This window comes from Mytilus trossulus, unplaced genomic scaffold, assembly GCF_036588685.1.
Source record: "Mytilus trossulus isolate FHL-02 unplaced genomic scaffold, PNRI_Mtr1.1.1.hap1 h1tg000244l__unscaffolded, whole genome shotgun sequence".
Taxonomy (NCBI): domain Eukaryota; kingdom Metazoa; phylum Mollusca; class Bivalvia; order Mytilida; family Mytilidae; genus Mytilus; species Mytilus trossulus.
Genome location: NW_026963317.1, coordinates 1,049,157 through 1,193,335, shown reverse-complemented (window position 1 = coordinate 1,193,335; position 144,179 = coordinate 1,049,157). Strand labels below are relative to the sequence as shown.

General features: G+C 31.7%; 7 protein-coding genes across 12 annotated transcripts in view; 2 read left to right on the top strand and 5 right to left on the bottom strand.

The window, feature by feature from the left end:
* Window positions 1-6,761, bottom strand: part of LOC134701436 (uncharacterized) — an 8,316-nt gene extending 1,555 nt beyond the window's left edge. The window contains exons 1-2 of one of the 5 annotated variants that reach the window (XM_063562588.1): window positions 6,670-6,761; window positions 777-1,027 (exon numbers count right to left, since the gene is read on the bottom strand). In XM_063562588.1, the coding sequence (XP_063418658.1) occupies window positions 777-1,010 (234 nt within the window). In that variant the 5' untranslated portion in view covers window positions 1,011-1,027; window positions 6,670-6,761. Of the gene's footprint in view, window positions 1-776; window positions 1,028-1,162; window positions 1,286-3,813; window positions 3,945-4,477; window positions 4,551-6,663 lie in introns of those variants that run through there. The other 4 variants (XM_063562590.1, XM_063562591.1, XM_063562587.1 and 1 more) reach the window with 4 other exon arrangements.
* A 4,318-nt stretch (window positions 6,762-11,079) lies between these two features.
* LOC134701423 (cyclic AMP-dependent transcription factor ATF-3-like) lies at window positions 11,080-15,163 on the bottom strand. 2 transcript variants are annotated; one of them, XM_063562573.1, is made up of 4 exons: window positions 15,082-15,163; window positions 12,963-13,190; window positions 12,072-12,179; window positions 11,080-11,493 (listed from the first exon to the last, which is right to left on the bottom strand). In XM_063562573.1, exons 1-4 carry the CDS (start codon window positions 15,097-15,099, stop codon window positions 11,347-11,349), a joined length of 501 nt encoding a protein of 166 aa, XP_063418643.1. In that variant the 5' UTR covers window positions 15,100-15,163; the 3' UTR covers window positions 11,080-11,346. The 2 variants fall into 2 exon arrangements, with proteins under 2 accessions (XP_063418643.1, XP_063418644.1); XM_063562574.1 differs by lacking the exon at window positions 15,082-15,163 and adding an exon at window positions 13,323-13,378.
* Window positions 15,164-29,400: 14,237 nt separating this feature from the next.
* On the bottom strand, window positions 29,401-31,631 carry LOC134701422 (uncharacterized). The gene is made up of 3 exons (XM_063562572.1): window positions 31,171-31,631; window positions 30,808-30,915; window positions 29,401-30,412 (listed from the first exon to the last, which is right to left on the bottom strand). Exons 1-3 carry the CDS (start codon window positions 31,462-31,464, stop codon window positions 30,275-30,277), a joined length of 540 nt encoding a protein of 179 aa, XP_063418642.1. The 5' UTR covers window positions 31,465-31,631; the 3' UTR covers window positions 29,401-30,274.
* Window positions 31,632-35,550: 3,919 nt separating this feature from the next.
* On the bottom strand, window positions 35,551-48,923 carry LOC134701543 (phosphatidylinositol-glycan biosynthesis class F protein-like). Its single transcript, XM_063562693.1, has 5 exons — window positions 48,659-48,923; window positions 46,899-46,990; window positions 37,162-37,278; window positions 36,482-36,590; window positions 35,551-35,872 (listed from the first exon to the last, which is right to left on the bottom strand). Exons 1-5 carry the CDS (start codon window positions 48,917-48,919, stop codon window positions 35,756-35,758), a joined length of 696 nt encoding a protein of 231 aa, XP_063418763.1. The 5' UTR covers window positions 48,920-48,923; the 3' UTR covers window positions 35,551-35,755.
* Window positions 48,924-48,944: 21 nt separating this feature from the next.
* On the top strand, window positions 48,945-51,713 carry LOC134701542 (F-box only protein 48-like). Its single transcript, XM_063562692.1, has 3 exons — window positions 48,945-49,063; window positions 49,815-50,044; window positions 50,545-51,713. Exons 2-3 carry the CDS (start codon window positions 49,823-49,825, stop codon window positions 50,707-50,709), a joined length of 387 nt encoding a protein of 128 aa, XP_063418762.1. The 5' UTR covers window positions 48,945-49,063; window positions 49,815-49,822; the 3' UTR covers window positions 50,710-51,713.
* A 4,632-nt stretch (window positions 51,714-56,345) lies between these two features.
* Window positions 56,346-77,454, bottom strand: LOC134701449 (uncharacterized). Its single transcript, XM_063562606.1, has 13 exons — window positions 77,302-77,454; window positions 74,166-74,391; window positions 73,121-73,228; window positions 72,663-72,767; window positions 71,450-71,577; window positions 64,053-64,191; window positions 63,263-63,439; window positions 62,123-62,319; window positions 61,083-61,209; window positions 60,361-60,654; window positions 59,359-59,475; window positions 57,681-57,838; window positions 56,346-56,818 (listed from the first exon to the last, which is right to left on the bottom strand). The coding sequence occupies exons 1-13, from the start codon at window positions 77,409-77,411 to the stop codon at window positions 56,680-56,682; spliced, it is 2,025 nt and encodes a 674-aa protein (XP_063418676.1). The 5' UTR covers window positions 77,412-77,454; the 3' UTR covers window positions 56,346-56,679.
* Window positions 77,455-77,496: 42 nt separating this feature from the next.
* LOC134701428 (uncharacterized) lies at window positions 77,497-134,923 on the top strand. The gene is made up of 13 exons (XM_063562578.1): window positions 77,497-77,611; window positions 79,235-79,272; window positions 79,962-80,002; window positions 86,199-86,294; window positions 87,067-87,191; window positions 91,713-91,802; window positions 93,302-93,416; window positions 93,779-93,832; window positions 95,384-95,445; window positions 117,074-117,232; window positions 117,862-117,996; window positions 118,779-118,824; window positions 134,683-134,923. The coding sequence occupies exons 1-13, from the start codon at window positions 77,549-77,551 to the stop codon at window positions 134,730-134,732; spliced, it is 1,074 nt and encodes a 357-aa protein (XP_063418648.1). The 5' UTR covers window positions 77,497-77,548; the 3' UTR covers window positions 134,733-134,923.
* The last annotated feature ends 9,256 nt before the right edge of the window (window positions 134,924-144,179 follow it).

Below are 144,179 nucleotides of genomic sequence, written 5' to 3'. Positions count from 1 at the left end.
TAAATCAATTAAGAGAAAACAAATCGTGTGGATTCACAATGAATTACGCCTTCACAGCAGCAACAGACACTTACCTTGTGAACGAACCATGTCTCACTCCTTTTGGAGTTCCTGCGTTTCTGCCAGTTTGTGTTTGACACCTTGATTTGTCTACTTACTGGCGATTATGATATCGATAAACGAATGTGTCTTCATTTCCCTTTATAGCTTACCATACAAAGCTCTTATTCCGTGTCAAGTTAAGTTCAGTTTCGTTTTGATCAGCTTTTTACGATTTTTTTTATAGGGTTTTCATTTCACATGACATATAGTTTGTCCTTAGATTCACTAAACAGACGTTAATTTTTAAAAATCAACAATTAGGTGCAATAAAATTCGTATTGTTTGCGTTATCTTCACTAGAATAATATCAGATCATATAATGGGTTTCACTGGTACTTCTGGGAACATTTATTACCAATATTTAAGTTGGTTTCTTGTAATGAAGTCATGAGCTTTCTGTGTTATGATTTTTGTAAAAGTGTTTTGCCTTTTTGTTATTATTATTTTTGGTGATATCCTCGTTTCATTTTTTTCAATTCACTTCGATTTGTGATTGGCCGTTGTCAGTTTGCTTATAAACAAAAAAAAAGTTGATATGATTTCCATTGAGAATATTCATAACTAATGGACAAGATTATAAAAAAAAATCATACCGAACAAACTGGATCTTTACCAACATTTGCAACAACACATGGTAGTCGGTTTTAATTCAAATGTTAAGACTTTCATTTTACCTCATATATTTTCTCTTTGGGAATCTCAACTTTTAGTTCCTCTTGTCCTTGCTTGTGTCGTCTAGAATGTATTGTGTACTTCAAGTCTTCTTTAATCAGAGGAGCTAGGTTACCAGTTTTTAATGCCAATAATGTAGCATCAAGCAACGTGTTGTTGTTGTTTTCCAATTTTAAAATGTCTTCCCATGATTCATCTTCTACAGTCTGTAAGCTTGTATTATCGATGGCGAGCATTTTGTAAAATATTGAAACTAAAATAAAATGATATTTTATTAACAGAAGTTCATGTTCTACAAGAGTTAGAAAAAAAACCCGAATTTAATGTAAAAAATATGTGAAATGACATTCTTTCTATTATATTCGTATGTTGTAATATGAAATTATACCAGATAAAACATATATTCAGATAAGTCTGTAAATCTTTCGACAGTTTCTTGTCTCTTGCTTACTCAGCATTTGTTTTACGCTTGCGCATACGTAGTTTAGGTTAACGTCATTTCTATAGTTAGATTCTTGTGCAATATTTTTACATATGGAAAGAGCAACAACTCTTGCTGTTTTAAATGATAATAAAATAGACGTGCACATTCTATAATAATAATTGCATGATTACCTTTACGAAAAATATGATAGCTTTAATGTGTTTATCTGTTACAAGTAATCAAACCTACATCTGATTTCAATTTGCATATATTTTCGATTTGTAATTATAGAAAAGAAAATAATAATTTTCATGAAGTTTTTGTGTGCAATTTTGATACTCAAAAATTTGAAATGAAACAACGGGATCATAGAGGATGTAGAATATAGACATATATAACTAGTATCCTCGATGAAAGGAGGGAGATGGACGTGAAAATGATATGCGTCGTCTCAAGCGCTTGTCTTTATTAAACTCGACCAAGAATGCTCAAAAACAAAAAATGTATGTCAAGGGTATATAGATGAGATCCTTATTTGTGAGCAGCTTTATTACAAAAAAACGGACTTAAAATAATAACATTTTTTCACTCATTAAAAGATTTAAAGCAAAAAAATCAAGTTATCAACATGACAACATAGTTAGTTTTGGATACCATTGGTGACTAATGCTTAGTTCACACGTAATTCGAATTCGATTCGCATTAACTAATTCGAATTAGTTTAATTCGCATTCGAAACGTTTAACGTCTTAACGTTAATTCTAATTCTAATTTCAATGCGCGTCAAATTCGCTTTACTGTCCTAACGACGTTATACCTTTTAATTCGTATTGACAAAAAAGTATTGCTAATGCAAATCAGTTAATTCAAATAAGCCAATTCGAATCAATTCGAATTAAAAAAAAAAAGAAGATTGTGTGAACGCGATGAACGAATTCGATTCGCATTTGATTCGAATTCAATTCGAATTATTTGTACGCGTGAACGAGGCATAATAGTCCACCATCAGCTATATCGTCCCTGCGCTAGGAAATGAAATAAAATATTTTAATTTGCATCTGTTTGTTTACATTGATCACGAATATGAAGAATGTTTGATGCCAAAAAATATTGAAAATCAAGGATGTTTAACACCCGAAACTTATAAAGAGCTATATGACCGAAGAGGAACTACAAAAATAGCTAAATGAATCTTAGAACAACTTTGCGTGTAATACATGAACTATAACGTTTAAAACTTAAACTTGCATCTGTTAGTTTACATTGATCACGAATATGAAGAATGTTTAAAGCCAACAAAACTTGAAAACCAAAGATGCATCACACCCGAAACTATATAACCGAAGAGGAACTACAAAAATAGCTAAATTCATCTGCGAACAACTTTTCTTATAATACAGGAACTATAACATTTAAAACTTTAGATGAAACTAAAGCTTGTATACACTCATGCCGTTACCATATATAACTTGCATTAGTTTTTGGTATGTTCAGTTTTTAATGCTCTTCAAGGCAAAATATATCAAGGTAATTTCAAACTTATAAGTCGAATAAATGTTGAAAAAAACTGACAACACCGTTGCAAATAAAAAGATAATAATCAAAAGGCAAACAACAATATCCAAAACACCACATAGAAAAATAAAGATTTAGCAACACGAACCACACCAAAATCGGGTTGTTCTCGGGTGCTCCGGACCACTTTGGACAAAACGCGCATCAGATGTACCAAATTACAAGCAGGATATCTTTAATTAGATTCAATAACAAAATATACCCTAATTTGTATAATTCTTTGGTAATAACTTCTTATAGCAGCAAATTTCACCTCTATTTTTGTTTTGTTTCTACTATACAATCCTTTTTTCATTATGGGCTTTTTGATGTTTTTTATGGTGAAGATGAGCATTTTTGTGTGTGATTTGTCTTACTCTTACTGAAAAGTTGATTCCCTATTTTAGTTTCGTCTGACATTTGCAGAAAAAAACCTTCGTATATAAATAACTGTCAAACATTAAAGTCATGATTTTTATCCACCTTTGTTGTTATTTTCTTTCCTCATTATGTAATTAGGTGATCTACATACATGTCAAAAGCGTTTATAAAAAGGGATGTCTGACATTTAGAATTTCTAACGTGTCTGAACATGCTAAATTTTAGTATATTCAAGGGTGATTCCCCTTTTGCCGCTAGAAAACTCGATATCATTAATCAATAACAGCCTTATAATTTCACATTATGAAAACAAACTATACATGTAAATATATGAGTAAAGGTTTATACTGAAACTTACGAGAAAATATTTTCTGATGAAATAATTATCTAGGTCAGTTTTGTTTGCGTAGACAGCGAAATGTTATCATTTTGTATCTTTAATTTGTAATATAATTATTTCAGAATAATATTTAATTGTATTATTGAAAGCCTTGAATGTCATATTGATATTTTACAAATAGTACATGTATTATAAAATTCATATCCAGACCTACTATATTTACATACACATAATCATATAAATACACTTTAATATAATGACGACAGCTCAATTTAAATTGTAGTTTAGTTTAATATATGTATTCTTATATAAATCATGCTATTTGGATATGTACACTTACATAAAATTGCCTCAGATATTGTGCATTTATACGTTTGCTTCTTTCAAAATTGCCTCGTCATGTGTAAAACGTATAAGAAACGTTCTATGTTTATATTTACATTGTGAGGATTCCAACGGAAAACACCTTTTTCTATAAATATAACAACACCGATCATTCATTAACTATATATTTGCTGGAGGCTAATAGTTCAATCGGAATGAAGTGTATTAGAAAAATGAATCAGTTTTCTATGATTGTTTAACGTATCAAATTACAAAGAAGTTTTGTATATCTATTAAAATCTTATTTTATAATGACTATATAATGTCTTTACCCTGCGGCTAAAATAAACAGCTCTAACATGTTTTAACAGGAATATCTATAAATAAATAATTGCATCTAACACCCTGATAATACCAATATAATAGATTTTAATTTTTCATTCTTTGAAATAATACTAAAAAAATGTCTTACTTGGATTTATAAGTATCGGCGTTGTTATGTAAATTCACTCAATTCATTTATTAGTAAGAAAACATTTTTTTTATATTATACAAAAAAAACCTGTCGCTCTATACACATTATTCATTCATCGTAAATAATATAATAATTTAAGATATGTTTATTTTATATTTGTAATTTTAAAGATATACCCAATTGTTTATCATTTGACAATACATACGTATACTTGGATAGTTTCCTACACTTTCATACCACTGACACAATCAAAATGAGAATCATGTTTGTACCTTCGACGATTGGTGTTGATGTGATCGTTTAACTTGACAAACCTCGCGTTATGTGTGTGTGTATGTTGCAATGTAGGAACCTAATGTCTTTTACTTTGTCATTTTTATTCTTTGAAAGAACTCCAAGGGAAATTAAAAACGGAAATTTCTTTTTTGAATCGATCAAACACATTAAACTAAATAGTTTGTCACCCGAATTGATAAAGGTTTTTTTTCCAGAGCTGAACCCACCATTTTCTTCAATCATTTCCTGTATGAAGTCAGGAATATAGAAGTTGTGTTCAAATAGTCCTATTCTATGTTTGTTGGCGTTTGTTTTTGGTGAAGTTTAGTGTTTCTGTGGTTCTATTGTATTCATCTTATAGTTGATGTTTTTCCATCTGTTTTATATATATATAGTATGTAACTTGGTTATTTTTCTCGCTTAATCGATTTATAACTATTGAACAGATGTAAATGTAAATAATTTGCCTTTATTTAACTCATCTATGTATTATTTATTCAGACAAAGAAAGTGCATATTTTACAAAACTTTCCCACATTAAATATTTGATAATTCATTGTGGCTAAAAAGTAAAACTAAAAGAGTAAGAAATAAAGTTAAAACGAAATTAATTTTATCATTGACGATTTCTTTAGGTTGTATATTATAAATATATACCCAAGTAGTTAATAAATAAGTCATACTTTAGCAAAGGAGAACTAAAATTAAACAAAAAAGGGGGTATCTCATAAGCCAAGTTTGTTTCACTCCAATACAAGTACGAATTTAGCGTTCGCGACGATTTAGACTTAAAACCAATGCTCTAGGGCTGTGTTGGATATACGCAGTCATGTACTATCGGAATGGGGACGTTAAATCTGATTCTCGAAAAGGCAGAGTGTCACACTCTATAAACGTTGACGAATCATTGGAACAACCCTTTGATGGATTCTTGGAGGCCTGTTGCAAGGCAAAATTGTAACATGCATCTAATTCACTATTCCTTTCCGATAGGCCCATATGTAGAATCAAAGTTCTACCGTTGGGTGTTGCACATAGAACCAATCAATTAGCAAGGCAATTGTAAATAATTCTTAAACAGAAGTAAATTAAGATCTGCGATCATTATACTTTTTTGGAAATTACAACTTTGTCTCTGTATATATAGCTCCTATCAAACATTTTGCTTCCAATGTTCAATCGAGTTTGATTAATTCTGTTTTTGAAAGTAATTCACAATAATGCATAGACCTCGAAATAAAAGATGTCGATTACCAACGTTCAAAATTTATAAATAAAATCATCATAGATACCAGGATTGAAATTGTAACTCGTTCCTTGTGCCGTTGGATTGAGAGAGAGAAGAACAGTCCAGCCAACAAATGGTGTTATGATGAAATGTCTTTTCAATGTTTATGATAATTAAATATAGAGTAATTCATGTAATTGACAGCAGAACTTTTCTTGAAGTGGATAATATTTTGTATAAATTTTCTCAATCGATGTTATGCCTATAGGCTTTTATTTTGATGTATTCCTTCCAATTTTTCAATAACGGTTGTATAAGTTACACTCATTCTATGTTGCGGTGTGAATCTTTTTTTCCGCATTTAAAAAAATATTGTGTGTAATCTGAGGTGGAAAAATTTCGAGGTTGTTCCCCTTTAACCACCGGGAGAGATTGTTTTGAATTGAAATAACAACACGTTTTACCTAGTACAATTGTATTGTTTCAAGATTTAATTTAAATTCACATTGTGAGATAAAGTATGAGAGTCATTTGAATGGTTAACTCATTTTACGACAAATATTTTCTGATGAAATAAAATAAATCAAGGTCAACGTCAAAAAAGTGTTTTTATAATATGTATCGCGATTTGGAAATAATCAAGCTAGTATCTATTCAGAAAAAAATCAATACCATAAAAAAAGATTTAAAAAAAAGAGATTGAACGTCTCTGAATATGATATTGAGTGAGATCACTTAAATAAGTCATTCTTATCTACATACTTGTCAAATCTTTAATCATGTATACAGAAGAACTATGACAACTGATTATTATTGTAGATAAGTTGTACATGCATCGAGACATGCATATACATTATTCTAGAACATGCTATAATTTGGAAACATACACTTACATTGTCTCTGATTAAGTACACAAATTCGTTTGCTTCTTTCAAATTTGCCTCGTCATTTGCAATACGTATACGAAACGTTTTGTGTTTATATTTATCTTGGGAGGATTCCAAAGGAAAACACCTGTTTCTATAAATATAATATATATGATTGAAGAGCCTTGTGGTTATAAGTCACGGCATGACTGTGGAACTGCTGCAGGCTATTAACAAGTTTTATAAAGATGAATAGTTTATTCGTAGAATTGAAGTAGTTTTCTACGAAATGAACTTTATTTGGCCTTTTTAACCCCTTTTTTTATTCGATCGTCACTGATGGGTCTCGTTTTAGACGAAACGCGCGTCTGACGTAAATGAAAAATTACAATCCTGGTATCTATGATGACTTTATTGTTTCTACGAAATGAGCTGATTTTCTGTGTAAATAACCGTACATTTGACTGCTTTATTTTCATTAAACTTCTTTACTGTAACGACTAAAACAATCAGACATAAAAGTTAATGTTTATTCAAATAAATAATTAAACTAAATATTTTTAAATCTTTGATTTGATCTTTTTCCAATCTTTGAGAGATTCGTGGGATTACCGAAATCATATAGTACGCAAGCCTGTCAATTAAAAACCTGCATATATGTATTTTGAAAGATTAAAAAAAAAAATCACTCTATATTTTTCGTCTAATTGGGTTTGATTAAAAATTAAAAATTATTAGGAAGTGTATAAAAAATGTAAAATATAAATTCGATATTACGAATTTTGGGTTTTTATAGTAAATTATTTTTTGTTGTTCCACTTCTCATAACCTTTATAATTCACCAGTGGAATATTGGCCCGGCTTAGTTGAATTTGGCTATCATTTAAGGTCCTTTGGGCATATAGTCGTATGTCAAATGTTTCGAGTCTTATACATCTTTTGATTTCAAATTTTTACTCTAAGCGTTCCTTGTGAAGGTAATTCCACGAAAGTGTTTCGTTCGTACCTAATTTCTTAAATGTTATTTTCATTTTCGAACACCAGCTCAATTCTCTGCTATTGGTACATCAGTAGATAGAGTATCGGTACTAACTTGCCTAATTTATAACAAACATTTCTCTGTTGATAACGTGGTTTTTTTTTGGCAAAAGGTGTTCCTAATGAAGAGGAATCTCGAATAACGCGTCGGACGCAATCAGTTTATAATTTTATGGACGCCATTACGAGTTGGTTGACCGTTATGGAATGACCGTTTCACTGATGATATCGGATACGTTCCTAACGTCGTAACTACAATCCCCTCCCTTTTCATGAATATTACCTACCGAATTAGACTATTTGTAATAATATGAGCAACACGACAGGTGCCATGGCCACATGTGGAGCAGGATCTGCTTACCCTTCCGGAACACCTGAGATCACCCCTAGTTATTGGTGGGGTTCGTGTTGCTTATTCTTTAGTTTTCTATGTTATATCATGTGAACTATTGTTTGTCTGTTTGTCTTTTTCATTTTTAGCTATGGCGTTGTCAGTTTATTTTCGATTTACGAGTTTGACTGTCCCTCTGGTATCTTTCGTCCCTCTTTTATAAAGTCTAATAAGTATAATCACAAAAAGACTGAACTTCGAGGATAATTCAAAACGGAAATTTCCCAATCAAATGGCAACATCAAACGAATGGATAACAACAACAGGCACTCGTCTCAGAAAAAAAAATATCCTATATATCTTTATATAACACCTTATAGTACTAGGATTTTGTCTAATGCTTAGTCCGTTTCTGTGTGTGTTACATTTTAATTTTGTGTCGTTGTTCTCCTCATATATTTAATGCGCTTCCCTCAGTTTTAGTTTATTACCCCGATTTTGTTTTTTGTCCATGGATTTATGAGTTTTGAACAGCGGTATACTACTGTTGCCTTTATTTATAGGGGGAAATTCTGAGACGTGTGCCTGTGATAACAACAGTCATATTCCTGACTTGGTACAGGCATTTTCTTCAGTAGAAATTGAAATGGTGGATTAGTTTTCATCATATTAATATAGCAGGGGGATATTCATGGTTGCAAAGTTTACATTTACGTGTGTCTCGCCTTTACTTACTTAAATCCCTATCAAACTTTATATTTTTATATTTTTAGAAATCGACTTGATCGTTTTATATTCTTTTGGTTAACCTATGATAATTTTCTCAGAGGGGGTCAAGTCTAAATATATTATTGAAACGTTTCATCTACACATTGTTATAATGACGACATATGTTTATGATATCATTCAAAATATGAGATTAAGAATTTCTAAATACATATAATGTTTAAATTTGGAAGTGTACACGTCATAGTTAAATGTATATAACAATACATAAACATTTGTATGGAACGTTAAATTTAAATAGACCAGGTATAGGGTTCCCCCAAAATATATGTTTTATTATACATATCTAACTCATACGTGTGATGTACAATATTTCACAAAATTGTGTAAATAGTTTCAGTCATTTGGCGAAATTGTATAATCGATTTAAGAATGTGTTATGAAATGCATTTTATTGTCATCTAGTGAGAAGTTGATTTATTTTTATTTGACATATTGTTCCTGCTTGTCAACCGTGGCGACAGGTATAAGTAACATAGCGTTTGAGCTTACTTTTGAGTGTTGACGTCTTTTAAGTTGCTCAGTCTTAAGTTTTCTGTAGAAAGTTTAACGGTCATTTTTTTCCTGTTTCCTTTTTTTTTTGGGGGGGGGAGGGGGCTCAAGTGTTTTTTTTTTCTTTTTTATTCATAATTGAATGGCCAGTCGGTACCAACTTTCTACTATTTTTTTTAAATTACTGTTCATGCTTCCAGTTTTTCTTCTTAGTAACCATTGCTTTCATTTGAATAAATTCATTTTGTTTTTCCCTGTCGTTCATAAAAAAATGCGATGTTTGACTGGAAATGTCAATAAAATGCATGATTCCGAGTTAAGTACACACGATACTTGGTTGAAAGCCAATGTTCCAGTTTTCTATGTCTATATGGCACTTTGATTCCGTATATGCAGGTCTAAATTTACAGTATACCTAATGTAACCTGTTTTCTACATTTGTTTTAGTTCGATTCATATATTCTCAATGAATTGACGATATTTGAACATCGGTAAGCGGTTGCCTCTAATTAAATGACAGTTCACATTGTTCGAGCTATTCAGTTTTATCCGCTATATTTGTTCATGTCGGACCGCATGTCTTGCTGTTACCTATATACTAGATTATGTTTTTTTTCTATTTTCGATGTTTTGTTGTCCCTTGAGATGAAGTCTTTTTTTGAAAAAATTGATGATTTGCAAAATAAAAAATCAGATAAGAAAAGAGTAGGTTTTTTCAATCTTTGCTGCGAGTCGTGAAAACTTGCAGAATAGGGGGGAAAGATACGACAGAGACATTCACTCACAAATCAAAAATAAACTGACAACACCATTGCGAATGAATCAGACAATAACAAAATACAACAACCGGTATATAAACACACAAGTGTAGACTAGGGACTGCACATCAACACAAACTCTTCCAAAGTCCAAGTTAGATCTCAGGTGAATCTGATCTCATATCAGTTTCCTATCATTCTTAAATTTCTTTTTTTTTCTATTGGCCATACTATTGTGTCGACTAATGGTATTTAACTGCCCTTTGTGAATAGTACCTGGCATCGAAACAACATTTGTAGAATAGAACAATCAATTTGATTAATTGCGTACATATATAATCATACAACAACAAAACATGTAATTTGCTAACCTTCGAAATCATGTTTAACCCCGCCGCATCGTTGCGCCTGTCCCAAGTCATGAACCTCTAGCATTAGTTAGTCTTGTATTTTTTTAAATTTTAGTTCATGTATATGTTTTTTGAGTTCAGTATGACGTCTTTTTTCACAGAACTAGCACACAATTGTTTATGGTCCCATCGGAGGACAAACTCCGGATACTACGTGAGTTTCTCGCTGCGTTTAAGACCATTTGGTGGCCTTCGGCTGTTATCTTCTCATTGGACGGGGTTTTGTCTCTTGCACATATTCCCTATTTCCATTCTCAATTATTATCCTATTGAATTAAGATTGTCTAGCTTAAATTTACTGTTGCAAGCTACAAAATCATCTAAAGATTCAGTTATCAAACAATAATAATAAAAACATTTTGATGGCAATGAAATTTTATTTCAATAAGTGGACATGTATCAAACGATAACTCTTGCATTTCAACAACCAAGCATTCACATAATACAAATCAGTATTATAACTGATCGAACTATATAACAGTTCATAAAACATTTTATATAGATGTGTCCCTTTCATAAATATAATAAGTTTACAAAGAGCATAGATCAATGAATAGGTGTAGATCAATGAATAGGTGTTAATATAAATTTTAATGGAATCTTATCAACAGTTCAACCAGCATGTACTTTGATACTCATTATTACAGCTAAGTGTATGGACAGTTCAAACTAATGATCATGAATGATACAACATTCTACTATATCATAGGTTTTCGACGTTCTTTGTCCTTGTCAGAATTCTACGAACAATTTAGATGAGATGTATATGTAGAATAAGAGCAACCAGAAAATATTCCAATTATTCTTTGTATGTCAGTTAACTATTGTCTCCTGGTGTTCATATTAGGGTATATGGAATCCCATTATAGGTCACTGTTAGTACCAAATTTCATGGTTCAAATTTGATACTTTGTTTCGCACTAGGACAAACTAAGAGATGTTCGTATAGCATTGTTTGTAACTTTGCCTTTTCTGCACGGAGATTCCTAATTTCATATGATTTCTGTGTGTTGTCTGCTTCCAGTTCTTGTATTTTCTACAATGATAAATTGAGATAAAAGCTTCAAATCTGATATGATCTTTTTCATCTTATAATATTTTATAAATGTCTTATAGTGTGTCAAAAATAGCAGAGAGTTCAGAATTTTCAATATAATCATTACTTATTGATAAAAACACTATGTTAACCCTTTTTATAAATATTCACAATTCTGTTATTTACAATACCTAAAAATAATTTTAAATTTATCTTATAACAATTTTATAAATACGAGTATAAGTTTTAATAAAGGCAAATTTTATGTTTTTCAAATACTAGTACAATTTAAAAGAATCTACTAACATAATCATTAAAAATGAAATATTGATATTTTGTATCTAAGTTAGCTAGCTATATGAAGCATCCTTCCTCTGAGCTTCGTGAGGTAGTTTTAAAAATTAATTATGTGCTGTCATTATGTTTGTTTATGTGTTGTTTTTTTTGTTTTCAGTTTGATTGTAATACATAGTACCTTGTTTTATGGAGTGCGCTGACATATGCTCTGCGTGTTGTCCAATGCAATTCAATTTGTTTGAATAAAACATTTTTAAAGTAAACAAATCCTTAACACGTACCTTGCAAAGTGATGTAGAATTAGTTTTCTTTCTATCTCGGAATCTTTGTGCTGCCAGTCTATTTTGCTCTCGACGTTTATCAATCTTATCTCGCTCTTCCTCTGTGAGCTGAAACAAAGTATTTGAAATTCAATGACAATTTTTTAATACTTCAAAACTTTTCCTTAATACAGTTGCTTTGGTGCCTTTGGAACTGTAGATTAAAAATTTCCATATCCCGCATATGGTATACCTTTCTTTGTCGCTTATTCTTTATTAGGTTTGATTTTAAAATCTGAATGCGTAAATGTTAGATATTTTAATTTAAAATATTTTTATCTTGTAGTACTGAAGGAATTTAGTGATGATTCCAACTGTCTTGAAAATTCCATATTTTTTATCGTCAATCTTCCAATGAATTAATGCAACAGAAGGTTACCAATGTTCTTAGACCATAATTAGACAAAAAGACAAATTGAGTAACAAAATAAAAGCTTTACCCGCCTTCCTTAAAAAAAACAAAAGAAAACTAATTATCAATTTTCATTTTACATCTTTTTGCAAGTCCTGTAAACGGCTTTAAAATCCTTTTGATTTTGCAGTGATAAATTGTATATTATGTGTGTTTTGAAATCTTAACTATCAATCTCATTAGAATACCGATCATGTGTCAAAGCTGTGTACAAGGATCTGCCAACACTTCGTTTTACTCTCTGTTTTTGGTAATTAATTCATCAACCTATGAAATTTCAGCCTTTTAATTTTTGATGGTGGGTATAATCCGACAAGTCTAGAGGATCTCGAAATATTTTCAAAGCAGATAGAAGAATGGCGACCGGTTATCGGATTTTCGTAAGAAAAGCTTGGACACATGATATATATAATAATCAGATTTTTTAACTATTAACCTACCTCATGTTTTGTTTCTTCTGGAAATTCTACTTCCATTTCGTGTTGTCCCTTGGCTAATCGTCTTGATTGAATAGTACATTTTAACTCTTCTTTTATCAGTGGCGACATATTCCCGGTTTCCAATGCTAGAAGTGTTGCATCTACCAAATTGCTGCTGCCGTTTGCCATTTTTGCAAGTATATTATTTTCCAAATCACACATATAAGAATTATCCAACATCTTATAAAACTGTAAAGAAAAAAAGCATAAAGTTCTAGTAGTAATCATGTATTCTTTCTGATTTTTTTTTGGTTAAAAACGCATCTTCATTATTTGAACATACACACATAGTTTTTCAAAATTGACAAAACTGTACATTACTTTTTGGAATTTATACTTCGTATGTTTATTTCAAAGTAATCAACCCTTCTCATGACAATAACTCCTAAAATACCTTTTATATACGTTTCTCATAACGTCATGTCTAATTATAATTTTTCGCTTACTCAGGAAAATTAAAAGCATGCGCAAATCTGACTTCTCAATTGATATTGCGCAAATCGGTGTATGTAACCTACTTTATTTAATCTATATATAGACTACACGATAGTTTATTTATAGATCTAAAAGGAAAGGTAACTTCTAAAATTGTTCGAGGTTAAGTGGTCTTTCCCAAAGTAAAAAAAAATCAACCGATAATAATAATACAATTTCTTTTTACTTTTCAAATAACCGTTTTGATACAAGTCGAAAGTATGCAAATTACGTCATACCTATAAATATAAATTTTATTTCCACTTACGCAGCATTTTTTTCAGTCGCATTCGAAGACAAAATTGGTGTGTCATATATACACGTGATTTCGACCAGTCACGTGTTCGAGAAAAAAGAGAGACAAAAGGACACAAAAAATACTTTTGCATGAATCAGAATATATTATGCTAAGTCATTGAATGACTATAAGCATAAAATATTGTGATTCAAAATGTCAAAACTAAAGGGACGTTATATATCAGCATCGAAGTCAGTGCTTTGGTATTGGCATGATTTATAACATAACTTTCTTATTCTAAATTGCTCGTTTAAATACATTGAGCAAACTTTTTAAAAAAAAGGGGGGGCTGCACTCCCTCTGGCTTAATTTTACCTTTGATGGAATTTATTTTTTCTCTTTTGGTCATTTAGTCCATTACCAAGAACTTTATACGTCCTTGACTTTTAAAGGTTGGGGTTGGAGCAAGTTCATGACAAACCCAGAAAGCGATGTGGCCGCATACAATTTAAGAAAATAAATAAAATCATTTTCTTGCGCATCCTTAGCTTTCAATTTTTGTGGTAAGAGCGTTCAAAATAAAGATAAATCCAGAAAAGCGCCGAAAGTGTTTTCCCTTAATTTTTTTAGCACTTGTTCGAAAGCAAATGCTGATGGGTTGTTAGCGCCCGAGATTAATAACTGTTCCGGAGTCAGCGCTTTGATACTGACATGGTTTAAATAATACCTTTCTTAATTCTTACTTGAAATTTGAAGCAAGGAAAAGTGGCTTATTCTTATCCCTAAGGCCTTCTCTTCAATACATTTGAATTGCCACATTTAATTTGATCGGGCTTTGTAACCAAGAAGTACGTCGTAAACGAACTGTTCGAATTACCATTTTTAGATACGAAAACGCACTTTCATTCATGAAGGTTAGTCAACTTAAAATATACAGTACAGTTTCTGTTATGCCGCTTAACATCGCATATATTAGTATTCAATATACAGTAACAAATATTTGAAACATTATTTTTTTTAGATGACGAGTTGATAAGGTTAACTTACAGTCTGCCGTCGTTTCTGATGAAATAACGTCTAATGTTTAATACGAATATTTATATCGAGTTTGTGTATTGTGTGTGCATGAAGTTGAGAATCATTATGTGTATTATGTACACGTCCTTCTGGTGGTCATACCTTTATATATATTTGAAAAGTTTCATAGATACAAGTATATAGATGACGACAGAAAAATACATGGCCCCCATCGGTAATGTATATATACAAGTAATTAATTATTTTAGCAATACAATTCAGAATAAGAAAATACTTAATAACATTTTTATGGGTAAATTTAGAAAATGGTATTTAGAAATGTACACTTACATATTTTCTTTTGAGCATAAGCTTTTAAAGGTCTGGATCGTTTGAAATTGCCCCGACTTGTGTAATACGTAATTAAACGTTGAGCTTTTATACACCACGATTGAGGATTCCCATGGAAAACACCTTACTAAAAATAACTTATCGATTGGGTCATTTATTTAGGACTTATTTTAGAATGTTTGCATGCTGACCAAAACACAGACTAAGACTCTAAAAACAAAATTGAAAATACATTTGTAAATCAAATCCTCTCAGACAGAAAAATCCGAATTTCATTTGGCTGATATCTGCTGAAGATTCATTGATCTATATATATATAAACTCCATGACCTACAGAATAAATTTAAACCTCGAAAATCATGATACGACACTTGGTTACAAATGTATTATATGTTTTTATAATCGACCCTGTTTAAAACAGGGACATTCTGTTCATACATATTTGAGCTGACCATTTTGAAATGATTTAAATGCAGAACTCAATTCGTGTTCTATTTTAACGCTATGTTTAAATTTTGCCGGAATATACAGTGGCGGATCCAGAAATTTTCATAAGTGGGGGCCCGCTCCGGTCACGCTTCAGTGATTCCCTATATAAGCAACCAATTTTTTTCCCAAAAGGGGGGGGGGCGGGCCCCCTGCCCCCCCCCCCCTAAATCCGCCTCTGATATATTACAAGTGTTTAAATTCTTATGTTCTGCACAACACCAGCTGTTTCTAACATGTCTAAAGGGGGCGACAATTTGATTTGCTAAGAACCCAAAAAGTAAGATTTTTTTTTAAACTAAAGGGAAAATAAATAGCTATGCCTCCCTAAGAATATTATCAAATGGTCGTCCCATCCAATTTCAATAAATAATCTTTTATTTTTAGAAAACGAACAAACTGTCTGTTGTTTGTGATTTTTTAATAGTATAATTGATGCAAGTTCTCTCTTTGTAAAAGTATTTCATACATGATCATGAAGGCTATGGGCAATAGGATTAGTTGGTACTTCAGCATAGCTATTTATGTTTTGCATTGTTTTTGAGGACTGTTGACTCGTCTTTTCGTTGTTTCGTTTTTTCGCTATGATTTTGTCTCTTTCTCTTTTCATCGTTTTTTTTCCATGCATATTATAAAAATTATACTAGATAGCATATATATAAACTGATCAATTATCTATTTACGCAGAATTTTCGAAGTCAAATGTAAATAAATTGATGAAAGCCATCCAACTCAGCAAAACACAGTCAAATTATATGCTCAGTCAATCAGACTTTTTTTTAAATAAATGTTGTACAGTGTATTGAATGATCGTGTGTCTCATTATGCAAAATATTTGACTTAACACACCAAAAAAATATGGGATATGATTTCCAATCAGAAAACTATCCACCAGAGTTCACTGGACAAGGATGTGAAATCCTATAGGTCACCGTATGGATATCAACACAAACAATCCCTATAATGCTCAGCTATTAAAAGTCCCAAACATGGAAATTTTTAATTATTCCAAAGGACGTGAACGAGGGGTTTTCTAATGACCTCGACTACACATGAAGATCTTGCACGGTCAGTCAAATAAGGAGAAACCCAAAAGCGTGATAAAGTATAAAAGTTTACCTATTTAAGAAATAATCTACATAAACTTTGAACATGTTTAATTAAGATTGATAATTTTTGCCTTAAAAGCGTTTAACGAATGAAAGTAACGAGGCCTAGAAGGTGTAGTCAAAGGTAGAACGCTCAATGCAGCTTTCAGTTTAAAAGAAAAAAATGGTAATGTTAAGAACAAAATAAAATCGTAATTTAATAGTCGGGGTCAAAAATATTGAATGACCTAATTTATGCTGGAATTTAAGAAATTCTTACTTTCGATTTTTCCGAAAGATTTTCGAAAAATCTTACAACTCAATACGTCATCATAAAAATAGAACTAAAATATTCGACCTGATTACAACTTTAAATTGTACTTTTGGTCAAACGGAGTTTTCTCAGAACTACAAAACAACCACAAAGAATACCACTGGGACTCGAGTATAAAAAAACAGTCAGCTCTAAAATTTTCTATTTCGACAGCAAAACCCATGCTATGAGTGGCGTATACGTGTATGATCGTGTATTACGGTGTCAGTGATGTACAAATACACAGCCACGTCTGAAAAATGAGAACATTCAATCCGATGTCCCAAAGGTAGCTTGTGATCTCTGACCGTTATGGTCCCTATGAACAACTATTTGAAGGTTATTTAGCGATTCCTATAGCTTGAAAGGTAGTCTAAATTCCCACTGCTAATTGTGTACTTCTCTGCAGGCCCATTCACCTGGTGGATTTAATGAGTTTAATCTCTCCTGAATATGCGTGAAATAGTTGCGGCTGGAATTAAGAAAAACAACAATCGATAAATTTATAATTATACTAAGCTAAAAATTGTAAAATTAGTCAGTAAAGGTACGGGGGGATATAAGAGTTTAATTTGACTTTTTTTTCCCCTCTGTAATATTAACCGAATAAAAAGAGCAAATTTATCAATTTTGTCTTCTTTTTTTTGGAAAAAAACCAACTACACCTAATCGCTATTTATTCTATTTCGGATAAGTTCTAAAATTACACAACTTTTTCATCCAGTTCAAGCTATCTGGGACCCTGTTTAAACAATTCACCATGCATGATACTTTTTTATTGAGACCTGTTTAAACTACCGTAAATACTTCAAACAAACATTTTTTTTACTTTAATTTTAATTTCAAAAAAAGTGGGTCATATTATATCAAAGTTTCTTGATGATCACTTTCTTAAGTTTTTTCTCCCTCAGCTCACTACTGATGACCTCCATTTTTCGGCCGATGACCTAAACAGGAAGTTGTATAAATGACTGTTTTTCCCGGAATGGACTAAATAGCGATAAAGTGTATTATGTAATGGTTCTTGCCAGTTAATGAAACTTTCCACTTGATAAAAGTACACCAAGGATAGGTTATTTTCTAAGACAGTTCTACGCATCAGAGAAGATAAAATAGCAACTTTTAGGCATCTTATAATATTTGTAGAAAAACAAAATTATGCTAGTATCCAACCATAAAACTTTATAATATTTCAAATTTCATGCTGTTAAAATGTTTCATACTTATCCATTAAGTTTTGCCAAAAAACAAATCACCTTTTGTAGAACCTCCATATAATAAAATACAGGTACCTAAATATTACAATCATTTTAAAGTAACAAAATAGTACTGAATTTTTAAAGTAAATTTCCAGTACTACAGATTTTTAGTACAGAAATAGTACCTATGCAAAAGTAGCTGTGTACAACTAGCAAGATCGGACTTTTAATGTTGTTGTTTTTTTATTGTTATAAAAGTCATACTAGATATTATATTTATATAAACTGATCTGTTTACCGGCAGAATTTCCGGCAGCAGTCCCTTTGCGCCAATTACTGTTTTTTAGGGGTATCATTTGCGCCAAATTTTGTTTTCCAAATGTATCAATTGCGCCAATATTCGGAGTTCATTTGCGCCAATTTACCTGTACACATCATGCACATCTCTATCATAAATATATATTTATTCTTATTTTTGGCTTAAAAAGTATCGTATGTTCGGAGATATTTCACCATGTAGATGAGCATCTGGAGAGAAATTATTTAAAATGCATTAGACGGACCGTCTTAATAAAAATATAAATCTTTGTAAGATCTAGTTCAAATATTTATATTTTTTCGCTTGCTTTCCATCACGATATAATTTTCGAGACGTTTTTTCAAACACAACCAAATCCCCCACCATGACAGCATTTTGTCAAATCACAGAAAGGATTTTCGAGCATGCGTATTCTGTTGCCATAGTTAAGCGGCCTAAAGTTCAAAGGGCACAAACCGAAACTATACCGCTACGTCGGAAAAAAAATGTACAGAGGGAGAAGAAAACTTATTGCTTTGCTGAATATCTAATACAAGATATGCCAAAAAAGTAGAACATAGAAGCATTTGCTGATTATGTTTTAGTCACATATGTTGATGACACCATGCGTATGGGCTGAAACTACATGTATCTACCGCAAGACGTATCAGTAATGGAGCAGAAGCATTCCACAAGAATTACATTGAACTGTTTAATGCATCGCATCCTTCTATTTTTGTGGGTTTTTTTTATCAATAAAGTGAAGTTACTAACTACATACAATAATTTGGGAAGTATACCAAAGCAGCAGCAGTAAGAAGAAGATATGTTTCAGAAAAGGAATTATTTGCCGTGTAAACTGCCGGTTTTAAGTCAGAATAAAGGTGGAGGGAAGTCATTTTTCTTCTAATTGGCGCAATCGTATGTTTTATTTTTGGCGCAAATGAAACCATGTAATTTTAAAACGAGTGGCGCAAACGTAGCATTGGAGAAATAAAGTTGTGGCGCAAAAGGACGCATTTTTGGCGCAAACGGATTTCTCCCGAATTTCAGAAGTCTAATTAAAATAATTTATTGATAAAAGCCATCAACAAACAGTCGAATAATACACTCAGTCAATAATCCTTTTTTTATAAATGTTATACAGATATGATTTCCCATGAGAAAACTATCCGCCAGAATTCACTGGACAAGGATGTGAAATACTATAGGTCACCGTATGGATATCAACACAAACAATCCCGATAATGCATAGTCAGCTATTAAAATCCCAAACATGGAAATTTTTAATTATCCAAAGGACGACGTCGAGGGATTTTCTAACGACCTTGACTACACATGAAATTCTTGCACGGTCGGGCAAATAAGGAGAAACCCAACGGCGTGATTTAGACTAAAATTTTACTTACTTTAACAATAATCTACATAAACTTTGACCATGTTTAATTAAGATTGTTATTTTTTTTCTTTTCAACGAAAATAATGAGGCTAGTCAAAGATGTAGTCTCCATGAGGTAGAATGCCAAATGCGGCTTTTAATTCAAAAGAAAAAAAGAAGCAATGTTAAAAGACAACAAGAACGATCTTTAAAAAAGATATCCGACGTATTTAAATTTGAGTATATGTTAAAACTATCATTTCGATAACCTCCAGAAGCACAATGACGTGCAGGACCTCTTTAATAAAATATCCATCTGAATGTAACTACAAGAAATTCTGTACTAAGTCTGGTTATATTAAGGCAATAATATATAAGAATATTGTGATGACACCTAAAAAATTTATTTGTCAAAAAATCCAATGCAAATAACAAGAAACAAATATACATTTACTACTGTTTACATTAAACTTATTTCACGGTTAACAAAGCTCGAAACTATTCGTAGTATACGTAGTATTTTTCTGTTTACATTCACCAAAACTCCGCGGAAATCTCACATGCGGAGGTGCGTTCTTAAAGTCATGTACGTTCGTACAACAAAGTTTACATTAAAAATTATATAATTGTCCCGAATAAACAACTGTCGTGGATGCAAAGAGCTATTGGAGACACAATTATTTTAATAAAAATATAAATCTTTGTAAGATCTAGTTCAAATATTTATAGCCAGTTTTTCGCTTGCTTTCCATCACGATATAATTTTCGAGACGTTTTTTCAAACACAACCAAATCCCCCACCATGACAGCATTTTGTCCAATCACAGAAAGGATTTTCGAGCATGCGTATTCTGTTGCCATAGTTAAGCGGCCTAAAGTTCAAAGGGCACAAACCGAAACTATACCGCTACGTCGGAAAAAAAATTGTTATTTAATAGTCGGGGTCAAACATATACAATGATCTAATTTATGCTGGAATTTGCAAAATTCTTTACTTTCGATTTTTCCATATGATTTTCGAAAAATCTTACAACTCAATACGGCATCATAAAAATAGAAATAAAATATTTGACCGTCATTTGCACTTTGGGGCAAACGGAGTCTAAATTCCCACTGTTTGATGAGTTTAATCTCTCCTGAATATGTATGCAACAGTTGCGCCTGGAGTTTGCCGGAAAACAACAATATATCAAATTTATAAATATATCAATCTAAAACTTACATTGGTAAAATAAGTAAAACACCGGGTGCGATAAGAGCTTAATTTGACTGATTTTTTAATCTAATATTAAACGAAATGTGTTTTAACTTTTTAAATACTGTCATTTTTTGTAAGAAAAACATCGAAAAATGTTTTCAATCACGAGAAAGACACTGACCTCCTGATGATAGTTCTCCAAGGACAGGTCCTTATCTGAGACAGATCTTCGCACCAAAGAAATTAACTAGCAACTTTTCTTCTTCTACGTGCAGCATTACAGGAGTCTGGATCCACATTAAAGAGACAATAAACAGCTGCTAAAAATCTGAAGCAGTTTCGGGCTAGATTGCCCATTCTGTCCTGGACATAGAAAATATTTCTATGCGTGTTTTCTTTTAACGATGAAGTAAAGCATAACCTGAAATATATATTGGTTTAAATAATGTCCCAAGTCAGGAACCGGATTTTCAGTAGTTCATAGGTGTTTCTCGTTTTGTGTTATGTTACTTATGTTGGCACTTGCACGTGCTCAATATTTGCGACTCACAAATATGTGTTAAAATATGCATATATGTTCAACATTTGAAAGTTTAATATTCATTTTTCGAATTTGCATATAAATATCATTTCTGTAGCTCAGAAATCGTCTAATTTTGTAGATCTTTAAGTATTAGTCCAAATATATGCCTCCTCCTTTTAAACAAATGACATCCTGTTTTTACGTCTCAAAAACGTATTGTCGTGTGCTGTATTGGTCTTCTTCCAATCATCGCGATTTGTTCTTCTTTCAATCAATCTTTACTCTTTCGCAAGATGTACGTAGTTGATGTTTTCGTTCTTTCCCTCAATTCAATAATTTAATTGCTTTCTTGGTAGCTTCTTATGTTTGAGAAACAGAAAACATAATTATTCATACAAATATTGTTTGGAATAGATTATATAGACCGTATAAATGGTTGAATTTCGTTACTTTGACGTACTGATATTGGGATCTCTGCCTATAAAAGGTTCTGATTATTTATAAAGAAATTGACTAATGCAGGTGTATTTAACCGATATTATATATATATAATAATAACAGTTGTGGTTCATTAATTTAAAAATCTCAAAAGGCAATAAAACAAGGACCATAACCTTTATTTTCTGTAGTATAATACAACATACTTTTCAGGTATCGATCCAGGTGTCTCATCTATTAAACTATACAATACGGTCAATATTCAGGTTTTTCTCATAAAAATGGAATTGTGTCATATCCATATTAGGTGCCCAGGACTTAATATCAATATCCAGTGGTATCTGTTAAATGTCCATATATAGCTCTCAAGTCTACTGTTCAAATCTACCGCGAACTATATCTATTATCTCGTATACTAATACATGTACCCTTTAATGTCCAAATATGGAGTTTTGGGACTAATCAGCACATAATGTAGTTCCTAAAGAAAAACAACAACCCATAGCAAATACATGTTTATATCAACAAATAAATGAGTCAAGATAAAACGTATTTGCTGATATAATTTTCATGCTGTACAAAAAATTGTTTTATATATAAGAGCGTCCGTTTGCATAAAGCAAAAAAAATTAAAATGCATGAGCTATCAAGATAGACAAACTTGCAAATATTACTGATTAAGAAGAGTATTTTATTATAGCAAAGAAAAACAGGAAATGCGCCATATTACAAGTTTACGAATTGTTCATAAAGTAAACGATACCGAATGCATGTAGCACATGTATTGAATAGTCTAGGGGCGGATAAAGTTTTCTTTAAAAAAAAAGTAGGCCGTAATTGTATAAAACTGAATATATTCGTGGCTAATTAATCATTTTTTAAAGATTTAAGCACACACAAAAAACACGCAACATTTCAGTACGACCCTCTATGTCTCTTCTTCACGGGTCCATCGTTATCGTCTGCTCCACCAAAAATATATATTCTACATGGTATTTAAAGAAAGGTCAATTGCATCTTAAAATTCTTTGTATTTATGCACGTTCTGTTGCTTCATGAAATTTGCGACTCGCTAAAGTGCATATATCGTTTTGGGTTGTGAAATTTTGCTAATGTTTTTCATATGGAATTTTAATGGTCAACTCAATTTTTCGTTTATAAGGACAAAGTTTGACGATTTCATTCATCCTAACGCTAAAGTCACCGTGCTGCCATGCCAAGGTTTGACCCTGCATGCTTGTCGAGATATCGTCATCGGCCGTCTCCTGGTTTGAGTGTCCCAAAGTGAAGTAATAAAAACTGAAAATAATTACCAGAGGACAATTTTGCGTCTCTGGAATAAATACAAACAGAGCTGGCTGAACTTAGGACCGCCAGAGGAGCTGAAGACCTCGCATAAAGACTCCTGAACAAGATAGTTACAATCGCGTACTTCATCTACCATACCATTGCAGCATCAGTCACTGCTGGAAAGAATCAGCTCAAAAACACTAATAATGATTCAAAAAATATAAAAAAGAAGATGTGGTATGATTGCCAATGAGACAACTCTCAACAAGAGACAAAATGACACAGAAGTTTACAAATAATGTTGTAATAGTACAACATTAGAACGAACTATAAAAAATAGTTTAAAAAGATTAAGTCTTAGATGCATGATTTTTTATGAGTTGTTAGTGACTTAATTTGAAGTAGCTGTCAGTAACTGCCGCGTGAACGTACTATCAGATCAGTACTAAGTGTTTTTTTTTTGTTGTTGGGATGTACAAGTACCCGGCCACGTCCACATGTTTTTGTTGTATTTGTATTTTTATACGACAGCAAAAAATGAATTATATTGGTATCACGTTGTCGTCGTCGTCGTCGTCGTCGTCGTCGTTCGAAGACATTTGGTTTTCGCACTAAAAGTAAATAGAAATCTATGAAATTTAAACACAAGGTTTATGACCATAAAAGGAAGGTTGGGATTGATTTTGGGTGTTCTGTCCCAACAGTTTAGAAATTAGGGGCCAAAAACAGGTCCAAAATAAGCATTCTTCTTGGAAGAAATTTTCAATTGCACAGTATTGCGCAATCGCAAGAAATCTTTAATTGCACAGTATTGTGCAATAGCAAACATTTTTTGATTGCACAGTATTGCGCAATAGCAAGAAATCTTCAATTGCACAGTATTGTGCAATAGCAAGAAATCTTCAATTGCACAGTTTTTGTGAAATTTTCTTATAAAATTGTTATCTTTCTTTACAATATACAATGTATATATATATATATATATACAATTTTACTACCAACTAATATATTAAAACAATCTTTACAATTCAGTGATTACAACCACTTTTTTTACATTTTGATATTTTATGATGCATTTAAATGAGTGTTTATTGTTGCAAACTCTATCAGATATTTTAATTGAGATCAGTTTTGGAATAAGGAAAAGGGGGATGTGAAAAAAATGGAGGGGGGTTCAATTTTTCTCATTTCAGATTTCATAAATAAAAAGAAAATGTCTTCAAACATTTTTTTTGAGAGGATTAATATTCAATAGCATAGTGAATTGCTCAAAGGCAAAACATTTTTTTTAAGTTCATTAGACCACATTCATTCTGTGTCAAAAACCTGTGCTGTGTCAACTATTTAATCACAATCCAAATTAGAGCTGAATCCAGATTGAATGGTACATGTCCATACTTGCCCCAACCGTTCAGGGTTCAACCTCTGTTGTCTTGTAAAGCTGGTTATCCATTTGATGAGTTAAGTCAACTGATTTTTATAGTTCCTTCTTATGTTGTACTGTTTACACTCATGTCCCAGGTTAGGGGCGGGTTGGGAGTTGGGATCCCGCTTACATGTTTAACCCGTCACATTCTCTATGTATGTGCCTTTCCAAAGCCAGTAGCCTGTAATTCAGTGGTTGTCGTTTTTTTAATTTGTAACATATCTGTTTTCGTTCAATTAAGCCGTTATTTTTCTCGTTTTGAATTGTTTTTCATCTTAATTTTAGGGCCTTTTATAGCTGACTATGCGGTATGGTTTTTGCTCATTGTTGAAGGCCGTATGATGACCTATAGTTGTTAATGTTTGTGCCATTTAGGTGTCTTGTGGAGAGTTGTATCATTGGCAATAATACGACATCTTCTTTTTTATATTAACTCATCAGATGGATACAAATAGAAATACATATAACATCAAAACAAAATGGGCTTATTCTCAAGCATACGATTTTTTCTTCCACTTTGGGGAATGACCTTTTTTTAACGATTTCAACACAACACAAAGATTTGTCTGGTATATTCTAAATCTAACTACAAGTCAGCAAGTGAAATCTGTGTGCTCCTTTATTAAACAGTCTATGGATCTGAGGAACACCGGGGCTCGTTTAGCAGATTAAAATTTAGTTCATCATTGTTTTTCAAATCTTTTTTTCCAATTTCCTGTCTATTTTGTATTACATTTATTGTATTTGTTATACATATTAGTCATGGCATATACATTCAATGTATATGCCTTTAATCTATATAGGGGTATAAATGTGCATTTCATTAATAAATAAATTAATGTTTTTAACGTTGGCATCAATATTTCTTTGTTTTCTAGAAATGTGCAGTTTACTATCCATATCCATTTACGGAAAAATCTTAATATACATGCATAATAAAGTTAATTTAAATAATCATGAGCACCAGATATTACGAAATGTTAGATCAAAATATGTTTTAACATGAATTTGTTAAAAAATTTAAGTTGATTTTGAAATGATTCACAGATTAATAGCTTATTGTCCAAAATGGTCAAATCATATTCAATATGTAAAATTACCGCATGTTGTGTAATCCGCGGATCAACAACGAAAACACCTACAGTTATAAATAGCCAGTTTATTTATAAGTAAAATTCTGTATATAAATAGAACAAATCCCATTGGTCAAATAAACAGGTATAGTATAAAAGATTATAAACATATTATGATTGATATTTTCTGATTCAACTATAGCACAATAGTAGTCTAAGATTCAGATAATTTACAGGAAAATTTACCCTTTTCATAAAACTAACCATTTCACATATTAATGTGTATTCTACTTGTTCAATTCAGCCTGTGTTAGGTATTCAAATGTGTGTGTGTGTGTGTGGGTGGGGGGGCAATACTTCAGAAACTGAACTAGTTTCACCCTACTCATGTGAATGTCCTACTAATGAAAATAGTCATTGAATACAGACGGCCAGATTGAAGAAAAGAACGTCTGTCGCAGTACTTTTGTGCTATAGGCATGACATGCATGACAAGATAAAAAAAATTAGTTATGACATAGTAAAAGATAGACCACCTCTACGAGTATTTGTTGTTATTAAACCATGTTAATATATGTTTGTTGGCAATGCATCCTTATCAGCGTGAAACAAACATGAATCAATAGATATCTAATTATTGGTTTGTTAATCAAATACTATTTCAGAGCATAGTTTAACGCTCAGATTTTTGAGTTGGGAGAATATAACACTTAACTCGATTTTATTAAATGAAACAATCATTTTTAGCAAGACATTTTAGTTATTTTACATTACCACAATGAGTATTTTAATCTTTGTATCATTCTTGTCTGTACATTAATGCAATCAATTGAACAATATTGGTAATTTGTTGCAACAATGTGTTGTTATTACATAAAATCTCCTTCCAGATTTCATATCGTAGTATCCCGAGGTATTCCGATTAAATGTGTTGGGAGAAGATGAACGCATCAATAAATTATACAGAGTCACTACGCTATATAGTATTGAAGATACAACCTTCTTATATTTTTTCTTTATTCAATTATCTTTATTTGTAACGTATTATGAATATGTTATAATGTGATACAAGTTCAGCATCATGCTTTACGTCACAATACCAAATTCAAACAAATTGGTAATTTCTGTGATTATTTCATCATCCGATATATGATAAAACGGTAACCAAGCAACGAAACTTGACCACTTAATTAAAAAATAACCAACATACGATCTTTAATGACTATATTTCACGTGGTTATCTTGGTTTGTCTAAAGTGAGTCAATAATATCGAAATGATTATATCCTGATCTGAATAAATCATCTTTTTTCGTGTAAAGGTTTATTTTTTATGGCTTAAATGTTGGTATAGATAACATGTGCTCTAAGCTTCGGGCTCAGTGTAAGGTTGACAATGATATTGTATCTAATTCTTCGCTTTGTAGCTGTTTTCGTACATAATGTAGATATTTTTCTAGATTAAGCGATATGAACATGTTTTCTCTATTTTTTCTTCACTAAACGATGTATGGTTCTTTTACTAAAGTGACCGGTCTGGTACGAATGTGTGCACAAGACAATCTAATTGAAATGTTGATCTCTGATTACGTTATACTGCATATGAGCTTTGAAATGTTGATCTCTGATTACGTTATACTGCATGCAGTATAACGTAATCAGAGATCAACATTTCATGCAGTATAACGTAATCAGAGATCAACATTTCAATTAGATTGTGCACAAGACTGCACAAGATACTTGACATGTATGCTTCTGTTTTCTGTATAACGTACATGTGTATACACGCTGAGGTTTAGACTGGTCTACGATGTCCAATCTTATCAGGTTATATTTTATTTTCATTACGCACACATATAAAAATTAAACAAATTCAAGTGATGCTGTAATTGATGTACAGTATTCACGTCCGGTGCGATTGACTTTTGTATGAATCAGATGAGAATGCCTGATATACTTTCAACGGAACCCTAGTTTTCAACTTTTTTCAAATTTGGGTGCATGTATAAGTGGAATAAATAATTAGTCAAGTTTGGTCTGTTTAAAGACCTCATTTTAGGTATTAAAAAATCTCAACAATTTTAATAAACTGAGCAACAATAAACTAAGCAGCTGATAGAACGTAATTCACATATAGCATGTCATAGAGATTGGAAAGTATAAACTTCGGTATTTCGCTAATATACTTAAAACATATCTTGATCAAACACTTCGTAAGACCTGTTGGTTGTTTTTTCTATGCATGGTCGGGTTGCTGTCTCTTTGACACATTCCCCATTTCAATTCTCAATTTTATTAACTTGCCTTGTAAATATCGGATTGATATTGAATATATATTGAAGATTATATAATATTGTATACCCTTTTTGTGGAAATGGCACGAAAAAAAAACAACATTTTGTACGTCCGTTTTTCATATCGTGTTTCCTTGAAAGAGGAAATTTGCTAAAAGGAGCTCCCAATCAAATAACTAGTTGTTTGTCGTTATAGAATAACGGTATCCGTTTCACAGATGATAGCGGATATGTTCTTACGGATATTTTCCTCATTTCGTAACTGCAATCGTGTCCCTTTTCCCGAATGGGACGGACCTACCGTATAAGACTTATTGCTGTGTTTGTACTTACATGCGACGGGTGCCACATACGGAGCATTTTAGGTCTTCCCCAGGGTAGGGTTCGTGTTACTCAGTCTTTAGTTTTCTATGTTATGTTGTGTATACTATTTCTGTTGGTCTTTCTCCTTTTTAGCCTTGGCGTTGTCAGTTATTTCGGACGTATGAGTTTGAATGTCCCTCTTATATCTTTCGCCCCTCCTTCTAGACTTTTCTTTCCTATCAGTCAAACTTGTCGAAGATTTTGTATAATCTATCAAAATGAAGAACCGCAGTTTATGTGTCAAAATGAAGAACTTCAGTATACGTTTAAAATGTAGAACCAAGATATATTTTTTTAAATGAAGAACCACAATATACGAGTTTCCGTGTGGCTGCAGAATAGAATTCCTCAGGATAAATTCAAGTACCAAATTTCATAAAAGCGTTCGCTTAAGATAAATCAAAGTTTTGCATTTGACAGAAATTTAATGTAGAACTATGGATTTTTTTTCTGATAGATATCCATGCATTTCAGATCTTGTATATATTCTTAGATATCCATGCATTTCAGATCTTGTATATATTCTTAATTCCTTTATGTGTGTTCTTTGCGTGAATAAATGAAAAACTTCACTAGATTAAACAATTTTGCCTTTGTCTATATATTGCTTTTCTGAGTCCCTCTTGTGCAAAATTATTCTATTGGTTAAAACATATTTTATTGTTCAAAACAAATGGATTAGATACAAGTTTTTCAACTTAGTTCCGTCTTCTCCATTATTCTATTGACTATCTAAACCTTCAACTTTTCTTTTTGTTAAAAATTCAGTATTTCCGTTTTGGCCCCATTTAAAATCTGAATAGCGTTAGTTTGCCTCAAACTTTTCATGCAGGCTGTTGTCCTGCTATCCCCCCTTTTCCTATTAATGATAATTCACTGGGTAATTTTTGTTTGTACCACAGTGACTTCTATGTTTATTTTACTAATACGTGAAATAAATACATTGACAACAAGTAAACTTTGAAATATTTAATGTAAATAACAGTCTATAATCTGAATATACACGTACATTTCGTGTCAATATATCACACCATTTAATGGTAACATTAGAGTAAGAGATTCTACAAAATCTACCAAGAAACATTTCTTTTTTACTCAGTTAACAAATATTGCACATAATACATTTTTTTCTTTAAAAAATGAAAAATCGTCAAAAAATGAAATTATCTAAACGCTCTAAGTATAGTAATCAAACTTAAACTCTTAATCACAGTGTTGTCATAAGTTTGCCCTACACTCATTTATGGACTAGTTACAACTACAACTATTTGGACTAGTTACTTTTCATAATTGAAAATCTTTCTAACTGTTTAAAGATTCAGATCTTTAAATTTACAACATAAAATACCTTAATATTTGCAAGCACCAGTTGTATGGCAAAATACAGTAACACTGTCTTGTTATGACAACATATCATTTCATAGACAAACAAGACAAAATGTAATTGCCAAAAAGTATTTTTTTAGTTCTTATACTGCTTCTATTATTTTTTTTCTTAATATACTGTTTCTATATATTTTAGTAACTAACTATATGAAAACAGCAATTTTTCAACTCTCAACTGCATATACATTAAAAAAACACATTTTGATAACTAGTGTAATACATAAACACTAAGACATTATTGTCATGCATGTAGCTTATATGTGTACACTAATATGTGTCCATGTTTCTTCAGAATCGTTGTAGATGTAATATACAACTAAATTGTAAATATATACACAGCAGAGCTCCGCGCTTTTTACACATGTTTATATTGTATTCTCTGTACTTATAAACAGTGAATCCTTGTTATTTTTCACACACGATCGAACTCCTTGTCCAATGTTCATCCAGTTTGAATGGTAACCGTGGGACAGACCAATAGATGATTATGTAACATCGCCTGTAGTTCGTCCCGCTCTTTTCGCAGACGTCTGATCTCAGCCAGTTTTCTTGTGTTGTCCGTCTCTAATTCATTCACTTCCTGAAAATAATAATTAGAAAATTAGAAAAAATATTAACATATCAAAAATTATATGTCAGAGAAAATATTGATACCTGTTTATTTGTTATTCTGTTTATAATTGATCATAATTGTGTTTGTTTGTAATGTGTTGTTTTTCATTGTGTTCGTGTTTTTAGTTTTGGGTCGTACACATATACACTTCCACCAAGAAGGTCTTAGGATGATGATAAAACTAACTTAGTTCTGGCACACATTTTTGGCATAATTTGCCAAGTTTTCGTTTAACCGAAAAGTTATTCATATCACTCAATAAGCATGATAAGATGATTAGAGAAATACCATTTTATCTATAAAAAGCACACATACTTCTAGGAGAAGAAAAAAACATTATTTGTGTTAAATATTATGCTTACCTTTGCATAAACGGGTCCTTTCGCTCGACGACGTTGACGAAATCGTCTGGCTGCTAGTTTATTCTGTTCTCGCCTTTTTACTATTTTCTCCTTTTCCTCTTCCGTCAGCTAAAATATATCACAATATGAATATATATAAAATTAAGGCATATACTAACGAATACATTTAAAAAGATCTTTAAAGAATTAAAGGTCGAAATTTAATTGACACAAGATTGATAATAGGACAACTAACTTCGTTCAATTAAATATTTTTCACCTTCATTTTTATTTTTTTATTTCACATTATCTTAACAACCCGAATGATATTTACAAATATTAAATATACTATATAAAAATACAATAGATAAAACACAAACTTACCTGTCCTTGTTCTGGTTTAGTGAATTCCACCCCTAGTTCGTCTTGACCATTTGCCAACCTTCTAGATTGTATGGTATACTTTAATTCCTCTTTTACTAATGGGGTAAGTTCTCCCGTTTCCAAAGCAGTTAAAGTAGCTTCTGCAAAACCGTCGGTCTGCTCAGAAGGTTTTAACTCAGCATCATAAAAGAACGTAGCCTCCATGAATTTATCGGCTTCTTCTGTCTCAAGTACTGACATTGGATAGCTGTCCAGTGGGGTCGTCCACATACTTGGGCATTCGAAGTCAAGCATTGTTATTGTTCATATATTGTCTTTATTGACATTACTTGCAAAAGCCAATTCAAACTCTTGTGCTAACTTTAAATTGTTCTCTTGTATTCATTATTTATCGAGCCATGCTGAATTTTAAACACGTCTTTATCGTTCTGTGGTCGTTGTTCTTATGACTCTGGGTAACCCATTCAATCCTATTTATACCAACCGCATGATTGACTATGATGATTATAGTTACTACGTGTTGTGAAATGACATGTACCTTAATGGGAAACACCTTGAACGTATTAATAGAAATACTGACGTGTACTACATGTTGGGAGAATTTATGTAAAAGCATGTTTCAATCAAAAACACGTATATTTATCAAATATTTGTGTATGTTGATACTTTTGATATATAACTGTGCACGACTTTTTCGAATGATATAAATTCTCTGCCTATAATTACTATATCGACGATCGACAGAACGACTACTACATTTACGACAAATCTGTTCCGAACGATACTAAGTTGGGAGAATTTGCACTAATCTTTTAAATAGGACCATGTATATATAAATTTAAAAAAACACTATTAATAGACCATTTGTATATTTCTAACGAGCAGATGTAAACGTAACATAAATTTTGAATACATAATTAAAGAAAATATTTTACTAATAAATTTTATGATCCATTGATCTTTAAAACTTTAAATAGAATCACTTTGAAGATACCAAATGAAGGTACAAATACATGTACAAGTACTTTAATTAGATATTGATATGAAATTTATAGATACGTAAACTTCTCTGTGTTTTTTTCATATCAATTAAGTTTTGGCAATACAGACTTTTTTTTAAAGCTGAGACAAACCGTCAAAAATATTAAGCTTTTAATTTCGTTTAAGTATTCTCATAAATTCGTTGAATAAAAATTTAAATACTTTTTAATTACAAAGAGTAGACTCTTACAAAGTTTAGGACAGTTGGGACTATCTTTGTGTTGTTTTCCCCACTTGGTAGTGTTTCCTGACTATAGTCCCTTCTAACTTATGCTATGTGCTTTTTCGGTTCAATGGTAAGAAATGTGTGTGTTTTGCTGCAACGTCTCATATATTTATCTCTAGGGGATATTCTATTTATTTCAAATTTTTCCAAAAAATATCCGCCCAAACTAGTATGGAATTAGTTAATGTTTTATTTTGTCTTTTGTTTTACTATATTGACCTTTCAACGCCCTTTTTTATGCTGTATTTATTGCTTATACTTGCTATATTTTGGCCGAGATGATTAGTTTTCATGATTTTTTTTTTATCTTCATGCATTTGTATATTTTTTATCTGTAACATATTCACGACAATCTCAGTCAAATTTATTAACATATTTCTTTACTCGTGTGATTTCGGGTTTGATAACGAACGTAAGAGTGGACGTTATCATGAAAAATAGAGGATAGGAGAAAATGAAGGGAAAAAAGAATTCAAACTTGGAGCTTTATGTAGTCTTAAATAACCCTTTGTTTAGTTTAAGATCGTTGCAAGTTGCCTTATATGTGTCTTTTTGGTGGCTTGTGTCGATGAGTTAAAACATTTTCGACATTTGATTTTATTCATATTCAATCAACAGCAGTTTAAGTTGACTGCTCACAACTGAACGACACACGAGTTGTCTCCCATATACAAATATTTTTTTCACTTTAAGAGAATTAGTTACTTCGAATCACTGAAGAAGAAATTAGTTACTTCGAATTCCCTTCCACAAATTTCGTTAACTGATAACAATATGTAATTGACTGATTGATTGTTGGTTGCTTAACGTCCAGTGTCTAATATTTCATGCATATTCAGGACGATCAATATTTAATCGTATTGCTTGTAAACATGTAGGACGATGTTTGGGGATTGGTTGAATGCTGACGTCCAGTCAGAGTGGCAAATATTTCATGCATGTTTAAAACTGAAAGTCAAAGAAGTTAAATAACATTATGGCCAAACGAAAAAAAGAAGAAAAAAATGACAACTATAAACCAATGCATGTACAACAAAATCTAAAAAAAAAAACCCACCAAAGATTGTATAAAACAAATGCATACACATATATATGAAATAGTTATCTAGTAATGTATGGTCAAATTAGTTGCAAACAATCCTTCAAGAAATGTTGATTTACAAACTTTGTGAAATCTTCTCTGATTTATTGTATAAATCACCGAGTGATGATATCACTTCAAAGATGAACACAAATTTGACAACGCAAGATATTTATGAATTTGACGAAAATCAGTACTGTGCAACTGTTCGTCCGTCGGTCCACAGTCCGACTGTTTGTTCAGCTTCTGTTTATTATTTTTTTTGGTAAAGATAGTGTGTGTCAATCAACTTGAAACTAATATACCTGTTCAATATTCATGAAAAGATCTTTTTTGCGTTTAACGCGAAATTAGAGTTTCGACACAATTTCTAGATCCACTGAACATAGAAAATGATAGTGGGAAAGGGGCATCCATAGACAATGGACACATTTTTGTCAAAAAATAATTTTTATTCTAAAAGAAATAATGACAACTTTTCTGTAAATGTACATGAAGTTGTCGAAACTCTTTTTAAAATAACTATGTACAATGTATTGTCGATTGTACACTCGTGATCACTCGTCTATCACCCTTATAGTGAATGGAGTTTAAGATAGAATACTATGTACATTATATAGAAACTAGAAATTAAATCTTAGGTTCAAGCTCATTTCACTTCTATCAACAAATACTTGAATCCTCAACAAAATCCAAACTTTGACAATTTTATTCTAAGTGCATTATCTTTTTATTAGTTGTTGTTGGCTTTCAACCAGCTTAATTTCCACTTGGTCTTAGTCCGAGCTACAAAAAACTTCAAAAGGGAGGGGGTCTGGCTGTGCAGGATGTACAAATAGGCAGTCATATCTAAAAAGAATGGGGATGATTAATCCACTGCATAGTGAAGAGGGAACTCCATGCTCTCTGCACATTACAAACACTTGCAATAACTCTTTGATTGGTCCAAAGGTGGTCTGCTGACAGCCAAAATTTATGTTCCTATCCCATATACCGTACTTTTCCAATGGCATTTCCAAACCTTGTGGAAGACTACTATTGTAGAAACTACCTTTTGTATCTGTTGTTAATGTACGGTTTTTTCCTAACAAGTATGGACTATTTTCCACTGGACGATTAGTAATCAATCAATCAATCAATTAGCTTTCAGTAATTTTTAGTTCTCTCAGATCTACATGTAATGACCAAATTGACCATAACTACTCAAATTGTTTGTGTGGCTTGGGGAGGGTGATGGTTTCAGAACAAAAAAATGACTGGTTGATGACTAGCCCAAAGGATAGTATTTTTAATATAGTATATTCAGTGTTTAAGCCAATTAAAATTAATTGATAGATTTTCATCCCCGTCTGCCCCTCTGAAATCGTCCCACCCTGATTTTTTTATTTTAGAAAATTTACGATTTCCAGTTTTTGTTCATGTCTGTTACCGGTAACCATTTATAATTTCGTAATTACATGTATAAAAGTGGTTGCCAATCAGAGATATTTATTCAAGAGTTTGAAAAATTATGTACATGATATAAGCTTATTTTACACTTGCCTTTAGCTCTGCCGTATGAAGAACTGGACACATGAGGGTTTTGTATGAAATAAAATTTTAAAAATATATCCTCCCACCCGCCCCAGTTTAAAAAAAAATCTAGATGAAAATCTACTAATTAATTTTAGTTGACTTTACATGCCTATTTTATTAATGATGGATCGTCAATATGTAATAATACTTGACTTGTATATGGATTATACTCAATCAACAATAGATATAGAAATTCTAAACAGGATGTACTGCCCACAGTTTATTAGATATCTGGCAATGATCCTGGCATAAGCATTATAAGCTAAGACATTACTTGGTCTTTTAACAAGCATCTTTTTCCTATGCATGTTTTTGTTTGAAATTAAACTCCATGTTGCTTAAAAAAGGAAACAGTATTTCATTACCACATGATTACTAGTGACAAGGGAAATATTCAATACATACTTCCTTCAAAAAATAGAGAGTTGATATCAAGATATTTCTTTATAAATTTAAACCATTTATGATTTTTTTATTTACAAAATACATGTCACGTATAAATTATATTAGTACACAAATTATTGTTGTTGTTTTTAGACTGAAGTCTGCAATGTATGCATGTCTGCTGCTCTGTCTCCATGAACCTGAACAATGCATTTCCTTTCATTGGAACCTTGGTCCAACAACTTTCATAGACTGATAGATTCAGAGTGTCACATGTTTTACGTAATTTTGATCCTTTTGATTCTGTTATAGTTTATATAAAGGTGAACAGCACCAATAATTACACCTGTACAATATCCAAACAGTGTCCCCACTACACAGGTAATTGGCCATTCCTGAAAAAAAGATATATATAAATAAAACAAAAATATATTGAATTTCTTCAATAAGCAGTATATGTGAAAGAAAACACAGAAAATTATGAAATTATCAAGAAATTGCAATCAACAACAAAATTTGATGTATTAATGAACAATTAACAAATTCTTCCATTGTTTCAAAGGGAAATATGTGTTAAGAAGACATGACTTGAGAAACTTATGCAAGATGATTATTTGTAAAAGACGGGATACTTTAACAACAATACAATTGCTTTCATAAATCAACAAATTTTGTCATAATTCCATTGCATGTATTAGGAGCTGTTGTTTTGAGCATTGCATTGTTTCTTCTTCATAGAGGTTGACATAGGAAATGGTTCTATGTTTCATGTACTGAACTTATGCAAATATTCTTACATCTACATGTAATTTACTTTCAATAACTGCCATCTACGTTTGACAATGCATTATAATTTATACAGTATTGACCATGTGTTTTCAATCTGATTTAAATACACTTCTTGTGTCCAAGCTCCACTTTCAAGAAAGTAACAATTCTTAATTCTAGTTTCTATTGTAAGAATCAACAGATTGCAAAATTGTCTTCACTTAAGATCCATTTACCTGCCATGGTCTATCCCAGTCCAGTGGTATGGGGAAAGCTCCTAACCAGGCTCCTACTATACTACATATGGTGGAGAAATACACAATAGACTCTGCTCCCAGTTCTGGACTACAATTGAAATATTAATCATTAAAAGAAAGATCATCATGTGTTTAGAACAATCAATTATTTATTCATAATATAAAATATATAATTTTATGAAATTGTGCAGATACATCCAATTAATGTATAATATTTTAAGAAGTGACCTTTTGATTTCCATAGATACGAGAATGCACTGTACATCAAATAATTTCTAAAGCCAAGTCTCTTCCTTTCTTGTATCGGAAAAGTAAAAGGAGATTTACACAATACAATATATATATACTAAGTTTACACCATATGCCTTTATCTGTAGAAAACATTAACTGTACAAATATTCAAGTTTAACAAAAAATATAGATGTTGACTTTCAAGTCAAAACTGACGATTATCAGAAATTCATTGTTAAAACATACATTTTTGTATTTCTATAAATATAGAAAATTTTGTCAAAACCTTAGGTCTTATTTTCTTCTACATGTACCTGAATAACCAAAATACATCTTTTTTTAAAAAGTCAACAGTACTTGTATCTTTGAATTTCAACAAATAGCATTTTTTATTCAACTTAAACAATAGTAAAACAAAAGAAAATTACCTGTTTTGTGCAAATATTCTGATCCATTGCACTGTATTGGTACCCATTACACACAGAGCTGGTAATACAACTGTAGCTGACATGGTCATACCAAAGTGAAATGTCTCTGCTGAGGACCTAATAATGTAAGGTAATAATGTTAATACAACTGTAGCTGACATGGTCATACCAAAGTGAAATGTCTCTGCTGATGACCTAATAATGTAAGGTAATAATGTTAATACAACTGTAGCTGACATGGTCATACCAAAGTGAAATGTCTCTGCTGAGGACCTAATAATGTAAGGTAATAATGTTAATACAACTGTAGCTGACATGGTCATACCAAAGTGAAATGTCTCTGCTGAGGACCTAATAATGTAAGGTAATAATGTTAATACAACTGTAGCTGACATGGTCATACCAAAGTGAAATGTCTCTGCTGAGGACCTAATAATGTAAGGTAATAATGTTAATACAACTGTAGCTGACATGGTCATACCAAAGTGAAATGTCTCTGCTGATGACCTAATAATGTAAGGTAATAATGTTAATACAACTGTAGCTGACATGGTCATACCAAAGTGAAATGTCTCTGCTGATGACCTAATAATGTAAGGTAATAATGTTAATACAACTGTAGCTGACATGGTCATACCAAAGTGAAATGTCTCTGCTGATGACCTAATAATGTAAGGTAATAATGTTAATACAACTGTAGCTGACATGGTCATACCAAAGTGAAATGTCTCTGCTGATGACCTAATAATGTAAGGTAATAATGTTAATACAACTGTAGCTGACATGGTCATACCAAAGTGAAATGTCTCTGCTGATGACCTAATAATGTAAGGTAATAATGTTAATACAACTGTAGCTGACATGGTCATACCAAAGTGAAATGTCTCTGCTGATGACCTAATAATGTAAGGTAATAATGTTAATACAACTGTAGCTGACATGGTCATACCAAAGTGAAATGTCTCTGCTGAGGACCTAATAATGTAAGGTAATAATGTTAATACAACTGTAGCTGACATGGTCATACCAAAGTGAAATGTCTCTGCTGATGACCTAATAATGTAAGGTAATAATGTTAATACAACTGTAGCTGACATGGTCATACCAAAGTGAAATGTCTCTGCTGATGACCTAATAATGTAAGGTAATAATGTTAATACAACTGTAGCTGACATGGTCATACCAAAGTGAAATGTCTCTGCTGAGGACCTAATAATGTAAGGTAATAATGTTAATACAACTGTAGCTGACATGGTCATACCAAAGTGAAATGTCTCTGCTGATGACCTAATAATGTAAGGTAATAATGTTAATACAACTGTAGCTGACATGGTCATACCAAAGTGAAATGTCTCTGCTGAGGACCTAATAATGTAAGGTAATAATGTTAATACAACTGTAGCTGACATGGTCATACCAAAGTGAAATGTCTCTGCTGATGACCTAATAATGTAAGGTAATAATGTTAATACAACTGTAGCTGACATGGTCATACCAAAGTGAAATGTCTCTGCTGATGACCTAATAATGTAAGGTAATAATGTTAATACAACTGTAGCTGACATGGTCATACCAAAGTGAAATGTCTCTGCTGATGACCTAATAATGTAAGGTAATAATGTTAATACAACTGTAGCTGACATGGTCATACCAAAGTGAAATGTCTCTGCTGATGACCTAATAATGTAAGGTAATAATGTTAATACAACTGTAGCTGACATGGTCATACCAAAGTGAAATGTCTCTGCTGAGGACCTAATAATGTAAGGTAATAATGTTAATACAACTGTAGCTGACATGGTCATACCAAAGTGAAATGTCTCTGCTGATGACCTAATAATGTAAGGTAATAATGTTAATACAACTGTAGCTGACATGGTCATACCAAAGTGAAATGTCTCTGCTGATGACCTAATAATGTAAGGTAATAATGTTAATACAACTGTAGCTGACATGGTCATACCAAAGTGAAATGTCTCTGCTGAGGACCTAATAATGTAAGGTAATAATGTTAATACAACTGTAGCTGACATGGTCATACCAAAGTGAAATGTCTCTGCTGAGGACCTAATAATGTAAGGTAATAATGTTAATACAACTGTAGCTGACATGGTCATACCAAAGTGAAATGTCTCTGCTAAGGACCTAATAATGTAAGGTAATAATGTTAATACAACTGTAGCTGACATGGTCATACCAAAGTGAAATGTCTCTGCTGAGGACCTAATAATGTAAGGTAATAATGTTAATACAACTGTAGCTGACATGGTCATACCAAAGTGAAATGTCTCTGCTGATGACCTAATAATGTAAGGTAATAATGTTAATACAACTGTAGCTGACATGGTCATACCAAAGTGAAATGTCTCTGCTGAGGACATAATAATGTAAGGTAATAATGTTAATACAACTGTAGCTGACATGGTCATACCAAAGTGAAATGTCTCTGCTGAGGACCTAATAATGTAAGGTAATAATGTTAATACAACTGTAGCTGACATGGTCATACCAAAGTGAAATGTCTCTGCTGATGACCTAATAATGTAAGGTAATAATGTTAATACAACTGTAGCTGACATGGTCATACCAAAGTGAAATGTCTCTGCTGATGACCTAATAATGTAAGGTAATAATGTTAATACAACTGTAGCTGACATGGTCATACCAAAGTGAAATGTCTCTGCTGAGGACCTAATAATGTAAGGTAATAATGTTAATACAACTGTAGCTGACATGGTCATACCAAAGTGAAATGTCTCTGCTGATGACCTAATAATGTAAGGTAATAATGTTAATACAACTGTAGCTGACATGGTCATACCAAAGTGAAATGTCTCTGCTGAGGACCTAATAATGTAAGGTAATAATGTTAATACAACTGTAGCTGACATGGTCATACCAAAGTGAAATGTCTCTGCTGATGACCTAATAATGTAAGGTAATAATGTTAATACAACTGTAGCTGACATGGTCATACCAAAGTGAAATGTCTCTGCTGATGACCTAATAATGTAAGGTAATAATGTTAATACAACTGTAGCTGACATGGTCATACCAAAGTGAAATGTCTCTGCTGATGACCTAATAATGTAAGGTAATAATGTTAATACAACTGTAGCTGACATGGTCATACCAAAGTGAAATGTCTCTGCTGATGACCTAATAATGTAAGGTAATAATGTTAATACAACTGTAGCTGACATGGTCATACCAAAGTGAAATGTCTCTGCTGATGACCTAATAATGTAAGGTAATAATGTTAATACAACTGTAGCTGACATGGTCATACCAAAGTGAAATGTCTCTGCTGAGGACCTAATAATGTAAGGTAATAATGTTAATACAACTGTAGCTGACATGGTCATACCAAAGTGAAATGTCTCTGCTGATGACCTAATAATGTAAGGTAATAATGTTAATACAACTGTAGCTGACATGGTCATACCAAAGTGAAATGTCTCTGCTGATGACCTAATAATGTAAGGTAATAATGTTAATACAACTGTAGCTGACATGGTCATACCAAAGTGAAATGTCTCTGCTGAGGACCTAATAATGTAAGGTAATAATGTTAATACAACTGTAGCTGACATGGTCATACCAAAGTGAAATGTCTCTGCTGATGACCTAATAATGTAAGGTAATAATGTTAATACAACTGTAGCTGACATGGTCATACCAAAGTGAAATGTCTCTGCTGAGGACCTAATAATGTAAGGTAATAATGTTAATACAACTGTAGCTGACATGGTCATACCAAAGTGAAATGTCTCTGCTAAGGACCTAATAATGTAAGGTAATAATGTTAATACAACTGTAGCTGACATGGTCATACCAAAGTGAAATGTCTCTGCTGAGGACCTAATAATGTAAGGTAATAATGTTAATACAACTGTAGCTGACATGGTCATACCAAAGTGAAATGTCTCTGCTGATGACCTAATAATGTAAGGTAATAATGTTAATACAACTGTAGCTGACATGGTCATACCAAAGTGAAATGTCTCTGCTGATGACCTAATAATGTAAGGTAATAATGTTAATACAACTGTAGCTGACATGGTCATACCAAAGTGAAATGTCTCTGCTGAGGACCTAATAATGTAAGGTAATAATGTTAATACAACTGTAGCTGACATGGTCATACCAAAGTGAAATGTCTCTGCTGAGGACCTAATAATGTAAGGTAATAATGTTAATACAACTGTAGCTGACATGGTCATACCAAAGTGAAATGTCTCTGCTGATGACCTAATAATGTAAGGTAATAATGTTAATACAACTGTAGCTGACATGGTCATACCAAAGTGAAATGTCTCTGCTGATGACCTAATAATGTAAGGTAATAATGTTAATACAACTGTAGCTGACATGGTCATACCAAAGTGAAATGTCTCTGCTGATGACCTAATAATGTAAGGTAATAATGTTAATACAACTGTAGCTGACATGGTCATACCAAAGTGAAATGTCTCTGCTGAGGACCTAATAATGTAAGGTAATAATGTTAATACAACTGTAGCTGACATGGTCATACCAAAGTGAAATGTCTCTGCTGAGGACCTAATAATGTAAGGTAATAATGTTAATACAACTGTAGCTGACATGGTCATACCAAAGTGAAATGTCTCTGCTGATGACCTAATAATGTAAGGTAATAATGTTAATACAACTGTAGCTGACATGGTCATACCAAAGTGAAATGTCTCTGCTGATGACCTAATAATGTAAGGTAATAATGTTAATACAACTGTAGCTGACATGGTCATACCAAAGTGAAATGTCTCTGCTGATGACCTAATAATGTAAGGTAATAATGTTAATACAACTGTAGCTGACATGGTCATACCAAAGTGAAATGTCTCTGCTGATGACCTAATAATGTAAGGTAATAATGTTAATACAACTGTAGCTGACATGGTCATACCAAAGTGAAATGTCTCTGCTGAGGACCTAATAATGTAAGGTAATAATGTTAATACAACTGTAGCTGACATGGTCATACCAAAGTGAAATGTCTCTGCTGAGGACCTAATAATGTAAGGTAATAATGTTAATACAACTGTAGCTGACATGGTCATACCAAAGTGAAATGTCTCTGCTGATGACCTAATAATGTAAGGTAATAATGTTAATACAACTGTAGCTGACATGGTCATACCAAAGTGAAATGTCTCTGCTGATGACCTAATAATGTAAGGTAATAATGTTAATACAACTGTAGCTGACATGGTCATACCAAAGTGAAATGTCTCTGCTGATGACCTAATAATGTAAGGTAATAATGTTAATACAACTGTAGCTGACATGGTCATACCAAAGTGAAATGTCTCTGCTGATGACCTAATAATGTAAGGTAATAATGTTAATACAACTGTAGCTGACATGGTCATACCAAAGTGAAATGTCTCTGCTGATGACCTAATAATGTAAGGTAATAATGTTAATACAACTGTAGCTGACATGGTCATACCAAAGTGAAATGTCTCTGCTGATGACCTAATAATGTAAGGTAATAATGTTAATACAACTGTAGCTGACATGGTCATACCAAAGTGAAATGTCTCTGCTGAGGACCTAATAATGTAAGGTAATAATGTTAATACAACTGTAGCTGACATGGTCATACCAAAGTGAAATGTCTCTGCTGAGGACCTAATAATGTAAGGTAATAATGTTAATACAACTGTAGCTGACATGGTCATACCAAAGTGAAATGTCTCTGCTGATGACCTAATAATGTAAGGTAATAATGTTAATACAACTGTAGCTGACATGGTCATACCAAAGTGAAATGTCTCTGCTGAGGACCTAATAATGTAAGGTAATAATGTTAATACAACTGTAGCTGACATGGTCATACCAAAGTGAAATGTCTCTGCTGAGGACCTAATAATGTAAGGTAATAATGTTAATACAACTGTAGCTGACATGGTCATACCAAAGTGAAATGTCTCTGCTGAGGACCTAATAATGTAAGGTAATAATGTTAATACAACTGTAGCTGACATGGTCATACCAAAGTGAAATGTCTCTGCTGAGGACCTAATAATGTAAGGTAATAATGTTAATACAACTGTAGCTGACATGGTCATACCAAAGTGAAATGTCTCTGCTGAGGACCTAATAATGTAAGGTAATAATGTTAATACAACTGTAGCTGACATGGTCATACCAAAGTGAAATGTCTCTGCTGATGACCTAATAATGTAAGGTAATAATGTTAATACAACTGTAGCTGACATGGTCATACCAAAGTGAAATGTCTCTGCTGATGACCTAATAATGTAAGGTAATAATGTTAATACAACTGTAGCTGACATGGTCATACCAAAGTGAAATGTCTCTGCTGAGGACCTAATAATGTAAGGTAATAATGTTAATACAACTGTAGCTGACATGGTCATACCAAAGTGAAATGTCTCTGCTGAGGACCTAATAATGTAAGGTAATAATGTTAATACAACTGTAGCTGACATGGTCATACCAAAGTGAAATGTCTCTGCTGAGGACCTAATAATGTAAGGTAATAATGTTAATACAACTGTAGCTGACATGGTCATACCAAAGTGAAATGTCTCTGCTGATGACCTAATAATGTAAGGTAATAATGTTAATACAACTGTAGCTGACATGGTCATACCAAAGTGAAATGTCTCTGCTGATGACCTAATAATGTAAGGTAATAATGTTAATACAACTGTAGCTGACATGGTCATACCAAAGTGAAATGTCTCTGCTGATGACCTAATAATGTAAGGTAATAATGTTAATACAACTGTAGCTGACATGGTCATACCAAAGTGAAATGTCTCTGCTGATGACCTAATAATGTAAGGTAATAATGTTAATACAACTGTAGCTGACATGGTCATACCAAAGTGAAATGTCTCTGCTGAGGACCTAATAATGTAAGGTAATAATGTTAATACAACTGTAGCTGACATGGTCATACCAAAGTGAAATGTCTCTGCTGAGGACCTAATAATGTAAGGTAATAATGTTAATACAACTGTAGCTGACATGGTCATACCAAAGTGAAATGTCTCTGCTGAGGACCTAATAATGTAAGGTAATAATGTTAATACAACTGTAGCTGACATGGTCATACCAAAGTGAAATGTCTCTGCTGATGACCTAATAATGTAAGGTAATAATGTTAATACAACTGTAGCTGACATGGTCATACCAAAGTGAAATGTCTCTGCTGATGACCTAATAATGTAAGGTAATAATGTTAATACAACTGTAGCTGACATGGTCATACCAAAGTGAAATGTCTCTGCTGAGGACCTAATAATGTAAGGTAATAATGTTAATACAACTGTAGCTGACATGGTCATACCAAAGTGAAATGTCTCTGCTGAGGACCTAATAATGTAAGGTAATAATGTTAATACAACTGTAGCTGACATGGTCATACCAAAGTGAAATGTCTCTGCTGAGGACCTAATAATGTAAGGTAATAATGTTAATACAACTGTAGCTGACATGGTCATACCAAAGTGAAATGTCTCTGCTGATGACCTAATAATGTAAGGTAATAATGTTAATACAACTGTAGCTGACATGGTCATACCAAAGTGAAATGTCTCTGCTGAGGACCTAATAATGTAAGGTAATAATGTTAATACAACTGTAGCTGACATGGTCATACCAAAGTGAAATGTCTCTGCTGATGACCTAATAATGTAAGGTAATAATGTTAATACAACTGTAGCTGACATGGTCATACCAAAGTGAAATGTCTCTGCTGAGGACCTAATAATGTAAGGTAATAATGTTAATACAACTGTAGCTGACATGGTCATACCAAAGTGAAATGTCTCTGCTGAGGACCTAATAATGTAAGGTAATAATGTTAATACAACTGTAGCTGACATGGTCATACCAAAGTGAAATGTCTCTGCTGATGACCTAATAATGTAAGGTAATAATGTTAATACAACTGTAGCTGACATGGTCATACCAAAGTGAAATGTCTCTGCTGATGACCTAATAATGTAAGGTAATAATGTTAATACAACTGTAGCTGACATGGTCATACCAAAGTGAAATGTCTCTGCTGAGGACCTAATAATGTAAGGTAATAATGTTAATACAACTGTAGCTGACATGGTCATACCAAAGTGAAATGTCTCTGCTGATGACCTAATAATGTAAGGTAATAATGTTAATACAACTGTAGCTGACATGGTCATACCAAAGTGAAATGTCTCTGCTGATGACCTAATAATGTAAGGTAATAATGTTAATACAACTGTAGCTGACATGGTCATACCAAAGTGAAATGTCTCTGCTGATGACCTAATAATGTAAGGTAATAATGTTAATACAACTGTAGCTGACATGGTCATACCAAAGTGAAATGTCTCTGCTGAGGACCTAATAATGTAAGGTAATAATGTTAATACAACTGTAGCTGACATGGTCATACCAAAGTGAAATGTCTCTGCTGATGACCTAATAATGTAAGGTAATAATGTTAATACAACTGTAGCTGACATGGTCATACCAAAGTGAAATGTCTCTGCTGATGACCTAATAATGTAAGGTAATAATGTTAATACAACTGTAGCTGACATGGTCATACCAAAGTGAAATGTCTCTGCTGATGACCTAATAATGTAAGGTAATAATGTTAATACAACTGTAGCTGACATGGTCATACCAAAGTGAAATGTCTCTGCTGAGGACCTAATAATGTAAGGTAATAATGTTAATACAACTGTAGCTGACATGGTCATACCAAAGTGAAATGTCTCTGCTGAGGACCTAATAATGTAAGGTAATAATGTTAATACAACTGTAGCTGACATGGTCATACCAAAGTGAAATGTCTCTGCTGAGGACCTAATAATGTAAGGTAATAATGTTAATACAACTGTAGCTGACATGGTCATACCAAAGTGAAATGTCTCTGCTGATGACCTAATAATGTAAGGTAATAATCATTAAAAATGTTAAAACCGTACGTATACTTTAATCATTTAATGACAAATGTCAACTTGGTTTTTCTATCAATAAAGATTTGTCTTTTCTCATTTGATTTTGATGTTGAGAGATAAGTGAATATGGTGTTTATGCCAACTTGATGGTTGTTTTTTTTGAGACTTAGCATAAAACTACCTGTCCTTCCGTTTATATGTTTTGGAGTCACAAACTCATTTACATATTAACCCAAAAATCTATTTTTATTTATATATTTTGAAAGTTTACCCGAATTTTACCAAAATTTCCAAATAATAATGTTGATGTATTTTTCATCTTAATTTTGAAATAAAATAAAAATATTTCACAGAATTTAGAAGCAGCTACATGTAGGTAAATGCTACTAAGAAAATGGTCATCGATATTAAATTGTAAAATTTTAAATTCATCATTTTTATATTATCTATATTATAAAAAGAAAGTTTCATTTAGCAGGAATATGATATCTATATAATTATGGGACAAAAAATGACTGGAAATAGAAAATAATGTAGATATTCCTATGATAAAAAAAACATTGAAATATTAGCAGCACAAAGACTTTATAAATCTGATTATAAATAAATTTGGTGAAATTTTATTCTGATTGTATAAATGTGAATTGTTATTTATCAGATGGTTTGAGCCTTTTTGTCCGAATAGTGAATATTGAATATACATGTACCTGTATTATCAAATGTTGATGAACATATTTGTTTATAAGTAATTTTTGCTGCTTAGGGTAGTCTTATATACACTGTACTCACTCTAAGAATGGTGCACCAAATAAAACTGCTATTACATGAAAAAATATTGATGAACAAAATAACAGTGATCCATTCTTCAAAATGATTCTTATCTGAAATATATGTTATATGTTTAAATACAAGTTCCATTAAACATTTAAGGTGAAAATTGATAATTTGAATTATTAAACTTCACGTTAAAATGACATATTTTGAATGGCTAAATCAAGGGTGCTAATTAACTCTATCACATAGCTGAGAGGGTGACAATTTTTTTGAATGTCCCTCTTGTCCAAACAAATCAAAAATTAATACTTTAAAGGACAATGAATTGAATTTACTTCAAGTAAAGTTATTAACGACAATGTTGAAGTTCTACATTTAAGCTCAGATTCAATTGTTTGACTGTTGAAATAATTTTTTTTTTTATCTTGCTTCACTTCTGTTGATTGTTTTAAAACCCGTAACATTGTTGTGTATGTGACTTCCCTAGAAAATACTTTAAAATAAAATTCATCTGTAAAACCGCAGGTCTCTTCCATGGGAAGGTATGTGGCCCCTATATTGTGGGCTACTGCTGGAAGGTACATGGCCAGCCTATTGAGAGATACTGCGTGTCTCTTCCACGGCTTTTATTTATATGGAGGGTACAAGTCAAATCGGCACCTGGTCAAATCGGCACCCATAGTAAAAGTCAAATCGACACCTGGTAAATCGGCACCTATTTAAAGTCAATTCGGCATCCATAAATATTTGATATTATATATATTTAGATAACTCTTAAAATGTATAAATTCATGATAAATTTTGACTATAGTGTAATAGTCCCAGATTTTGGGGGTAAGCATCAAGCAGTTATAATACATAAATATTAATTATTTCCAACCTGTTTTGATGTGTTTTCTTTTCAATTAATTAATTAATAACTTTTATAAAGTACATGTACATAGTTAATAGGTTTGTTGTTTTAACCCAACAGACTCAGTATACATTGGTGAGGCCCCTCATGGGGGGGGGGGGGGGGGTCCCTAGTAATCACATAATCACCATTTTTTTGCCAATATAATCACATAATCATCAAATATTTGCTTATCTTTAGTAATCAAATAATCATAAACTAAAAATACAGTCCTAGGTAATCAAATAATCATGAAATATTTGGCTTAATAATCAAATAATCATTAAAAAAACGGCCAAGTAATCACATAATCAAAAACCCCATGAGGGCCCTCATTGGTATACAGGTTGTTAATGATGTTTTATTCTTCAAAAACTTTATAAGAAACAACGAATAGGCTTCATACCCTAGCTGTCGTTTCACAATGAGACACTTTAAAAGAAGCAATAAAACGGAAAACTTTGAGTCCCTTTCAATCATTCCAACTGTCATGCAAAATGATCAGCAATTAAGGTGCTTTTTTTTATGAAAGTTTAAACAGCATTAAACCAACAATCCTGCAAAATGCTCAACTACATTTTTTGCACAACCCCTGCCTTATTTTTACTCTTTTTGCTTAAAATACTGTTAAAATTGTATTTTTTACATGGGTGCCGAATTGACTATACCAAGTGACGGTTTAACCAGGTGCCAATTTGACTTGGTGCCAATTTGACTATACTGGGTGCCGATTTGACCAAGTGCCGATTTAACCAGGTGCCGATTTGACTAGAATTCTATATGGATAGTAACAAGTGCCTGTGGGGCAAAGTTATAAACGTACTAATTCAATCAGTAATTTCATGTGTTTGCTTCTGACATTGATTATTTCATACATTCTTACTTTTGATAGTATCCCTGCATTCCTTTGAGATGTACCTCCATGGATATTCATAAAATTGTAAAAAATTATATTGAATATGCTAATGAACAATATAAATAGTTTTGTGACAATAAAGCGATATTTAACTATACTAAACAGACTTTCATTGTTTATGCTAAAGAACAATAACATCAATGTACTAATTGAGAATATAAGATGTCCTTTTAGCAAGGAATTTAGAGTTTCTTTCGCTGGCAAACGATTTGCCATGGGGGCTGACATCTTTGTTTACATCGATTGCTTCCCTTGAAAAACTTCCGGTTTCTGTCAAAACAAATACACGCGAGCGTCAGTTGTTCATGTCAATACACATCTTAACATTTTAGAGGAAAGAGACTGAAAACGGGAATATTTTTGTCATTTTAGGTATTTATATTTTTGATTTACCAAACACAATAGTTATTAAAAGCTAAAATATTCGGATAGAGGTGCCACGCCCCCTCCACACCAAATTTTGGACATCTGTTTTCGTTCTCATAAATGTAACCAAAGAAAAGGGCGTCAGATATGTTTTCTGATTGTTTCTGGAATAAGCAACTTAGCAGAAAAATAGCTTTGACTTCTGAATACCTTAAATTAAAACATTTAAACAGGGCAATAATGAGGGTTGCTTATGGGAAAGAGAGGGGGGTCTTCATGAAGAGTAATGGTAAGAAATCTTGCTAAACGGCATTAATGGTAATTTTTGGTGCATGAGGTTAAAATGTACACCTTCTTTTAGACAATAAAAAAAAAAGAATCATTTTTAAAGATGAATCACGTTAGTTTTTTTCCAAAAATAGTGTATTGATAATTATTTGAGGCTTCTGACAAATCTCAGTACAGATTTAACAAATTGATGCTAACAGTAGCTTACATATTTCTGTTTCAATGTTCTATGAAATGTTTTCCCCAAAATTATCCAAGATCAACTGCAGCAGTTCCCTTATAATTGCAAGTTAAAATGTTGTGTACCTGTGACTCAACTTTAGTCATTGATTTCAGGCGATACTGGGTTATAATACATCACAATGAGACACCAATCCAACAAAATATGATATTTGTAGTAGTAAAAAAAGGGAGGTTATCATACAAATGTACATTATATCATGGTAATTTTTGTTATTTTTTTTTAAAGGTACACAAATGTGTGACAGTTTGACTACAATTGATGAGCTACCAAATGAAATTCTACTTGTGATATTTAGCTACTGTAATGTTGATTCATTGAACAATTCTTCATTGGTTTGTAAGAGATGGAATGTTGTGATTGGTCAATCAGACATTTTATGGAAAGAACTATGTTCTTCCTTGCATGAAACCAGGAGGCTGATACAAACAGACAGGGAGCTTGGTAGATCTTGGCAGGTAATAATTTGGAAAGAAAGGGTTTTATAAGATACAAATTATTTGTATATACTCAAAAAGAACAGTTCATGATATAATAAAGCAGAGACTAAAAATCACTTAAAGCACTGACAAGAACAGATTACAGGTTAGAACTTGTGCAGTGTTAAAGTTGCAATGTAAAATGCAAAATAAAGTCTCCAAGTCCTATGTATTTATGTTTCCTGAAATCAAGTTATTATTTTTTAAATGCACATCCAGTCTAACTACTGGAAAAAAGCTTTTAACAAATACTACAAACCAAACAAAAATACAATACATCATTCTTTTATTACTTTTTTTTAAACATGATCAGGCGGACAAGGGACATTTCATCCTTAAACTGTACCACTCTGCCCTTAAATCCTTTTTAGAACACTGATGTGTTCATTTAACTTTTCATATGCATGTGCATATATATATCTTAAAATATGAATTTTCATACTTTTGCATATATTGACAGTTCCAAATGTATTTTTCAGGAATCATTCAAGATGAATTACAACACTAACGAGACAAAGAAGAAATGGAAGAAAGGAGAGTTTAGTAATCCAAAAAATTACCAAGCACTGCCAACTAAACTGGTTTGTAAAATGGACGATGAGAGCTGGGGTGAAATATTCCAGATGGAACTGGATCGTTGTTGATTCATATTTCCATTTTACTTAAGATACTAGTAGAAATGAAGAATAAATATGAACAGCCTACTAAAAGGATTTAAAAAAAAGACTAAAATTGATGATTACCAATGACAAATTCATTGCATACTTAATGTTTCAAGTACCATGAGGCCAGAAAGTTTTGATGCTCAGTTTAATTTTGAGAAAAACCTGAAAAAAAGCATCTTATTTGGTTTTTAATTTTTAAAAAAATGTTTTAAAGTAAATATATAAACAGAGATCTACCGCAATAGCTTAAATATTATTCTTTATAAGCATAAGGACTAAATGACATGTACAAAAAACTTTTTGTCTCACTGTTGAAGACTTAATCTATTATAACAATCTATTATAGGGCAGCTTGAAAATACATGTATTTTCATTATATTATTAATGGTTTCAGGTTATTTTTGTATTTATCAAATTTTTTAATTTTTTTTATGTTTATGTTTTTGTTTATTTAATTCATGATAAGTTTTATGATTTAGTTTTATTTGCAAGTTGTTTTCTCTGTAGCTATATATAGATGTACAGAATATATGTTTGTTGTTTTCATATGGAAGTAAATGAGATATATATCAAAACCTTTAAAGCAGTCAATATTGTTCATATTGATGAAGAATATTATTAAAACTGCTTAGACTGAACATAAATTACCTAAATTCCATATTGATGTACCTAACTATTTTAAACAGAGTTTAAACAATACAAGTTTTTCATGTTATATTTGTTTTCAAGAGTTATGTCTCTTTATAACATATATTAAGACACAATTTAGATTTATATTCTAAAAAGCTTCTTTGCCAATTCTCAAAGATACAGACAAAAATATTTGATTTCATCATTTATCAAGACATTGTAATTTGCAAAGGGAGATAATTTCGACCAAATTGTGTTTAATTCAGGGGGAGACAATTTAAGTAAACATTTACATTGTATTCAGAAAACATGAAAGATTTAAACATATATTTTATTTCTTATCATTCAGAAAACTATTTTATGGAATAAATAACCATATGGTGATTTCTATTGGTGAATTTTTGCTTGATTTTTACATCCTCCTTAATCAGTATGAGATAAATACAACTTGGAACATTCAATAGTTTATTAAACTATTGAACATTTCGTTCAGTCATTTTGTACATTTGATTGACCAAATACATATCAAATTTAGAGACTTTTTGGAGATACTGGCTATCATTGTATATATACAGGTATATGTAGACGTATATTTTAGACATTTTGTCCTACACATTTTTTTTACCATCTTGCAGGATGTTTTTTTTTATTTAGAAAAAAATCATCCTCATAACACACAGAGTTTGGCCCAAAAAAATCTGTTTTTGTGTTGATTTAATCATTATGCAGTAGATTTTAATTTTAATTTTTTTATCAGGTCTGGAACTTGATTTTATGGGAGTGATTGTTTATTTATGAGTGATTGTTTTATTGCTTTGTTTGTTTATGAAAGTATATTGTTTGGTGTGTTTATTTAATTTATTTTTAGTGTTTTAACATATGACATTAATTGTTGTAGAGTATATTCTCAACTGTGCTCATCACAGGCTGTTCTTGTAAATAAATAAAATTATTTTATAATTCTTTTTATTATTTCTCATCCATGTAACCAACAGTTTTACATTCTAACAACTGTTGTATACACCACATTGTAATAATTAGCACACTTCATGATCAAAATGTGTGTGTAATAATACATGTAAACCTTAGTACACACATCAAAATGCAAATACACTGCCACAGTTGATAAGTCTAACTCAAATGACATCATAAGAAAACTACCTATTGCGATGCTGAAGATTGACATAAATGGTTGTGAAACAAGCATATAATGAATATTGACAAACCCTAAAATTAACAACAGGAATGTGTCACAAAATATCAAAATCCCACCAACATATATATCTATATATTTATTAAAAAAAAAGCAGAGAAAAATGAGACAATTATGCAACATAAATGGTAGGAATGAAAGTATCATATTTGGTTCATAATAAAAAGTGTGAAGATGACTAAAGTTGATATGGGTAAAATGACAATGAAACAATCCCCCAACAACACATAGTAACAAAAAGTTAATATTCAGCAGGCTCTCAAAACATATAGTAAGTTTTCAACTGCATAGAGATTCAACAAGTTGTTAATTCAACTAAGGCCACGGTTTTTTAATTTGTTGGTTTACGGATTTTCTCCATGAAAAAGTCGGGTCGGTCGGTCGGAAAAAAAAGAAAAAAAAAGATCTTTCAAGACAGAAAACTGAATATGCCAAATAATAATATATTTCACCTTTCTAAAAATATGTTTGTCATACTATTTTTTCATCGTTTTTAAATTTTAGTTTGATGAGATATTATTGCTCAGCTGTAAACATCGCATGACATTGTCTAATAATTTCCCGTAAAAAAAGGGGGGGTACATTGACAAAGACAAAATTAAATCGTCATTTCACAAACAGATTCACGTCAGTTATTTGACTTAGCTTTTAATCAAAACTTGGTGAAAAATAATAAGCACGAAAACTGATAAAGAAAAACAAAGTAGAAACGTCGTACGAAAATAAGTTTCAACACACGTGTCAAAAACGTAATAGACTCGTCCACTTGAAAAACGAGAATATCAGGTTAAATAATCTGTTGTCATGCATTCCCGTTTTTTATCCAAATGGACGATATTTTTGTATTATCAACATAGATGCCAACCATTACGATTTTTCCGTATTTTTTCCGATTTTGCGATACAAACTACGCTATTACGGTCAAAGTCGAATAGTTACGGATTCCCAATCATCGCCGTTCAATTTTGTAAATCGCGGATTTTTATCATTACTTTTCCGTCCTGGTCCGGTATTTAGAAAACGACAATGTAATGTTTCCGGTTTCTCGGGAGTTATCAACCTAATGATGGGAACTAACTGACTTCCGAAGAGGAAAACTTGCATTTTATGAAGTAGCTTTCCCCTTTTCTCTACTTCTCCTTGACAAAACGAAAATGTACGAGTCGAGAACATCTAAACAATTAATGAATGGAATTCATACTACAGACAACATGTTGAACGACAAATTTTAGTGCACATCATTTTGCAACCACTCGTCAGTAATTTTTATTGGTAAATGCAAGTTTTTGAATGATTACTGAAAACTCTTCAAAAATACGGAAAATTTGATAGTTTGTTACTGATTGTCTCAAAAGGGGTTGGCATCTATGTATCAATAAAACAAGAAAATATCAAATGATTTGTTAAAATTCAGTATTTTAACTTGATGTCTTGAACTTCCACCTGTCCACATTTGGACAAGTCTATTTATATGAGAACATGCATCTTACGGACTGATGACAAATAAGGGAAACGAACTTATTGTGTGATTGGTTTTAAACACAGGTTTCGTTCCGCAAAATTATTTGCGCAAACGACATTTCAAGGTCATTAATAATTGATTTGTCTATTTTTAGAAACGTAGACTGAAAGTTTCATTTTTCACAACAGAAAGTGTCATCACTTCTGTTAGTGATTAATGCATTTCATTTCATAAAAAAGGATATTTTAATTATTTTCAGGGATAATGCATTTGTGAGGGTCGGCGAGAATAAAAAGAAACCTGAAAATTCGATTTTATTTTTATTTTGGAAATCGGCAAAATCTGGTCGGCGGATCTGTTAACCAACAAATTAAAAAATACTGGCCTAAAATATAAGATGTGGTCTCAAAACATATCATTGAATATATAGCAGTTTGAAAAACACTAATTTTGATTATTCAAAAGTTAAATATATTTTTAACTATGGAACATAATTAAAAAAGTCAGCTGATTTTTACAGAGTTATCTCTCTTTAGTGTAATGTACCACCTTTGTTATTTACCAAGAACTAATAGACAGTAACAGCATGTGACAAATATCTTGAAGTTGAAAGGAAAACAAATCTTTCATCTTTAATAAAATCATCACCTGTATAGTGTAAAAAATTTGTAAGGGTTCCGCGGAACCCAGTGTCTCGCCTACTTTTGCTGTAAATCGCAGGCTCAACAAAAAATGAGGAAAAAAATCAATAAAAAAATTCCTATTGATACTATCTTTTGATTGTAAGAAGCTTCTGTCCAAGTTTGGTAAAAATCTAGGATAGTTAATGAATCTAATTAATGTTTTGAAAACTTAAACTGCCGACTGTATGTAATGTTAACTGGAAGAAAATCTAAGTCCATTTAAAAGTAAAATACAGAAAAAATGGAGTTATCTTTTTACAATATTTACTTCTGGATACTATCTTATGGTCATAAATAAGCTTCTGTCCAAGTTTGGTACAAACCCAGGATAGTTTAAGAAAGTTATTAAAATTTTAAAAACTTTAACCACAGAGTGAATGTAATGTTTCCCCGCAGAAAAACTAAGTCCATTTAAAAGTAAAATACGGAAAAAATGGATTTATTTTTTTACAAAATTTACTTCTGGATACTATCTTATGATCATAAACAAGCTTCTGTCAAAATTTGGTTCAAACCAATGATAGTTTAAGAAAGTTATTAAAATTCTAAAAACTTTAACCACAGAGTGAATGTAATGTTTCCCCGCAGAAAAAACTAAGTCCATTTATAAGTAAAATACGGAAAAAATAGAACTTTATTTGTACAAAATTTACTTCTGGATACTATCTTATGATCATAAACAAGCTTCTGTCCAAGTTTGGTAGAAATCCAGTATAGTTTAAGAAAGTTATTAAAATTTCAAAAACTTTAACCACAGAGTGAATATTTGTGGACGCTGCCGACGACGACGCCGACGGAAAGTAGGATCGCTTAGTCTCGCTTTTTCGACTAAAGTCGAAGGCTCGACAATAATATGAATGTCTGTATTGGTATGGTATTAAGAAATGATTACAGCAATTACAGGATTTTATTTAATAGAGAAACAAAGGATATGGGATTAAGACTACATGACTATTCAGACTTTGCTCTATATTAACTTTACACATATATATTAATGGTCAAAAACAAGTTAAATTACAATGTCTTAGACACAAATTTTAAACCTTCATAAGTCTTCTCAATTACAAAATATATTAGGCTATACAAAATATGACATAGAAACATATTATATTTTAAAAGAAAATAAATGGCACAATAGGTTTGTGATGTAAGCGAGTTTGCTGTTTCGTGTAAAAATTCAAGTTCATGTAATAGATGAGTGCTATATTTAGAACAAAACTATTTTCAAATCTTTTTCAGACTAAAAAAAATCACAATGATTAAATAAATAAAGCACTTAAAGCAATTATGATAGTTATGCTAAAGAAAAATGTTAAAACATGATATTAAAAAACTTTTTATAACACAAAGTATCAATAAATGTCAGAGTATAATCCAGGTTATTATAATGGAAAAAAATAAAGAAGAAAATAATTATTTAACTACATTCTTTTAACATCTATTAACTGATTTAGATGGATCTCGGACCATAACAGTATTTATATGTTACCCTCTAAAAATAAAGTATTGTGGTTGTTGTTATAAAGAAAGGAAATGAATAAGGTATATTTTCGACACTAAAAGCAAAAAATAAACCACTCTATCATTTAATTATCTGTTAATTTTTGTTTTTATCAATGAAAACATGACTGTAGTTTAAATTCCTCACCTTTTCAGCTTTATTTTTAAAAATAAAAAAGTTTTCTATAAAACATAAGAAAAAGATGAATAAGATAGGAACAAAAAAGGGTAGAGACAATGTTAAGAGGCTTCAAACTTCATTTTCAAAAATATTGTATAACATTCACAGATAGCAAGTTCAAAACTTAAAGCCTATTCTATCTTGTTTTACATTGATATATAAAAAATATCAGTTTCTCACTGACTATCTCTGTAGCACTTATCTTAATATTTTCCAAGACAACCTTTCATTGGATGGAATTGTACATAAATTATAAAATTAACCTATTGAAAGCCATGTGCTATCTGGTTTTGGATTGATGTGTATATGGTAATAAGTCTTTCATTGGAAATCCATGTAGAACTAATAAAATAATTAACATTGCTATAAATGGTGTCACTAATAACCACTGTAAGTCTTCCATGATTAAACGATTAAATCTGAAAAAATAAGAAAAAACACAATGAAATGTTAGTAAAACAAAACAAAGTAAAAATTTAAAAATTACCAAAATCAAGTATTGCATTGCCCTATATATTAATCTTTCCAACTGTTATCTTTTAAAATCATAAAAGGTATGTTGCATTCGTAGCAGGAGACATGATTGCATTTCTGAATGTCATCACTGGGAAAAATCAAATCGCATTTTTGTACCAAAGGGAGATAATTGGGAGCTTTTTCAATGATATCTAGATTTATAAAGTCACCTGGGGCCAACACAAATTGAAATTTTGGAATGATAACAACTACTAAAGGTAATAAATAAATTTGTAATGAAAAATAAATGTTTGATTTATTTTTAGAAAATCTTATACCCGCGAGCCTCCTTAAATGTTTTTAGTCATCTGCATTATACTCGTATGAAATCTGTTCATTTGCTTCATGGTTTTTTTCAACAACTTATTTTCAGATTTCCCCCATGTGACTTTTTAAATATTTCTATAAGTAATTTTTTCGTATATTTTATGAGCATTACCTATGTCAAAAATAAGAGGATAAGTTTTCAGTTTCCAATTAAACAGTAAGCAGTGATCTAAAAACTCTTCAATTAGACCCTTAGTTTACTGTATTACAATTGTCAGGTCAGAACTTTTTATAGCTGCCAATATAGCAAAGGTTTTTTCATTGTTTAAAGCTGTACAGTGAATTATAATTGCTCTCATTCCCATCATTATAACTAAGATGGATAGAAGTCTCATTGGCAATCATACCACATCTCTTTATTTTTATATTGTAACCACTGCATACCACATCTCTTTATTTCTATATTGTTACCACTGCATGTTATGAGTAAGAACTTACCTGATTGTATATGAGTCTGTAACAATCATACCATGTTTATTCCTCATCACAACAATTATATGTCCATGACTTGGTTCATCAAAGGCAGGAACTTTTATACTGTAAACCCCTGGACCAGCATGGCTGGTGTTTTGTAACAGATGAAATCCAAAATAGACCTGAAACAGTGAACAAATCAAACGGGATTTGAATACAGATTTATAGTGATATCATTGATATGTTTTCTAAAACTTTACTGTTTTAGAAACAGTGAACAAATACACTTTATCACTCATATCAAACGGGATTTGAATACAGATTTATAGTGATATCATTGATATGTTTTCTAAAACTTTACTGTTTTATCAAAAATTTATGCTGAAATATTCAAAACACTAAGGTTTTTTTCTCAACCCCAAGCATATATAGCCTGGATGTTTTTGACACAACTGTCCAGAATTGTTTTTTAAGGTGGTACCTAACACCTGAACTAAAATTAATTTCTTAAAATTTTGACAAAGTATTAACTTTGAACTTTTGACAAAAATCAAAAAAAATCAAAAAAATTGAACCAACGGTTTAATCAGAAAAATTACACTGGTTATAAAGCAGTTTGACAAAAACTTATTTTGATCATTGAGAAGCTTAAAGTCATAAGAAACCTCAAATTAAAAAAAAATATGCATATGTTTTTTATAACTAAATGGATAGTTTTCATTATACAACTTATGTACATATACTTTTTTCTGAGGAAAATTCTTTAATTTGTCCACATTGAGATGAAGTTTACTTATTTTTAATTGCTTGCTTCCAGGAAGCAATTCACCGACATATTTTTCGTATGAATAGTGACCCGATCGTAACCCTCCTCGTAAAAATCTGAAGCCACAATACGCATGGATCTGTCATTGAAATAAACAAATATCTGATTATACATGTTAAACACATGCTCAATACCCCTGCTTTATGTGATTTGTTTACTATAAGGTGACAATTGGTAAACCTCGGCTTCAAAACACGGCATTTAATGAGCAGCCATATTTGGTAAATCATAACAAACAGAGAGAAAAAAAATTGACGATTATATGATATATTTGCAAAAATAATGATAAAATCGTGCACAGAGGACTAAGTTTATGATGTATACATGCATTGGTTCAAGAATTGGTCAATCATTATTTTTCACCACTCACTCGTTTCATATGACTTAAATATTCCCTTAACAACACGACTTCATTTAAACATTCTGCTGATTTTACAGAGTTATCTCCCTGTAGTGTTAGGTACCATCTTAACTTCACATTTGATTTGGCTTACAGTTGTCTTGATATGAGCATCACTAATAAGTTTAATGTAAACAAACCATCCATATCAATTTAAACTCAATAAGTCCTCATTTTAGATTGTCTGGCTTCAATGGACACCTTTACAATGTGAGTAACATTCTGTAATGTTCTAAGGGTTATCCTTTTAAAATGGAGATAGGAATTCAAAAATCTCCAATAACCAATATTATTTCTATAAGTAATTTTTTCATACATTTTACGGACCATTACCTATGTCAAAAAATAAAACTTTTCTTCCACTTAAAATATATTGATTGATTGTTGGCTGCTTTATGTCCAGTGGCAAATATTTCATGCATATTCAGAATGATACACTTACAATATAGAATAGTCCGTATCTCAAAAAGACTTACCCTAATTTCATATGGACCTGCTTTCTTTGACATATCACTTATAGCATATTCTAGGTAAAATTCTGACCCTGTGACCTCTTCTTCTATTCTACTGTACTGTGTTATGTACAGATTAGGCTGAAAAATAAATAGTCTAGAGATCTTCAAAATAGAGGTGATGCTTAAGCTTTTCTATCAATCTAAAAAAGTGACGAATAAAAGATTTACAGCATTAACAAAAGTGTTTGTTGTTGTTTTCATGGATGTCTTGGTTTAAACGATCAAAACATGGATAGAAACATTTCAAACTTCTGTAGTCATTTTTAAAACCCTGAACAAATCAGTTAGCAGTACAAATAATGGAAATTACAACAACAACAAAACTGCCATATATAGTCAAAATTTCACTTATTTAAGATATTGAGTTAAATTTGGAATCTCATTTGTATTTTTATAAAAGGAATGGAAATGAACTAATGCACAAAATTGATTTATTTTCAACAAATGGGAATGAATTATCTCCCCTTGAACAAATATTTAAAAATACTCTTCTTTTAATTTCTGGTTGATATTATAAAGGATTTCACTCACAAAAACTTGTTTAAGCCCGATGGAATTCAACACATATTTTTAAAAATTGTTTGTTATAAATTAGGCCGTTTAAATGATTGAAGTGTTTCATATATTTCATGTAAGCCCTCTATGAACGACTATACTGAATGTTTATTTCTCATTGTTGAAGCTGTGCAGTTGCCTTTAATTGCTTACATTCATTTCATTTGAACTCTTGTGGATAGCTGTCTCATTGACACATCTCCTTTTTCTATATTGAGGTTAGATGATCCTTGTCTGATGGACATGGCCTTTTATAGCTGACTATGCGGTATTGGCTTTGCTCATTGTTGAAGGCAGTACAGTTACCTATAGCTGTTAATGTCTGTGTCATTTTGGTCTTTTGTGGATAGTTGTCTCATTGGCAATCATACCACATCTTCTTTTTTATATGTAGACTATAACACATACCTTTATACTTCCATATATAAAATCATTAGGACTTTTTGTTTCACTTTGTAAACTGTATTTTAATCTTTCTTTATCTTTTTCTTCATCAATAAATATATCTGTTGGTCCCTCAGAGCTTCCTAAACATATCAATGCTCCGTCGTTAGTAGCAACTAGAATCTCCAATCCTTCTGACCCTTCCACAAGGTCATGAGCCAACAACTGGACAAGAGTTGTCTCCCCTAAGGTAAACTTAGTTTTACATTTGAGGTCCATTGAGATGACATGTAGATATCCATCGTCTGTTAAAATTAACTGAAATGTAAAAATAGATACAATAATCAATCAAAGGTTAGGAAATTCCACAGTAAAGTTGTTGAACAATAAACACAAACTTTATACTAAATACCATAAGGATAATTCAGCAAAAATTTCGTTGTAACTAGTCTTGAAGAGTGGAAGATTTTTGTAAAAGTTTAAAATGATAATGAGGAATCACAACATACAATGACAACATGTGAAAGTTATAGCTCATGCCTCACAACGCTTTTAATTCCAAACTTCCATTGTTATAGAACTTTTCCAATGTTATGTAAAAAATGACGTTTTTGCACACACAATTTATCCCAGTTCCTAAAAAAGTTTTAAAGTGACCAAAAAAAAAAAAAAGTGTCTAAAGGAAACATACTATTTATTTCATTTAGACAACTTTTTCCAATTTAAAAATAAATTTAAGTCCATACCATATCAGGTGTTGAGTGAGCTGTTGAGATCTTTGTAATAAGGACATTTGATGATATCTTCTTTCCTAACTGTACTGGCCAGTTGGGTAATATTTGACCGTTCATGCCATCTAATGCAAATATATCGCTGAAATATAAATGAAAATATGATGAACAAGTGAAACTGTGAGTTACTGCTCACTGATGATACCCCTGCCGCAAGTGGATAATATTAATAGTGTAAAAATATGCAAGTGTTCGGTAAACAGGAAGTTGTTGAGTGATGAATCTGAAAATGCATTACACGGTATAGCTGACTTATATTAATCCTGAAACCAAATTTCAGAAATCCCTGTATTGCAGTTCCTGAGAAAATTTGACGAAAATTTTCAACTTGGCTATCATGTGTAAAATTATACAAGTGTTCGGTTAACAGGAAGTTGTCAAGTGATCAATCTGAAAAGGCATCACACGGTATACCTGACTTAGATAAACCCTGAAACCAAATATCAGAAATCCCTGTATTGTAGTTCCTGAGAAAAATGCGACGAAAAATATTCATGGGACGGACAGACTGACGGACTGACGGAAGGTCACACAGAGGTAAAACAGTATACCCCCCTTTTTTTAAAGCGGGGGTATAATAACAAAATATAACATAAAGTGAAGCTTAAATTTTGTGATTTTCCTGGATTGAGGATAAATTGTTTTTTTTTGTGTATTTGTCATGTTTATTTGATTTTGACTTTTTCACAAAGTCAGTGTTCATGCTTATTTAAATTTCTTCTTTGCTAAACATTATTTAAATTTCTGGTTCACTTATACCAACTAAATCCATGAAAATTAATATCCCATGAATAATAATGAATCTACTGTAAGATATATATATATCCATTTATATAAATGTTTAAATTTGCATAGAACCATCCATAGAAAGATTTCTCGATATAAAAACATTCTGGAAAGTTTAATAGATATACAGTGACATATCCAGCAGGAGATTTGACACCCCACCCCCTTTTTGGAAATGGCTGGATCCGCCCCTAAAATATATTACGTACCCAACATTTGTTGTAATGATAACATCCAACACATTATCATTGTTCACGTCATACAACCGACTACCAGCCGTAGATGTCCCTGTGATCTGAATCTCCCACTGAGTTTTACCATCAGAGTTAAAGCAGACGACATCACCACTTGTATCTATGGCAACGATGTCTAAGATATCATCACCATTTAGGTCAGCAACAGTTATCTGAAAATCAAAATGTTTTGCATAATCACATGATTTCATGAATTTAACATTAAGTTAGTCATTATTCATTTAGTCCTTTTCATTTTTTATATCTTTTTCAATCTTGTTACTGTTTTGAAAGAGCTTTAATATAGATTTTTAGGATCTAGGCATTATGTTTTTTCCGACGTAGTAGGTATAGTTTCGGTTTGTGCCCTTTGAACTTAATGGTGCTTAACTATTGCAACAGAATACGCATGCTCGAAAATCCTTTCGGTGATTGGACAAAATGTTATCATGGTGGGTGATTTGGTTGTGTTTGAAAAAACATCTCGTTAATTATATCGTGATGGCAAGCAAGTGAAAAACTACAAATATTTGAACTAGATCTTACAAAGATTTATATTTTTATTAAAATAAACGTTTCTCCAATAGCTCTTTGCATCCATGACAGCTGTTTATTCGGGACAATTATATAATTTTTAATGTAAACTTTGTTGTACGAACGTACATGACTATTAGAATGCACCTATGCATGTGTGATTTCCACAGGGTTTTGGTGAATGTAAACAGAAAGATACGAGGACCGATAAACGGTTTGTAACGTTCTTTTGTTGGTAATTCATTGATTTTTAGATAGTTAGAGTATTGTTGTTCACAAGATGAAGGTAGTGAACGAGCGTTGCCACCAAGGACAAATTGTGTCTAACTATCGAAATGATAGTTTTAAACATATACTCAAATTTAAATACGTCGGATATCTTTTTTAAAGGTATTTCTTGTTTCTACTCTGACTGACAATCATCATTTCTCAAGACCATACTTAAAAATGGTGTCAATGACTTCACAGTATTTGTAAGCACAAGTCAAAAAGTTAGTTTGAGTTATTTCCCCTTTAGTCTATATCAATATTAATAAAAATGTATGCAGATGACTTGGGCAAAGCATATTTAACTTGTCTCACCTGTCCATGAATGGACCCAGATGACTTAGGCCAGCCATCTTGAACTTGTCCAGTATGGTCTAATATGTAGAGGTTACCAGCTGATGTTCCTAGGACGATCTCCAAAGAACAGAAGTCTCCCTGAATATCTACTACAGTAGGGGTGAATAGATTGTAGGCAGGAAACTCAGCTGTTATCTAAATAGAAAAAAGTCTTTTATTAACATACAATACAAAGACAAAGACAAGGGAGATCTATTTGATAAGATCTCAATGCATCACAATATTTCTCATTTGCATAACTTTGTACTGTTTTCCATCTAGAATTGCCAGTTATTTTCTGTGCATTTTAAAGAGTGAAGCAGTAAAATTTTGTAATAAAACAGGTTTTGGATGGGTAATTTTGTTAAAATAAGTATAGATTATCAAGTTTTCTACAAATTGCTATCGAAAAATATCAGCTGAGAGCCAAAATGTGAACCTTTTTGTCTTGTAAAAGCAGCCAATGAGTTAAAAAGCTTTACAGTGTCAAGCAGCTGATATTTTACGATATCTATACAAAAAAAACCTGATTAAAATCTGTATATCCTTCTTTTACTGGTGTCATTCCCCTCTGTGAGACAGTTTTATGCCTGACAAAAGGAAGCTTGATAAAGTCTCCCTATACATTATGACTTAGCTAATAACTTCACCTTAGACCTAGTGATGTCCCTGGTAATGTCTAGTCTTTTCTATAATCCTTTATATGAGAATAACAGATTGACTGAGCAGAGTAATATAGACATGGGAAAGGAAGATAAAAACAATTTACCTGTGTTAGGTCTAATATTTTGGTCCACAATGGCTCTAAAGTTGTCAGATTAACCACTGTTATCCCAGACAACAAAAACTTGCCAATGTCTTCATACTTCAATCCATTTAACTGTTCTTTTTTATTGCTTCCCTTTGCTCTGAAATTAAAACATTACTCAATGAAAAATACACAGTAAAAATAGTATTCAAAGGGTGTAAAAAACAAAACAAAATACAGCACAAAAACTAATTAAAGACCTTCCAAAAAAACAATGCATCTATAAGCGTGAATAGCTCAAGGTGTTTTTGCATAAAAAATTAATATAATGTAATAAAAATATTTTATATTGTTTCAGTTAAAACACATAAAATTGGAAAAATAAATAATGTAAGAGCTGGCCATTGCTCCTGTACGAAGTTACAAACGATGATTTTTTTATCAATGTTGATCTATCTCTAGATCTTCAAAAAGTAATAATTCAAGGGCAATAATTGTAACAATTTGACAAGTTATAAAGTCTGCCATGTTCAATTAATTAGATCTCATAACCTTCCTGAAAATGTGTGTAAATACAAGTATCTTTATACAATGACAGTTCTGATAGGATAAATATAAGTATCTTTTTTGTACAGAAATTTGCTTTATACTGGTATTCACATCAGGAAAAAACAAAATCACTAAAGAACAAGAGTACACTGAAATGTCTAGCTTACTTTTACATTTATGTTTAACGTCTTAATTATAAAAGTTTTGATACATGTATCACATAAACTTAACATTATCTGACAATGATCACTGAAAATGCCACCAGACGGACATGGTCACTTTACAATCATATACCACACACCAAATATAGTAAGCCAATAGCTAAAGTATATGAGATCTAACTACCGTACAATACTGTACATTCACCAATAAACCATCAAAATGAAGCCAAGATTAGATTGTCCCTACCATAAAACTTGTACACCACACAATCATGCCAAACACCAAAAATAATTGACATTTTGCTTATGGTATCTGAAACTCAAAATAACCATGAACACTTGATATTGATAATTGACCAATGAACCAAATGAGGCCATGAAAAGATGAACACTGTTAGACAGACATGTAAGCATTACAATCATTCCATACACCAATGTGTGATAGTTGATATATTGCTGTTTAAAGTATCGGATAAACAGACAAAACCATGAAAAGTTAAATTTGACCAATGAACCATGTAAATAAAGTTAAAGTCAGATACAACCAGTTAGTCATAAATGTACACCTACCGTTAGTTTTCTCGTTTGAATTGTTTTACATTGTCTTACCGGGTCTTTTATAACTGACTATGCGGTATAGGCTTTGCTCATTGTTGAAGGCTGTACGGTGACCTATAGTTGTTAATGTTTATGTCATTTTGGTCTTTTGTGGATAGTTGTCTCATTGGCAATCATACCACATCTTCTTTTTTATACCTTACAATCATTTCATACACAAAACATAGCTGCCCTTTAGCTTTTAACTTATACAAAGCATCTGAGAATCAAAGTGCTTGTTAACACTGAAAGGTAAAGATGGCTTTGATTTATCAGTTGGAGCAAAATTAAATATTGCTTTGCATAATTTTTTTAGCATTGACCAGTTGTAGTTGATTCAACTACAATTATTGACAAAGAAAGATAACTCCAATTTCGTTAAAATGACTTTAACAATGACATCATTTATAATTTTGGAACATATATTAGATTCCTGCACCTTGCAAAAGTTATGCAATTTTCTTGAGGGTTTGTTTCATTGATAGGATGTATAGAATGTACTGACCAATACACCAGATAATATTATCATATTACTCATAATAAGTTGATAACACATCTATACATTTTTTCAAGTGGTTGAGGAACCATAAAAATGGGGTCAAATTGATGGATACATATGACAGAGAAAAACTTTTAAAAATCTGCATACAATAAGGCATGAAGCATCCTTATGTACCATCTTCTGTACACAAATATTTTAAGCCATGTCTAATGACATAGCCTAAATGTAATTCTATGTCTCACATACAATTGACTAATGTCCTAGGCAGGACAAAAACACTATGACCAACTACCCACAACATACTACTGATATGCTGTTTCATTAAACTCATTGATTATAAAATCAACCCATAAAATCCTTCAAAACCATATTTGTTTCTTTTATTAAATGAAATACATAGCAAAATTTGAAGATAACATATTCTACTGTCTAAGCACTCCTTATATTACTTTTAAAATATTATTCCAATTTATATTGTTTGGATCATAAAGTATCTGAAGTTTGAATAAGATTCCTGCACTTTTCTTGTTTCTACAAAACTGTTCTAATTCTTACATACTACCGTAAGCTTATAATACAAATAATCCGGTGACAAAGCAAAGGCAGATTGAGTAGCAATTTCCATGTTAAAAAGTTTCATAAACAATTTAGATTTCGTTTTTCTAGCTGAGATAGTATCCTTCTATTTCATCAACTTTGAAGGATCCAAATTTAAGTAATGAAAAATCTCCTGGCTTAAAATGTGGGTATAATATATATCTTGAGTACATTGTAATTTCTGAAGGTGTTTCTTCAGTTAGAGAGTCTGAAATTCTATCAAAGTTTTCTAAGAAAAAGACAACACCTTCACTAGTTGTACACGGTTTAGAACCTAGTATATCACATGCATTCTGTAATTTTTCTAATGTCTCTTCAATTTCATTGTGTTCTATATCAATATCTATCAAGACTAATTTCTGGCGCTTCTTTAAATCTTTAATCAGCATATCTGCATACATATCAACCTCACATAGTATTTTTTTTTTATGCTTCAAAATATCTTGTTTGACTTTTTCAAATGTTTCGTCTATCTCTTTTTTCCCATACTTTATTCTATCTGAAATTTTGGACCACTCAATTATATTCCCCTGTGCTTTCGCGAATTTAGCCTTTTTATCATCAAAATCATCTTCATCAACAAGAATATGATGTCTGTTATGAGTTTTAGTTTTAGTAATGCATTGTAAACAGATGACTTTACTGCAAGCTTTACAGAAATGGCTGCAAGACACACCCTCATGATCTTCACACTTGATGTTATGAAACTTCAAACTACCAGACAAGTTTTTATACTCTACTTTTATCCTGTCAATTTTGTGGTTTTTAGCAATTTTGGAATGAATATTATCTTTGCATTTATCACACATAACAGGTTGACATTCACAGTCTAAACATCTCCAAATCCCTTTAGATTCACAGAAATCACAATATACTGGTTTCTGGCTACTGTTATTTGCCATATCTTTCTATATGTATTTGGAATGACTATATCTAGATGCCATATTTATAAAACTTCTAATCCTCGATATTCCTTGTTTTTATTCTACTAGCATATAATGCATTTCAGTTATACAAACTTGTAATTAATACAATACCTTCTAAAGACATTGAAGACAAGTCTGAATAGTTTCATATAAAGAGGGGTATTCGACCATAGAGTGAAAGGCAACAATAGTGTATATTATCAGATTTTATTTATAAGAAAGAGGATATAAATGCCCCTATCTTCAACAAATAAAACAGCTTTAGTATGCTTTCTGATTTTTCAAGCTATTATTCATTAAGTTCAAATAATAGTTATGTCACTTATTATATATTTTGAGCTGGTTACAGTGAACAACAGTACATGATACCCCAATGCTGCCCCTGACTTAAATATGTAATTTGATCATTTCCATTTAAAAGTTGTGTTTTTTCTGTCTGACAATTCTTTGGAATAAAAGGTTACCTTATTATCTTTACTTCTTGAATGAAATTTATTGAGCCATTTAAATAATCCTAAGTATAAAGTAAAATCTCAATAATACTGAACTTAAAATCAATTTGGAAAGTCAATAATCACATGGCAAAATAAAATAACAAAACACATAAAAAATGAATGGACAAGAACTGTCATATTCCTGACTTGGTACAAGCATTTTGAAATGTAGAAAATGGTTGATTAAACCTGGTTTTATAGCGCTAAACCTCTCACTTTGATGACAGTCTCATCAAATTCTGTTATATTTACAATGATGTGTTAACTAAACAGACACAATAAATAAAATAGTCAAAATATGGGTACAGCAGTCTAAGATCTAATGTGACATTGTTGTTATGTTATTGTCTTATATAACATGTAAAACGTTTTTGCTGAAAATGAAACAAATGGTATATTCAATGTTTTTAATAACATGAATAAAAAGATATTACTTTGATTTGTGAATATATCAGTAATCAGAACCAGTTTGCTCTGCCAACAGATGATCCCCAAACCAACATTTATTTATTAAAAAAAATGCACATGTACCGGTACTTTAAATTTCTATTAAAAGAGAGGTGAAAGATACCAGAGAGACATTGAAACTCATTTGTTGAAAAATAAACAGACAATGCAATAGCTAAAAAAAGAAGAAAAAAAACAACAGACGAAAATGGTACACAAACACATACATGTTTTACTCCAAATAACAACTTCTAAAACAATGTCACATTGGATCTTAACCTTTGGCATACTAACAATGAAATAAATACGGTTCTTTAATTCTTCTTAACTTTTCATCTGTATAGCTGTGTTCTATTAAAGCAAAGATAACTCTATTTACCATACAGACAAAAATTTGTCCATTTCTTTTCCTTTTATACTTATGCTCCTTGACCTGTGACCTTTTGACCATGAAATCAATAGGTTTCTCTTATATTTTTCTGTGAATTGTTGTCTTTTGCACATCCCATTTAATAATAAGGGAACCTTCATATGACCTTTTGAATCTTTAAAATCAGACGTTCAGAAATCATATTGTCTGTTGCCATGGATGAAATGTACATCATGTTAACCATTGAAAGTCATCATTAACTTAACGAATAACCAATAGAATGCAGTCATATTGGTTTGTGATGCTGGATAAACCTTAATATTTAAAATGCAAATTTTGGTTTCACTTTTTTGTATCATACTCTGTGTAGTGCAATACAAGTATCTACCATAATAAACTCTTTTTTTTCCTCGATTTTTCACAAGTTTATATTTTCAAAATTTCCATTTGAATAGTCACTTGTCAGTCTCATATCAACTAATGATAAAAAATAATTTGTTTAATCAATGTTTAAAAGTACATTACAATTGTAAAGACTGAGGTTGATAAGTGAACTTGGACTACAAAATTGTAAAAACAGTATAAATTTTCAATTCTTTAGGTATAGAACCACTAATTAAGAAGTATATGAAATTCTAATAGGAGGGCACATTTGTCCTGTTGTTTTTGTTTTTGCAGAATTTAACAAAGAAAGCAATGGGGCTATGAATTAGTGGTTTTATACCTTGAATAACTTCCTCTTAAATATTGAAATAGCCTAGCTTGCTCAAGCATCTTTCAAGGATCCAAAAGTAAGAAATGAAAAATCGCCTGGCACAAATTTTGGAAAACATATATATCTTTGTAGAGGCTGCGGTCTTTTTCGTACAGCTTGTGCAGGCCTTTCTTCAGTCAGTGAGTCAGACAGACTATCAAAGTTTTCCAAGAAAAAAATAACACCTTCACTAGTTGTACAAGGTTTAGAACTAAGTATGTCACATGCATTCTGTAATTTTTCAAATGTATCTTCAATTTCATTGCATTCAATATCAATATCTATCATGACTAATTTCTGGCGCTTCATCAATTCCTTGTTAAGCATATCTGCATACTTATCAACCTCACTTTGTAATTCTTTTTGATACTTCAAAATATTTTGTTTGACTTTATCAAAGGTCTTATCTATCTGTATTTTCACATTCTTCATTCTATCCAAATCTTTGGACCATACAGTAATATTGCTCTGTGCATTCTCAAATCGCTGCCTTTTATCCTCAAAATCTTTTTCATCAACAAGAATATGATGTCGGTTGTGAGTTTTAGTTTCAGTAATGCATTGTGAACAGATGACTTTACTGCAAGCTTTACAGTAATGGCTGCAAGACATACCCTCATGCTCCTCACACTTAATGTTATGAAACTTTAAACAACCAGAAGTGTCTTTATGTGCTTCTTCTTCGATTCTCTCAATTTTGTGGTTCTTAGAAATTTTCGGATGGATTTTGTCTTTACATTTATCACACATGACAGGTCCACAATCACAATCTAAGCATCTCCACATATTTACCCCATTAGATTCACAGAAATCACAATAAACTGATGATTGAGGTAGACTACTTGGCTTAACATTGGCTGATCTGTTATATGTACGTCTATACGCCATACTTCAAAAAGACTAATACTTTTTTTTTTATTTTTTACTGTCATTGTCTTCCAATCATACAAAATAATAAGAAAGAAATAACCTACTTCAGACGATTAAACAACACCCCAATACCAAAAAATAAAGAGGGGTTCTTAACTCCTTAGTTATACAGTAGAAGTCAACTACAATGTATCATGTCAGAAAGAAAGATTAAATGCCCTTTATTCAGCTTCAATGAATAAAACAACTTTATTCTGCAAATTAGTCAAATTTTCCCATTGTGACTGAAAAAATTACTGTGAAATATGACACATGCAACCCTATTGCTACCCTCACTTTAGTATGTAATTTGATCATTTCTATATATCTTTATGAAATCATCAGAAAATAATGGTTGTTTTAATAAATAGGTTCTTTTGTATATGCATTATTTCTTGAATGAAATTTATTGATCCATTTCAATGCTTATAAATATTTCAACTTCTCTTTTTAATATCATATAACAATAAAGTTTTGCTACACAGTATAAATAATAACTTGGATAATTGTGTACACTTTGATATCAATGAATTAAGATCAAGGAAACCTGTCACACAGATATGCGCAATACTTCCACATTAACCGATTTAAAATATCGGTAAAGTTGATGAAACAGTTTTACTTTTATTCATTATCATAGTAAAATCAGAAACCAATGTGTGCATTTATCATTGTGACCCTTTGGCCTGTAAAAAAACTGAAAAGTCTATTAAATGTCATAATTATAATTGAAAGTATGAAGATTTTATAATTGCACACCTTATACTGTCTTATTTATAAAAACATCACAATCATTTATGAATTTACAGTAATTGAAAAGATCACCTTAATCATAAACATGATAAAGAATAACCATTGATAAAAAACATTGGAATGATGGCAACTTTGGTTTATTATGTCATTTGTTTACCTGTTTCTTATAATCTATCATGCCTTTGGTGGTCAAGTGGTCAAAGAAAATCTTCCACTGTATCTCTAGCCTTTTAACCCTGAGATTGTAGCTTTAAATGCTGCACATGGCAGTAGTATTTAACTCCAATCTTAATTGAAATGGATTATAATTTTTCTTTGTTTCAGAAGTTGAACTAAGATTAAAAAAATTTGATACTTACAGAAAGTCATCTTCCTCAAAGAAATAAGAAACAGATATAACAAGTTCCTCTACTCTCTTGTCATTATTGAGATCAACTAAAACAGGCGTTGACAACACATGTGCATCTACTGGTACTACATGCTGAAACTATAAATAAACAAAACAGATGTATATGTGCATCTATTGGTACTACATGCTGAAACTGTAAATAAACAATACATGTGTACATGTGCATCAACTGGTACTACATGCTGAAACTGTAAATAAACAATACATGTGTACATGTGCATCAACTGGTACTACATGCTGAAACTGTAAATAAACAATACATGTGTACATGTGCATCAACTGGTACTACATGCTGAAACTGTAAATAAACAATACATGTGTACATGTGTATTGTACTACATGCTGAATTTTTAATTAAATCTTACTTATGCACATTTATATTTGCATCACTTTTTTTTTTTAATATAGATTAGAACATTGGTTTTCCAGTTTGAATGGTAATTTTTTTAGGCCCTTTATATCTTGCTGTTCAGTGTGAGCCAAGGCTCCGTGTTGAAGACTGTACCATGACCTATAATGGTTTACTTTTACAAATTGTGACTTGGATGGAGAGTTGTCTTGGCATTGGCATTCATACCACATCTATCAAACTGTAAATATACAAAACAAGTGCAGATAGAACATAATTATGCATGCATGATTGTACTATCAATACATGTTGAAGTTGATAACATATTTTTAAGCTGAAAATTATGCAAAATTTATTGTTCTTAAATTTATATATCAATGTACAGGTAATGATTTTTTTATTATTTGGCTTCTTTTTTTAACTGCTATTAAATCTTAAATTTCTAACATATAATTCCAAACACCAAAGGTCTGAAATGATAAGGGTGTGTATATATGTATTTGGGTCATGCTCACAGAATATTTACCACTACAAAATATATAAATAAGGCTGTTTGTTTTCTAGTTAGAATTGTTTTACATTGTCATATCAGGGCCTTTTTTAGCTGACTATGCAGTATGGACTTTGCTCATTGTTGAAGGCTGTACGGTGACCTACAGTTGTGAATGTCTGTGTCATTTTGGTCTCTTGTGGAAAGTTGTCTCATTGTCAATCATAACACATCTTCTTTTTTTTATATTTCTGTAGGTCATTGTATAGCCTTCAACAAAGAGCAAAACCCATACTGCATAATAACCTGTAAAAGAATTCTCACCTCATCTCCTTTTGGTTTCTCAACAAAAGCGTATTTATCTATTGTTGGAGTATTTAATATCAATTCATACTGGTACCAAGCCTTGGAAACATAGACTGGATCTATCTGAAACCAGAAAATATATATTTCATGTAAGTTCAATAATACAGCATTGCTGTTTTACATGTTTTATTTGAGAAGAGTTATCTCCCCATTTTGAGAATCTTATTTTACTTCAATGGTCATCTCAACTTTAAAAAGAAAACATTTGATTTTCATAGCTTTATATAAGTGACCACCTCTTCAAACCTGTTCGACTTCCTTAAAGAACGTTTTTCGAATTATTATTTAAGAGTCAGTTTCTAGATTCTAGGCAACAATGCATGCTAGTAACTTTGTTTATCTGATACATATCAAAGTCTTACTTTTGTCAATAAATTCAGACTTTCCAGCCAAGTTAAATTACAGAATTGACATACCTGATAGGTTTTATCCTTCAGCCTCACGCCATCTGGTGAGTAAAATCTCAGCTCTCCAGAAGACAGAGTAAACATGATATCTAACATTCCGTCATGGTCAATGTCGAACTGTAAAAATAGATTTATCTATTACATGTATATGAAACTTATAGAAGGCAAAGGCAGATTCTTTTGTGGGAAACATTTGGTTTATTGGGAATCATTGTATAAGCCTGATTGGAGCAGGCTCCCCCTCCCGCTTTATGAATGGTCTGGATCCACCACTGGACGGGATAGTATTTTGGTATTAAAGGAATGAAATGCAGCTAGTAAATAAACAGAAAGATAATTAAAAGATCAAATTGAGAACGGAAATGGGGAAAGTGGCAAGGTAAGATAACATCCAAAGACCACAAATGGGTCTTCAACACAGCAAGAAAACCCCACACCCAGAGGTAGGCTTCAGCTGGCTCATTAACAAAAATGTGCATTAGTTCAGTGAACATGGACTACAAATTAAACTTCAAAATTTATAAATGAACTAAAATAAAAAAAAAAACATACAGGACAAGACCAGAGGCTCCCGACTTTGGACAGGTGTGAAAATGTGGAGTGGTAAAACTTGGTGTTAGATATCTCAACCCGCCCCTGTCCATCTATTCAATGTAGAATATACAAACACACAGATTCCCAGCATGAATGGTACATTTAATTTTGTTGTCAAACAATAGCCATCAAAAGTGCAACAAAAACTGAGCATTTTTTCTATGTACATGTGTCCACCACTTGTTAATGAAAAGATTCAACTTACATGTAGTAAAGCTTATGTTTTGTGGCATATTATTATTTTTTTTTATAACAGTAAACACTTGTGTTAAGTTTCAACTTTTAATTTCTGACCAGTTGAACAGTTTGCCTTGACATGCTTGATGAAACAATTTGCCATTTGAGAAGAATTTCATTGAAGTGGACAGCAACACAAATAATTTTGAAAGTCACTGTAATAAACATGAAAATGTATATAATTATGTAATAACTTCAGTATTTTTTGTTTTTAATAACTTACCTGTAAAGGACTGGCATGGACAGAGTTGTCTAGGTTGACAGCTGGCCATGATGAATGGTGTAATATTTGACCATTCTGTCCCTGTAGTACAGTAAAACTTTCACTAAATGGAGCAGCTATTATTTCATCTTTACTGTTGCCATCAACATCAGATATCAAAGGAGCAGCAGCAAATGGCGAGTGGGCAAGCTCAGCTGTCCAGAGGGTATCAAGGTTATAGCCACATCTGATAAAAAAAATACAGACTTAAGCATTGAAGGATGAACTTGAGTCAGGTTTACAAATGGAGAGTGGGCAAGCTCAGCTGTCCAGAGGGTATCAAGGTTATAGCCACATCTGATAAAAAAAAATACAGACTTAAGCATTGAAGGATGAACTTGAGTCAGGTTTACAAATGGAGAGTGGGCAAGCTCAGCTGTCCAGAGGGTATCAAAGTTATAACCACACCTGATAAAATAAATACAGACTTAAGCCATGTTTACAAATTTGTGTTAGATGTTTGGACTCCTTGAATTTTTTCCTTCTATACAGGGTAAAATATTTTGCCCCATAACACCATTTTGCTTTTCATATAAAACTTTGCTCCTTATAATAATTAATGACCTTCTAACTTACATCATGTACATGTATAGCATCAATTTGATACATGTATTCTATTTTTTTTCAATTCACATAAGTTCAACCTTATTTAAAGAGCGACAAATAAAGGAAATAATGAATGGTCAACATATATATGTGATTGCATCATAAATCTGCTAACACAAACTATAACCTTCAGTTTAAATAAAGTTATAAAAGCAAGTAATTGTAGACAGATCTCTTCACACATACATGACATACATGACATAGTTTTAATTTAAAGTTTTGATTGGGATGACATTAACAATGGTTTTAATCCAAAATTGATTTTTTTCAACTGATTTTTGTAGATCGTTCTCATGTTGTACTGTTATACCACTGTCCCAGGTTAGGGGAGGGTTTGGATCCCGCTAACATGTTTAACCCCACCACATCATGCATGTATGTGCCTGTCCCAAGTCAGGAGCCTGTAATTCATTGGTTGTCATTTGTTTATGTGTTACATTTACATATTTGTTTTTCATACATTTTTGTCGAGCCTTCGACTTTAGTCTAAAAAGCGAGACATAGCGATCCTACATTCCGTCAGCGGCGTCCAGAAATATTCACTCTGTGGTTAAAGTTTTTAAAATTTTAATTACTTTCTTAAACTATCCTGGATTTGTACCAAACCTGGGCAGAAGCTTGTTTATGATCATAAGATAGTATCAAGAAGTAAATGTTGTAAAAATAAAATTTCAATTTTTCTGTATTTTACTTATAAATGGACTTAGTTTTTCTGCCAGGAAACATTACATTCACTTTGTGGTTAAAGTTTTTTTTAAATTTTGATAACTTTCTTAAACTATCCTGGATTTGTACCAAACTTGGACAGAAGCATGTTTCTAATCATTAGATAGTATCCAGAAGTAAATTTTGTAAAAAAAAAAATGCCATTTCTGTATTTTACTTATAAATGGACTTAGTTTTTCTTCCAGTTACATTTGTAACATTACATAAAGTCTGCAGTTAATGTTTTTAAAACATTTTTAAGATTCTTAAACTATCCTGAATTTTTACCAAACTTGTACAGAAGCTTCTGACAATCAAAAGATAGTATCGAGAGGAACATTTTTATTGATTTCTTTCATCATTTTTGTTGAGTGTGTGATTAACAGCAAAAGTAGGCGAGACACTGGGTTCCACGGAACCCTTACAAATTTTTTTATATAAATATTTAAAGGCTGTTAGTTTCTCGTTTCATCTGCTTTACATTGTAATTTCAGGGCCTTTTATAGCTCACTATGCAGTATGGACTTTGCTCATTGTTGAAGGCTGTACAGTGACCTACAGTTGTTAATTTCTATGTCGTTTTGGTCTCTTGAGGACAATTGTCTCATTGGCAATCATACCACATCTTCTTTTTTATATTTAGTCTATTTAAGCCCTTCACCAACTATTCAAAATCATATTTTCCAAGTCATGGTGATGACAGAGGGTAGGAATGCCCTTAACCATCAGGTTTCATTTACTGCTACAGACAGCGTCAAATTGGTTAAGATTTTATTGTGATTCAGCAAAGTATTCCCATCATGTTATAGATCTCTTCTTATTGTCTGTCGTCATTATTATTCATGGGAAAAAAAATAATGTGATTCCTTATTATCGTCATAAAGAAACTAGAAATACATTTCATTGTCATGCACCAAAAATACTGCTACTGAATGTCAGTTGGCAAGATTTTTTTACATTATTTTTCATGAAGTCACCCACATTATAACCTTTATAATGATATGATATAACCGTTGAAGTCATGCCCTGTACATCATGTACATGTCAGATGCCAAAAAGTATAAAATTTGTTTAAGATTGATGTACAGATTTGATGTATGTCATGTATGTACATAGTATGTATCTACTGGTAAATTCCTCCATTATCCGAACCCCTAAACAGCTGCTAGTAGGGTATAGTGGAATCCATCATCAGTACACTCCCCACTAGGATTAATGGAGATGTGTCACTAACATATTTATAATGTTTAATATTTACAAGGACAATCCCCATCCCAACACCAGAGAGTGCTACACTACAGCTCAGGTGGATTTCCTTTGTCCACACTGCCCACCCATAGGACATGTAGGAGGGGGCATGCAAATTATTTTGTTTAATCAAAAGACTTGCAATTTGCAAGTACAATCAATTGAAAAAATCAGCAATTATAATCAAAATTTTACAAATAAAGAGATTTTATCTGGAGTGGGTATGGGAAGGTTGTCCACGGTGTGCTGGTGGAAAAAGCATAATCCACACCGGCTGTTGTGTAGAAACTCAGGCAGAATCTGTTATTATGGTATCAATTCAAATGCCTTGAAATGGCCTTCTCTCAGTTTCTAAGCCTTGCTCAAAATGAAATAAATATAAACTTCAAGACAATATCTAAATCAATATTTTAACCATACCAAACATTATGTTTGCTCTGCTGGATTATGTAGGTGTTTTTTTTTATGTTTTAATACCAAACATAAATTATTAAATTATCAATCCAAAAAATAAAAATTATATTTTGCATCTTCATACCTTAACTTTTCTACACGTTCAGATTGCACTTTAGATGAAATTGGTTCAATGTTTTCAATACTTCTGATGAAACAAAATAAAAGTAGCAACACAATCGTCTGATTGTTCATTTTTTAAGTTTTGTGTTCATTTTCATGGGCGCATCCATTTTGATTAGTTCCCCTTGACACTGGGCCCTTTGCAATCGGAAACCAGTCTACTTTCACTTTCTTCGTCCTAGTTTTTGACATGCAACACTTCATTCATCATGCTGTCCAAAAGATCTGCAGCCTTTCTTCTGAAAAGCCTGAACAGTTCACAATTGTCCAGTGTAAGTGTTTGGACAAATTAAGTCAAAATTATGTTTGACCAGGAATATACTGTTCCCAGGTTTGACATAAAAAGACAAATGCTAATCACTAAATCAGTTGGTTCTCATTTTGACCCATTTTTTGGATACACAAGTCAAGTAAATTAAGAATAAATAAACAGCCTTATTTAAAATCAAATAGAATGACCACATAAAGCATAATGTAATGAAAAGATCTGAAAGTCAATATGCAAAAAGAAGAGTTCAGTGCATCAGAGACATATATACACATGTGTATATATGTCTCTGAGTGCATGCACCAATTTTAAGAAAAAAGGTTCTTGTACTAAATTAATTTATCATCGACTACTCGTCTCATGGGTTTTCATGCTTTTAACAATGCATTGTGATGTCACAATATCCATTTATAAAGCCTGAATAGTACGAATTCATATATCTTATCAAAACACTTGATCTGAACATACATAAAACAAGGAAATGTACAATATAAATAGATCAAAGGATGAGAATACAGACAAATATTTCTTCTTCTTTCAATTAATGAAATCTGTTGTATTATTGCAATGACTATTTACACATGTCTAAAGGAAACATCCCCCAACATAGTATAGTCATACACGAATTGATTAAAATGTGTTGCACAGTTTTGGTGTCTTCTTTCTAAAATTTATAAATGATTCTGGACCTAGCTATCAGTTATGTTCAGAATTCCCATAATTTAGTATAACTTCTGAATTAGATACATTATAATTTCCAAATTAATCTTGATAATTTAAAGAAAATGAGAATTCAAAGAAAGCAAGCAAACTTGTTAACCTTTTGAGGGAAAAATGTTAGAAATGCTAAATATTTCTCTGCAAGTAGCCTGATCAGGTTAATGATTGGTTGATCTCTAGGGATTTTAATTTTAATTAGCTGTTTTAATAACTCATTATGTTATTGCTACAAAGTAGAATTTAGAGAATTGAAACGGGGAATGTCTCAAAAAGACAACAAACCAAACATGAGAACATGTTGAAGCAGTATCAGCTGACATTAAACATATGCATGCAACTATGTAAATATAAACTAGCTCAGAAAAATGGACACCACACTAAATTCAACAACTTACAAATGAAGCAAAATTTGAAAAAAAACACAAAAGACTAACAAAGCCTAGAGGTTTCTGAATTGGACACAACAATGTGGCTTGTTAAACATGTGTTGTGAGAGCTCAACCCTCTCCTATAACTCTAGCCAATGTGGAGTATAAAACTAACACACTGCGATGGGCTGAGTAAATGATAAAACTCATTTGAAAAGAAGTTCAAGAACAATGTTAGAATAGGTATTAGGTAACAGAAGAAACTAAACAAAATGACAATGATCAATGTAAATTAGCAAAGGAATACCAGCTGTTACTGATATGCAAGCTCCAGACCTCAATTAAAAAGTAATACTTAATTTCCAAATAGGTACCAGAGTTATCTCTCTTTATACTGTTGTTTTATTATATTCTAACTTGCAATGTAGACAGATTTATCAAAATATTTGTTAAATGTTTTATTTTGCATATTGATTGGAAACTGTATTACAGATAATTTGTTTAATTTATAAATTTATGTTTAAATATCTTTTTTTTAGGAGGCAATTAGAAATGGATTTGTTGGTATGGTAGGAAGGTATGTAAATTATTAATTGATAAAGTTATACCATTTCTTTTCTTTTATTGTTTTCCCTAAATTCATAAGATTACTGTCTGTGTGTACTATAATATTTCAAGATAGTGCTCTCAAAAATTTACCCCCGTTTGAATCATGGTATAACGTTGAGTGTTCTATCTGTGGTGCAGGAACGCTTTCTATAAAAACATGTTCAATCAGTGGCGAATTTAGAGGGTTTTTCAGAGGGTTCAGGCCCCCCGTTTTATTTGATTGATTGTATATGGAATCACTTAGGCATGACAAGGGCGGGCCCCCTCTTATGAAAATTTCTGGATCTGCCACAGTCAATGATCAAGTTGAATATTTTTATTCTTAGATTTACATTTTATTGTAATATGTCAATTTAGAGGGGAAAGAGTATTCGTACATTATGTACTTCCAAATTCCATAAACTTAACTGGGCAACACTAAAATACTTGCTCAGAATCTCTCTCTGAATTAGAAAAATACATAGAATAAGTTTGAAAATTTGGCCGTTTATGTTGTTTGACTAATTGAATATCTGCTTCTAGGCTATTTTAAATACAAGTTACATAAATAAAAATCCATATTTAACTAAATATTTCATAAGATTTCTCATGGGTCTTAACAAAATACTGTAAAATTTAAAATTATCTTTGTATATCTAAAACCTTCTCTTATTGCAGGACTCCATTAGTTAGACTCAACAAAGTTAGCCAAGAAACAGGTAAATATATATTAACTCTCTTTATCCATGATTCGTATTGAATCTGACATTTCTTTTAATAGAGAACCAATATTTAAGAGTGCATAGGGTTCATTTTGAGGATGGGATGGAATATCTGTCTGGATAAGGTTTGGGCAATGATAGCAGACTGGTTCTAGGTTCATGTTACTTGTATATGAAAAACAGATAGGGAGAGTGTTCAATTGTTTTAAAACTATTAAAATATTACTTTTTCTACCTATGAAATATATTTTTTGATAGAACTTAACTAATTACACGTTTTAATGATTTCAACAAGAGTGCTGATCTGATTTCATGCTTTTTCCAACTGTTTTATAGTTCGTTCTTATGTAGTTTTGTTATACCTCTGTCTGTGCTAAATGGAAGGGTTGAGTACTGTTGAAAGTGTTTTAACTGCTACATTCTGTATGTGCCTCTTCCTAGTTTGGAGCCTGTAATTCAGTGTTTGGCTTTACTTATTGTCTGCCTTATTTGTTTTTTTTTTTAGCATAAATCCATCTTGGCTAGCCAAGGGTTAGGATCCACTCCCACTCTCTTCACCGTTGGCAGATTGAGCGGGAGTGAATCATAATCCTTGGCTAGTGAAGATGGCATAAATCAGGCTGTATTCTCTTTTGAGGTGTTTCACATTTTATCATGCCAGGGTTTATTAAATCTTTCTATATAGTATGGATTTTGCCCATTATTGAAGGCCTGACAGTGCCAAACAGTTGTTTCCATCCAGATGCTCCTTTTGTTTCTCGTTGATAACTGTCTCATTGGCAATCGTACCACATCTTTTTAATTTTAAACTTGATAAAAAATAATACAACTTATGTGAGGAAGAGGTGTCAAGCTATATTTGTTTAATTTTGGTTTTAATGCGTCTTCTATAACTGGGTGACAGTATTTTGTCTATCAGCTCATACTATAATCATAGACACAATTTTGTCATGTGACCATGACTTCATCAACATTTTTTCATGATTTGATCAAGTTTAAAATGGAATTTAGTATTAGATTATAAGGAATGACTCTAATATGTTTTTTTCCATTCAAAATAACATTACAAATGTGATGCACACTTTAAAATAACCCTTAAAACGGATTATTCAGTGTGCACCACATTGTTGATGTTATTTCTTCATAGACAGAAAAAATAAAAATCATTTCCAAACATATTACCCTTTTCTAGTGGCAGTAACATTTTCAATAAATACATTAGAATCAATTAGACCTGAATATACATGAAATATTTGTCACTGGTGTTTAACTACAAAAAATCAATCAGTTGAATATTTTGAATGGAATTTTCCTCTGAATACATTTTGTAGCGGAAAATAGATATGAGTTTCCTTTTCAACCATTACACTCAAGGATAGCAAAAGTATTCTGAAATTAAAACCTTAATAGATATACAAGATATAGGAAGATGTGGTGTGAGTGCCAATGAGACAACTCTCCATCCAAATAACAATTTAAAAAGTAAACCATGATAGGTTACAGTACAGCCTTCAACATGGAGCCTTGGTTCAGACTTTTTAATAATTATCTTCTTTTTTTTTGATAAAAACAATCATGTAATCGCTACATGTTATGAGGATTTGCATTATTTGTTTCACATGCTTTGCAATGTGATTTAAGATTTAGTGGTTTTAATTTCACTCCTGATCATATGTTCATCACATTAGAATGATTAGTACTACATGTGTTTTAATATGTGTTAAATGAAATTTAAAACTAATTACATAGTACATAGCACAATTGGATCCTTTCAAGGTCTACACGTCTGACCTAACATGGACCAGTGATCGAGATAAAATTTACATGGTCTGACAAGCCCCAAGTCAGGAGCCTGTAAATTCAGTGGTTGTCGTTTGTTTATGTGTTACATATTTGTTTTTCGTTCATTTTTGTCGAGCCTGCAAATTTTGTTGCAGAAAGCTCAACATAGGGAAAGTGATCCGGCGGCGGCTACAGCGGCGGCGTTGTTAGCCAACTTCTTAAAACCTTTATATTTTAGAAGGTAGAAGACCTGGATGCTTCATACTTTGTATATAGATGCATCATGTTACAAAATATCCGTCATTCACATGTCCTTGACCTCATTTTCATGGTTTAGTGACTACTTGAAAAAAAAGTTAGGATTTTTTGTAATGTTAAATTCTCTCTTATTATAAGTATTTGGAAAAGTATATTTTGTATGTGCATACCTTGCAAGGTTATCATGCCCTTCAGACAGTTTTCACTTGACCTCAACCTCATTTCATGGATCAGTGAACAAGGTTAAGTTTTGGTGGTCAAGTCCATATCTCAGATACTATAAGCAATAGGTCTAGTATATTCGGTGTAAGGAAGGATTGTAAGGTGTATATGTCCAACTGGCAGGTGTTATCTGACCTTGACCTCATTTTCATGGTTCAGTGGTTATAGTTAAGTTTTTGTGTTTTGGTCTGTTTTTCTTATACTATATATATGTAAAAGGTCTACTATATTTGGTGTATGGAATAATTGTAAGGTGTACATGTCTAGCTGACAGGTGTCATCTGACCTTGACCTCATTTTCATGTTTCAGTAGTCAAAGTTAAGTTTTTGAGTTTTGGTCTATTTTTCTAATACCTTTATGCATTAGGTCAACTATATTTGGTGTATGGAAGTATTTTATGATCTATATGTCTGTTACGCAGGTTTTATTTGACCTTGACATCATTTTCACGGTCCATTGCTAAGTGTTTGTGTTTTGGTCTGTTTTTCTTAATTTATAAGCTATAAGTCAACTATATTTGTTGTATTGAAGAATTGTTAGCTGTACATGTCTGCCTGGGATGGTTCATCTGACCTTGACCTCATTTTTATGGTTCATTGATCAATGTTTAGTTTTCTTGGTTAATGTTGAGTTTATGTGACAGTTGTAATAAAGCTTTATATTTAGGTTTATCAACATAATATCAACGATTAGTAAAGAAGGCGAGACATTTTAAGCGTGTGCACTCTTGTTTACATAAATAAGGCCGTTAGTTTTATCATTTGAATTGTTTTACATTGTCTTATCGGGGCCTTTTATAGCTGACTATGTGGTATGGGCTTTGCTCATTGTTGAAGACCGTACGGTGCCCAATAGTTGTTAATGTCTGTCTCATTTTGGTCTTTTGTGGATAGATGTCTCATTGGCAATCATACCACATCTTCTTTTTTATAAGTCCTTATCTTCAGTACCATATCTTCGATACTTCTAAATTTGACCCATTAGACTTATTGATAATAAAAAAAATCCTTTCTCGCTACAATTTGTTAAAAGAATTTGCATTAATTGTTTCACATGCTGTGCAATGTGAATTAAGATTTAGTGGTTTTAATTTCACTCCAGATCGTATGTTTATCACATTATAATAATTAGTAGTCTGCATGTGTATTAACAGTTACAGGTGTAAACTGAAATTTGAAACTTATTTCTAGTACAGCACAATTGGATCCTTGCAAGTTCTACATGTCTGACCTTACATGGACCAGTCAACTATATTATATTTTCATGGTTCAAAAAGTCAATTTGTCAGTAACTCAGATACTATAAGCACATGAAGCAAACATTACTAAATAAGATTTAAAATTTATGGACAAATAAGCATTACAAAAAACTGATTGCAATAAAAGGTAAAAGTAAATATTAAAACAGCTCATATTTTCACCAAGTGAGTGATTCAAGCTCTTGGGAACCGATTTTTTTTAAAATTAAATCTCAAAAAGTCATGATTTGATCATAATAAGTCTTAGCTATGTGTTTTTTCTCTCCAAAAAATGTCTTTCCCCATGCAGTGTCAAATGTGTAAAGTTAAATTACATAATATATAAGGCCACATGTACTCTGAGATGAACAGTTATGGAGCCCTAAAATCTTTGGTTATGAACATGAAGACCTGAGTCTACAATTATACATTTATAATCTATTATAAAAGCGTTTCGGTTTTCGTTTTGAAACTGTTAAAACGTTTTCCATCAACACAAACAAACTTGAAGGCTACCTTCTAATGCTTGAATAAGTACCAATTTTTAATTTCTTACCTAAAAACTAAAATGAAAAATAAAGCACATAGTCCAGTAATTAAAAAAACTGATAAACAGGCCTAATTTTGATGAGACTAGACAGTGCCAGACTGACATTAATCATGTATAATTTTTGTTGGCATGCACTGACACCATGCAGAATGAGCCCACAAGTGTATTTTGGACAGTTAAAGGTATGCACTTTGTTGCAGAAGTTGTTTAACCAAATACATGTTGGCAATTTTCTTCATATATTTGTTACCTAATAAATGTTGGTGGTTTCATAACCAATAAAAACTGACCGCCATCAAATAGCACATTCTGATAAAACATTGTTTGTAATATTCATTTTAAATAGACAACATCACTTATTCACATAGTATCAATTCACAAATAATGCTATGAAAATGTAAGGGCAAGTGCAAACAACGTATAACAGATTTTAAATATATGATTTGATATTGTTTTCTGTCAGTTTCATTAGAAAGGAGATAATCTATTGTATTTTAAGCTTTGACATTGCCAGTAAACTTAATTTGTGACCTTCAAATCACCAATTGATGCTGTCGGAGCTTCAAATGAAATACAGAATTATCTCCTAAATAGCGTTGAAAGTGTCATTAAACACCAACCAATTAAATCAAATGAATTTATATATTTGTACCTGATTGAAACATGTATGGTCATATGCAGTTTTTAGTACTGTAAATTCAGAAATTATTGCGATGTTTTTATTATTGCCAAAAATGTGACAGGGTTATAATCGCAATAATTTATACTCACATTTTGAAAAACTATATATGAATTTTAAAAAATCAGCAGTGGTGGATCCAGAGCTTTTCATAAGGGGGGCCTCCTGAGTGACCTAAAAAGGGGGGGGGGGGCCTGCTTCAGTCATTCTTCAGTGATTCCCTATAATATAATCAAACAAATTTTTCCAATGAAGGGAGGGCGAGCCCCCAGGCCCCCTGGATCGGCCTATGAACAGGATTTTTCTGTCTGATATACCAAAAATTAAAATTACATTTTAGTCTTAAATGATAGAATCGCAATAATAAAGAGATTATATAGGAAGATGTGGTGTGAGTGCCAATGAGACAACTCTCCATCCAAATAACAATTTTAAAAGTAAACCATTGTAGGTTAAATTATGGCCTTCAACACGGAGCCTTGACCCACATGCACTGAACAACAAGCTCACAATAATTTCTGAATTTACAGTACTTTAAAGATCTACCTGACATTCCCTTTAAAAACTTCATTTTATATAATATATATCATACGATTCTCAAATTATGTTACTATATTCTTCATTGAATAGATATATGAATAGATTATTAGTAATTTCTATTGATAGAATAAGAAAAAAATAATTTCCTCTCGAAATAGATCATTGTTTTCATAACACTATATTTATATAACATTCAACCTATGCCAACACATTTTTATACCTAATTATATATTAAACTCTCACCTTGACCGACACACATTATATAATTAAAATTCAATGTACCAAGCTTCGTACTTCAGTACTTAATTTCTGTTTGTAATTCTGTATGCAGGATCAGATGACAGGCAGTAGAAACATGTTGACCAAGTTTAATCAAATTGCAGAGACACTTTATTGTTATCATATATAGGTATTCTAAAAGTTAAAAGTTTTTACTTATTGCCAAAAAAAATACTTTGGATTCATTTATTTTTTGTGGGTACCAATTTTCATGGATTGGGGAAAACTTCCTATCGTGGACATTCAATTTCTTGGTTTTGGTAAAGTCTGGATAGATGCCTTTAGAAAATTTGTACCCAATTGGTTGAACATGTAATTCATGGTTCCCCTGTACCCATGAAAATTAGTATCTATCAAATATTAATGAATCCACAGTAAACAATGTTTGAACATAGAAATCTTGTATTTCAATGGATATTTGATACTTGGTTCTGCAAGAAATTTGCATGCAATTATGTAGACAATTTCTTCTTCCCCCCCTTTATAGCTTGCTGTTCAATGTGAGCAAAGGTTTTGTGTTGAAGGCCATACTTTAAATCTATATCTATAATGGTTAACTTTTAACTAATTGTGGCTTGGATGTCTCATTGGCACACATAACACATCTTCTTATATTTATATATTACTGTTTTTTGTATTTTAAAGGTTGTGAAATTTTAGCTAAAGCTGAGTTTTGTAATGGTGGAGGATCCGTCAAGGATAGAGCAGCATTATTTCTCATTAAAGATGCACAGGAAAAAGGTAAAAATCTTCAACAAATAAAGCAATGATTTATTGCATTTGAATACTTGCTTGCGTCAGCTATGTTTTTTAGTTTGACACATCAGTATAGAGTCTAGAAAACTTATTTTTGCTGCTGTAAAATTTGATAAATTATTGTTAGTCAAGCAGGCACAGTGTTTAGTATTAATAATAGAGAATCTGATGCAGCATGCTTTTCTAATAGAACAAAGCAGTGTATGATGGTATTCCAGTAACTTGTAACTGTTTGATATATGCATGTAAAATTTGTTGGTTGTCTTTGAGCAGTCATAAAAATGATAAATCAGACAATCCATAAAATTCTTGCAGAATCCAAGTACTTTTAATCTAATAGTTAGAAGTGTCATTATATAAACTTTGGTTAAAATGTGAATAATAAGACCACTTTCAAGTTTGTTGCATTTCCCTCAAAAACATTTGGCAAATTAAATTCTTGCAATTGATAAATAGCACTGCTGTCATTATGAAATTGTGATTATGTACGTACTGAACAAACATTATTTTTAGGTTATTCTGCATAACAACAATCATGAAGACGCTTGATGAATTTGAACAGTGCAGGAATACATGCGATCCCCTCTTTCTGGTAAATGAGGTCATAAAGGGGTGCATAATTGATATAATTGAGAATGGAAATGGGGAATGTGTCTAAGAGACAACAACCCGACCATAGAACTTTTTCAGTGAAGGATATGACTCGAAAATGGTCTATTGTATTTCATAATTATACATATTCTTGTTATTATTTTAGGACAGTTAAAACCTGGTGGTACAGTGGTTGAAGGGACAGCTGGCAACACAGGAATAGGTCTGGCACACATGTGCTTTGCCATGGGATACAAATGTGTCATTTACATGCCAAACAACCAATCACAAGTAGGTATTGACACCTCTTGACTCACAAACCAAAATATAGCACCCATGTGTTTTGTCAATAAATACAAATGAATAATTTATATGCCAAACAACCAGTCACAAGTATGTATCTATTGCACACCTCCTGACTCATATGCTAAAATGTAAAATTTTCACTTGTGATCAACAAGAGCATGATATAATTAAATTTTGTTAATATGAACTATTTAGAAACTTCGCTGATGAATTATTCATTTGCAAGTGAACAATTCAACCTCATTGAATTTGTATGAAAGTAACCTTGAATTAACCCCTTAGCTAGAGATAGGTTACCCATGACATAGGCATGTTCAGTTATTGAAAGGAAAAGAATGTCAAAAATGAAAGTGTAAACCATTCTGATCCACCAGAACTCATTTCTATAAATGTAAAAATTATGATTAATGTATAATTTTAACTTATTATAAAATCCAATTGCAGGAGTTTGCTATCAAGTCAGAGAATTTCTTTGTACTTTTTTGAATTAAAAGACTAAACAGCCACACTTTTCACCCAAAAAAAAGAGTTACGGGTATACAAGATCATACAAGGTCGTACTGTACGGTGACCTATAATTGCTTTATCTTACTTATCTCACATATTCTGAACTGTTGTAGATGAGTTGTCTCATTGGCAATCACACCACCTCGCCATATTTCTATATTTAACAGTAACAAATAAATAGACATAATATATTTATATTTTACCTCCCTAAAGATACTGAATTTTACACATTAAAACCCTATAATTGAGTTCTAACAGTGTTCATTAGACGTGTAAAGTGTAAAGTACTAAGGATGATAATGATGTTAAGAGTCAGTCAATTATTGTCAATTGCATCAGTTATTATAATGTTAATAGTACCAAAACTAACTGATAATTTGTGTGCCATAATTGTAGATAATATGTAATATTTGAAAAATTACCTCCCTTTTTACAGACAATAATTTGTGTACTTCCTATGTTGTTGTCCTTGAATATAGTTAATTACTGAAGCAGACGTTTGATAATAAAACTGTTGATTGTGAATTATCTAGTCATTTTATTTATGTGTGATATTGATAGATATTTAACAAAATGACAAATATGAATGTGATAATTACAAAATCATACATGAAGGAAGCAATAATGCTTTCATTACATTATTGTTAACCTTTGTTAACCTTTTTTTAACCTTGTTTTTAGATGTTGACCTCACATTTTTACTTCCTTTACACTTCTTTAATTAATCCAAAAGGGGTCAAAAGCTACCACAAACTTGCTCTTATCTCCCCTGTCACTTACCCCCTAATTCCATCATGAGCTTGCCATAGGGGTAGCAAATCTCTGTTAGCTAACTGCACCTGTTCTTTAAGGGATACACGATCAGCAAGTTTTTCACTTTCCTTGTGGTATCCAAATAGGAGCCACTTTTGTTCCATTGAATTGACAATCCAAGAAAGAACCTCATCAAAATAAAACATCGTTGCTGAATCTCATTTGTGATGTTTATAAACTTCCTTAATTCTTTGCTTTAGATTTGTATGCTTGTTTTATTTGACTGAAAGATTTTGTGAACATTTTAGGGACAATTGTTGTGGAATCCTTATACCTTATGCATGTCACTTTGTATTTTAAGAAAGGAGAGCAAAATCAGGGGCAGATTCAGCCATTATAAAAAGGGGGGTTCCCAATCCAGGATAAAGGGGGGGTTCCAACTATATGTCCCGATTCAAATGCATTTATCGGCCAAAAAAGAGGGGGGATTCCAACCTCCGGACCCCCCCTCTTGATCTGCAACTGAAAATGATTGTATAAAACTTAATGTATCCAAGGCTTTTTACCTTTATCAGGAATGCTCAAAGACAAATATTTAAAGCCAAGGATGTATGAACGGAAACAGTTAAAGACCTATACAATAAAAAATGACCCAGGGGTGTACAAAATGCTGAGCTAAACTTAAAGATTCTTAAAACTAGTATTTACAGCCTGTACACAAATACTTTGAAGCATTCTTAAGAAGATGCAAATGGTTTTTTTAAGCTTTGAGTCTAAAAACTTACAATTTCAAGGATACCAATTTTTGTTGATCAAGAAATCTTGAGGGTAAAATTATCGAATATTAATGCCCACCCCATGGTTAAAAGAAAACAAATTTATGGCTGCCATGATATATTTCTTAAACAGCTTATAGTATAGAATAAAGGCTGTCTTTAATTAATCTAATATGATGTTTAGTGACCTAAATTGCACATTAATTTATGTAACTACGTAATTCTTTGTAGGTCATTTACTTTGTAAGGATGTAGGTAATTTACTATGTATACAGATGTGTTAATATAGATGAAACAGAATTTCAATTAAAAAATGGCCGATATCAAATTGAGTATTTCCAATTAACACTATAGTTTGGTGTTACAATCAGAGACATATAATATATGATTGTATTGTATTTCTCTGGTGTAATTTTACAAACAGGATTATCCTCGTTATAAAAAAACTATAAGTATTTAATCATTTCATGGAGTTTTAGATTAACTTGGTTTCTTTTTACAGATATCATATTTGTCATTGTTAGATTTATTTTCCATCACCTCTCTCCCGTTACAATGTCCATTTTATGGAGCTTAGATTATCTTTTACTTTTCTTTTTTTTTTACCAATATCATATTTTTCTGACTCCTCTCTCCCATTACAATGTCCATTTTATCATTTTATTGAGCTTTAGATTTATGATTATTATCAACTTTGTTTCGTTTTACCGATATCATATTTTTCCATCACCCATCTCATGTTTCAATCAAACACATCAAGACAATCACACTACAAATGCAATTACTGTAATCCGGTTTTTATGCCCAACTTGTTTTTTGGACAGTGCATCTATTCATTCATTAGTTCATTAGTACGATCAGTTGTCTTTTCATCTGTCTTTTCCACTTCAAGTTTAAGTTTTTGGTTTAAGTTTTTGATGAAGTTGCAGACCAACCATCTTGAAACTTAGTACACATGTTGTCTATGATATGATATTAATAATTTTAATGCCAAATAATATACGTTGATGGTGGGTCTTCCAATTGATAGAAACAAGTGCCTGTGAGTTTTGACCCCAATTTCATGGTCAACTGGACATTGAAAATGATTGAAAGAGTTGGGCAATTAAGTACTATAGACACATTCTTGTTGTTTTCTAATTTAAGTGTAGTTAGTAAAATCCACCTGTGTATTGCTTCAAACATTGGCTCACCAGGGGGGGAGGGTTGTTTTGAAAATCCATAAAATGCACTATAATGTTATAATGAAGCAGACATGTTTCCTTTAATGTATGTTCTCTGGTATTATATTGGTTATTATCCGCCAATAAAGTCTTCCTGTACAGTACAACACTATTTATTAGAATTGTATGACCTATATTTCACACTTGAGTGAATTTGATTATGCTTTGTTGTAAGGTTAATTTTTCAGAGGGAAAAGGTATTGATATTAATTCATTTAATTTTTCATGGTTATTACGAACCCAAATTACACTAAATCTGTTGGATGTGTACTTATTGTTACTTTAGTCTTGGTGAATATATGATTAATTTAGTATTTGTTTTTTGCTTTGCACTAGCTTTCAGTAACTGTGGGTAATCTTATGTCAGATCTTTGTGTTTTTTGTCTTTATGGTAATTTTCTGTTTTGTTCATAATGCCAATCTAAGTAGTTTGTTCTTATGTATTACTATTGCACCACTTCCTAGTTTCAGGTGAGGTTGAGTGCTCACATACTCCCTACATTCTCAGTGTGATGGTCTTAGGTCAGGATCTTGTAGTTCAGTGGTTGGTTGCTACTGCCTTGTTAATTGTTTTATCATAAATCAGATTGATATTTTTCATGGTTTAGCTCATTTTGAAGCTATTCTGTGACCCATAATTGCTTTAGTCTGCTTTATTTAGACTTTATTAGATAATTGTCTCAGTGGTAAAAAAACCACATTTTCTTAATTTATATTAAATTTGCCTCTGTGGCCAAGTGGTCTAAGTTGTTCTCCTACTGTAATCACTTGCCAGTCAACTCTAAGGTTGTAAGTTTGGAACCCTTATCCTGCAGGTGCACTTGTCTCCAATCTTAATTGACTAGGATTGTCAGTTTACCCTATCAAAGGTTGGCTGTTTTTTCTTGGTATGCTGCTTTCTCCACCAATAAAAGCTGGCTGCCACCAAATTAATGCAAAAGTGGCGCTTCAAAGTAGTGTTAAAACACCAACAATAAATACATCAATCATGTATCTTTGATTAAAACTTTGACCTTGGTATATTGCTAGATATTTTAGCAAAATATGACATAAGATATGCAACAAGAACAAAAATAAAATTTGAAATTATTATCAAACCCCACTCTGAGGACTTTTCCTATTTACTGTGTTGTATTCTAAATCAAGCCAGCGTTTTTTCTCAGTTTTGTCATCCTTGATTCTCCTCAAGACTTTTATAGCGTACTTTTCATTGTTTAATTTAAATAATCTTGTGGGTTTTTTTTCAGGAGAAAATAGAAATGTTAAAACTGCTTGGAGCAGATGTGCGACCTGTTCCAGTTGTGCCATGGACAGACCCAGACAATTATAATCATCAGGTAGCCATTTTGATTTAAAATGATTTTATCAAGTATTGTAATTTAGAGTGGTCTCCCTTGTTTAGAAATATCTTTACAAAAAGTCACTAACACGTCATTGTTTGTAGGGGTGATGAGGTCACTTTGTTTTTCTTTCTGAAGACAAATAAATTTTCCAGTTCATCAACACAAACTGCTATAGTGTCGGGAGTGGAAGGGCATATGGTTACATTTTCTGTAGACGTCACAGACAAATTTTACAACTTCATAAAAACAAACTACTTTTTAAATGTGGGATGTTTCTGTGAAGAGTTTATTATAGCTTATCTTGTGATGGTCTTTGTCCTATGAGGCTAGATCAATCATAGTTATGATAATTATCATAGTAATTTTATTGTGATGCAGTTTCTCACTTAGTCTAATTATAGGTTAATCATTTTTTTACGGAATAAATGGTTAAAAAAAGAGAGCTAATTTTTATTAATTTATTTTAGTTGTGGTTATTGCCCCTTTGCAGGACTTTGAGAATACTGTTATAACATAAAATCTTTCCTTTGCTTTTAGGAGTGAAGCAGTTCAAAATATACATTTGTTTATGATTAACCCTTTCCTCCATAGTGACACCTTTTGACGCCACCCCCTTTACTCTTTAATGACACCTTGTGATGCCTGTGTAGTACCTCATTTGAAACGCTTTGACTACAAAGTGTCTGCTTCAGACTTAATAAAATTTGTATCCAATATAAAAAGGATATTCACAAGAATATCATAAAAAGGATATTCACAAAAATATCATAAAAAGGATATTCACAAGAATATCTTAAAAAGGATATTCACAAGAATATCTGACTAGAATTTATTTGATGAAATATTTGTTTTTTTTCGCAATTTGTTTATACTTTAAAGCATATTTTTAGCATTTTATTGAAAAATCACATGCAAATCAAGTATGCAAAAACAAAATGTCAATGGAGGAAAGGGTTAACTAAAAGGATGTGTGGGGTACATATCAAAGATACATCAGCAAATGGCACTATCAAGCCATATAGAACTTTTGTGTTTTACATACAATAATAATAATTGGTTCTGAAAAAGAGACATATTTTCTCAATTTGCATGGTCATTGTATTTTATATTTGTTATTCCTGGTAATAAAGTTTGATCTTTTTATGAGGAGGGGTAGGAGGGGTCCTGATCCCGAAATCCCGGGCTTAAAAACACGAAATCCCGAGGTCCCGAATTTAAATAAAGTAAATCCCGACGTCCCGAAATTCGAAAACAAGAATTCCCGGATTCCGAAAGGGTCAATCCCCAAAATCCCGAGCTTAAAACACCCGATCCCGGAGTCCCGATAAAGGTCCTATCCCCCCTCTTTTATCTTTCTGATACTACTGTCACTTTTGAAATATTGAAAAATTATCAAGTTTTTTACATACTTTTTTTTTTCAAGAGTGTTAATGAAACTTTGCCTTTAATGGTCTCTAATTGTAGTCATTAAGGTTTTTTCCTATTGTTTACAGGCTAAAAGATTTGCAGAGAGTATAGAGAATGCTGTTTGGACTAATCAGTTTGATAACACAGCTAACAAGCGGGCTCATATAGAAACAACTGGTCCTGAAATCTGGCAAGAAACAGGTACTTGGGACATAATTACCATTTAAATTGTTTGTTGATTTGGTTCTTTTTTAACACTCTGCCAAAAATATGGGCCTCGATTAAGGTTTTATCACCATTTCTTTCAATCAGTGAACATAAATTTGTGATACGAGTAGGGCAAGATGTCTGTTGACTATTATTCATGAAGGTTTTCAGGTTTATTTTTGCTTTTTTTTTTTTTTTTTTTTTTTTTTTTTTTTTTTTTTTTTGCTAAGATAGTGAGGGAATCTTAAATTAAAGTAACAACATTCGCAATTTTAAATGCTGTTTTGTGTCTCCGAGATCCCTTTTGAAGGTAGAACAGCTTGTTTTTGTCATATACAATAAATATAATTTTTCAGGTGGTAAAGTGAATGCTGTTGTGTTTGGAACAGGAACTGGGGGAACATTGGGAGGTGAGCTACTAACTTATTGTTGGCAATGTCTGTTAATGTTTGACAATGTCTCTTAACAGTTGGCAATTTCTGTTTATTGTTGGCAATATAAAAAAAGAAGATGTGGTATGATTGCCAATGAGACAACTCTCCACAAGAGACTAAAATGACACATATCTGTTAATTGTAATAATGGTACTAAAGGTATTGGTGGATCACAAGTTAAAAAATTTTCAATATTTTAGTAGGGTTGTGATTCACAACCCTACTAAAATATTGGAAAATTTTTAAAACATAACATATTATTAAACATCTAAATAAAATATGAAGAAAAAAATATGAAATTCATGTGTTTCTTTATTTAATAGTTTTTCATTGATATAATTTGAGTTATTTTTATTTCTCTTTGTTGCTAACTGCAGAAATAGACCCCTTTCAAGTTTGTCTTCACGCGAAAAAACTTATCAATTATGCATGCCTTTATGACATCATTTACCAGATAAAGGGAATTGTCTGTATCCCTGCACTATTAACATTCATAAAGCGTCCTTGTGATTGTCATTGTGCATGATAAACTAGAAATAATATTTCTGTAGGTACTTAATCATAATTCCCTTATGATAGCTGTGCTGAATATCAGTTATAAGAATTTGATTTGCCGAATAAATAATTCGTGCAATACAGCATTATCAGTTTTTCCACCAATCGCTAAACAAAGGAATGGAAGTGACGAAACCCCAAAACACACAAATGATGTTCACTAAAACAAATCAACCAAATTTAACTTGTTGAAGACAACAAGACTATAAAAAACAAATTTGTAAACAATTTTCATTTGTTCAAGCCATTCATGGTTCATCCCTTTAAGCTGGTAAGGATCTTTAAGGATGTCGCTACTCTGTAAAGAAATAACAAACTTTTTAAAAAGTAGAAAAAATGGAGGATCCATGTGCTTGTTTTCGAGATATAAGCAATTGAAAATTTGGCGCGAAATAATTCTTTCTAGATTTTTCATATATTTAACATTGGCACCTTCTTTATTTCAAAATTATAAAAAAATAACAAGAATTTTATAAAATTTTGAAATATGGCTTTTTAAACTTTATATTAAAAATTATGAAAAGAAAAGTAGGGGTTATAGAGGGCAATTTTTTTTAATGACAAAACATGGATAAAACCAGAGAAATTCAAAAATCTGGGGAAAAAAAATGGAGGAGCAAACATCCTTAAGTGGGACTTGCTTGCACCTCATGTGTATATTGGGTTTATTGAATACAAAAGTCTATCAGTTTGTCATCCAAAATGGCAGCAAATTAAAATAACTCCGAGTCAGTTCTGCTAATTGAAAACTTATAAAAAAAATATCAATAGATCAGAACAATGAAATGAAAGGCACATAATTAGAATACTTTACCAGCTGAAGGACGCCTCCGGGTGCAGGAATTTCTCGCTGCATTGAAGACCTGTTGGTGACCTTCTTCTGTTGTTTTTTCTATGGTCGGGTTGTTGTCTGTTTGACACATTCCCCATTTCCATTCTCAATTTTATTTATGAGTTTTACTTATCTTTAAGGTGTTGGAACTTACTTGAAAGAAAAGAACCCCAAAGTACAAGTATATCTGGCTGATCCGCAGGTAAGTTCTGTTTTCTTTTACAAAAAATGTGACTATTTTTACTTATCAATTTATTATGTTTTCTCACCTATCTATCAACTGCAATTTTTACACCCTGTTATTTTCTATTCTTTTCTTTTCAGCCAATTATTCATTGTTCTTAAAATCCCATTGAGACCCTCATATGTTAGTTGTTTGTAGAATATCCTGTGGTTATTTGAATCATTAAAGCCAATATCTCCTTTTTCCATTGCAGTACCTTGATAATAGCAGCATGAAGTTGAACATTACAAATATGATTATTTGAATACGGACATAACAATTTTGCAAAATTTTGCCAGGCCTTTAAGTGTTTATTTATCGTGACCATTCATTAAGGCATACAGGTTAATAATGTTACTGTTGCTATAGATATGAAGAGGTATAAATTTCTGTCTTTCAGCGCTAAAAAATTTGCAATTAATTTTATAATGAAACTCATCACCTAGTTGTTCCTTATCACATGGATGAGGGGGATAGGAACTTTATCGGGACTCAAGGATGGGGTGTTTTTAAGCTCAGGATTTTGAGATTGACCTTTTCAGGACCTCTGGATTTGGTTTTTTAAGCCCAGGATTTAGGGATCAGGATCCCTCCTATCCCCCCTCATAGATCACAAATTCTAGCAATAAAAAAACATTTCTACCAGCCTCAATTGGCAACTTGTGACTTCCACATCTAAATTTAATAATATTATACATCAAATCAGTTGAGAGAACAGAGAGATATTTTTCAAAACCCTTAATTCAGTCTTATAAATTCTATAATTGATACACTTACAAATGAAGGTGAGTTAAAAAATTGTACTTTCCAATTTTCAACAAATTTTTCATGAAGAAACTGTTTAACTTGTCTTGACAAAATAACATCTTATTGTCTGAACTTATCAGAGTTATTCCTCTTTGTTTACAATTTTAAAACAGATATTCAATGGTTTAAATACAAACTGGTCACCATTGAAACACAAATTAACACATTGGCGGATCCAGGGGGCTGGGGAATTCTAGGGGTTGGAACCCCCTTTGTTTTTGGCTGATTGATGCATATAAATGGGAGCATATAGCTGGAACCCCTTTCTTTTACTCTGGGTTGGTTAAATGTTAAGATGTAAATTGTTTACTTCAGTTGCAACTTTAATATTTAAAGTATAATACAATAGAATCGCATACTGTTCTTTCAATTAAATTCAGTACTAAGATGAAGAGTATTTTAAAATTCCAGCACAAACAGATACTATTCAATAGGGGTGGGTGGAGGGTGGGTATCCTCTGATTTTCACAGTAAGAATCCTGCTAGAAATTCTGTATCATCTGTATTGGCAAATTAAATATGGTCAAGGTTTGAAATAAAAAAAAAAGGATATGAGGTAGTTGAACTATTTATTGCTCCTTTCCCATTTATACTAGTAAAATGTAATCGCTTTGGCATTTGAAACTAAATGCGTTCGAACACATATTAAGGTAATTATTGAATGAAATACCATGAAATCCTAAGCAATTTTTACTTGTGAAGTTTTATCACATTATCGAGAGATTTATGGCTTTTTTTCACTAAATCATATCAAATTATCGTATGCTTATTCCTGGTTTCAAATTGTAACGATTTGTAAAAAAAATCATTAGATGAAAATACAGCAAATCGCAGATCTGACCTGTATGAATTTTCAATGGACCTTTTAGATATGGTACTTAAATTGTGGGATGGATATATGATCCACCCAAGATTTATATATCCATTATAAGTGTGCCTGGATTTTTTCTAGAAAATTTCTAGATCAGAAATAATTTAAAATCCTGGAGTATGGGTCAGTGAGTTTTTAATTCTGAGCATCATGCATGATTGGTGGATAAAACAAAAGACATTGTGTTCTGGTTTGATATGAGCATAACTACACACAATATTAAGACAAAACTTGGGGGCCTTTAATAGCTGACTATGCGGTATGGGCTTTGCTCATTGTTGAAGGCCGTACGGTGACCTATAGTTGTTAATGTCTGTGTCATTTTGGTCTTTTGTGGATAGTTGTCTCATTGGCAATCATTCCACATCTTCTTTTTTATATTTGTACTTTCTATTCTTGAGTATTTAATATGTGTCTGTTCATAATTCAGAAATAAAATATCTTTTGTATTAACAATTAATAAAATTCACAAAAATTAGTACCACTAAGTGTTTTCTCGCTTTAAAATTATGTGATTGCATCTATTCCTATATTCACAGTGGTTATAAATCAGTTGCAGCATAAGATTTACCTTGATTTTCATAGATATAACATTTTTTGTAAAAATAGTCATGCTAAATTTTTTTTGAAAAAAAATCTACTTTTAAACTCTTAAATGTCTTCAGTATCATTATTTATATATATTTGATACTTAAATATTTTTACTCTTGATCATTGTAAAGAAATGTTGATTTGCAACGTAGGTATAAATGCATTTGAAATTCCTTTTCTTATCATAAATTTTCAACACATGCTGATCTATGGTTAGAAAATGTACTTTCAAATATATGTAAAAACACAAAAATCAACTTCATCCCATAGACATTTGTCTCTGTAAAAAAATAGTTTTATACACCTTACTATATTCAGTGTTCTTATATTTCTCTTGTATCATCCTGGTAAATAGGAAATTAAGAAATACCATCTTGTTTTTAGAAATTATAGCACAGAGGCGGATTTAGGGGGGACCAGGGGGCTTCGGCCCTCCTTTTTGGGTAAAAATTTGGTTGCTTATATAGGCAATCACTGAAGTGTGACTAGAGCGGGCCCCCTTCTTAAGTAGTCAGTGGGCCCCCACTTATGAACATTTCTAGATCTGCCAGTGAAGCATCACATCCATAACTATTTATAAGAAAATCTATTCAGATAGCATCACATTTTACCAATATAGCATCACATTACCATGATGCCAGAAGCCCCTGGGGAGAACACTGTTAATTTATATATAAAGGTATATAACTTGGTTTTTATTTTTAAGAGGCAATTGCTGTTAAATATTTAAATCCAGTATTCAAATGTATCCTTTGACCGAATTTTTTTGTACAATTATGAATCATATAAATATTTAAAATTTATCAGTAGAGATCATTTGACATATATCTGACTTAAAATATGAAGGCTATAGTAATAAAATCAAATAGGAAATACATCTGTGTTTAATTAAGTTATAAAGCTTAGAAGGAAGATTTAAGGTCAGAGCTCATTATATTCACTGCTTGTAAATACAAGTAGAGAAAATTAAAGTAAAGTAAAGCATACATAAAGTCATAAACCTTGTCAGTTGTTGTCTTATATCATATTTTCTTATTATTTGGTGATTAGGAGAATTTGGTGTTGGTGACAAATCTTTGATGGTGTCTTTTTATGTATTTACAATTTTGTAGGTTGATTAATTGATTGTTGGAATTTAATGCCACTTTTTGACTCTGGCTACATCATGGGGGACATTATTTATTGGTCAAGAAAGCTGAAATAGACACATAGTTCACTGTTGAGGTTTTACTGTTATGGATCTTAATTTACACTGTTAGACCTAATAACATTGGCAAATCAATCACTTTCAGTCGGTGACATTTTCTCATTAACAAAGATTTACCGGGAAAAACTTTTATTTCCTTAAAAGATAGACAAACTCATAATTTGTACATGGCCATAGGCCTACTGTACTGTCTTTTATTACTCATAGTAAGTCAAGTCATAGTATCACATGGTCTTATGATCACATGTTCATTTGTCTGGCCTCCTTCTTAGACACAACAGACACTCTGCTCAATACTGGGTCATGACTAAATGGGTCATAGTTCAAGGTCACATAATGGGTGTGAATATATATGTCTATGAAAAGGACCAACCAGCAAATTTAATATGTACCAGATCCTCTAGATTAGGCAATACTGCGCAGTTAAGGGAAATATTCATAAAGTATTAAGATTTGAACAACAATTCTGATATAAGATGGTTATATAGGTAGATGATGTTATAACTTGTGTTAAAAATTTTCAACTGAAGAAATAGCCTTTGTCAGAGTCAATAATAAACTGTTTTAGCTTCACATATTGATATGTTTTGTTATCCCTTATAGGCACATCTTACACTTTTAAGCTCAGTACTGGGTCATATCAAGATTTATATATGTATATTCTCAAATTAAAAAAAAATAATAATTATACTGAAGAAAAAAAATTAATTCCTCATATTTTCCCAAAAATTCACTACAGTAAAAAGAACAGATTTGGTGAATTTCATGAAAATAAGGACCACTTCAAGCCTAATATTTGCCAACAGGAATAAATATGGGGATGCACTTTAATCATAAGAAAAGTTGTTTCATATTTTATTATGTTGCCGCCTTTTATAGCTGACAATACTTTACATGTTTTTCTCATTGTTGAAGGCCATATTGATATATTGATGCCTAAAATCACCTGTTTTTATATTGTTGTTTGTTTCTGTCTCTATAATTGTTTTTAGTTATATATTATTAGGTTGAATTAGGCAGGCGGTTTTCTGTTTTTCATTTGTTCACTTTGTTATTCTGTGGCCTTCCATACAATGTATTGATATTTGTCTATGTTGGCTATTACTGAATATAACAGACGTTCCTGTAAAATTTTGACATCATGAGAAAAAATGTCTGACGCAAAAATGCAAAAGTGTTTTTTGTATGATGTCACTGCATAGTTCCAATTTAAGTGTTGCATAATATCAGATCAAGTGTGGTAGATTTTGTTATAGTGATAAGACCTATAGCTCAATTACTTTATACATTTTCAGGTTTCTGTTCATTGTTGAAAGTTGTAAAAGTTTTGGCTGGCTGCTGACTTCAGTCATGCTTCAATGATTCCCTATACAATCAACCTATTTTTTCCGACAAAAGGGGGGGCATGGGCCCCTAGGCCCCCTGGATCCGCCTATGAATCCAGTTTGTGTTTTAGAATCTGATACATATATATCTTTGTATATGCACCCAATAATTTCATATTAACAGTATCTTACTATACAAATCCTTAGAATGACCAAAACATTCTACTGTTATTCTTAGTATGTAACAAAAATTATTTAAACTTGTAAAGTAAGAATTAATGAAAATATACATGTATAATTAATTATGGCCATTGCCTTTGTAATTATAAGAAGCTGCAAATGATTAATACCTTTTATGGAAGGTGTGAAATTACTGCTCTACGTTGCCTTATATGGGCATTACCTTTTGTGTCTAGTGTGAACTCATTAACATTCACTGAGATATTGATCAAAGTATGTTCATTATATCCCTGATGCTGTTTCACAGTTCCTAGAACCATGAAAGCAAAAGACATGCAAAATTTATTGGCAACCTTTGAATTATTTATATTTGATTGGGTTTGAGACTTGCATATTGGTTTTTGTAACTTCAGTTGTATTTATTATATAATAAAAAGTTTTATGAAAATGGCTCTTGAGACCCATATCTGAGATAATGTTTCTCTTGAGAGAATGATAAGCTAATTGTGCCACAGTCATCATTTTTATGTCATTCAACAATAGTCTACTGGACTGTGTTATTGAATTATTCATATAATTGCTTTATAAATAGTTTATTATTACCTTCAATAAATAAAGAGGTCATCTGTAGAAGAGTGATCAAGTAGTCTATATCTCTGATGCTGTTTAACAGTTCCTAGAACCATGAAAACAAAAGACATGCAAAATTTATTAGCAACCTTTGAATTATTTATATTTGATTTGGTTTGAGACTTGCATATTTGTTGGTCATCTGTGGAAGAGTGATCTAAGTAGTCTAACTACTGTATCATTAGCCTGTTAACACTGAGTTTGTGAGTTAGAACCCTGTTAGGTGAGGCTGCATGCGACTCCAATCCTATCAAAGGTCAGTCAGGGGTTTTCACATGGCATTCTGGCTTCCTCCACCAATTAAAACTTCCTACCATGAAATATCCCAAAAGTGGTGCTTAAAAGTGGTGCTAAAAATATCAAAATAAAATCAACTCTGAGGTTGTGAGCTAGCTGAAATCCCACCCATTGCAGATGCATTCGACTCCATTGTCAGTTATACTTCTGAAATTTGGTGGTTCTTTCTGCACACCAAGCTTTATTCACCAATAAAAACTGACCACCATCCAAATAGCACAATGGTTTTGAAAGTGGCGTTACACAGCAATTTATCAATCCATTATTGATTTTCAACGATTTTTAAAGTTTGTTTTATTTGTCAATGATTATACAATGATGACAACCTTCACTACATATTTCAGAGAGCTGAATGAAAGTGCTTTGTTCTTGATTCTTGTTTATTTTGTTGTATAATAAATTTGAATTTTATTTCTCATTATAACTGAAAATTACATAGTTAGAGAAAATATATATGAAATAACAATTTCTTTATATATTCAAGCACATGTGAACAATACAAACATAAACATTGAATTATATATAACTAAATCATTGGTTTCCGTTTTGAATTTTCCTCAGTGTTCAGCATTTTTGTGCTTTTTTATTCACAAAAAGGACAAAACCTATCGTTTCTGGATATGTTATTCCACCTTCCATTATATGTGTTTTTAATATGCCAATGGCAACTGTGAGATTTTGGTGACTTCTTTAATTCTTTATTAGAAACCAATAAAATATTTGTATTCATATTTATATTGAGTATTCTACCTTTATTGAATTTTTAAAGCTAAATCTATGAATGAAAAGATTCTCAGCCAAAAAGTCATGGGTCTTTAAATTTTTGGTGTCATATATATAGGTGATGGTCCTAAAAATAGAAGATCTATATTTTATCACTTTTTGTTCCATTTTTAAAATATTTTTCAAATATCCATCCTTCCGACCTGTTTTATATACATGTATATGCTTTCAGGAAATGTTTTATCATTCATGAGAGAATACTTTTAATGGGAAAACCCTGTCGTCTGATAATATCTTTGACAACATTTACTAAAGAATTCGACCAATTTTTTTTTAAAGTATTACAAGTGTGAACTTTTTATATGTCATTCAACTTGAAATATGATATAACTTATTACTAAAAAGACTGGATGTTATATATATATATCAGGGAAAGAAAAAGATTAAGTAGCAATTGAAATGAAATAAAACCTCATTTTCCCAGTATGATATAAGTATTTTTAGCTTAGATATGAGCTGTTTTTGATATTTTTTTATTAAGGTCTTATATAACTTCTCAATAAATATCTTTGATGGCTGTGGAATTCACCACAGGAGAAAATGTAATGGTATTTTTTATACTGTTTAGATCACAGATGTGGATATTAAGAAGTGCAAAAAGTTTATGCTGTTTTGTATTGTATGCAAAAAAGGACACAGTCAGTTTTTTTTTGTACCGGTATCTTAAAGATAGCAAAGAGTGTGTGAATTTAAGAAAACGCATTAAAACATTCTCTTTTTGCCTGATAAGAAATTCTTCCCTGCGAATAGTTTCAAAGGCTTGTCAAAATGTTAAATCATCTGCATTTTATCTCCTGTGAAACTTTCATTTCTGATGAAAATGAATGATATTTGCATTAATGTTCAAATTTGAAATTTAAATTAAGTTTTTATAGCAGTTACATTGTTTAAAATTAGAAATGATATAATTCTAATCTTTACAAATGATTTAAATCGAGGTACATCTGATGAACTTGCAAAGATTTGGGTTTTTTTCACTCAAGAGTTACTCATATCGGTATCACAAGTGCCAAATAAAAAATTCCATTGAACGATTTTATTTTATGGTAAATCAATTCAATAAGATTATAATACTGACCACTGGTTCTTGCAGTTATATTATATGAGTTTTAGTTCTTTTAAATTAATAGATCTTCAATCTGACATGCAAAACCACATTGTTGGTCTCTTGGTAGCTCACTTGCCTGGAGTGCAGCAGGTTATGGCTTGGATTCCCGCTTAGACTTACTAAGGACTTCAAGGGAAATCAGTATTTGCTGCTTCTCTCCTAAGCATGTATCATATAGGAGTAAGAACTAAGACTGGTCATTCACAGTCAGAATTATGTGTCTGCGTTTTGTTATCCATTTGTTTGATGTGCTAGAGCTTCTTATTTTGTCTTTTGATAAGGGACTTTCCATTTTGAATTTTCCTCAGAGTTATTATTTGTTGTGATTTTACTTTTTTATGCAAACTTTCATTTTATTTTTTTTTTCCCGCCTAATATTGTTGAAAAGATTGTTCCAAAAAGGGGAAAACTTTCATAGAGGAATAAGACAATATACAATTCAAAAGGATGTTTTCTTTCGAAAATGTCAGTAACAGAAAGGAAATGTGAATTGTTGTTGAACATCATTTGAACTGATTTAACTACTAATTTATCTTCTGGTCTGTCCTTGAATTTACAATTATGAACATTTTCCATGCACACATATAGGAGCTGATCTCATTAATTTAGTAGTTCAATCTATTTTAATTCTCTGACCTAGCTTTGGCATATCTGTCGCTAGCATATTCTATAATTTTCTGTACTACTTTGCACTGCATTACATAATTTTTTTCTCTGATAATTATGTTAAAACGTAGTCAATGTTTCAGTATTTTAAAGGTGAGGGTTGTTTTTTGTTGATGTATAAAACTTTATTACTGCATCAGTTTACATGCTTACTCAATACACTAAACAGAGTGTTTAGAACATGTGTCTATTTTATAGATATACATGTACTGTACTTTTAGATGCAAGAGTTCAAAATTGCTTTCAATACTAAAATATTATGGCGATTTCAATTTGCCTTTTCTCTGTAAAGGACAATTGTACTGATGGGGTATTATTGCCTAAAGAGACAACTCTTCACCAGAGACCAAATCACATAGAAGTTCATAAATATTGGTTACAGTTTGGCCTTTAATAATGAACAAAAAGTAAAATAACTATAATACCGAACTCTGAAGAAAATTAAAAACGGAAAGTTCGTAATCACATGGCAAAATAGAAACCTCAAACTCATCAAACGAATGGATAACATTTAACATATAACTTGACCTTTTCTAATGTAGGAACTCGTGGATTAAATCTGGTTTCATAGCTAGCTAAACCTCGCACTGGTATGACAGTCGCATTAAATTCCGAAAACCTATTCCACATAGTCAGCTGAAAAAGGCCTTTTTTTTCTCTCTTTAAAGGACCACTGTATTGTTTAATTCTAAATGATTACAGAAGCTATAAAAAAAAATTGTTTCTCTCACTCACATATTCCATTTTTTATATACGAAAATGCCTGTACCATGTCGGTAATATGACAGTTGTTGTCCATTCGTTTGATGTGTTTGAGACTTTGAGAATTTGCCATTTTTTTATGGACTTTCCAATTTGAATTCCTTGAAGTGTAGTATTTTTGATATTTTTCTCTTTTCACATGTTCAAGGTAAAATTCTGAAAGTTTAATCTAGTGGAATTCAAATCATAAAAAGTATCATAATATACATAAAATAAAGTATATTTTTCTGTTTTCTCATAACCTATAACATACCTGGCCACTTATTACATTAACAATTAATTAGGTCTTTTTCAACAATATGCAATTATATAAATAATATAACCTATCATCTACAAATATGTCTTTAAAGGAAAAAATATCCATCAAATTAGGCTATTTTACTGAAAACATTCAGCCTTGGGTATATAATTATATAGTATGTATGCTATTATATGCAATCAGCTGGCCATTACTGTTTGTGACATTCGAGTTATTAATTACTAATTTCATATGGGAATTGATGGAACATTAGTATAAACAAATCAATATCATATTGTATTTCATTTGTACAAGATGAAAAGGGTGTGGAAAAGCTTCAGATTTATTAATCATAAAAATGTATTTAAACAATTATAAGAAGCTATGGGCCATATTTATACAAAAGAATCTACATGTAAATTGAGTAAAGTTCATTAAAAGGGAATAATTAGCCAACTTCCTTTGAAGGTGATGCAATAAATATTTGAAAGTTTAATGATTTTGTTTAGTGAAAATTAATTAGTAATATTTTTATGGCGAATTTGATATGACAATTTCCTGGTACAATGTATATGAAACCATAGGCTTGACAGGTGTATAATGCGATGAAACTTTTTTGAGGGGGGAAATCTCGAAAAGAACATCATTGATACTCATACATTGTTAATTAGTTGTATTTATTATGTAATCCAGTATACATGGTATTATTAAAGGTCCAACATTATCTATTCAATAAAAAGTCACGTTTTGTAAAGAAAAAACGAACATTTAGATGACTGTGAACAATTAAATATCATTTTCAATTGCTTCATTCAGATTTTTCTACTTCCTCGTTTGCGATTTTGAATGTGCAGTTCAAAAAGTCAACCAGAAATATTACTCATCATTTAGAAACTCACTTAAAACACACCCTTTTTCTGTTACATCCGCATACATGTTTATCAAGTTCAGACGTATTCTCTTAACTCTTCAAATGAAAACTGCCACTCATTAAATACCCTTTATTTGTTCTTGAGGGCCTCATTATTCAAGTGGTCAAAGTATATGACCTACTGTATTACTAGACTGTCAAAAGCCTAGGGTGTGAGTTCCAAACATACACGGGACAAGTGCACTCGACTCCAATCTTAATTTACTAGAATTGCCGGTTTTCCTACTGAATGGCTCAGGACACTCAGGCTTCCACAATATCCAATCGTTTGCCTCGAAATATCATAATAGTTTTGAAAGTGGCATTAAACCCCAATTAATAAATCAATCATTTCAAGTGTCTTGTTTTGTATATGTCTGCTTGGATACATTGAGAATAAAGAAATTTTAGAGACTTTAAGATGTCATTGGTCCAGGTACACTCATCTAGATATATTGAGAATAAAACAATCAATAAAAACATATAATGGTTCTTTTTGTGTTCCAAAATTTTACAAAACTTTCACAAATATTTTGCTTAACTGACTTGATAAAAAGATAGAGCTTTCCCTCCAAATTATGAATATTCAGCTTTTTAAAAATGTAATGTATGAATGAATACCAACATTCAATATTATTATTAAACATGTTTTTGTTTCACATATAGGTATCATACCGTTAACCATCTTTCATATTTTTTTATATTCTAAACCAATATTTTAGCATTGATAATACAACTGAAAAATATAAAGGGACTCTACCAAGCTCCCCTAGCAGAGCTAGGTTAGAAGACTTTTTGTTTACACCTAATATATACTTCACATATCTTAATTTGGATTTATCTAAAAGTTCATTCATATAAACGTGCTGTAATAAATATTCACTTTCTTTCTGGCATGCTGCAGAGCCTGTTTTAAACATAGCTATAATTTCACTGCCATACATTAATAAACTCATCATATATACCAGGATTTAAATTTCATATTTGCACCAGACGCGCTGTTCGTCTACAAAAGATTCATCAGTGAAGCACGAATTACAGATATCCATAAACAAGACTTTCACATATATTGAATTTTTCTTCATATCATTTCTTTACTAATAAAAAGTAAAAAAATAGAAATACCGAACTCCGAGGAAAGTTCAAAATGGAAAGTCCTTTAATTGAAACATAAAATACACCAAAAGAATGAATAACAACTGCCATATTTCTGACTTGGCACTATTATTTTCGTATGTAGAAAATAGTTTATAAAACCTGAATTTATAGCTGGCAAAACTCTCACTTGTAAATTTCATTATATTGGAATCAATGTGTGAACAAACAACAAAACACACATTTATTATAGGTAAAATGTCAAAAATAGTGGCAGTTATAATCTTAATCACAATACAAACCATAATAACTTTTCTACCTCAGGCAAAGATTACCTAAGCTGTATTTTGCAAACATTTTAGGAATTTTGGTCCTCAATGCTCTTCAACTTCGTACTTTATATGGCCTTTTAAAGTTTTTTGGATTCGAGCGTCACTGATGAGTCTTTTGTACACGAAACGCGCGTCTGGCGTATGTACAAAATTTAGTCCTGGTGTCTATGATGAATTTATCTATTAACAACATCATTAAACTGAAAAGAAGACGTTATGAAAAGAGCATTCGTCTAGTTTCTGAAATTGAAAACAAAAGCTTTTGTGCTTTCAAAATTGTCTAAACCTCGTGTATGAATGATTATAATGATAGAATCTGATACTTAAGTGCAGTTATGCAATAAATGCAGGACGTTGGAGTTACTTTCAGACAGCTAATTTATCAGACAAAATACATAAACATTATTACTTAAGTCTGAAAGGCGTGTGTCTTATGTGGTTTTTATGAGGTGTTTATTTATGAACACTTGAAGGATGTTATTTGATAGCTTTATAGTTTTATATTTATTTTTGAATTCAAGTGGCTTCCTAAGTGGCTTCGTCTGACCTCTTCTTATTACACTTCAGAGACTGCATTAAGATCCCACCACATAATTTTCTGTTAAATATGAAAAGTTCAAATTTTATTCGAGCTCTGTTTGGGACAGACACTTTCAAATGATAGTAGAGATGTGTTAATTATGAGATCAAATTAGCTTCAATAGAATAAAGTTATAGTTTGTTTCAATTTTTGTATACATTTGTTTTCAAATTCAGATAGATGAATCCCCCCTATTGATATACTTGGTTACGGATTGAAGACGGTAAATTAGAACATATGAATTGTATAACAGGTTAAAGAACAATTTATAAACCTCATTTTGTAAAAGACTAATACACTGAGGAGTCGGAGTTTAATGTGCTAGATCACAAAGTTTAGATCCGTAAGAATATATTCTTAAAGCTCCAACATTTCAAACGAATTAAAAACACCAGTTTAAGGTTTTTGGTTTAATTCAACTGTTATTCTCAATTGACGTTGAATCGTCCGATGAGAGTTGAGTTATCATATGATTTATTAGTACAAAATGTATACAGTGAAATAAAAAAAATTCTGAATGCATATTACAAAATCAAAAGATAAAACACAACAAACGAATGGACCATAATTGCGTATTCCTGACTTGGTACGGGCAATTTCGTTTTTAGAATATGGTGGATTGACCCTGTTTTAAGGCGCTATTTTAATTTTAAATCTCAATTTTATTGTGACAAGCGCATCAATTCCATTATAGTGTATGTTAATGAAATCAGTCAGTTAATATTCATAAGGTTAATGCATTAATTTTGAAAAATATTGTCCCGAGTCGAATTTTATATTGCACGCGCTTGCCAGAGCAATATAGATTCTACGAGTTATGATTTTTACTATAATGAATAACCCTTTTATTAGTACAAAGCAAAGCTTGAAAAAAATGTTAAAAATGCTGACGTCACTAATTCAAATTTTAATAATTATTTATGCAAAATGATATACATGTAGCATAATTACACGCTAACTTTTGGTAACATTTTGTCGGAATTATTTTTTACCATACAAAACAATCACATCTTTAAGGTCATACCACATTATTATCTATGATCTCTTACAGTAGTAAACATAGTAGTACGACACCTGATACTTAATATGCGACATTCACATGCAAGATGTAGATGTTTATCCGGTATATGTTTCCAGGGCGTGGGTAGATCACATAACTTCGGAAAGGAAAATTGTCCTTTCTATTTCCTCGCTTTACAACTTGTAATGTAAAAAGTACTTATAGTGTCGTGTATTTTTTTTATTAAAATAATAGAAATAATTTGAATTAAACCAAACCTCCTCACACCCTATTTATTTGAATTGTTTGAATTAATATTACTAAAGATTTTCTACTTAAGGAACATATTACCTTATCATTATCTTACATTTTTAGTAAATATTTGGTTTTAATGCTTTTCAACTACTTATTTGGAGTGAATTTTATTTAAAGTGTTTTGCTTCGGATGTGATTGCATAGTCTGGTGTAGACGAAATGTGCGTCTGTCGCTCAAACATATAAGCCTGATATCTTTGATGTTGTCTTTTTATATATCTTCAACACCTTATTATCTTGAAAAAAAACACTAGAAACAATTTGATACAAACCAAATCTCCTCAGAACTCACGTATATACCTATATATTTCAGACCCTAGTTAATCTTAAACCATTGCTACTTTTAGTTGTAGAATGTGACCTATATGTTTAATGGTTTTTCTCATGCGGAAACCTCTTGAATTGGGTCGTTATTAGATCGTATCTGATACATTGATTTTACTTTAAAACTTTCCCATAAACTATCAATCTTAATCAATTTATGATTTCCTTTACCGCTTTTTTAAAGATAAAAGAAACAATATCGTTCAAACCTAAGGTGTTTTATATGATGTGGTTTATTTTCCCGCCTACATCTTTGTCTATCAACATCATACCTATATAGTCTTGGCATACTTTCAATTATATTGAGTACATTTGTATACTAGTATTGTCATTTTAAGTCTTTTTTCATAATTGATCACAGATGCATGCTTTAGCTGTTCACCAGTGTTACTGGGGTGAACAGTCTGACGTAAATTTTAATGGAAATGTAGAATTAGTAAATGCACAATTAGATTACCTAGACAAAGTCATGGAAAGACTTTACCTATTTGTTCTCTATTAAAGCAGTCGTGAGGCCTCTTTTAGGAAAACTGTTGTTTACATTATCAAAGATTTGTTGGGTTATTATAAACATATGTATATGTATGTACATAAAAATGAGGAGAGGTATGATTTCAATGATGAAAAACATGAAGAAGAAAAAAGTTTACATGAAGTGGTACTAAATGAAAAAGGCTGCCGTATGGCCTTCAACAACTGAAATAATCTTAATCATATACTAGTAGTCGGCTATAAAAGGCGTCTACTTGAATAATGTAAAATCAATACCATCGAGAAAACTAAAGGCAAACAATTTACAAAAATGAAAAAAATCAGAATATAAAAACATACTGTTAAAATCAGTAGCAATCGGCTTAAATCAACAGATCGTTAGTAATTTCGGATCCTCGGTTGCCGAGTTGTCTAATACCACAGTCCCACTAGGCCACGATCGCACTACGATCTGTGAAAAAAATGAAAATTTTGATGATCGTAGTACAATCGTGTAGATCGCAATAAGGTCGTATCACGGTCGTGGTAAGGTCTTCAAGATCGTGATTAGCGTGGCCAATTTTGAACATGTTCAAAACAATTGTGGTGCGGTCGTGGCGAAATCAGGTCGTAGTAGAAGCGTAGTGAGAGCGCACTTAGGTCGTAGTAAGATCGCAAAGGTCTCTGTACCATCGTACTGAGAGCGTAGCGAAAGAGTTATTCTATTCGAAGGGACTGCGCTGCGATCTTACTGCGACGTTACTACGACCATCACGTTCTCATCACGACCCAACTATGCTTTCACTACGACTATACCACGTTTACACCACGCTGTTCAAGACCATAGTACGATTCTAGCACGCCCATGCCGTCCTCATCACGCTCTTCTTACGACCTGACTACGTTCGTATTACAACCCTCATTCTCATTGTCATTTTTACAGAAAATATATTATATAATTCCAGGTTTTGTTTGTCTGTATGAAGTTAGGACTTCTTGTCAATTTTCTCTAACGGCTCAACCATGCTTCTCGTTTGTATATAGATTAGACCGTTGGTTTTCCCGTTTGAATGGTTTTACCCTAGTAAGTTTTGGGGCACTTTATATATTGCTGTTCGGTGTGAGCCAAGGCTCCGTGTTGAAGGCCATACCTTGGCCTGTAATGGTTTACTTTTATAAATTGTTAATTGGATCGAGAGTTGTCTCATTGGCATTCATGCCACATCTTCCTATATCTATTAACACATTTGTGTCATCTCTGCTATCATCCACTTAATTATCGTCATTTGAGCTTTATGGACCAGCAAAAGATTGTAATTTAGGTTGAATTGTACTCTCCGAAATCTCTGATTGAACAGGATTCGTTACTTTCAGAGCTCCCTCTGTCTCAACATCAACCCCTACCACCACGCCTGTGTGTTTTAGAAGATTTTGCTGGCATGACTGTATTATTTCCGGGATATCTACGTTTTTATCAATAATAGAAGGAATGGAACTTTATTGATATGAAACAATGTGTTTACGTTATTACCGACAACGAAGTAAGATCGCGGTATGAACGTAATATAATCGTGGTAATAACGTGCTATAACCGCAGTAAAAACGTGGTAAAATCGTGTTACAATCGGATAACTCGTGGTATGGTCGTAGTGAGAACGTGAACGAAGAAAATCTTGATAATGAGGTCGCAGAATAAACGCGTTGAAAACGTGGTATAATCGTAGCGGGATCGCTGTAGAAGCGTAATGAGGACGAAGTAGCATCGTGAAAGCAACGAAAATTTATATTTTCATGCCGCTAATACCGCGACCTCACCACGGTCTAAATTTATATTAGATCGCGGTGAGCGTGATGCGATCGTGTTCTAGTTGGACTGGGGCTTAAGTAGCAAAAACATCGATGCTTTAAACTGGCGTGAAAACACCAAAAATATCAAATCAGATTTAATCGTGAGTCCTTGCATTTGGAGTCTAAATTAAAGTGAAAAATGCTCAATTGTTTACTATATTACACCGTTTCACTGAAAAATGGGGTGTTAAAAAAGGAGAGTATTAAAAATACTGAGCTCCAAGTAAAATTCTAAAGCGAAAGTCCATAATTAAAAAGCAAAAGGTCAGACACATCAAACGAATGGAAAATAACTGTCATATTGGTGACTTATTGCAGGCATTTCCTCATGTAGAAAATTGCAGATTACACATGGTTTTATTGCTAGCTAAACCTCTCACTTGTATGACAGTCGAATAGAATCAACTCATAATGACAAGAATCTGTAAGCAAAACAAAAAGACAAAGATGATGTATACCGTCATAAAATTTATGATAACTTTTGTGTCTACATTAATGCTTGCTTAAAAGGCCTCTAGAATGTTTAAGATGTAATCGAGTTAACATACGTTAAAACTCTTGACAATTGCACTGCATTCTTCTATTCAGCACAAAGTACAAATTTGATCATTAGCAACATATGACTTATTTTTTGTTCTACAAATCGGTTTGTGATGTTGAAGATATATAAACTTATTAATTGGAGACCTTTTTCCTAAAATTGGTTTTATCAAGTGTTATTTGATTTTCTAGCTCTGCGTTATACTGTTGCTGGTAAACAGGTAGTTCCCGAGGGTATCAACAGCCCATTAGTCAGTAACAAACCATTGGAATCATTCATAATCTACGTTACATAAATATATTGAAAAAAGATAAGAAACAAAGGTTTCAACATCCTCAGGCAAAGTTATACAACTCGCATCTGACGTACTAAACTTTAGTCCTGGTATCTATGATGAGTTTTTTAACATTGGTTTTGTTATTCTTTTTATATATATATTGGTCCCGTAACTCTTCAAGTGCTATGGCTCCCTGACTCTCAAAATTCAGGTTCTGAAGGAAATCAAGAAAAACGTTGGACACACCAACTTCATTACTTGTTGTTTAAGATTTTATCAAAGTGTCGATACAGACTTTTATTAGAGTAAACAGTCGTCATTGCTCTGACATTGTCACCAATTGTCAAATACGCTTCTAAAAAAATGTAAGATATTAAGGATTCACTCCCGTCGGACAAACTCGACTAAAAAAGGTATTGGCTATTCTTTTTAGATCTCTTTGATCATATAACCCTCCTTCTACATAACAAACTTAGAATTTGATTGTTATAATGTTGATAATTAGAAAAACATGAAAACAAAATACACATGATAGCAACGAATAAGAGGGGCAAATTCTGCGTTACTTTTTATTTAATTGTTGTATCTTAGAAGACGATAAGTAAGGATAATTCAGTTTAGCATTGTCAATCTGTGGATTTTTTTACCATTATTTTGAACGCAAAATGCTAAGAAACCCTAAATGTACAAAGACATCATCGAACACACATGCCATTTGTAAGAACCCTTAGCCATCCTGTCTCAGTTAGATTTAGACCTAATTGGTCCTGACGCTGTTTTGTTATGTACAGTTGCGAATTACTTAGGGGTTAGAGCAATCACTATTGGAAATATGATACATTCGTAAAACTGAATTCGACCCATTAAAAGAAAACCAGTCTTACATATACTGATTTTGATGCTTCGGAAGGTTAAGTTTTGACTTTCATGACCTTTCAATGGTATACCGTTGTTCGTCCATTCGTTCATCTGTCCATCCATCCATCCATCTGTCTATCCATCCGTCCGTCGTCAACATGTCAGACAATAACTTTAAAACTTCATTGGTTGATTTTTCATTGTTTAGATCGTTTTGACTAAAGAGCTTCTTATGTTGGTTTCTGTTCTTTGGTCAGGTTGTTGTCTCATTTCCAGTCTCAATCTTGTACCGTAGGCTTTTGTAAATAGTTAATGAATTAGATTCTGAAATGGATTATTTGGTACGTGTGTCTTTGATTTATTATTACATAAGAACATACATTACCCTTCAGCACCGTTTAACACTTGCGTAAGGATATGACAGATGTCTGTGTAATGGATGTGTGCACGAGATGAACTGAAGGTGTGCTTTTCTGATTATTCTGTTTTCTTTAAAAGTTATCAAATCCATAAACGCATTAACAATCGATATATATTTTTTTAATGCACTTTAAAAGCATGCATACAACCGACTTTATTGTTTCCAATGGATTTGATCTTCATCGGGAAATTTAAAAAAAAGAATTATAAAATTTGAAATAATTTATAAAGTCTTGCCTTTAAATTTTTCGACGGCGTAATAAATTAGAAAATAAAATTTTAGTTGTTTATTTTGCACACATAGTATATTTTTTGGAATATCATCTTTAATCGATACTTTTTCAGACTTTGATAAAAAAAAAATGTTATGGCCCTAAAAACGATTTTATCCCTCATCATACTTTCAGGAGTCTGTTGTATAGGAGAGAATATAATATTCATTAAAGATTTATAAGTCGAGACATGCAACTCTGAGAGTCACAATGACAGTTCCAACTAGACTTTAAACAATCTTTCGACATTTTGATATTTGGTGTTGCGATATATATTAAACAGAGCAGACACGCAGTAGAGTCTAGTGTTGACCTTCATGTTAATGATTATTGACCTTGTACTAGTAGACATTGTACACTCCCAAACAAACCGTATGGTCAATTCTTTGTTATAGTATAAGGTCTAAATGTCCAACAACAACAACACATGGATTGGAGAAAAAAATAAACAGATAATGTTTATATTTTCATATCTTTTGTTCTACATGAAAGCTTCTTGAATGCCAATGTTGACCATAGATTTACATTACTGTCCATAGGTAGACACCACAGCTGCTTCACTAAGAATTATGACAAATAAAAGATTTTTTAAGGAAGGAAAAATATAGTCATTTTATAATATTTTATTATTTGATCTTGACATCCACGTTTTGTTGCACGACTTTTAAAAATTATGTTTTTTCACTGGTCTGCGCACCTCAATCATCTACTATACATAACCCTTCAAATAACTGTGTTGTTAAATGTCAAAAAACCTTCAACATGATTTTTAAACACTGTTTTAACACATATAAAGGGGGTTCTCTTTGATATCTGTAAAGCTTGCTGGGAAAAATTTAGGCGGGTCGTTTTAATTTAAAAAAAAAACCTCTATCTTTGAGAACTATCATTTTGTTCTGTGCATATGATTTCATAAGAAAATTGATTGATATATTTGAAAAATAAAGACAACAGTAGTATGCCGCTGTTCAATAGTCATTAATCGATTAAACGAAGAAGACCGGATCCTAAACCTTTTTTCAAATCACTCCAAGTGTAAAAATAAAAATATTTATTATACTGAGTGTTGATTTTGGGATTTTCAAAGAAACATTGATATATAATTAATGCATGAATTATATGCTTATCTGTGAGCTTTTGATAAACCAAATATCCTGAAATGGCCACCGAAGTTAATATTGGTAGATTTTAATCGAAATTTTTGTTAATGTAAAATACATACCGAATTATTTCCTGAAAATTAAAAAAACAAACCAAAACGGATATATAACGAACACGAATTACTTGGTTTTCATGAATATTATTCACACAAACTGAAATAAATGTGATGTACTTGCTGGTTGTCAGTTCACTTGTCTAATTTTATATTGAATCAGTTTAGCAAGAAAGTAGTGTTAAAGGAATGGCTTAGCTATTCGAAACAACTGATTTTGCCTTTGATTTTCATGCGTCAATCTTTTATTTTTGTTAAGTTTGTTGGTATTTTTTTTTTTTTTTTATGATTTCTAGCGACACTTAGTATCTTCTTTGCTTTTATATTGTTTTTTTTTCTGTGGCATTAATGATAAATTAATAATTTTGTAAAATTAAAGATATGTGTGTAAAATAATATTCCGATTGAAATGCAAAATTAATAATCTGTAAAAAAAAAGTTCGACCGACGTTTCTAGGCAGTAATTCAACAATACACAAATGTACATATATAAGCTGGAACTGTACTTATATGAACAACAATTATAATGTACTTCTTTGTTGACCCATATGATAGTTCCCTGCGATTATTGAAATTAGACCCAACACGAATTCTTTGGGTGAACTTGGTTATAATAATGTGAACAATGAGGGTAAAGCTTACAATTTAAATTATGTGCTATTTTCCATTAGGCAAGTACTTAACTTATGTTTGCTATTTCTGGTTTGGTTGAGTGTAGTCTAAATTATTCATAACACTTCAATTTCGCAGTTTGGTGATAGCACAAATATGTTTTATTATGAGAAAGTTATACGGGGATATAGATTTGTGGATCAGAACAACAATGAACAAATTGTAATAAGTTATGGAGGCAAATATGAAAATACATTCTATAATTATTTTTTTTAGATATTACATGTATTTTATTAATACAAACAGCACATGTGGAAACAGAAACATTACTTGCCATTGTGCTGTCCGTTATAGCAAAACATTTAGACATTTTGGTTCTCAATGCTCCTCAACTTCGTACTTTATTTGGCCTATTTACCTTTTTTTATTCGAGCGTCACTGATGAGTCTTTTATAGACGAAACGCGCGTCTGGCGTATATACAAAATTTAGTCCTGGTATCTATGACGAGTTTATTTATTCCCTTAACAATAAAATTTCGGAAGTGCGCAAATACGCAGAAACATCCTAGAACTCCCTCCTATTTAAGTTTTTCTTCTTAACTTTAGCCATCAAACAATTTTACATTAACAGTTTCCGACAGGAGCCTATATTAAGGTCACCAGTTTGTATTTTTTTGTGTATTAAGGCACTGTTGAAATGATATTGAAATGACCCTTTGAAGAGTTATACCGGGTAACACCATATGGTGATTGATTCAAAAATGTTCTTTGCGAATTAAAGTTACTCTAGATAAGCTATATCGGCTCTAAGCTAGTAGCTACTGTCTGATTGCTCTTGACTGCATTGGTTCAATTAGTTATATAATAAATTTTATTCCTACAAAAGTATTGATTTAGGTAAAACTTTACTCAACATTGTTGATATAAAATTATGTTTGGAGAGAGTTGGTTTTTTTTTTCTTATTATTATTTTTATTAAAAATGATAACAAATAAAAGTATTTGTTAATATGGTAACAAAATTTGAGTTAGAACTATTTTTTATTCAAATTCTTTTTTTATTTATAATTTTAGGGCAGTGTTTTATATAATTACTTTAAACACGGAAAATTAGAACGATCAGAGGGAAGTTCAATAGCAGAAGGAATCGGCCAAGGTCGGTTGACAGATAATTTAAAAGATACGCCAATCGACGATGCTTTCTTGATAAAAGATACAGATGCAGTAGAAATGGTAAATGTACATATACAAGTTGTTGGGTGTCATTCTCTCCCTGGCACAATTAAAAGGGTGGATTTGTAGCGAGCTTTTTATTATCGAAGTCTAAATAGAATAAATAAAAAAATGGAAGGCCTGAAAAATATGAATATATAACAAGAAGATATCAAATTATAACGTTCATATAATTTTGTGCATCTGAAGGTCCTTTTTTGGGTTAAACTACATAAGGAACGTTCAAACGCCAAAATTGTGAAATTTGGGAAGTACAATACATGAAAACTTTAGGAGCAATTTGACCAAATGGGAACTAAAAGGGATTCTCAAATTTACTGAGTTATATGCCAATTGGGTTGATTTCAGTTTTTGGACCATAATGAATTTTCTGTTTTTGTATATTCTGCATGATTTACGGTTTTTATTCTGACAGTTAAGCTATTATACAATAGGTTCAACAACTATTATTGAAGGTTATCTAACTGCTCTAAGTTTAAAGAAACAAATTATAAAGCCATCGAAGATAAAAAAAAAACAAAAAAAAAAACACATCATCGAAGATTAAGTAAAATGTTGTTTCAAATATTTCTACTATCCTTTTTATCAACATAAACGATTATTTGATATATAGGTGTGTTTTGATCTAGGTATTTCGCTTATTACATGAAGAGGGATTTTTTGTTGGTGCTTCGTCGGGATTAAATGTAGTAGGGGCAGTGCAAGCAGCTAAGTTGATGGGACCAGGCCATACAATAGTTACTTGCTTGTGTGACACAGGACAGGTAATAAAACATTATCAGTTAAACAGAGTCAGGAATTGTTTTGCTAAGAACTTATTTTTGTTATACCAGTATGAAAGGGAGCAAGCAATAAGACAAGTGATTAACTTCATTATCATGTTCATGTATAAAGGTCTTAAGAAGTTAAGGAAAGAGAGGCACTGGAAGTTAAACAATGAAAACAAGTATTGTATTAAACAAAATCATCAAAAATGCTATGCTTGCAATTTGGTACGCTAGACGAGTATTTCATCTACATAAGACTCTTCAATGGCTTACCAGTTGGTAAATCAAATAAAAGACGGAGTAGAAGAGCAACAATGACCGAAAAAATAAAATAATGCATGTTCGAATTACAGTTAAGGAAATGTGTGGAGTGTGGTAGAATCAAACATCAGTGCCACTTTGTATTTCGAGTTATTCAATATTTACTAAACAGTAAATTTATAGTAAAAGAAAATATTCATGATATTTCTTGTCAACAGAAGACGACCTGAATACTGGGCCCTGATACCTTCATGGCAGAAACATATGTATAACCCTATAAACCAGTGCTTGTCGTTATATAAATTAGGTTCAAATTAATTAACCTGAATGAAATCAGTTTTCATTTGCCGTTATTTTGTTATATTTATCACATATATTGTTTAAACTTTTTTCTGGAATCAAAATTTTGCAATGCAAATATTTGATAATAGATGTATTTAAAAGAAAAGAAAATAAATAACCTATATGTAATAGAAGTTAACAATATTTTTTTAATAGAAGATGTGTATTCTATTTAGAAATACTATGGAAAGTTATTTAGTAGGAAGATCCTAGAAGAAAAAGGTTTGTAACTTTAAAATTGATTCTTTTAAATTTGTCTTTCCTTCCTTTTATACATATTTTATAATATTAATGTATTTAATGGTCTTATAACGTTTCTTCAGTTCATTAGAATGCATATTTATGAAATAAGAAAGATATGACTGTAATTGTCAGTTAAACTGGACTTTATAACACACGCCATATCTAAGATCTTACTGATGAAATTTATTTCTGCAAAAAAAAACAGTTTGAATGTCTTTCTCATTTGATTCTTTCTACGGATTAGTGATACTCTTTTTTAACCCAATCTCAACCTACTATCTACATGATTTCGTGGGCTTAGATCTTAAGATACCAAAAATGTTGTCTAACCTTTAATTTGACTGATTGTGTCACAGTCCAGATTGTGACATTTTGACTCAATGTGAATCCGACTGACGTAAAACATGCATGTATATCAGGAAACGTTTAACCTATTCTCACACTTTAAGGAGTGCATGTGCTGCCACTATATACGCTCCATTTTGAGTTAATGAAATTCCTTCAAATTTTTGTTTGTCTTCCTGCGACTCTTTTCAATCAATTTGGGATAATTGAACATCAGTTAACTGCTGTCGCCTTGATTTACGGATGTCATTTGAATTTAGTTGTTCGATTTGAAAGATAAATTTCACATACTACCATTCCATCCCTTAAATGATGCTTTGCCATCCTGTATGGAGACGCTTCGCCCCCATGACGACACACCCTATACTGATTGGGGATCTCTGAATTTTCATTGTATACCTTGATTTCTCTTCTTAATTGATTCAATAATATTCTACCATCAGTAAACTACTGTACCTTAATTTATGACATCATAAAATCGACTAATAATGTGGTATCAAATCGCACCAACAACTCAATTTTAAAGGGTTTGAAGTTCCTGATAAAAAAAATAGTTAGATAAAAGTTTGTCAATCCTTAGTACTAATTTTAGGATTTTGGCGGAATGTTGTTAGTTTTCGATTTCTTCTGATTATGGTGATACCTGCTTGTCATGTTCGACTTGTGATTTATGATTATCTTTTTTGAAATCTTCATATATTTATTGTACAAGCTATAAATACGAGGTAACAGTAGCTGAAGTCAACACATCCATTCTAAGTGTAGGGAAGATGTAGTTGATATTTTAATTTAGAATAAGAAAAAGTGTAGAGTGTGTTGAAACTTAAAAGATACCAAAATATAATAGTTTTGATATTATTGTAAAGTTTATGCGTGCAATTTGTGAAGTAGGTCTTAAGAATGTCCTCATGTAATTGATACTGCTGTTTATGTATGTCTCATCACACTTTTTTTTGTTCCATCTTTACTGTAAAGGTATAGTGGTCTGGATTTTTTGTCGAGCCTGCAACTTTTGTTGCAGAAAGCTCGACATAGGGATAGTGATCCGGCGGCGGCGGCGGCGGTGTTAGCTCACTTCTTAAAAGCTTTATATTTTAGAAGGTAGAAGACCTGGATGCTTCATACTTTGTATATAGATGCCTCATATTACGAACTTTCCGTCAGTCACATTTCCAATGTCCTTGACCTCATTTTCATGGTTCAGTGACTACTTGGAAAATAAGTTAAGATTTTTTGTAATGTTAAATTCTCTCTTATTATAAGTAATTGGATAACTATATTTGGTTTGTGCGTACCTTGCAAGGTCCTCATGTCTGTCAGACAGTTTTGACTTGACATCGACCTCATTTCATGGATCAGTGAACAAGGTTAAGTTTTGGTGGTCAAGTCCATATCTCAGATACTATAAGCAATAGGTCTAGTATATTCGGTGTATGGAAGGACTGTAAGGTGTACATGTCCAACTGGCAGGTGTCATCTGACCTTGACCTCATTTTCATGGTTCAGTGGTTATAGTTAAGTTTTTTGTGTTTTGGTCTGTTTTTCTTATATTATATGCAAAAGGTCTACTATAATTGGTGTATGGAATGATTGTAAGGTGTACATGTCCAGCTGACAGTTGTCATCTGACCTTGACCTCATTTTCATAGTTCAGTGGTTATAGTTAAGTTTTTGTGTTTTGGTCTGTTTTTCTTATACTATATGCAATAGGTCTACTATAATTGGTGTATGGAATGTTTGTAAGGTGTACATGTCTAGCTGACAGGTGTCATCTGACCTTGACCTTTTTTTTTAATGGTTCAGTGGTCAAATGTAAGTTTTTTTAGTTTTGGTCTATTTTTCTAATACTTTATACATTAGGTCAACTATTTTTGGTGTATGGACATATTTTATGATCTTTATATCGGTTACGCTGGTTTTATTTGACTTTGACCTCATTTTCACGGTCCATTGCTAAGTTTTAAGTGTTTGAGTGTTTTGGTCTGTCTTTCTTTATTTATAAGCAATAAGTCAACTATATTTGTTGTATTGAAAAATTGTTAGCTGTACATGTCTGCCTAGCATGGTTCATCTGACCTTGACCTCATTTTAATGGTTGATTGATAAATGTTTCCTTTTCTTGGTTAATGTTGAGTTTATGTGACAGTTGTAATAAAGCTTTATATTTAGGTCTATCAAGATAGTATCAAGGATTAGTAAAGAAGGCGAGACATTTCAGTGTGTGCACTCTTGTTAGTAAAACATCTAGACCACACGTGTATATGTCGGTCTTTGAAATGACATTGCTCAGTGCAAATAAAACACACATAAACACATGTTTGACAGAGAAAAGTCAATATTTGTATATACATCTACAAATCGCAATAGTTATCAAAAGTACCAGGATTATAATTTCATACGCCAGACGCGCGTTTCGTCTACATAAGACTCATCAGTGACGCTCAGATCAAAATAGTGAAAAAGCCAAAATATATACAACATATGTTTAAATACAATTATGGTATTTGAACTGAGATTCCATATTGCATTTGGTAATGAATATTTTTTATTGAACCGCCGTCCATAATACATTGAGTGTTTGGTGTTTTTCCTGAAACCAAATTTTTGAGGCAAACAAGGAATCATTGGTTCCAGATAACCGCTGCAGTACAAAGACTGGTATATACGTTGTCATATAGAAATAGGCGTTATTGAAATTCCATAAAAGTGAGATTTTAGCTATAGAACCTACAGGAGAAATTTCATGTGCTTTAGAATTTTTAGCATGTGTGCTTATCAGGAATGATGCTAAATACCAGAGCAAAAAAGGTTTCAGTAAAATTCAAATTATGTTATAACAGGTTTTAAATTGTTTAAAACATCAAGACATGAAAGTGTCCATGTACATACAAACAAATACTCCTTTGAGGTGTTAAAACAGTCAGTATCAAATGACTGCAAAAAGGAATAGAACCATTTCCTACTATACAACTTCATTGGTCATTCGAATTTCATCCAGTGAAACATGTATAAAAAAGACTGATTATTTTGGTCTCTTGCGGACGGTTGTCTCATTTGCATTCATACCACATCTTGTTTTTTATATGGTCAACCTGTGGAGCAGAAAACAAATTCATCAAACATTGTCATGATTAAAAACAGTAAGGGGCATCCATTTTACTTCTAAGGGGCATCGGGAAAATCTGAATCCATTTTGTTTTCATAGGCTTGACCACAATATTTGTTTTCATCAACAAACCCACCCATACCCCACCCACCTTGAAGTTAAATGGTTGTTCCCAAACTGACTTCTTCCCAGGTTTTTGTTTTCTGTATTTTCCCACTTTGATTTATTTCCGGCATGTTATCTTTTTTATATTTAATTTGATTTTGAGCATTGAATGCTCTAAACTTCGAAAAGTTTAGCCAAATGAAGCTAAGGGAATATATTCTTGGCATACAACATGCTGAGTCATTCGAAAAAGTTTTGTAAACATTGATTTATAGTTATTACCATATAAATGATAATGAGTGTCGACACAGAAGTGCTGACTAAACTGGGCTGATGATATTTCAAACTAGAAAAAAAATACAAGCATAGAAACAAAGAGACACTGTTGCTCATGTAGTGTTGCGATGAAATGATGATTTAGGTAGTTTCCCTAATAACAAATAACCGTTGTGTATGCTGTAATAGTACATCTGTCCAATACAATCATTGGAATGACATCATGCACTAACATACCTCATCAACTGGGATAACAACTGCCAAAGGCTTGTATAGATGATGTATTACTTATCTAGAATATAGATATGCTCATTGAAAATGTGAGAGAGAAAAAAATAGGCTTCACTTTTACTTTAGAGATAAATACAAGTTGCCATTTTGTATGGAATATTAGGTAAAAGATGTAAATAAAGGCTTTTGCTCTTCACATATATTTTTTTTTTGCCTCTAATTATTACTAAAAATAAATAATGGCTTCAGTAGTATACCACTGTTCGAAATGCATAAATCGATTTAGAGAAAAAACGAAATCCGGGTTACAAACTTAAACACATCAAACTTCGTATGTACATTTTATGGTCAACGTCATGAATTGATTGACCGATACGATATACAAGTATCTGTAGGTCAACTACAGGCTCAATTCTTAAGATACGAGAAAAGTTGTCATATATAGAAGTCTTTGAGGTAATAGCACACCTGTGACTTTACAATTGATGTAATGACAACTTGCACTAACCAACCTCACCACATTAGATAACCAATGCCAAAGACATGTGCATATGATGTGTTGCTACTTGAGAATGTGGATATGCTAATTGGGAACATTTACTAATAAGGGAAAGGAATAAATGAAGTATCAATATTACCTAAGAATATAAGTTACCATTGTGTATAAAAGTTTTGTTGAAATGACTTTTTTAATTTCTTACCTCTAAGTATTACTATAAATAAAGTGAAATGTTAATTACTCACTACTATTTTTTTTTTGGTAAGAGTCTCGAAACCTTTTGTCTTGTCATATGTTTTATTTCAAGTTTACTTGATCAATGATTGAATTTAAGCATTGACTCTAGCACCTCATTAATATATCTGAATCGAAAATTAAAGACATTTGATTTATGTCTTCTATTTGAAAATGTTGTCTCAGATTTTAGTCAGAGGGATGCTATTCTAGCTGCAGTGCTTTTGTTTGCTGTGCATTATGTAGGAAGGTTAAACACTTTTTATCATTAGATACCTTCAGGAACGAAGTTTCTGTCAAAAATTCTCCGTGTTTTGGCCTGATTTTTAGGGTCCAATAAACGTATAAAAACAAAGAAGGGTAGTATATCCGATTCCACATGTAGCATTCGTTATGTTTATCATGGGGATGAACAATTAGGAAATAAAAAAGGGAAAACCTTTGGTTACGACATTATGGTTTGAGATTTTGTTGGTTTAATGTAACACAGATATCCCATAACGGCGAGAAAGCGCCAATAAATCTTTCAAATTTGCATGTTTATGCCACGGAATGCTGCTATATATAATTGTAAAATTCACAATTGGAAAGTTGAAATCTGCCCTTTTGTCAATTTCTAGCTAGATAAGTCATTACAAGTATGGAACAAACCCAGCTGTATTTGTGTTATCTCTTATTTTAATTTCGTTATGGTTGAGTGGTCGATCTTAAGTTTCATAGTATGGTAAGATTCTCAGGTAATAATAAGAAATAAGCCAACTGTTGGTGACGTACACTTATTGAAGAAAGGATAAAATTAACAATTGCAAAGACCGGTTAAGCCCACTTCTTATCTTAAAATCAAGAGATTTTTTTTAAACACCCAGAAATAATTGAATTATATAATTCATACATTTTGTTACATAAAAAGATAACACATTGTAAAAATTTTGTCAGGAAACTAGCAGAAAAGATAAAAAGATTAGTTACGGAAGACGAAAGTAAGCTGAACTTGACGAGTTTTTTCGTATAGTTGCATAACAATAACCTTCAAATGAAAGAGGACAAATTCTTGGTGTGGTAATAATGCTTTGAATCTCTTTAGTCTAAATCTCTCTAAAAATTAGCACGAGGCAACAACAAATGAAAGTTTCTAACGACCTTGGTTGGCTATACAGCTCTTGCACGGTCGGCCCTGGCTCGGTGGTCGGTCCTGGCTTGCACCTTTGTCATTTAAATCATTTAATTAGCGCGAGGCTATGATTTAGAGGAACTTATAACTTCTGTTCTTAAGGACTTCCTTGTAGTATTTATACTTTGTAATTTCATTCTTACGAACTTCCATTTAGTATTTATTTATATAATTTAATTCGTAAAAACTTCCGTCTAGAAGGTCAGGTTCTCGGATATTTTCAGTATAAATCAACTATATTTGGTATATATAAAAAAAGAAGATATGGGCTTGCCAATGTGACGATTCTCCACAAGAGACCAAATTACACAGAAACTGCCAATAAGTCACCGTACGGCCTTTTAACAATATACAAATCCCATATCGCATAATCGTCTTTTAATACTCCCGAAATTACCAGTATAAATGAAACATGAAAACTAACGGCCTAATGTATGTACAAAAAAATACTAAATAAAAAACAAATATGTAACACAGCAACAAACGATTACCACCGAAATACAGGCTCAAGACTCAGGACGTACGAAAGCCCAGAAGGATCATGCGAGATCCGATATTCGAAATTCGAGATTCAAATATCTTGATTTCGAGATTCGAAATTCGAAATTCTATATCCAGCGTAACCAATCAGAAGAAAGCTTATAAGTTTTGAAATTTTTTAACCAATGAAATATCTTATCACAGAAAAAACTAACAAAATGTAGCGACTGAATAAATATCCCGCGTATATCAAAATTAACCACATTAACAAACATGTGGGTAAACTTTCCACAAATGCAAAGATTCCCATCACCAACATACTTAAATTTCTTTTCGTTGAGACTTGGGGTTTTTCCCCTTTGATACTATTTATAAGTTCTAGGTTGGTTAGTGAGAGTAGTTGTATGACAAGTTCTTGTTTTGGTTATAAATATAGATGGGTAAAATATGCTCGTGAAATACTTTGGCGGTTTAAAAGGTGGGGTCCCGTTATATTATATAAAGAAAATTTGCGGGCGTCATTTATCGAAAGTGCTCGCTCACAGTAACTACGACAGTTTTGCAGTTTATTGTGTCATAAGAATGTGTACATATATGATTATGAATTGTTTAATTATAGTCCATTTAAATGTATGGGACAAATGTGTTTGTATTTATAATATGTTGGTTTATAATGTTATTAAACATTGCTTACTAGAAAAGAAAAACGAAGTTACTGCGAGCAACTAAACCTATATCTAGAGTTTTGTTTTATTTATTATACCAAGGATTTAGTAAAGAAATGTTTTAAATTCGGACGAGCATGGCGAGGGAGAATTTAAATTCGTAAACCTCAAAAGTTGACACCGTTTTTATAGAGTTGTAATGACTAATTGCCTTTTTTTTACTAGAAATATATATATAATTAATTAACGGTGTTTGGGATTTTTTAGCTAAGTTTTATTTTAGCAAGGGTCCCTTCTCAAAAGTTTCCCTATTTAAAAGTCTTGTTTTTGCTAGCTCTGTTACTAGTGTAAGTGGAATTTCCCTTTGTCTAAAATTATTTGACAGAGTACTGCATCGTTTAATCTTGTGTTTTACATCTTTAATGTTTTGCAGTTTCCAACTTATCATAGCCTCTATTTATAAGTTTATTATCCAAAGTCGGAAGATGTTTGTTGAGATCAGCTTCGTTGTTATTGTTTCTTATGTGACGAATTGTTAGAAGTATTAGGCTATGATAAGTTGGAAACTGCAAAAAAACATTAAAGATGTGAAACACAAGATTAAACGATGCACTACTCTGTCAGATAATTTTAGACAAAGGGAAATTCCACTTACACTAGTAACTAAATATAACCCTACAGTTATAAATCTTAACAGAGCTATTAAGAAGCATTGGCAAATTTTGCAAAGAGATAAATATTGTAAAACAATATTTAAACAGATGCCTATCATTGCGTATAAACGCAGTAAAAATTTAAAAGAGCACCTAGCAAAAACAAGACTTTTAAATAGGGAGACTTTTGAGAAGGGACCCTTGCTAAAATAAAACTTAGCTAAAAAATCCCGAAACACCGTTGATTAATTATATATATATATATATATATTTCTAGTAAAAAAAAAGGCAATTAGTCATTACGAATCTATAAAAGTCAAGTCTTGAGGTTTAAGAATGTATGTTGGTGATGGGAATCTTTGCATTCGTGGAAAGTTTACCCAAATGTTTGTTAAAACACATTTCATTGGTCTAAAGTAAATTCACAAGTTATAAGCTTTCTTCTGATTGGTTACACTGGATATAGAATTTAGAATCTCGAATCTCGAAATTAAGATATGAATCTCGAATTTCGAATGTCAAATTTCGAACTTCGGATATTGAATCTCGAATTTCGAATATCGGATCTCGCATGGTCTTTCTGGGCTTTCGTACTTTTAACAATATACAAATCCCATATCGCATAATCGTCTTTTAATACTCCCGAAATGACCAGTATAAATGAAACATGAAAACTAACGGCCTAATGTATGTACAAAAAAATACTAAATAAAAAACAAATATGTAACACAGCAACAAACGATTACCACCGAAATACAGGCTCAAGACTCAGGACAGGCACATACAGAATGACTGTTAAGAACATCACAAACGATATGCGTTAAGCGAGAGACCCAGCTGTACATGTCATCTGAAATGATCTCATATGTGAATTGGCCTTATTGTCAATATTAGAACTGACGAGAGGATATCAATGACATTGTCTTTTTATGTTGTTATGTTTCTAACTGCTGTTTCAGGTTAAGGTGAAAGGTGGCGCCTGTTTAAACGTTTAAACCGCTGCATTTATATACACCTGTCCAAAGTCAGGAGCCTGTTGTCCCCTGGGAGTTCATTGTTGATGTGGTTCATAAGTGTTTCTTGTTGCTTGTTATTTACAGAGATTATACCGTTGGTCTTCCAGTTTGAAATGTTTTACACTAGTCTTTTATGGCCATTTATATCTTTCTGTTCTGTGTGAGCAAAGTCACTGTGTTGGAGACAGTACTTTGACCTTTAATTGTTTACTTTTTATAGGGCATAAAACAAGAACGGTTAAAGTTACATCAAGTAGTTTGACTTGAATGGAAAGTTGTTTCTAAAACACCCCTTCTTATTTCTATTAATTAATTTCCTACATGTTTGAAAAAACTTATATGTGAGAGTTTAATTAATTGATTGTATTTTATTTGTATACAAGTAGTTTGACTTGCATGGAAAGTTGTTTCTCAACCACCCCTTCTTATTTCTTTTAATTAATTTCCTACATTTTTGAAAAACTCATATTTGAGAGTTTAATTAATTGATTGTATTTTATTTGTATATAATACCATGGCTATAAGGCATATTTCTGCAATGGTTCTAAAGTATTAAGTACAGTAGAGATAACTGTTTGCGATACCTTTAGTAAGACCTTTCAGCACTAGTATAATTATATCAGTACGTGTTAATGTCTAAACTTTTGTTCATATTATTAGTCATATAAGTTCACGAATAAGTGACTGAGAGTGTTATATTGTTCAATACACAAGTAATATGTATACTGGTAATTAGCGATATCAAAGGACTATTCTTGTGTCATATAGTTATAATAGTTAATCAAACACTGTATTTTCTAAATACATATTAACATCTATTTTTCCAATCAACTTGCTTGAATTTCCCTTTTCATTCTAGAGTACATAAACGTTTTTGTACTTTAAGTAATATGCATGAACGACCACAAAGATATGATTGCATTGTGTTGTAACCAACATATTTACAGCAGAATGCATTGAGTGTGTAAGCAACAGTAGAATCTTTGGTTAGCTTGCTTTTAGGCTGATCCGTGAAGTCATTATAAGTTTATGTATACTACTTTCGGGTTTCAGGTACTTTCGGCGTAGTCTAATCGTAATAGATTTGTTAACTGTCGGACTAGTCTACTCGAAAAGGCAGGTACTTTTCCTAACATAATAACGACTTCATGGTTCAGCTAGCAAGCAAGCAAACCAAAGATATTATCCCTACCTACACACGCAATGCATTCTGCTGTAAGAATAGATCACATGCTATGGTAAAACGTTCTCGTCATAATTCTTTGAAGCCATTTGATTTTTTTTATAATTTTACACATACTACAGTGAATAAAAAATATTGGATTAAATGATGGTCTACATAAATAGAATAGAGAACAATGTGTCAATACTACAAGATATAGGGCTAAGAAATAAATATAGAGAAAATAGGCCCAAAAGATAAAGTATAGATAAATAACAAATAATGGGTGAAAAATATAAAGAGAAGTGAATATTATACAGAGAAATGAAAAAATAACCTTCTGATTAAAATATTAAGATTATAACACAATGTTGACTGCTGTACCCCTTTTTGTGATTTTTTTTACCTATTAAATCTGCTTAGTTTGTTCACACGTCGTTTAAATAAAAAAGAATTTGATGCGACTCATTGTACAAGTGAGAGGTTTAGCTAGCTATAAAATCAGGTTTAGTTCACCAGTTTCTACATATAATTTAGGAGAAAATGACTGTACCAAGTCAGGAATATGACAGTTGTTATCTCTTTGTTTGATGTGTTTGAGCTTTTGATTTTACCATTTGATTAGGGGCTTCCCTTTTCGAATTTTCTTTAGAGTTAAGTATGTTTGTGATTTTACATTGTGTCTAAAAAAAATGTTAAAGAGTTATGAAGGGCCCTAATCCAGACCCTCATATATGCTCATTTGGCATAATTTGCAATACAAATTCATACTTCAAAATGATTTATAGTCATAAACACTATTATGGGATTTCAATACTAGATATAATTGAAAAGGTTAAAAGGTATACGATATACACAGATTAGATAATAAATTTACACCAGGGGAAAGAAAATTAAGTTTCCCGATCAATATGTTATACAAGTTTTCCTTGAATAGTATGTCAGAAGTTGAAGCTTCTCTGGTAAATCAAAGGAGAGAGCTTATATTATACATATACAAATAATTATAGTTCTTGATTTTATGTGGGTACTATTACAGAGAACACGGGTTGAATTAAATCTTGCATTAATTGGAAACCATTCTATACTGAATATTATCAGCACTCTGTAGTTGTATTACTTGTCTTATTTGTATAAAATCTTCAGTTTCAAAGAATTTCAGTTTAGATATTAAAGTTACTTTGATGTAGGAATTTGATCGAAGTTGTATATTTTAAACCCGCCTACGACATAAGTGAATAATGTTTTCCGGTATTCGCTCCCGTAAATCTGTCCGTCCTGTTTTGAGTTGACATTTTGGTTTCAGGCATTAACCATGAAGATGAGTTCACATTAGAAAAAGTACATACTTTCATAATGATCTGTACTTTTTAAGATATATGTCAAATAAGGGTATTGACACCAATTCCTTGGCCCACGAAAACATGTTTATGTTTATGATGATATAAAGATGCATTTTCTGTTAATTTATAAATCTGTTCAAATCGACTCTTGTTTATGTAACCGGCATAACAATTAAATCACAAGCCACCCTTTATCGTTATAAGTTTGTAAATCTTTTTTTTAAACTTTCACATACCGTGGATTCATTTATTTTCGTGGTTACCAATTTTCTTGCATAATTGATTCACTTGTTTCGCAAAAGATTGTTTACAATCCTACAGAAAATTTTCTTCTTTGAACATTTAAATTCGTCGTTTCCTTAAACACACAAATTGAACGCAAAATTGTACCTTGCGATTTTTAATAAATAATGGCAACAGTAGTATACCGCTGTTCGAAACTTATAAATCGATTGAGAGAAAAAAAACTAATCTGGGTTATAAACTAAAACTGAGGGAAACGCATCAAATATAAAAGAAGAACCACACAACATTTAAATGTAATACACACAGAAACGTACTATAATATAAAAGTATTTTTTAAAAGAACAACAAATCAGACAATGTTTATTTGGGGCATTCGACCTTTTTTAACCCAGATTTTGGAATATTTTAATCTAAATTTTAAAAAATGAAATGTTGTTAGTACATATAAAATTAAAAGAAAAAGATGAATACTTTTAGCTAAAGACGATTTGGATGGGGTTCTGTGTGTTCACAATATTTGCTCAACTCTCCTTACTGATGCCATATTTTGGAATTTCCGTGACCTAAATGGTTCGCGAAAATTAATATTTTTATATATAGTATAGTAAAAATCGTCTACGGGATTGCAACCCACGAACACAAAATACTAGATGGACTGTTTTAAAGTAGTGTATTAAATACAATTGATTACATATGCCAACACTTGGGCAATAACTTACTTGTTATGGGGAACACGTCCCTCAAACGAAAGACTGACATTTGAATATTTATATATAAGATGGTATTTTTATTCTTCTTCTTTTTTCATAGTATTGTGTAGTCGTTACAAAGGTAACAACTTCTGTAGCGAACATTTAAAAAATATTTGACACAATAACAAAATCAAAATCTAGTACCAGGTTTATGATAGATAATTTCAAATGCCTTTAACTGGAAGAAGACTCAGCCTGGTAGAATGAACAAAGACCGATTGTAAAGTAATTACCGGTCTTATTCATATAAAATATTCAGTTTTGAAGAATTCCTGTTTGATTACGTTTTTTTGAAGTAGAAATACGATTGAAGGGCCGATTATTTTCCGTCTTATTTCGAGCTGCCATTTTGGTTTATAACCATTACGCTGAGTTCATATAAAAATAACTTAGTATATGCATATATATTGATGTATACTTATTAAAATATATTATACCAAATTATAGGAATTGACACCAATTTATCGGTCCACCGAACATGTTTATGTTCAACTGATAGAATGATCTATAGATGGAGTTCTGTTTATTTATAAATCCGTTCCTAAATTCAATTGCAAATTCAATTAATTTTTCATGTAACCTGCATAGGAAAGAAAAAACACTTGACCCATCGTTTTTGTTTTAAAACAATGCAAGCGGGGTAATAATCTGTGCCCAATGGAAACAATTCCCATTTTTTTTATGATAAACTTGTTTTCGCCTCAAACATAAAAGTCCAACTGCTGGTCTAGTTAAATGACAAATATTGTAATTGGCTATTTAGCGAGCCTTGAATATTTAAATTTTTCAAAATAGTCGTCTAGTTTTGTCAAAGGAAAAACACCATATAATCAATTCTAATATGTTTAATAGTTCGACAGATGTCATAAATGTCTGATTTTGTATATTGTCAGTTTACTAGAGCATTTCTGTTTTCCGTTTTTTTTACGCTTCCAAAAGCTAAGATTGTTTTTTTTTTCAAATGTGATAAAGTTCAAAAAAGCATTAGAACTTGTTGACAAATCGAATTGTAATCAATCCAAATAAACCTACTACACACATGTTTGTACATATTTTATAGTATTTAAACTTTTGAGCGTCTTTCATACACCCGAATTCCAGATGCTTCTCAACGTTTAGGAATTTCATGGTTTTGTCAGATGCATTAAATAAGCAAACCTTCCATAAAAAGGACCAATCTAGCATACCAATGCTATGGTCGTGACTACTCTTTTCAGCCAATCCATACTATGGTATATGTTTTTGTGGCGTTCTCATTTTGTTTCACTTTTGCGTCTGAAGGAATCTCCGTATCGTTGTATGTTTAATTTCACTTCAGAATGTTCACCCATTGTTCTATTTAAATGACGGATGTTACATTTGTATATCAAATGATCCATAAAATTTACAAGTGTATCAAAACATTCGTCAACTCTTGACATAGGGCAAAAACATATTCTGTATAAATATGTATGATATTGAGACTAACCTTGATAATGGTCGATTCAGTTGATGGACAAGACGCCTAGGTATGTCTGCGGAAGAACATTTTGTACATATTTCAGTGAGGTTTTGTTTTTGTCGGGGTTGGGATGGAGGATGCTACAACATCGTTGTTAACCTTTTTTATCAAAATGTTCTTTTCTGACACTATTGGACACTTCTAACACATGCTGAATTAATTCTAAGTAAAAATGTTAAGGTTTTTTGTAAATGCTAATCAACCAATATGGCCGTCATTGCTAAAAATAAACATTGGGAGAAAAACTTGTGGGGTAAATAAAAATAAGTCTATATGATCCAAATTGACAATTTAGTTAACCCTACGTACTCTAAGCACCAGTGTTTTGAGCAGAGATATCTTCAAATATGCCATTTTAATGTTAAAAATTTAGTGGGACACAAACTAGTCAAGTTGAACGTGAAAACTTATGTATGTACCAAATCATAAACGAAAAAATAGAATAATATAACAAGAAACAACAACCACAGAATAACAGGCTGATGAGATGTGTACATTGTCTGTTGTCAGAACTTTTGAAAATAAGATGAGCGGGTTTGACAAAGGGCAAACTTTGAGAAATCCAAGTCTCTTAGTGTAATGTGCCAACAAGTGTATCACCGGACTACCCTATTTAAGTCCCCATGTGTGTTTTGCAATGTTGTGCGTCACCGGAGTAACCATATCCAAGTCTTCAGGTGTGATGTGCGATCTAGTGAGTCTCCGGACTACCCCATTTAAGTCCCCATGTGTGTTGTGCAGTCTTGTACGTCACCGGAGTAACCATATCTAAGTCTCTAAGTGTGATGTTCAATCTGGTGAATTACCGTAGTACCCAGGTAGTGTTATGGTCTGATCCGTCATCGTTTCAAATAATTTATAACAGTCTATATTGGACATTGATTGACATTTGCTCTTCATGCCTTTCGTGACTAATTACTATTATTATATGTAAAATCAATGTCTTATTTTTAATTATGAAAATTTTTATCACAGAAATTTTCGATTCCGTTTGTAAACAAATGTTAAAATTTTCAAATTTTCAAAATAGTGTTTACCTGTTATCATGGTTATAAACGTGACGATTGTCATTTTATGAAATAAACAAATTGGTGTTGTGTTTGTTTATTTCGGTAAAGTTTGTTTATTTTGGTTAATAATTAATAAATGTTAATGTAGAAAAACAAATTGGATATTTATTCATGTTGTCTCGCATGAAATATTTGACACTTTTTTTTGTCTCGAGGCATTTTAAAGTAGTGTGGGGGTCAAATGGAAACCATGAGATGCTGCTGTTTGTTATGGGCTGTTACTACTTTTGTATAAACAAGTTGTCTGCCTTTGCAGGCATTTTTTACGAGTTGTCTTTCTTGTTATATTACCAGTTACTTGTTTTAATACTCCACTGGTTTTGTTTAAATGCCTGTTATGCCGCATGTGGAGCAGGATCTGCTTACCCTTCCGGAGCACCTGAGATCACCCCTAGTTTTTGGTGGGGTTCGTGTTGTTTATTCTTTAGTTTTCTATGTTGTGTCATGTGTACTATTGTTTTTCTGTTTGTCTTTTTCATTTTTAGCCATGGCGTTGTTAGTTGTTTTAGACTTACGAGTTTGACTGTCCCTTTGGTGTCTTTCGTCCCTCCTTTATATAACTGATGCATAATTTTTAGGTCATCATAACAGCCAAACCTCTTAAAAAGAAGAAATTAGAAATGGTGGTGAACTTTTGTTGAAATTACTCGCAGAGAAGTGAATAAACTCGACTAACTAAATTTTACTTGGGGGGGGAGGGGGGAATGGACGGTTCTGACTCACTGTACATTGTGTTTTAAATATCAATAGTGTTTAACGTTCGAATCACTATAATCTTGATAGACAAGGATTGTCATTTTTCCTACCAACAGTCGGTGATTCTCGTAGGAACACTACACCTCAACCAATAAAATAAACTAACCACCACTAAATAACCAAGAGTGTTAAAAATGGCGTTAAAACACCAATCAATCAATTAATCTCAATCGTTTTATCTACATGTATGTCAGCTGACATTGTAAAATGTGTTTTATTTTGACAGGTTTGCTGGAGGCAGTGCCATTACAGTATAGAAGTTCATTACATGGATAACATATGTATACTACCTCGACATTGCAATATATGTATTACAAGTGTATCATCTTATTAAATCTTCAGTTTTATATTATTTGTTTCAAATTGTTATAGTTAATGAGTGACCTTGCGGCTTGTTAATTTCTGATGGATATTTGTTATCTCTTTCCTTTCTTTTTTTCTTTTTTTTTTGGGGGGGGGGGGGGGGGGGGGGGAGAGAGGGGCTTTGATCATACGACTTAGTTTATCCAAATTTATTTTTTTAAATTACTTGATATGTATGAAATATTATGTACCACTTTAATGGTCTTGTTTGATTCAACGTGGTATTTCCGTTATATAAAAGTTCAATATCTAACATAGATTGGGTAAAACCGACATGGGAAAGGTGTTACTTTGACACAAAAATTTACGATATATAAATGAGAATAGCTAGAAGCGGTAGGAAGAAGTTCAGATGTACTTTTAAAACACCACTAATAAAGACAAAATAAAGATATAGATTTTAATTTTCGGGAGTTTGCAATAATTTGAGCACCTTTCTGGTTGTATTTCACAGTATATTTTGGATGTATAGTAAATAATCTCATCATAGATACCAGGATTAAATTTTGTATTTACGCCAGACACTCGTTTCGTCTACAAAAGACTCATCAGTGACACTCGAATCCCAAAAAGCTAAAAAGGCCAAATAATGTACGAAGTTTAGAGCATTGAGGACCAAAATCCCTAAAAGTTTTGCCAAATACAGCTAAGGTAGACTATTCCTGAGGTAGAAAAACCTTAGTATTTCAAAAATTCAAAAGATTTGTTAACAATTAATTTATAAATACGACCATATCAATAATATTCGTTTATTTCTTGTAATGGTTAAGTGATTTTTATACATTAATGTCTATCCCTTTTATAGTAATATATAGATATGTATATTATGTGTATGTCATAAATAATAAAAACTACATCATTATACTATTGTGTTTGTTCTATACATTCTATTAACTTTATATCATCATCTCATCTGTTAATCCATCATTTTCTACATAATAAAATGCCTGTACAAGCCGAAGGTCAGGAATGTGACAGTTGTTTTTCATTCGTGTGATTAGTCTGAGCTTTTAATTTTACCATTTTTTAAGAGACTTTCCGTTTTTAAAATTTCCTTAAAGTGCAGAATTTTTGCTCTTTTACTTTTTTACTTTTTTTTTGTTTGAATATATTTTTTTTTATAAATTTATGATACATCTCCTATTTGTAAATTTAATATCCATTTTCTACATTAGGAAATGCCTGTACCTAGTCAGGAATATGACATTTGTTTTCCTTTCGTTTGATGTGTTTGAGATCTTGAGTTTGTCATTCGGTTTTGAATTTCCTAGGAGTTCTATACTTGAGTTAATTTCTTTTTCAACGATTTCATCAGTGATACATCTCAAATCTGTTAAATGACTATCCTTCTCCCTTGTGTTATATTCATATCTTCCAATTGGTAAGTTCAGACCATTTTTATCTACATTTTGATTCCTCTTCTATGTGTTCACTTAAGATCCATTTCCTATCTGTCGATTTGAGGTCCGTCTCCTATCTGTTAACTGGAGGTCTGTCGTTATATTTGTTATTCTCGTGGGATTTTGTTTGATGCTTGGTTCGTTTCTGTGTGTGTTATATTTCAGTGTTGTGTCGTTGTTCTCTTCTTATATTTAATGCGTTTCCCTCGGTTTTAGTTTGTTACCCCGATTTTGTTTTTTGTCTAGATTTATGAGTTTTGAATAGCGATATACTACTGTTGCCTTTCTTTGTCCATTTTGTAATTTGTCGTATGTACCAATTCAGCAATATGACAGTTGCTATATATACATTTGAACTTTTGATTTTGCCGTTTGATTACCAACTTTCCGGTTTGAATTTTCCTTGGAATTCGATATTTTTGTAAATCTCCTTTTCAACGAAAGTATGATATATTTCAAATCTGTTGATTGAATATCTTCTCCCGTGTGTAAGTTTCATACTCAAAATTAGATTTCAGTTTTGAATTTTCCCCTGAGTTCGTTATTTGTTATTTTACTTTATATATTAAGCATGACTTATGTGATTTTGTTTGCCCTCTATACACTCATCCAACTAATTGTCAAATTCTATCAACCGTAAGTACATTGACTTCTGACACAGGACAGATCATTGGGGTGGGTTTTTTTAATTGATAAGTACAATTCCTTGGGGTTTGATAAATTAAGGATAGTCGATCCTATGTTTATATACCCTATACTTTACAATAATCGCTTTAATTGATCTCAAATTGTAAATAAGTTAGTTTCTGCAATTTACTTTATCTGTATTTGCATAACCTACAGAATATTCCTTGTAGAATTGGTTAATATTGTATCGGTTTTCGAATAACTTCATAAACTTTAAATGTGGTTGTTTACGTTATATTAAGCTTGTTTTCAAAATAAATCGGGATGGAATTGAAATTCACAAAAACAAGCAAAAGTTGTAAGACGCTATTTTCTTACTTTACAGTGTTTATGTACATGTATATTTCAGAATTTCATGACTTTCGTACTTCAAATTATAGCATAGGTTTTATTATTCTTTCGTCATGACGTGTTAGAACAAAAACGTAGTTGCGTCATGAACAAAAAAGATTAACAAATACCAAATCTTTAGGTCAACATTTGCTAACGTTTATTGTGCAAAAATTACAAAATGTATAAGAATTTAACAAAATCTTGCTAAAACATCAGTGACAGTTCTGATATACTGGGTGAATCGTAATAATATATTTTTTGCTATTTTATCTTTAAACTATACTTTCAATATATTCTTTAAACGACCTTTGCTGTATATTTCATTATCATTTAATATGTCAACTTCAAATGAGTATAAGAAGTATGAACGTTTTAAGTAAGTAATTTATGATTATAATTATATTATCTTTTCAAAGAACAAAGACTTAATAAAAATTTAATTTAATGGGTAAAATATAAGTAATTGCCCTTGTTTTTAAGATGAGAGTGACAACCACTTTCAAGAACATATCAAATTTCTTTGACAGTTAACATCAATTAGATTTTACATGCAGATTTTCAAAATATTTTGTTTCTCTAATTTTTGGAAAGTTTGCCAAGGAGAGACCGCAGATACCAAAATGGATATTCAAACTTATAAGTCGATAACAAAATGACCATATGATGCTCAAAACTGAAAACAACGAGCTGAAAAAACCAGCGACATACAGTTTATAGCATAGAAAAATAAACCCCACATAAAATCAAGTGGTGATATAGTTATCAATGGTATCAGGCTTTTAATTTTATACACCAGACGCGCGTTTCATCTACATAGGACTGGTCAGTTACTCTTAGATTAAATAGTTAGAAGGCCAAACAAGTACAAAGTTGAACAACAAAAAAGGTTGCGCGAAATATCTATACGGGGCTGGGGATACCCTCGAGGACGAAACGTTCACCAGCAGAGGCATCGACCCAGTGGGTAAATAGTTATCAACGGTATCAGGTTTATCAACAGAATGTCAAACATATCCTGCTCCAATGGTTTGCCTTTATAAATACACGTGACAGACTATAATTCTTCATGTACTGGGTAGAAATAAAATAAGGGAAGAAGCATTTGATAGGTTCTAGTTCATGGGGGGTTTTTTTTCTTGAGAAGGGGACAGAAGGATTCGAAAATGAATAACTGGACTCGTAAGATCTGATTATAAATTTTTGCACAAGAAAGGATGAAAACGAATATTCTTCAACACAACTTTCTGGAAACTAATATATACAAAAGGGGAATATAAGCATGCTGAGCAACAGACGTAAATAAATGATCAACCCAGCATGTATAAGGTCGCCCACAAATGATATTGAATATGATGGCGCGTTTTTTCAGGCAGAAGATTTGAAAGCATTAATAAAAACTTATGAACTATTACAAAAAAAGTATATGGGTTTTTTTTCCTTAAAACGTTACATACATTCTTGAATTTTATACAAATTAAGAAAATAATAATTCATTTTCAATCAGAACACATATTTTTAATAACAATCTGGTTGTCAATTATTACAATAACCAGTTTTACCGCAAATATGTTCAAACAGACGTTTATGATGATTGAAGACAGCCATAATGATGCACTTAATTTAAATGGTTTTAAAAGTGTTTGAAAATTAAGATTTTCAAAACCACATTTTACCCCGAAACTATTTACACTATGGCTTTCCGTTTTCTTAATTTATGATGTCCGGTTTATTAGTTGATGACTTAATTAATCATCACTTTGTTAAATATTTGTGCAATAATTTGTTTACTTGTAATATTTTATTTTGCGAAATATAGCCATTCGGGTCAAGCAAACACAATTTCAAACATAAATAATACAAAAAGTGAAGAACTACAAATACAAATATAAAACACATGGTTATAAATGGTAATGTAACCTTTGATGGACATGGACCTCATTTTCATAGTTCTAAAGGTTGCTTTATAAAGTCATCAACTACTGTCAAAAGCTTGAATTCAGGAAATAAAAGCGGTTGATAATTTGAATAATCAGGGTAACTTTAATATATGTTATTTAATAAAGCTATTGGCAGCGGTTTTCAAATGCAAATTAGAACGTTCTATATACGCACCTGTTTTGTCTTTGTATGACTTTTCAAAGTACATATAGTTTTGCTAACACTAAAACCATTACGTATGAGCGTGGACTAGAAGCGTACGTTTCATCCATGACGTATGAGCGTGGAATAGAAGTGTACGTTTTAACCATTACGTATGAGCGTGGAATAGAAGTGTACGTTTCAACCATATGAGCGTGGAATAGAAGCGTACGTTTCAACCATTACGTATGAGCGTGGAATAGAAGTGTACGTTTCAACCATTACGTATGAGCGTGGAATAGAAGCGTACTTGTCAACCATTAAGTATGAGCGTGGAATAGAAGCGTACGTTTCAACCATTACGTATGAGCGTGGAATAGAAGCGTGCGTTTCAAGCATTTCGTATGAGCGTGGAATAGAAGCGTACGTTTCAACCATTACGTATGAGCGTAGAATAGAAGCGTGCGTTTCAACCATTACGTATGAGCGTGGAATAGAAGCGTGCGTTTCAACCATTACGTATCAACTTGGAATAGAAGCGTACGTTTCGCGTGTTTCCTTCCCACTTTAACTAGTCAATCATGTTATATTCTATAATAATACTGTTATTTTCAATCAAAATTTAAACAAATTGAATACAAGGGGGATTTATAAGATGCCAACGACCCATCAAGAACCAATGTTAGGGAATGCCATGACCTGAAGTTAAACGACAAAAATACCAAGATCAGCTAGGTTTTTGAATGACCATTGATCATCCAATTAATTTTATAAACAGGACGTAGGACCATCGATGTTTGTATATAATTGAGATAATTGCAAATTTATCCATCTAAACATAACAATAACCACTAGTTTCCCCGTTATGTGGTTAACCATTCCCTGATATGCATACCAAATATCAATAAATTATGTAGAGAAAAATTAATAAAGACAAACCACGAAACATAGATATGATATAAACATATAAAGGAGATGTGGTATGCTTTCAAATGAAAATTATTTTCACTATAGACCTCAGATGGCGGCATGAATGTAAATAATACCAGGGTACTGTACGACCTTTCACAATGAGCAAAAACCAATACTGTATAATAATTTTTAGAAACTACTTTACAACTGAAAGAAAATGTCACTTAATAATATTACTAAGTAATAAGGTTGGTGGGTATATCATATCAAAAAAGTTCTTTAGAATTTGGTTGAAGATTAATTACATTTATTTTTACAAGTAAAATGCATATTCAAGAAAAATGCATATTCAAGTAAAATGCATATTGGAAAGTCCCTTATCAAATAACAAAAATAAAAGCCCAAAGCTTTGAACAAATGACATCATAGTCTTTCAGACCTCTCAAATGAGACATTATCTATATAGTTATTCACTAATGAAAATCTGTCTGTACTGACACATTGAGGTAATAATATGAATAAATTTCTAGATGTCAGACATAATGTTAATTAGTATATAGCTACAAATTTATTTAAATTCGTTTTTTTTTTTTTTATTGTTTTGTTTTTGTTGGTTTTTTTCAGTGGCTCTGTCCTCAAAACATCATACGATCAAGATTAATCGTAGGTTATATTGAAATGTTTCTGAGTTACAAATACTATTTCTCGTAATTATTTTGTTATTGTAACATGCATATTATGTCGTTTATATGAAAAATATAAATAGATTTAAAAATAAGGAAATGTGGTATGATTTCCAATGAGACAACTATCCACAAAAATTCAAGTTAAGTGGATTTAAGCATTCATAGCAAACGTAGTGCCTTCGACGACAAGAAAATACCATAGTGTCGGCTATAATAGTCATAAACATGAAATATATGAAATAATTCATTTGAGAACACTATTACTGTCTTATTTATAACAAAACAATTTTCGGAAAACAGGAACCAGCGACAACCACTGGACTATAGGTTTCACTATGTGTTGCCAGAAAAACTGCGTTTGCGACCCTCAAATACCCAATTGACACTTCAAATAGAATAGCTATTTTTTTGAAATGCAGCACATTGCCATTCGATTTTTAAAACACATAGTGACACAGCCACTCCATAAACCAACTATAAGTTCATAGCTTCGCTCGTGCCCCATAGAAATAAGTGTTTATTGACTGGAAGGTATTTTTGTTATCTTCCAGGCAAGTAATACATTATAAAAAAAAACTTCATAATGCAAAGTGCAAATGGACTATTTTCTAACCTTTTAGAGGTTGCCTTACCTATAGAAGACATCGCAACTTTATAAAAATACTGACTAGCTTGTTAGAGAAACCTGGTGGAACTATAAAGGATCCTCAATGAAGACACACACTCAATCTGATCCACATTATATAATAGATTATATCAAGTTCTGATTATAAAAACGCGATGTGTTTGGTCCTGGGGTTGTTAGGTACTTTCTGACCTTCAGCAAAACTTCACCAAATCTCTTTTTTTATAAACATAAAAAACAAAAGACTTTATTTCCAATTTAGTAGATTTATTCAATATTCACAAGTTGTAATAGGTAATATTAATAACGTATCATAAGGGTTATGAATAAATTTCTATTTATCAAAAATAAAAAACAAAACAGGGGTTCCACTCAATATGCAAAATGAAACACTATATTCATACAAATAACGTGTTTATATGATACCTATGCAAATTTAATTTAATTTAATATAACTTAGATTAGATTTACATTGTACTATTGGGAAAACATATATTTGTACAAACCACCTACGCTATCAATCAGCGAAAATGTTTTGTAAACAAAAATGTTAAAACAACTGTTTTATGAATAAGAATGTAAATTATTTTTATGTTTCAGTTTTATCATTGTCAACTAATGTCACATTCCATGTATGTAAAATCGTTGTAACTTTTTTATCTCCATAAATATAACCGTTGACATTTGATGAGTATGCTCCGGAGTTCTATGTTTTCAATTTATAACCTTTAAGATTTTTTTTTTCATATACGTTGCAGTATCTTTGATATTTATATATATTGAATAGTTTGTTCTGTGTACTCAAGATACGTTTAAAGTCATTAAGTGCAAGCGGGATTTTCTCGCTGTGTTGAAGGACCATTGGTTGCTTTAATGCCGCTGTCTTTTGCTCTTTGGTCGGGTTGTTGTCTCTATGACACATTCCCCATTTCCATTCTCAATTTCATTGTTGTTGTTTCTATTTACTAGTATCTTTTCCTGAAAAGACGGGGTATAATAACCAAAATAATTCAATTGTTATATTTCGCTGTCTTTCGATGACTGCAGTAACCTCGCGTGGGAGAAATTCGGACACGGAGAGGGATGGCATAATTCGAGTTCGAGATGAAATCAAATTCAATATTACTGTTACACAACGCAAACTAGCAAGTATATCACTAACCCCATAAATGGCATATATGTCAAAAGATGACAGTACGTGGAGTAAAAAGCTAGCAGCATGTTTTCTAGTGGACATTGTTGTTGTTTTATATATAAGATACATGTATATCTGTCTACACTTTAATTAGTCCTTTTTTATCTAGTTGTGGCATTGTCAGTTTATTTTCGACTTATGAGTTTGAATGTCCCTTCGGTATTTTCCGCCTGTTTACCTTTTTAACGGTATTTATTTAACTATAAAAGAATCCTACATAAACACAAGTCCATTTGAATTAAATAGTATGGGCTGTTTAAAGCAATAAGTACTAGACCTTCAAAGACCGAAACTGCCGCGTACGTTGAGATATAGTTGTTAATTTCTGCGTCATTTTGTCTCTTGTGGAGAGTCGTCTCATTGGATATAACACATCTTTTCATTTATAAATAAAACCAGACGCGATTACCCATTTAAGAATATTTATAAGGTCTCTATATTAAGGAGATATATACGTTAATTTATCCTACACAAAATGATATTTCAGATTTTTATTTAACTTATAGCAAACACCTTAACCCCTTGGGCTGAATTTTAATAAAACAAAAATCTTATTTTTAGCAATGATAACACGATATATAGAATATTAATAGGTATTCTATATATATATACATATATATATGAAAGTGACATATACGTTAATTTTCCGTACATAAAAGGATGTTTCGGATTTTTATGAAACTTAACATACACCTTTACTTCGTGGACTGAATTTAAATAAATACAAATTTTATTTCTAGCTTTAACGGGTCCCCCGAGATAAATTTGGTTCAATGTAGTGATGAATGGTTGTAAATGTATAAATAACTTGTATAATAGAGACATATTTTCACTTTGATTTCAGCTTTCTCAGTGTGACCTTTCCATTTATATGTATAGAAACAGTCCATGGCAAGAAGCACATGTAGATCGAAAACATGTTTATGAACTCTTAGATATTGTTACTTGTTGACTACTTAATCCGACAACAACAGTTTGTGCGTCGGTACCAACAGGAACGTACCGTTTTATTTTCGCCATTTATAATATTTGAAATGCTGAAAAAAAACTAAGATCCCATCTTCCTCGGTCAAAGTAAATGGATTTGGTTATTCCATTAAAGGATATTTTAATAACGAATATTAAGCTCCTCAGTTTTATCAAGGATTTGCATAGTTTTGGTTTTATACACCTTTGAGTTTCAGCGTTCTTGATGAAATGTATCCAGCAAAGCGCTTCGAACAAATCAAATTTGTATAAACTCCGTGTTATTTTTAGTAATGGATAAAATCATGATGCTTATACCCATTGTATTTACTACCACATATATATAAAAAGGACAAGAGAGCGGGATACATTTCATCGAAACAGCAACTAAACTACAAAAGGTTAACATCTGGTTTGTAAGAGAGCATGTTTATTCATCCGGTTACCAATCTGATTCATATACAGCTCCTGGTTTTT

Excerpts from the sequence above, each read along its gene's own strand:
- LOC134701543 (XM_063562693.1), bottom strand. The coding sequence starts at position 48,919 with ATGTCAGCCCCCATGGCAAATCGTTTGCCAGCGAAAGAAACTCTAAAT. Across the intron at positions 46,991-48,658 it reads ATGCAGGGATACTATCAAAA|ATAAGAATCATTTTGAAGAA; the intron begins GTAAGAATGTAT and ends CATATATTTCAG. Across the intron at positions 35,873-36,481 it reads ACTGGGATAGACCATGGCAG|GAATGGCCAATTACCTGTGT; the intron begins GTAAATGGATCT and ends TCTTTTTTTCAG.
- LOC134701542 (XM_063562692.1), top strand. The coding sequence starts at position 49,823 with ATGTGTGACAGTTTGACTACAATTGATGAGCTACCAAATGAAATTCTA. Across the intron at positions 50,045-50,544 it reads AGCTTGGTAGATCTTGGCAG|GAATCATTCAAGATGAATTA; the intron begins GTAATAATTTGG and ends TGTATTTTTCAG.
- LOC134701449 (XM_063562606.1), bottom strand. The coding sequence starts at position 77,411 with ATGAACAATCAGACGATTGTGTTGCTACTTTTATTTTGTTTCATCAGA. Across the intron at positions 59,476-60,360 it reads TTATATATGGAAGTATAAAG|CCTAATCTGTACATAACACA; the intron begins GTATGTGTTATA and ends TTTATTTTTCAG. Across the intron at positions 56,819-57,680 it reads ACAGACTCATATACAATCAG|ATTTAATCGTTTAATCATGG; the intron begins GTAAGTTCTTAC and ends TTATTTTTTCAG.
- LOC134701422 (XM_063562572.1), bottom strand. The coding sequence starts at position 31,464 with ATGCTTGACTTCGAATGCCCAAGTATGTGGACGACCCCACTGGACAGC. Across the intron at positions 30,916-31,170 it reads CTAAACCAGAACAAGGACAG|CTGACGGAAGAGGAAAAGGA; the intron begins GTAAGTTTGTGT and ends GATATATTTTAG. Across the intron at positions 30,413-30,807 it reads AAGGACCCGTTTATGCAAAG|GAAGTGAATGAATTAGAGAC; the intron begins GTAAGCATAATA and ends TATTATTTTCAG.
- LOC134701428 (XM_063562578.1), top strand. The coding sequence starts at position 77,549 with ATGCTGTCCAAAAGATCTGCAGCCTTTCTTCTGAAAAGCCTGAACAGT. Across the intron at positions 91,803-93,301 it reads CAGACAATTATAATCATCAG|GCTAAAAGATTTGCAGAGAG; the intron begins GTAGCCATTTTG and ends TATTGTTTACAG. Across the intron at positions 93,417-93,778 it reads TGAAATCTGGCAAGAAACAG|GTGGTAAAGTGAATGCTGTT; the intron begins GTACTTGGGACA and ends ATAATTTTTCAG.
- LOC134701423 (XM_063562573.1), bottom strand. Across the intron at positions 12,180-12,962 it reads CAGAAGAAACAAAACATGAG|CTCACAGAGGAAGAGCGAGA; the intron begins GTAGGTTAATAG and ends ACTTTGTTTCAG. Across the intron at positions 11,494-12,071 it reads ATTCTACATCACTTTGCAAG|AAAATACAAGAACTGGAAGC; the intron begins GTACGTGTTAAG and ends TTATCATTGTAG.